This window comes from Akebia trifoliata, chromosome 2 (genome assembly GCF_017979445.1).
Source record: "Akebia trifoliata isolate Shusen 1 chromosome 2, ASM1797944v1, whole genome shotgun sequence".
NCBI lineage: Eukaryota > Viridiplantae > Streptophyta > Magnoliopsida > Ranunculales > Lardizabalaceae > Akebia > Akebia trifoliata.
This window is the reverse complement of record NC_141376.1, coordinates 15,195,220-15,339,398: the sequence shown is the minus strand read 5'-3', so window position 1 is coordinate 15,339,398 and position 144,179 is coordinate 15,195,220. Positions and strand designations below refer to the sequence as shown.

The 144,179-nt window shown below is 34.1% G+C and overlaps 8 protein-coding genes, 1 long non-coding RNA gene, 1 other non-coding gene and 1 pseudogene across 34 annotated transcripts; 6 read left to right on the top strand and 5 right to left on the bottom strand.

Annotated features, from left to right (window-relative positions):
• Positions 1 to 6,511: 6,511 nt before the first annotated feature.
• On the bottom strand, positions 6,512 to 6,597 carry LOC147409754 (small nucleolar RNA SNORD34). Its single transcript, XR_015175700.1, has one exon. It is a non-coding gene; the product is annotated as a small nucleolar RNA SNORD34 (small nucleolar RNA).
• Positions 6,598 to 28,004: 21,407 nt separating this feature from the next.
• Positions 28,005 to 28,920, bottom strand: LOC147409753 (kinetochore protein NDC80 homolog). The gene is made up of 2 exons (XM_086459670.1): positions 28,809 to 28,920; positions 28,005 to 28,642 (listed from the first exon to the last, which is right to left on the bottom strand). Exons 1-2 carry the CDS (start codon positions 28,827 to 28,829, stop codon positions 28,412 to 28,414), a joined length of 252 nt encoding a protein of 83 aa, XP_086315796.1. The 5' UTR covers positions 28,830 to 28,920; the 3' UTR covers positions 28,005 to 28,411.
• Positions 28,921 to 28,966: 46 nt separating this feature from the next.
• LOC147409752 (uncharacterized) lies at positions 28,967 to 34,365 on the bottom strand. Of its 3 annotated transcripts, XR_015175374.1 has the most exons (6): positions 33,959 to 34,365; positions 33,117 to 33,471; positions 30,885 to 31,065; positions 30,697 to 30,795; positions 30,449 to 30,523; positions 28,967 to 30,255 (listed from the first exon to the last, which is right to left on the bottom strand). It is a non-coding gene; the product is annotated as an uncharacterized LOC147409752 (long non-coding RNA). The 3 variants fall into 3 exon arrangements; XR_015175375.1 differs by lacking the exons at positions 33,117 to 33,471; positions 33,959 to 34,365 and adding an exon at positions 31,455 to 33,110; XR_015175373.1 differs by lacking the exons at positions 33,117 to 33,471; positions 33,959 to 34,365 and having other exon boundaries at positions 30,885 to 33,110.
• Positions 34,366 to 50,051: 15,686 nt separating this feature from the next.
• LOC147409751 (monooxygenase 3-like) lies at positions 50,052 to 54,329 on the bottom strand. Its single transcript, XM_086431813.1, has 5 exons — positions 54,040 to 54,329; positions 52,968 to 53,030; positions 52,421 to 52,592; positions 51,407 to 51,620; positions 50,052 to 50,794 (listed from the first exon to the last, which is right to left on the bottom strand). Exons 1-5 carry the CDS (start codon positions 54,261 to 54,263, stop codon positions 50,226 to 50,228), a joined length of 1,242 nt encoding a protein of 413 aa, XP_086287939.1. The 5' UTR covers positions 54,264 to 54,329; the 3' UTR covers positions 50,052 to 50,225.
• Positions 54,330 to 63,245: 8,916 nt separating this feature from the next.
• On the bottom strand, positions 63,246 to 67,512 carry LOC147409750 (monooxygenase 3-like). The gene is made up of 5 exons (XM_086431812.1): positions 67,234 to 67,512; positions 66,154 to 66,216; positions 65,606 to 65,777; positions 64,579 to 64,792; positions 63,246 to 63,969 (listed from the first exon to the last, which is right to left on the bottom strand). The coding sequence occupies exons 1-5, from the start codon at positions 67,455 to 67,457 to the stop codon at positions 63,401 to 63,403; spliced, it is 1,242 nt and encodes a 413-aa protein (XP_086287938.1). The 5' UTR covers positions 67,458 to 67,512; the 3' UTR covers positions 63,246 to 63,400.
• Positions 67,513 to 71,040: 3,528 nt separating this feature from the next.
• On the top strand, positions 71,041 to 73,656 carry LOC147409749 (CDPK-related protein kinase pseudogene; annotated as a pseudogene). Its single transcript, XR_015175467.1, has 4 exons — positions 71,041 to 72,000; positions 72,083 to 72,878; positions 73,117 to 73,195; positions 73,307 to 73,656. The product of XR_015175467.1 is annotated as a CDPK-related protein kinase pseudogene (transcript).
• A 2,506-nt stretch (positions 73,657 to 76,162) lies between these two features.
• LOC147409748 (uncharacterized) lies at positions 76,163 to 89,203 on the top strand. Of its 7 annotated transcripts, none has more exons than XM_086431811.1 (7): positions 76,163 to 76,278; positions 86,546 to 86,844; positions 86,949 to 87,152; positions 87,225 to 87,317; positions 87,416 to 87,519; positions 87,601 to 88,119; positions 88,208 to 89,203. In XM_086431811.1, the coding sequence occupies exons 2-5, from the start codon at positions 86,569 to 86,571 to the stop codon at positions 87,461 to 87,463; spliced, it is 621 nt and encodes a 206-aa protein (XP_086287937.1). In that variant the 5' UTR covers positions 76,163 to 76,278; positions 86,546 to 86,568; the 3' UTR covers positions 87,464 to 87,519; positions 87,601 to 88,119; positions 88,208 to 89,203. The 7 variants fall into 7 exon arrangements, with proteins under 7 accessions (XP_086287937.1, XP_086287936.1, XP_086287934.1 ...); XM_086431810.1 differs by having other exon boundaries at positions 87,412 to 87,519; XM_086431808.1 differs by having other exon boundaries at positions 87,412 to 88,119; positions 88,208 to 88,521; positions 88,708 to 89,203.
• Positions 89,204 to 89,250: 47 nt separating this feature from the next.
• LOC147409747 (putative cysteine-rich receptor-like protein kinase 16) lies at positions 89,251 to 93,090 on the top strand. Of its 9 annotated transcripts, XR_015175370.1 has the most exons (7): positions 89,251 to 89,449; positions 89,532 to 89,562; positions 90,220 to 90,310; positions 90,415 to 90,431; positions 90,556 to 90,680; positions 91,500 to 91,753; positions 92,665 to 93,090. XR_015175370.1 is itself a non-coding variant. In XM_086431804.1 (6 exons), exons 3-6 carry the CDS (start codon positions 90,244 to 90,246, stop codon positions 91,014 to 91,016), a joined length of 387 nt encoding a protein of 128 aa, XP_086287930.1. In that variant the 5' UTR covers positions 89,251 to 89,449; positions 89,532 to 89,562; positions 90,220 to 90,243; the 3' UTR covers positions 91,017 to 91,158. The 9 variants fall into 9 exon arrangements, 5 of the variants coding, with proteins under 5 accessions (XP_086287930.1, XP_086287929.1, XP_086287927.1 ...); XR_015175371.1 differs by lacking the exon at positions 89,532 to 89,562; XM_086431804.1 differs by lacking the exons at positions 91,500 to 91,753; positions 92,665 to 93,090 and adding an exon at positions 90,870 to 91,158 and having other exon boundaries at positions 90,525 to 90,680.
• Positions 93,091 to 103,839: 10,749 nt separating this feature from the next.
• LOC147409746 (thioredoxin Y1, chloroplastic-like) lies at positions 103,840 to 115,085 on the top strand. 2 transcript variants are annotated; one of them, XM_086431798.1, is made up of 6 exons: positions 110,907 to 112,842; positions 113,178 to 113,295; positions 113,971 to 114,059; positions 114,324 to 114,501; positions 114,663 to 114,736; positions 114,828 to 115,085. In XM_086431798.1, the coding sequence occupies exons 1-5, from the start codon at positions 112,760 to 112,762 to the stop codon at positions 114,726 to 114,728; spliced, it is 534 nt and encodes a 177-aa protein (XP_086287924.1). In that variant the 5' UTR covers positions 110,907 to 112,759; the 3' UTR covers positions 114,729 to 114,736; positions 114,828 to 115,085. The 2 variants fall into 2 exon arrangements, with proteins under 2 accessions (XP_086287925.1, XP_086287924.1); XM_086431799.1 differs by lacking the exons at positions 110,907 to 112,842; positions 113,178 to 113,295 and adding an exon at positions 103,840 to 104,109.
• Positions 115,086 to 123,994: 8,909 nt separating this feature from the next.
• Positions 123,995 to 125,420, top strand: LOC147409745 (uncharacterized). Its single transcript, XM_086459660.1, has one exon. The coding sequence runs from the start codon at positions 124,150 to 124,152 to the stop codon at positions 125,179 to 125,181; it is 1,032 nt and encodes a 343-aa protein (XP_086315786.1). The 5' UTR covers positions 123,995 to 124,149; the 3' UTR covers positions 125,182 to 125,420.
• Positions 125,421 to 129,172: 3,752 nt separating this feature from the next.
• LOC147409744 (diacylglycerol kinase 2-like) lies at positions 129,173 to 134,158 on the top strand. Of its 7 annotated transcripts, none has more exons than XM_086431791.1 (6): positions 129,173 to 130,242; positions 131,879 to 131,927; positions 132,753 to 132,844; positions 132,977 to 133,141; positions 133,387 to 133,524; positions 133,900 to 134,158. In XM_086431791.1, exons 2-6 carry the CDS (start codon positions 131,879 to 131,881, stop codon positions 134,047 to 134,049), a joined length of 594 nt encoding a protein of 197 aa, XP_086287917.1. In that variant the 5' UTR covers positions 129,173 to 130,242; the 3' UTR covers positions 134,050 to 134,158. The 7 variants fall into 7 exon arrangements, with proteins under 7 accessions (XP_086287917.1, XP_086287918.1, XP_086287923.1 ...); XM_086431797.1 differs by having other exon boundaries at positions 129,180 to 130,242; positions 132,725 to 132,844; XM_086431794.1 differs by having other exon boundaries at positions 129,216 to 130,242; positions 132,725 to 132,844; positions 132,973 to 133,141.
• The last annotated feature ends 10,021 nt before the right edge of the window (positions 134,159 to 144,179 follow it).

The following is a 144,179-nucleotide window of genomic DNA, read 5'->3' as shown; positions in this document are numbered from 1 at the left end:
CAAAAAGATTAAGGTCCTAAGAATAGATTGAGGTGGTAAATATGATTCATTACCTTTTGATGAGTTATCTGTATAACATGAAATTATTCAACAAATAATAACACCATACATGTCTCTACAAAATATAGTTGTTGAAAGAAAAAATTGAACATTAAAAAAAATGTTGAATGTAATGCTAATTAGTTCTTGTTTACCACAGAACTTATTGGGTGAAGCTTTGCCTTCCGTAAATTACATTCTTAACAAGATACCTTATAAGAAAACTAATAAGACACCTTATGAATTATGGAAAGACAAAATGCCTAGCAAAAGTAGTGATCCCAATTCCTAAAAGAATCAAATTAGGACATAAAACTATTGACTGCATATTTGTTGACTATGCCAATAATAGTAGTGCATATCATTTTCTTGTGCATAAATCAAATGTGACTGATATGCATTAAAATACAATCATTGAATCACTAGATGTAGTATTTTAAAAAAAATAAGTTTCCTTGTACATTTTAATAAAATAATACATGATATTACATCAAATAATGATCATGATAATAATATACATCATGATAATGAACCAAAACGCAGTAAGAGAGTGATGATTTCTATATCATTTGATTCGGATTTTCTGATTTATTTGTTAGAAAATGATCCCAAAGCTATAAAGAGGCTATATCCACACCTGAAGTACCATATTAGAAAAAAGTTGTGAATAGTAAGATTGAATCTATTATGTAAAATCATATATTAGAACTAGTAAGTTTTTTACCAAGAAGCAAACCAATAGATTGCAAATGAATCTTTAAGCAAAAAATAAAACTCGATGGTTCCATAGATAAATAAAAGGCAAGATTTGTTATCAAAGGATTCAAACAAAAAAAGGTTTAAATTATTTCGATACGTATTCAACTATTACGAAAATAACATCTATTCGGATGTTAATAGAAATTGTTGTTTTATATAAATTTTAAATACATTAAATGGATGTGAAAACAATAATTCTAAATGGTGAATTAAATGAGAAAATTTACATGGAGCAATCAGAAGGGTTCATTGTCATAGGACATGAAAAGAAAGTGTGTGGACTTGTCAAATCATTTTATGGATTAAAAGAAGCGCCTAAGCAATGACACGAAAAATTTGACATTGTTATGATAACAAAAATGAATTCAAAATCAATGAGTATGACAAGTGTGTCTACTTTTAAAAACATTGATAATGCATGTGTCATTCTTTATTTTTATGTGGATGATATGCTTATCATGGGGACTAATACGAATATCATTAGATCCACTAAAATAATGTTGACCAGTAACTTTGATATTAAGGATTTGAGTGTAGCTGATGTTATTCTTGGAATTAAAATTATAAGAACTTCAGATGGACTAAATTTGTCTCAATCACACTATATTTAGAATATGTTGAATTAATGTGAGATTTGTCCTAATGCTTGAATAGAAATAGAAGTAAAAGTAAAAATAAAAAAAATAAAAAATAAAAGTTAAAGTAAAAAGGTAAAAGTAAGAGTTAAGCGGTTTGTTTGTAAGTTGTGGTGTAAAATTTTAGTCTCACATAGAATAGAAACAACTAAAGAGTTTAACTTTTATATAGAAGCTCTCACATAGTATAATAAGTGTGAGAAAGATATGGGTCAAGTCAATGCGTATATGAGGACCTGTGGGTTTTAAAAGGAATTTGGACCAATAGGTCTGAAAATCCGTAGTGCATGTGTGCACATGAGATGCATGCGCAGGGGGAGTACAAATCTTCAAATTTAAACCTTACATGGGTGCACATGAAAGGCCCACTTTTGCTAAAACTTTATTAAACCGAGTTGAACTCAATGAGTTACAACTCGTGATTATTCTAAGAGATTTAAGTAGAATTAACTCATGATTGTTCTAAGAGCCACAAATGATGTCTCAACTTTACAGACATGTGTGTCTGTTCGAATAGTCACAACCTAAACTCTACAGAAATGTGTGTTTATTCGAAAAGTCACAACCCAAACATACTTTTCAATAGTCTTGGTGATTGTCTAGATAGATACTTCTAATTCTATAAATTCTCATTTGTTCCATCTTTTGGATTTATTCAATTTCTGAGTTATTATTTGCATAATGCCCTTCTATTTTCAAGGGATTTTTTCGTGTGTCCTTAAGAGTATAATTCACAGTACAGGTTCATTTGTATGTGTACACTAGGAGTGTTGTTTTATACATGTATAGAGCATTGTATCTTGGGAGGCAGTCGTCCAAAGACTCTTAGCTATTGTGTCCAATACAAGCCTCGCTCTTTTCAACAAGATAGTATTTTGACGGTATTTATAATTTATTTTGTTACTTTATTTTATATCATTTTTTATTATTTATTTTCTCTAATCTTACATCACAGAAATAACAATTTTAAGACAGTGAACCATTATGAGAAACCTGAAAAGTTCGATGAGACTAATTTCAAAAAATGGCAACATAAAATGTGGTTCTAATTGACAACACTAAATCTAGCCAAATTTCTAACTGAGGATGTCGTGGCTCTATAAGAGAACGAAATAGACAAGAGTACTATAATCGCTGTCAAGATTTGGAAATACTCTGATTTCCTATGTCGAAATTACATCATCAACGGATTGGACAACACACTATACAATTTATACAATATAATCCAAAGTGCAAAAGAATTGTGAGAATCCTTAGATAAAAAATACAAAACAGAAGAAGCTAGAACGAAGAAATTCGTTATTGATCGATTTCTTAATTTTAAAATGATGGTTTCCAAGACTATTATGAGTTAAGTCCAATATCTTCAAATTATCCTGCATGAAATTCATGTAGAAGGTATGATAGTTAATGAAACTTTTCAGGTGACATGTATAATTGAAAAATTACTTCCATCGTAGAAAATTTTGAAAAACTATTTAAAACATAAATGTAAAGAAAAGAAGATAGAAGAGTTGATTGTAAGGTTGATGCTTGAAGAAAACAACCATTTGAGTGAAAAAAAAGTGGGAATCACTCTATGAAATTTAAGGCAAATGATGTGGAGGATAAAAGGCTTAAGTTAAACTTCAATAATAAAAGGTGGAAATTCACCAACCAAAGTAGTTAGGGTCCTAAAGATGCGCAAATGCAATGAACAAGATTCATCGAAAAATAAACTTGTTCAAGTCTAATTGACTAAAGTAAAAAACCTTGCGGCAAAATGCAATCAAAATTTGTCGTTGATTTGAAAAAAAGAAGCCTTGTGTCAACTCACATAGAGACTAAGGTGGTGTAGTATAAAACTAGGCACCCCATGCCTACAATAATGATTTAACATCATTAGCCCAATGGGCCGGGTTTGCTGCTCAGCCTAAAACTACTCTAAAGAAGCAGAATGTACCTTAGATCATCCTTTTATCCCTATAGGATCTAAGACGACTAAGCCCAAATCCGTCCAAACGGACTTGAACTAAGCTCAGATTGATTTTATAAATATATAGTTTGATTTGAGGGAAAACTTGTTATTTTGTAAGGTATTTTAGTAACACCTTGGTAAAATTGGCAATAATAGGTTTACCCCCTTGGCTGACAGTTAAGGTCATTTTTCTTGATGAATTGATGGTGAAAATTTAATTTCATTAAAAATATCCTTCAAAAGCTTAAATTACTAAATCAATACTTGAATAAAATCAAAATTTCACTGTCAATTCATAAAACAAGGGACATTGACTTTCAATCAAGGTTCGTAAACCTAATTTCGGTTGAAGAGGATATTAAAAAATTCTCTATTTTGTCATACATTTTTTTTTATACTACATTATCAAGCATCTAACTATACATAATATACACATACAAGATATACTGACGGGCAGGGCCAAGTAGAGTTGAGCATTGTTAGGCCCTAGTCCAATTCCAATTTTCTAGCCAGACCCACCTTTGTGAGCTCAAGATCACGGCTCTTACCTTTATTTTATTTTTTTCAGTTGGGTTGGTCTGGGTAAGTTCATCGGGTCAGCAGACTTAATTTCTATATATAAATGGTCGAAAGAAAAATTAATATTTGATGGGGCTTCATGAATTCCATAAGCTTTTACTCACCTTAGTGTTGATGATAGTATCATCCCCTAGTGTTAGGATAGTGATGGTTGAGCTGTCTTGTGTGTGGGTCTGAATTGAATTTAGCTTTGGTGAGAAGTGAATGGTTTCAACTGGCAGTTCCGCTGCAAGAGCTTCTAGTAAGGTTTTCCTATGCACTGCTCTAGTTCCAATTCTGCATTTAACAGTCATTTGACTTTAACTTTTAGACAGACTAATCAAGCAATACTTAACCAAATTCTCAAAAAGCTCAATATTTTTGTTTGTTTTTTTTTGAAATTCCAATTTTAGAGCACTATTTATTTTAATTTCAAAAATGGTAAATATACCATTGAAAGCCTTATATATAATGAGGAGTATTAGTAATGACTAGAAATGGTGACGGTCACCCAGAGAGCAATTTCACCAGAGTGACAAGTTATCATTTTAGTTAGGTGGACTTGATATGCACCATGTAAAGGCATATAAAACAAGGGTCTCGTTCAGCAACAAACATTTTGGCAAAACATTTATCAAAACATAGGTTAGAGGTTTTGGAATGGGCTGATATTTGGTGAGGATGATCTCTACGGTGAAGAGATCATCATCACCGAAAATCAGCCCATTCCAAAACTTCTAACCCCATAAAAAATGATTTACAAAAACTGGACAGTCCATGATTTTTCAACTTATAAACTGGGGCTAGAAGTTTTGGAATGGGCTGATTTTTGGTGAGGATGATCTCCTCACCGTAGAGATTATCCTCACCAAAAATCAGTCCATTCCAAAACCTCTAACCCATGTTTTGAAAAATGTTTTGCCAAAAGGTTTGTTGCTGAACATTTCCCATAAAACAATATAATATATATAGTCATCCAATTTACTTCTGTATCCACTTGTCTTTCTATCAAATTTTATGACTTTTTTATTATTATTATTATGGAATTTGTCACATATTTTTTAATGAATGGTGATAATCTGACTTAGGCATGTGGCATACTCAATTGACACCCCTACATCTTTTTATGCGTAAGCGCTGTTTTGTATCTTGAAGAATGCACCCGATCCTTGAGCTTGTCACATCAAGACTGTCGATTGAATATGCCATGTACCTAAGTCAGATTATAACCACCTTTTTTTTTAATACTTAATTAATTTATATTGGAGTACATAGTTATAATCATGTTCTAGTGGCAATCATAATATTATTGAAGTTTGGGTTGTATCGTACGGTTAGGGAACTTGAACATAATAATCCAACCTGTTTATTTAAGGGTAAATTACCATTTCATGAGCTGAATATGACGAAATTCTAATTTAAAATAACTCTTCATTTTAATTTTCAAATTGTGAACAGTGCAGATTTTTCAACTAACGACCTCATAGGTTTAAAGTGGCAATCTCATTGATATAATTATTTTTTTCAAAATGACAATCTCGCTGATTTATATAGTTAAGTAGCGAACTTGCGAGATAGTCACTTAATACCTATGAGATCATCACTTGAAAAACCTGTAATCTCATTATTTATGTTTTGGGAATTAAAATGAATAGTGAGCTATAATAGAAATTCCGTCAAAAGTTGATCACGTTTTGGAAAATTTCTCTTTATTAAATAATTTACACAAAAATAAAATTAAAAAATGAGCATATTGTGAAAGGCATGGTTTTAAATCTATGCACGCAGTCTTTTCTCTGTTTAGTCTTAAACATCATTTATTTTGTCCTTGAAATCCGATAAATCTTCTTTAGGTCTAGATACCAAATTTCTTATTTCAGCCCCTCTTTTTTGCTTTTCTGTTGGGAGGTCTTATGATGATGTGTAAAGATTTGCCGACATTGTTTGATTTAAAACCAGCCTTGATGAAAGCAACCGACCGCCCTGAGCCGCACTGCAAAAGGTTTAAAAATAAAAATAAAAATGAAATTAGTCCCAGTCAATTCTAAGGGTTTAGTTATTTCCAAATCTTGCAGCCATGCCAATAAAATCCACTGATCTAATTGAAGCAACATTGAGCTCTCTTGAAAAAAAGAATAATGATCTTCTAACGCCCACCATCATAGAATCGAAGATCATTTGCTTCGGGATACTCAGGAGCACATACACCCAACCATAACTCGACAACACAGGCCCTTCAACGTCCATCCTTCAGATATTTTCCACCTTATTTATAATTATGCTAACTTCAAATGCCTATTATTAGACAAAACACATCATTTAATTTAAATTCCACATTAACCCAATTTGCTTTTTTTTAGTCTAATGTGGTGGGCCTTTCTTGTTGGAATGATTAAAAATTCATAATTAGTCAACAAGTCAATATTATATATCCTTTTAATTTAAAGCCCATTTAGTTTTCTTTTCTATTTTTTAATATGAAAGTCCAATAAATAGTTTCTGAAGCTAAAAAAAATTCCCTTACTAGGTCAATACACCAACTTTTTTTTTCCCCCCCCCTGAAAAAGGCCTCAGATTTGCAGAAAATTCAATCATGAAAGATATAATCAAACGATGTCGACAAATCTTTGCAGACCATCATAGGCCCTTTAGCATAAAAGCTAAAAAGAGGTGTTGAAATAAGAAATTTGGCATCCAAATCTCAAGTAGATGTCACCAAGGATTTTTCAGATTTCAAGGATAAAATAGATGATGTCTAAAGTTAATCAAAGAAAAGACTATTCGTATAAATTGTAAGACTAAACAACGAAAAAACTGCGCATATAAATTATAGATGTTACTCACGTTCGAGACCGAGATGACTCTTCCGATACGTCTTTAGGGCTAAGGACCAAGGCCCGTACCACTACTCTCTTTAGGGCTAAGGCTGTGGCCAGACCTGCAATTCCTACTCCCTCTATCACGACATCTTCCTTAATAATTTCCATCTCTTTCTCTTTCTCTTTCTCTTTCTCTTTCTTTCTGATGTGTTTATGTGTGTATGTGTTACGGGTGGCTTTAATTTATAGATCATCATATCAGAGTTGATATTGACGGATAGACGCCTCGTTTTACTAAAGAAGATATTTCTTGTTACCCAAGTATTAAAATAGTAAATTAATTAAAAAATTAAAAAAAAAATTAATGACTCAGTCCTTTAGGTTTCAAGAATTAGATTAAATTAGAAAAAATAAATAAATTAAAAAATCACTCTATCTGCTCTCAACAAAGGTTTTAATATATATTATAGTCTTGAGTCTCCCTAAGATTCTTGTTGGGTTGAATTTGGTCTCTATAAGAAAGTGGTCAAGCAAAGGAGTCACCTTCGTGGGCCAATTTAAATGATATGATTTTTTATGATAGAGAGAGAGAGAGAGAGAGAGGGACGTGTGGCATTTAAATGGGTTTGGGTTCATCCCCTCTAAAGTCGTATGGGGTTGGTCATGTGGGGGCCTCAAGGGAGATTAGTATGTCACGCTTACTTGAGAGTGTTGATGGGATACTCCCTTTGTTGAAAAAGAAAAAAAAAAAAAAAAAAAAAACGAAAAATGCCAGGTGAGTTGTTTCATATTGGTTTGAGGACTTTCGATGGTGCAACGTAAGGGTGTCAATAGGTACTCAAGTACCTGATTACCAAATGTACTCAAAATTGGTTAATTGGTTATGGGTCTACCAATATGGGTTATCTTAACGACCTGATAAAAATTGGGTCTCAATCGAGTACCTAACGGGTATTCAATTGGTACTCAATTAGTAAATTTATGACATAATAAGAAAATTAATAGTCCTATTAAATGTTTACAAAGATATATTTTGACGTAAATGTAATTGAACTAAAATTAAAATATAAAGAAAATGTAAAATCTTTAAATTTTACCTTTTTCCTCTATGAACTTCTATTCAGATTTCTTACTTTTATACAATTTCACCAACAAATAAATGGTTCATTCTATAATTTTCTACAATTTTACTCTAAAAAGTTTGATTTGCTTGAAGAATTTATGGTTGATCTTTAATTTTCAATTTATAAATTACAAGTAAAATTGGTACATTTATAAGTAATTGTCTATTTTATTAGATATATATTCGTATTTTTTTCTCATTCAAGAAAACATTATCTATCTTAATGGATACTCGACGGGTACCCGATGGGTATCAGGTATTGGTGGGGCCAATTCTAGGTTCAAGGATCTCATACGTAACACCCAAAAAAAATAATAATAATAATAACATATAATATCGACAATTAAATTTTAAGTGAATGAATTAATAATATATATTTATATTTCAATAAATTAGAAAGTAAAGTTTAGTAGATTTAATATTGGGTTAGGATCCCTAGACTCCTAAGAATGAGTCATGTGAACATTAGCATTCTCCACTACATTCACTCTTCAATAATACCCTTACCTTTTGTCTTTAATGAAAAATAGTAGAGTATGTTGGTATTTTATATAATAAATACTTGTTTGCATTGATTGTAAAGCATTTACGATCAACAAGAATAAAATGTACTTAACATTTATTATATATAAAAATGTATTTATAATGTAAATAAACACTTATTGTGTAAAACAGTCACAAATCCTTGTCTTTTCTTACTAGAAGACAAGACAGGTAAGGGCATGTTAAGAAAACAGATGCAATCGAAACAAGAAAGTGAATTGAAAAACAAACAATATTTTTTAGAAGAATTAGAGGAAATTACTAAAACAACTACGTATTTTGACAAAATTTCTCATTATCAAGAAGATTGTAAGTTTGGAAAGAAAATTTGAACAAACAGCACACATAGAAATAACACAATACATAGGTACGCAAACAAGTAGTCTTTTGAAATATCAGTCGGTTCTGCACAGATTTTCCAAATAGAGATTCTATTGCCACACCAACTTTTGCTAACGCCACCCCAATTCATATGCAAATCACCAAAGAATTAACACGCATCTTGGGGTGGCATTAGTAAAAGTTGGTGTGGTAATAGGACCAAATTTTTTGATCCAGTTCATTAAGAATTGGTAAGTTAGAAAATGTAGTCTGATTTGTTGGACCTAAGATTTGACTATTAAATTAACCAAAATATTGGTTTCTATGAGAGAATTCCTTCCACCCAAGTGTAGAGAGTTTGGACAAAGGAGCCAATTAACTACTACAAAAAAATGTTTTAGAATCACTTTTTTTTTTTTATATATTTTTTATTTTTTACTTTTAATAAATAGAAATCAATTTATTTATTATTTTGTTTTTGCTTGGAAAGCGAGGGTTAGTCATCAATAGAGGTGAAGGCGGGTTTAATAGGTTTTAAACCTTGGTTGTTGTATCAACATTAATTCCACAAGTATTCCCAAGTTGGCACCTTCAAGGATAACAAGCAATTCATCGTACCCCAAGCTTAAAGAATTTACATAATCAAATGTTCATCTTCCAAAAGAAGAGTTATGCACTCAACCTAAGAATACAAGAGTCAAGAGGTCAACCTAATGAGCATTTTGCAAGCGAATAACTTGATCCAATTAACCAAACCTGGGCAGTTGAATCCCCATGCATGTAACGCAACTGTTACATTATCAAACCCACTTTTAAGTAGTTGCAAAGTTAATTGTTAATAAAGGTCAGTTGCAAGCTATTAATGTTGTTTTGTGCAAAAAAAATTCCCAATCAAGTTATGCATTAATGGTGTTACTGGGGAGGCGGTTACGAATTAAGCCTTAAGCTTAGATCTGAAATTGTCCATCCGGCCAAGTCTATATCAAGGGGAGATCCCTCTCAACACCAAGCAGAAATCATAAACTCCCAAGAGATTAAACTCACTCTCTACTCTTATTGCTCTACGACTTAGTTATTTTAACTTTGTTGGTCTTTTCTAATTTGATTGTCAAAGGTTTTTAGGCAGACACTACACTAGTGTCCAAGCAAAAATCACGTCACCAAGAAGATCAAAGTTCCCCCATCTCACCTAAGAAGGTTCATTCCAAAGAGTATCATACAACCCAAATAGTTTCCCGCAGAGACCATCCAAGAAACCTCTCAAAAGCAAAAGTCTTGGCTCCTTTTGATTTATGATGATATTAGAGCTAGAGTTTAATTTATATTGGTAGTACAACTTTTTCCAAGATAACAAGATGAACATGATTGACAAAGCTTTCCATCATTATTAGGGAGATTCATGGCAGTTATTTGAACCCTATTGCATTTGAAATTTCATGAATTTAGTAATTTTTCATCATTGGATTTTGAATTTGAAATTTGGGAGTTCAACGATCTTATTTCCAAGTCTTGGATCAAATTAAAAAAAAAAATGAATATTATTTTTATTTTTTTAAATTCAATCTAGACCATGAACTCTAGAGGGCTGAAGTGTCATTTTGCCACATGTGAATCCAACAACTCTTAGTCAGATTTTTACGGTAACTATGGGAGTCTAAAATAAATTCAAGAAATATACAATACTAGTACAAAACACTCTTGAATCATCTTAACCATTAAAAAATCAAAACAAAAGTTAAAAGTTGTTGCATCTCCCTCATTACACTTAGCGTTTCCTTAGCCTTTTGGATCTTTGAACATCTTCCTCACTAAGTTTCTAATTAAAAAGGACTTTTCTCTAATTTTGCATCCAAAAACCTGCACAATAAGTACAATTCATCCTCCCATTCCAATATTTTCTAGCTAGACCATTTGCACTCAATGGGTCATACTCTTTCTTGTAGCATGGCACTAAAGTTTGGTATCACAATTTTTTTTCCTAGAACTAAGGTATCCAATTCTCTTAGAACACCTAAATCATCTTCGGGCACGTGTAATCCCCTTCCACCACATGCCCCAGGTAATTTTTGAGACAAATCCCTTATGTTGGCCCCTAAGGGGGTTTCAAATGTAAGCCCTCCACCTCTTAAGGCAGGTTTTGGCCATCTCACCAACCCTTTTTGTAAGCTATTTTATGTAGCTTTGTTAGATGAGCTTTCCACCTATATCCCAATAAGTAACATCATAAATGCCAAAGTACATCAAGAGATGATTTCATGTAGAGCATTGGGGGGTGAGCACTTGGTTTTAAACCTCGATGTTCCATCTTGCCTCGTCATACAATCTAATCCATCTTGCCTGAGAGAGAGAGAGAGAGAGAGAGAGAGAGAGAGAGAGAGAGAGAGAGAGAGAGATCTATATATATATATATATATATATAGAATTAAAATTGTGACAAAATCTATGATAATAGTTTTTTGTAAATCACTTTTAATGGGGGTACAAGTTTCGAAATGGGCTGATTTTTGGTAGGGATAATCTCTATGGTGAGGAGATCATCCTGACCAAAACTCAGCCCATTCCAAAACTTCTAACCCTAGTTTACAAGTTGAAAAATCGTGAATCGTTTATTTTTATTTTTTGGTAAACCACTTTTGATGGGATTAGAAGTTTTAGAATAGGCTGATTTTTTATGAGGATGATCTCGACAGTGAGGAGATTATCCTCACCAAAAATCATCCCATTTCAAACCTTCTAAATTATATAAAATAAAAATCATTGTCATAGATTTTGTCACAATTGTTATCCCATGAAATGCCACACATGTATATATGGGTCCTGTTCAACAACAAACATTTTGGCAAAACATTTTTCACAACATGGGTTAGAAGTTTTGGAATTGGTTGATTTTTGGTGATGATGATCTCTACGGTGAGGAGATCATCCTCACCAAAAATCAGCCCATTCCAAAACTTCTAGCCCCATGTTTACAAGTTGAAAAATCATGGACCATCCATTTGTTGTAAATCATTTTTGATGGGGTTAGAAGTTTTGGAATGGGCTGATTTTTGGTGATTATGATCTCCTCACCGTAGAGATCATCCTCACCGGTGAGGAGATCATCACCAAAAATCATCCCATTCCAAAATCTCTAACCCATGTTTTGAAAAATGTTTTGCCAAAATGTTTGTCGCTTAACATTTCCCTATATATATATAGGGAGGCGTTCGGCGTCAGGCAAAATATCATTCGTTTTAACAAACGAAATGAGACCGTTGGATAAGACACAGATGAACGGCGCAGATGAGTTCAATTTAACAGAAACATGTTAACTTGGGTTTGTAAAATTGCAAATACCTCCCTCCAAATGCCTTTTTGTTAATTTGACCCTCTCTCTCTCTCTCTCTCTACAAACAGACAACTTTGTCTCTCTCTTACGCTCCAACTCTCTCGCTGTTACTCTCTCTCTCTCTCTCACTGGTTTTCTCTCTCTCGCTACAACTCTCTGTTTATCGAAAGGTTTCTCGATCTATCGAACGTCATCCATTGATGATGGGGTTGTGTTCTTGAGGGATGCTTATGGTGATGATGGGGTTTTGATGGAGAAGGACCCACAAGTAGTCTTCAATGAGAAGATGTATGGATATGCCAAGATGAAGGAAGTGGAAAGTGAAGATATAACTAACATGGAAAGAGAGATTGAGAGAGTTGTAGGAACATGCGGTGAATTCATAAAAAGAGAGAATAAGAGAGTTGTAGAAAGAGAGAGAGAGAGAGAGAGAGAGAGAGAGAGAGAGAGGCTTCAACTGTTAGAGAGAACAGAGAGTTCTCGTCTGTTCTTTTTCACTCTCAGGTTATAATTGTGCCAGGGAGGTGGCACTAATAATCCAAAAAAATGAGGGATGGCGCTGTAAAAATAGCATAAATCTATAAGTTAACATATATACCGATTAATTCAATCTCGACCGTTCAACGCCTCTAAATCCAACGATGGAGCTTCTTTTGTTAAAATGACTGTTAAAACAGATGGCTCCGAACGCCTCCCATATATATATATATATATATAGGGGGGGGTTCAATGGCTAACTTTTTGGCAAAACATTTTTCAAAACATGAGTTAGAGGTTTTGGAATGAGCTGATTTTTGGTGAGGATGATCTCTAAGGTGAGGAGATCATCATCACCAAAAATCAGCCCATTCCAAAACTTCTAACCCCATCAAAAACAGTTTACAAAAAATGGATGGTCAACGATTTTTCAGCTTGTAAACATGGGTTAGAAGTTTTGGAATGGGCTGATTTTTGGTGAAGATGATCTCCTCACCGTAGAGATCATCCTCCCCAAAAATCAGCCCATTCCAAAACCTCTAACCCATGTTTTGAAAAATGTTTTGCCATTGAACGCTACCCATATATATCCAAAACCTCTAACCCATGTTTTGAAAAATGTTTTGCCAAAAATTTTGCCATTGAACGCTACCCATATATATATATATATGGGTAGCGTTCAATGGCAAACTTTTTGGCAAAACATTTTTCAAAACATGGGTTAGAGGTTTTGGAATGGGCTGATTTTTGGTGAGGATGATTTCTACGGTGAGGAGATCATCCTCACAAAAAATCAGCCAATTCCAAGACTTCTAGCCCCAGTTTACAAGTCGAAAAGTCGTGGACCATCCATTTTTGTAAATCATTTTTGATGGGTTTAGAAGCTTTGGAATGGGCTGATTTTTGGTGATGATGATCTCCTCACCTTAGAGATCATCCTCACCAAAAATCAGCCCATTCCAAAATCTCTAACCCATGTTTTGAAAAATGTTTTGCCAAAATGTTTGTTGCTGAACATTTCCCATATATATATATATATGGGTCGGGTTCAAACGACACACATTGCAACACACATTGCGACAACGTGTTTTGTCTTATATGGGTAAAAATGTTTGGAATGGACTGATTTTTTGTGAGGATGATCTCTATGGTGAGGAGATCATCCTTGCCAAAAATCAGCTCATTATGAAACTTCTAGCCCCATGTTTACAGGTTGAAAAATTTTAAACCGTTCAATTTTTGTAAATCAATTTTGATGGGGTTAGAAGTTTTGGATTGGGATGATTTTTTGCAAAGATGATCCCCTCATCACAAAGATCATCCTCACAAAAAATCAGCCCATTCCAAACATTTTTGCCCATATAAGACAAACACGTTGTCGCAATGTATGTCGTTTGAACCCCACCCTATATATATAGGATTAGGATCCATATACACATAAAGCTACTCATAAAGCTACAACGTGTTTTGTCTTATATGAGAAAAAATGTTTGAAATGGGCTGATTTTTTGTGAGGATGATCTCTATGGTGAGGAGAGCATCCTTACCAAAAATCAACCCATTCTGAAACTTCTAGCTACATATTTACAAGTCAAAAAATTTTAGACCGTCCAATTTTTGTAAATCACTTTGATGGGGTTAGAAGTTTTAGAATGGACTGATCTTTTGCAAGGATAATTCCCTCACCACAGAGATCATCCTCACAAAAAATCTGCCCATTCTGAATCTTTTTAACCATATAAAACAAAAACGTTGTAGCTTTATAAGTAGCTTTATGTGTCTACGGAACCCCACCCATATATATATGGGAAATGTTCAGCAACAAACATTTTGGCAAAACATTTTTTGAAACATGGGTTAGAGGTTTTGGAATGGGCTGATTTTTGGTGAGGATGATCTCTACGGTGAGGAGATCATCATCACCAAACATCAGCCCATTCCAAAACTTCTAACCCCATCAAAAATGGTTTACAAAAAAAGGACGGTCCACGATTTTTCAACTTGTAAACTGGGGCTAGAAGTTTTGGAATGGGCTGATTTTTGGTGAGGATGATCTCCTCACCGTATTGATCATCCTCACCAAAAATCAGCCCATTCCAAGACCTCTAACCCATGTTTTGAAAAATGTGTTTGCCAAACTGTTGGCCATTGAACGCTACCCATATATATATATATATATATATATATATATATACATATATATACACGGGAAATGTTCAGCAACAAACATTTTGGCAAAACATTTTTCGAAACATGGGTTAGAGGTTTTGGAATGGGCTGATTTTTGGTGAGGATGATCTCTACGGTGAGGAGATCATCATCACCAAAAATCAGCCCATTCCAAAACTTCTAGCCCCAGTTTACGAGTTGAAAAATCGTGGACCGTCCATTTTTTGTAAACCATTTTTTATGGGATTAGAAGTTTTATATATATGTATAGGGATCATCCTCACCAAAAATCTGCCCATTCTAAAACCTCTAACCCATGTTTTGAAAAATGTTTTGCCAAAATGTTTGTTGCTGAACGGGACCCTATATATATATATATATAGATATTTATGGGACGGTTCATGGGACAAAAGTAAAAACATATGTAAAAACAATGATTTTCAAAATATGGGTTAGAAGTTTCGGATTGAGCTGATTTTTCGTGAACATGATCTCTATGATGAAAAGATCATCCTCACAAAAATCAGCCTAATATGAACCTTCTAACCCCATTAAAATTGATTTAGAATGTGGACCATTGAGTTTTTGCCAATAATTAGTTACCACTTTTGATGGATTTTGAAGTTTCAGATTAGGTTTATTTTTTGTGAGGATGTTCTTCTCATCATAGAGATTATCCTCACAAAAAATCAGTTAAATCCGAAACTTCTAACCCATATTTTGAAACATGATTGTTTTTACACAAGATTTTACTTATATCCCATGAAAAATTATTATTTTTACATACATTTATATCCCGATAGTTATAATTGTTTATAATTAAATGGTCAACATCTAGTGACTCATGAGAAAACACTATATCTCAACTGTGTAAATATGGAATCCAACGAAAGGGATTTGTACATATCCAAATAATACAAATCTCGATGATAAATCTCAACTATTGGATTTTGTATTACTAGGTTGGGATCATGTGTTTCCTTTCCATGAGTTGACGGATCCCAACCCATAATTAAAATAAAGTGGATTATAAGATGTTTAGTCATGATATCATATTTCATTAAGATAATAAATATTTAAATTATTATATATTAATTATTTTGTTTCAAAATACAAAAACCTAGTTGACTCAGCTGAATTTTATTGACTCACTCGTATTTTGAAAATATTAAACATGTAATATCAAAATGAACGACCAAGATCATCTAAGTCGGAAGGTCAAGTTGGGTCAATCACCGTATAAAGTATAAATCATGAGTTACAAATGCAAAATAGGAAATTAGGATTTCAATGATTTAAACATGTTTTAGAGTTCTATATAAAAAAGAAACACGACATCATAAAACAAATGAACCAAACCAAAAATCATATAAATGATGGTGCTTGTAGTGATTGATCATTACTATAAACACAATGTGAAAAAAGCCTAAATTTGATTGAATTGGCGTCGAATTTTTCATTGTCAATTTTTTTTTTTTCAACGGGCAAAAACCGTCAAATTAATAAAGGATGGGAGAAATTCGACAACTCTAAACTGTCTGTGGACACGGGATTTTCAACATTCTTCAAACATCCCTCCACTTTGGGGTGTTTTGGAGTCGCCACCATTCAAATTCGGAAAGGGGTGTGAATGGTCACCCGAAATTATTTTTTCTTTGAAAAGCATGTCATTTAGACGTTTGATGACTCACGTAGGATAAGGTGCATGGTCCAACCTTTGATTCAAGGTAAGGGGGTCCATTTATGGAGTAGGGAAGGTGTTAGGCACCCTACTCCATCCACCATAGGTGGTAACCTCGGATTCGATTTTTTGGAATAAAGAAAATAAAAATAAAAATAAAAACATTTGGTGTGTGCCCTCAAGCGTGAGGGGCTTTCGATATAGGTTCAAATCATTGAGGACACCCTTATGAAGAAGGGGCCCTTGGGTGATTTAGACCATAGTGGTGTGTGCAAAAGTGTAGAGAAGGAGAGAGTAGAGGAGGGGAGTTGAGGGGGGTATTCCTTTTGTCCAAACCCACCTTGACTTCCTTTGGCTTTCCTTGACTTCTTTTTCTTTGTTTGATTTGTTTTAGAGAAGATTGAGAGTTGAGATGAGTTGAGAGTAGAGGTAGTAGAATGGGTTAAGAGAGAAAGGTTGAGATAATGATTTCTTTTTTATCTTTTGAGAGGTTGGATGTGGGATTTTTCATTAGGGCTTGAGAGTTGAGAGTGATGGGGTTTTTATAGAGGTTGTGGGTTATTTTGAGGGGTAGAGTTGGGTGAAATAATGAGAAGTGGTAGAATGGTGTGGGATTTAAAAGAAGAGTATGTGTAAATTGATGGAGGTTGGAGGGTATTTAGGGAAGGGGGGTTAAATGGGTTGTTTACAACCCAAATGGGTTGGATCCAACCCAACCCATTTAGGTTGAGTGTTTGGTGAGGAGAATTGATGAGAGTGGTTGAGAGGATGAGATTGTTTAAAGGGGGTAATTAATTGGTGGTTGTGATTAAGTGGTGTTTGATTTAAGAGAATGGAGGATTTAATGGGGGTGGTTGATGATATTTTGAGAGGGTGAGGGAGATGATGACATGTGTCAAAGTTGGTGGAAATGAAGGGTGGAGATGAGTTGATGGGAAAGGATGAGTGTTTGATTTGAGATGATGGGTGTAGGTGTAGGTTGTAGAGATGGGTTTTGTAGGAAATGATGGGAGTAGATTAGGGGAGGGTGATAGGTTATAAGTGTTTGATTTGAGAGAATGGATAGGATAGGTTAGGGTAGAGTTATGGGTTGAATTAATTTTTGGAGGGAAGTAATGGAGTTGGTTGGTTGGATGAGGGAGGTGGAAGGGGGTAATGACATGTGTCATATTAGGTGATTGGTTGTGATGTTGGGCTTGGGTAGAGAATTGGGCTTGGGTAATGTGTTGGGTTAAAGAATGGTTGGATTTTAGGTTGTAGGTTGGGCTTTGGTATTTTGATGGGTAGGGTTAATTTAGATGGGCTTAGGTGATGGGTTTAGTTTGGATTGGGCTGAATAGGCTTGGACTTGGGTTGAGTTGGGTTTAGAAGGATGGTAAGGGATTTGGTCCGTGGGCCACATGAGAGGCCTTGGGCCATTTATTGAAAAATAAATGATGAAAGTCATTGGATTATTGTAGGTTTAGGCTTCGGAGCCCATTTCAATTTTTACGATTTTTGGGGCATTTTGCGTCGAGGGCCCAGTCAAATTTGGGTGTCTACACCGTCAAATCTAAGAATATCTAGAATTTCGATTGTCCTAGACCTCAAATTTTAGTTTTTAAAATTCGTAGGCTTTAACCCGTCAATTTTTTCTGTGGAAATTTTCAGTTTTCATATAGTGAATTAGAGTACTACTAATTACATTGAAAATCTAAGAGGACTAGCTTTCATTGAAGCTAGGGTTTTTTGAAATTTGAAGCTTGCTATGGCATGATTTTGAACCTCAGTATTTCCTCTCATATCATCCCTCCTTGATACTAAGTTGACTTGGACGAGTCATCTTGTATTAGATAAGATAAATCATTTAACTCGATTTATAATTTATATATACTTATTTTTAAATTATTCATTTGATGTTGAGATGCGCTACTAAAACGAAGAATGACTATCTATGTACCAAATATTTTATTTGATGTGTATTTGTGTCCGAATTTCTAAAACTATATTTAAAATTATTTAATAAATGTATTATACTTAATTGACTTGAAAGGCGCTTGCTTGATAAATAATAAATCTAGAATACCATAGATTTGAGATTACAAGTCCACCTTTAGTTACTTCATTATCATGGGGACGTTAATATCTTCCACAACTTCAGATTTTCCAAAATGCCCATTTCTTTTGTACATTAGTACAAAAACTAACGTTATCTTGATATTCGTAGAATGATATTTTTGTCATTATCAAAAACAATATTTGCATTATTGAAAAAATATTCAATGCTTAAAAACCAAAATAATATTCAGATCTTTGTTATTTACAAACACCATTCTATTTACACCAAAAGACACTTACTTTTTGTACTAAAAACTAAATGAAATAGGGGCATTTTGGAAAGCCCAAAGTACTGGATGAAATTAGTAGGAAAACCAATGTTTTAGAAATCGAACCGACAGTCAAATTGAAATTTTGTCCAAATGGTCAGACTAGAAATCAAACTCTTAGTTAATTCTAGTCTTTCATAGACCAATCCTCAAGTAGAAAAACCAATCTTTTAGAAATCGAACCAATTTTGCCCAAATGGTCAGACTAGAGTTTGGCCAGGGTTCAATTTGTATTTGTTAAATAATTTATCTAAATAAATAAATAAATAATCAAATAAAAGAAAATTTATAGACTATTTCGTAAATTGATGGAAAAAATAGTTGGGGATACAATTTTTCTTGAAACCATTCTATTTTCTTCAAATCTACAAAGGTTTTAAACTTCTTTTCTTTGAAAAAAGTCTCAATAAAAATGATTTTTGTAATAATAGTTTTTTAGTTTTGAAAAATCGGTTCATATGGTTGAACCGGTGGTGTTCAAAAGACTGATGGTTTTTTTGTTATATTATAAAATACTGGTTCAAAATGAGTCCAACCGACATTTTCTAAAAATTAGGCCAAACCTGATCGAACAATCGATCCAGTCCAATTTTTGAAACACTAAGACATACATATTTTATTTCAATTTGAGACCAAACAACTATTTATGCCCAAAACAACCATTTCTTAAATAAAAAAACCTCTCATTCTAGTAAATAATATACTCTTGACAAGTTGCACACCATTTGAACCTCAAAAAATATCTCAAAATATCCTCCAAAATCTTATGCCAAGAAAAATAATCCACATTTTAGGTGACTTTTGAAGCATATTAGGAACTACAGCCTATCATAGCTACCTTGACCAAACTTGCCAAAATAAGCTATGGATCTGAAGGACACAAACATGGCTGAGGTCGGGCACATGGACAATGCCCCACACTCATGCCTTGACAACCCAAACCATAATCTCTCCCTTCTTACTGACCTAAATCGCCAACCCTTTTTTGGATAAACCAAAATAGATCCTTAAACCATATGAAACCTAGAGCCTCAACATTATATTTCCAACCAAAAAGACATCTAAGGTCCAAAAAAAATTAATAAAAAATACCAAGGCCAGATTTAACTAGAAACGTTGAACCCTCCTAAAATTCAAATATAAACCTAATCGAAGAGCTAGGAACTTGGATCATATTTGAACCCCAATTTTTCTAGAAAATAAATCAAAGGTTTAGTTCTACTTGAGGTCCAAATTCATGCCTCCAGAGTTATAAATAGTTTTCTTAAAGGCTTCGCAAAGACATAATCTAAGTCAATTAATATTTTATTAAGGCTCTCTCAAGCCTCCAAATGTCCTACCAAGGCAAGGCCCTTGACATTCTATTAGAACCTAAAATGCTTGTCAAAGCCCCATAAACCTTTCAGATCCCTAAAAAATTCTATGATTAATTGTGAAAAGGAAAGTAAGGATTCTTGAGCGTTCTTGCACACGGAGTGAAAGACCTATGGTTCTAGCACAAGACACTTTGTGACTTTTTTGAGTTATTCTTTTTAGATTGAGTTAGAAAATCAGCCCCTCTTTCTTTAAATATAACCAAACATGCTCTAGTCACGAGGTAAAGTCCAAGCTTTATTCCATAGTCTGTTCTAAGCATGCTTAGTTGTTTCAAATCATATACTATTGATTATTTAACACTGTATATATATATATATATATATATATATATATATATATATATATATATATATATATATATATATATATATATATATATATATATATATATATGAGGCATGCTTGGCACCCTTCTATTTACCCTGCGTTTTGCCATACGTGTTTTGTCCTACGTGGGTTAGAAGTTTTGGAATTGGTTGATTTTTGGTGAGGATGATCACTATTGATCTCTATGGTGAGGAGATCATCCTCATCAAAAATCAGCCCATTCTAAAACTTCTAACCCTATTAAAAATGATTTACAAAAATTGAACAAGGAGATCATCCTCACAAAAAATCAGTCCATTCTAAAACCTCTAACTTGTGTAGGAAAAAATACCTAGGGCAAATAGTAGCCAAACATTTTCATATATATATATATGGGTGGGGTTTTGTAGACACATAAAGCTACTCATAAAGCTACAATGTTTTTGTCTTATATCGATAAAAATGTTCGGAATGGGCTGATTTTTTGTGAGGATGATCTCTGTGGTGAGAGGATTATCCTTGCAAAAAATCATTTCATTCCAAAACTTCTAACCCCATCAAAAGTGATTTACAAAAATTGGACAGTCTAAAAATTTTCAACTTGTAAACATGGGGCTAGAAGTTTCATAATGGGCTGATTTTTGGCAAGGATGATCTCCTCACCACAGAGATCATCCTCACAAAAAATCAGCTCATTTCAAACATTTTTGCCCATATAAAACAAAACACGTTGTAGCATTATGAGTAGCTTTATGTGTATACAGATCCTAATCCTATATATATATATAGGGTCCCGTTCCCCACCCTAAGCTTTACCCTACACTTTAACAAACGTGTTTTGTCCTACATGGGTTAGAAGTTTTGGAATAGGCTGATTTTTGGTGAGGATGATCTCTATGGTGAGGAGATCATCTTCCCCAAAAATCAGCCCATTCCAAAACTTCTAACCCCATAAAAAACGGTTTACAAAAAATGGACGGTCCACGATTTTTCAACTTGTAAATATGGGGCTAAAAATTTCGGAATGGGCTGATTTTTGGTGAAGATGATCTTCTAATCATAGAGATCATCCTCACCAAAAATCAGCCCATTCCAAAACTTCTAATTCATGCAGGACAAAACACGTTTGTTAAAGTGTAGGGTAAAGCTTAGGGTGTTGAACATTTCCCATATATATATATATATGAATCATGCAAATAATATAAGAATATATATTTAGTTTGTTTCAAAGCATCTTTAACCATAAGAAAATGTTTAGGTTGCTTTAAATCATGCTGAATCATTTAGTCTGTTTAGAATCATGTTTAATAATTTAAAAATATGATTCTGATTTTGCAATGGATTATGGGTGTGAATATGAATGTTCTGCCCAAATTGCTATAAAACAAACAACAATGCCTAGGACCAGAGTTGCTAATGGCCTTACCTATTTCCAACACACAACAAATTGTTGAAATAGGCCAACAATCCCCTATTTTGTTGAGATTTCCCTCCTAAATCCTTTGATTTAAAATTTTTATTCACTAGTCGAGATGTCCATTTTCCTAGATTTTGTGGGTAAAAATAAAAAAATGGTCTCGAAAGCCCAAGACCGACTGTGGAAATACTACTAAAAGCATTGCTCATTATAATTAATGGGGAGATGAGTTAACAAGTTAGGCATTGCTCATTGCTCATATTCAAAAGAAAGATCTAATCCAAATGAGCAAACAAGTCAGAAAATCATGACTCATTTATTTATGCTTTCCACCATGAACAAGCAACCCTTCATCCATGTCTTGGTAGAATGGGCAACAAGTCCATCTTCTTGATATCCAAAGAGGTGATGATGCATCATGTAATCGGACATCAATTTGTAATCGCATGTTGCAGAGTTAAGACAACCCAACTATGAAATAAACCATCTTACGAAAATAATTGGAGATCGTCCTCTCAAAGTTCCAACCCCCCCCCCCCCCCCCCCTACACACACACACACACACACACACACACACACACACACACAAAATAAAAAAATTCAGAGATCCATTACTAAAGAGATTATGATCCCAATGCAAATTAGTTTATGATCAAAGGACAAGGTTTGAAATTTTAAAATAGCAAAAACAACACAATTGCACAAAACGCAAGGATTTACATGATTTAGTAGTTTGCCTACATCCACCAAACAAAACAAGAACAATTATTATTTTCTCATAAGTTTTATAGTCCTAGAAATCTCAAAACATGTAAAACTCTCCAAGATAGAAACCCTCTAAAAATTGAAAATCCTAAGAAAATATTGTACGATTGCCCTTTTCGTATCCCTTAAATAATTTAGGCCAAGGGTTTCGTAGTTTTGCATTGCGCAACAGAAACAAGACATTTACACAACACAAGGCACTCTACAAATCAATGTTTAAAATTTTGGCATTCCATCAAGGACCTCATTGACTAAATAAGTTAGAATTTTAGTGAAAATCAAGTTTTCTCTCAAGGTGATATATGCACAAACAAACTAGGGCGTGGCATGGTGACTGTCACAACATTAAAAAAAACCCCATATTCGACAGTCTAAAGCTGTCAAATTTCATAAAATTTGACAGACCAAAGCGTCAAAATTTTCATTGTCGGTGTTTTTTTTTTTTTTTTTTAATGGTTGAAACCGTCAAATTAATGGAGGAAGGAAGAAATTCAGCCATTCTAAGCTATCGGAACTAGGGTAACAACATAAATTTCAACGGTCGTGAGCCTCAGCCCATCGAATTTTCTTGTCAAAATTTTCAGTTTTCACGTAGTGTGATATATATCTATTATCAACTTTCTTTCTAGTTTTGAGTAATGATTGTGTTGACAAGAGGCAACCCTTTGTTTACTTTCCATTGAAGGAAGTAAAACTTGCCAGCATGCCGGTTCAAATAAGTATAATTCAAGTATGTATTCTTCAGTCTTTAACAAATAAAACTAATTTTCCCATGCTTTTTTTATGCGATGATGGATCTCCAAAGAGGCTTAAAACAACATTATGTTGAACTCAATTAAAGAATAATCAATCGGAAAACATTGTGCTCAGCTAATCTTTGGAAGATATAGAAATAATAAATGTATGCACAAAAGAAAATTTCCTTCGAAATGCAAATTGTATACACTCTGTTATATATAAAGTATTTTAAAAAAATCGTGAAATTGCTCATAAAGTTCAAAAACATTTTCACTTTGTACCATAGGACATCCTAATGAAGTGCACGAAAATTTCACATCGATCATCAAAGAAATGAATATAAGCTACTAGGTACAAATCTCAATTGAAACTCCATCACACAAGGGAATACCCTAGGTACAAGATGTCGAAAGCTGAATAATGAATTCTCATCAAATTCAGTAGAGTAACGCTGAGTATCCTATCATGATCAAGGATATCAAATTTTCAACAGCCAATGTTGGGGATGAGTTCAATCCAATTAGAAAAGCCTATATGTTCATCTAGCAGAAGATCATATTTAACTAGTTTAATTACCTAATTAAAAACCTATAATTGGAAGGCCTAGTGAAACATTTGCAAGTTATTAAAATCTAACGAGGATTTTATCCAAAATTCAACGGTCAGTGAGTTTCCTCATTCTTGACAAACTCTTATTAGAATTCATCTTAATTAAAATACTCAAAATGTGTAGCCCGATCGGATCATCATAAAAGTGAGTCTAACATAGGAACCATGCGACCCAATAGTTTTGATGTGTGTACAAGAATGAAAATTCATTGAATCTTTTCTAACTAATTACAAGAACCCTAATAGGGTTTACATAAAAAAACAAAAATAATTCAACAATAACATTAATGAAATTAATAATTTGGTGTAACAACATACACCGTATTACATTTTAAATTCCAATACAACAAACATTAAGAAAATAAATTATTATAGGTTACAAGAACAACTAACCTTACATGATGAAATTTAAAATTAAATAACCCTAATCAATCTTATTGCAAGTGTCAACCTCAGTGGATTTGGGAACACTAGGGAACACTAGGCAGTTTCCCATAATCAGTAATGCTTTAATAACCCGATGAAAGAGATACTTATAGAAGATTTTCTCTCTAAAGAATTTGATCAACCATCCTGATTTTCCTTGTTGAATCCACCCTGAAAGATATGATCTTACTATTAAACTAGTGGTGCGCCACCTCCTCTCCTTGACATACATCTCTATGGCCACCGCAACCTCTTGGGGTACAATTTGTCCATGTTGAAGAAACAAGATCCCAATATGCTGGCCGAGCACAACCGCATCTTCCATTTAACGCTGCACATCCTCCTTGGCCAAGATCAGGAGTCATGGGGTGCATTGCATCACCTGCAACCGTGATGTTCCCTTTGCATAGGGGTTTGTGTGTAAGGTCCCAAGGATACCTAAACATCAGTGGAGCGCATGATAAGGTGGATAGGTCAGCATGTCGAACGATCTCTAAGAACATTGGAGGGAAGTTAGCCGAATTCTCTAGTACGTTCTTTTGTATCAAGTCTGGGTCTCCCTTTTTCAACTCCTCGCCTATAATAAGAAAAATTGGTGAATAAATGATGGATGATAAGTAATTATTATGACCATAGTTTTAAATCTTGGTTTTGCGTCTCGTCTTGTTCACGAATGATTACTCAGATGAGTAATCTTGTGAACTAGAAAGAAGAAAAAATAGAAGAGAGAAAAAATAAACTCCTCATTTATGGTATCTTGTCTCATTTGAACGATACCAAGATGACGATTTTTAAAAAGACTACCGATAAACTGACACTCTTTGTACACTCTTAGACATGGCATGTGAGCAGAACCATTGATCTTTTTCCTTGTGTATCTCAAAGAAAAAGATCTATGGTTCTATGCACTGCCACATCAGAGAATGTACAAAGAGAGTCAATTTTAGAGCGTCAATTTATCACGACTCTTTTAGAAACCATGATTACTAAAGTAAAGTAACAAACCTGTGAGATAGTCACTTGAAACCTACGAGATCATCACTTGAAAAACCTGCAATTTCATTGTTCATGTTTTGGGAATTAAAATGAACAATGAGCCAGAATCCAAAATTCCGTCAAAAGTTGATCACGAAATTTCTCTTTATTAAACAATTTACACAAAAGTAGAATTAAAAAAATGAGCATATAGTGAAAGGCATGATTTTAAATCTATACATGCAATATTTTCTCTGTTAAGTCTTAGACATCATTTATAGGATAAACCTATTCCTACAATTTGTGTACATTGTGATAACCAAACAGTTATCCCTCGGGCATAGAATTTTATTTATAATGAAAAGTCACGACATATATGTCGTAAACACAACACCGTCAAACAATTACTCTCAAATGAAATTATTTCTATTGACTTTATAAAGTCTAAAGAAAACCTTGTGGATCTACTAACTAAAGGTTTGTTTAGAGAATAAATATATCATACATCGAGAAAAATGGGATTAAAACCTATAATTATGAGTCACCTCAATGCAAACCTGACCTAGCGATCAAAAATCCTATGGACTAGGTTCAACAGGAAAACTAGTTGTGAGTGACTCAATCGATAGCACTAAGAAGATTTTTCTTTTAATCATTTTTGTGATGCATTATGTGTTGCCTAAAGTGAATGTTTATGATAAACTAAGTTTTTAATTATGCATATATCTTGTATTTACAAGTGAGGTACAACAAGGTACTTTTAATATGATATCACCTATGTGAGTATATAATTGAGTCGATTTTATAAGAATATTAAAAGACTAGATTCTTTAGAGCACTCATGAATTTGGGATTGCTCATAACCAAAATGAATACAACCGTAAAAACTTACTGTGATTACAAAACAAATATGTGAAGTCTATTATCTTGATTTACACGAAAGACAGAATAGTTCAAAACTTATACTCATTACTTAGTTTAGTAAATCCAATAGACTTTCATTAAGAAAAATTCAAAGGAATAAGTTATTTCTCCTGATGTAGTACCTTTTCTATTGTATTCGCTGTGGGTTTAGAATGTTTTATCGTATTCCTTATCTAGTTTCGACTTTGTCCATTCATGTGGGGGATTATTGGATTAATGTGAGATTAGTCCTAATATTTGAATGGAAGTGAAAGAAAAAGTTAAAGCAAAAGTAAGAGAAAAGTGGTTTGTTTGTAAGTTGTGTAAAATTTTAGTCCCACATCAAATAAAAACAACTAAAGAGTGTAACTCTTCTATACAAGCTCTCACATAATGTAGTAAGTATGAGAAAGATATAAGTCAAGCCAACGCGCACATGAGGGCTCATGGGTTCTAAAAGGGATTTGGACCCATTGGTCCAAAAAACCTTAGTGTGTATGTGTGCGTAGTGCAAATCTTCATATGTAAATCTCACCTGGGTACGTGTGAAAGGCCCACTTTTACTAAAACTTTGTCAGACTGAGTTGAACTTAATGAGTTACAATTCGTAACTATTCAAAAATACTCAAGTAGAGTTAACTCATGACTGTTCTAAAAGACACAAATGGCATCTCAACTCTATAGACATTTGTGTCTGTTTGAACAGTCACAACCCAAACTCTACAAACATGTGTGTCTATTTGAAAAGTCACAACCTAAGCACACTTTTCAATAGTCTTGGTGACTATCCAAGGAAACACTTCTAATTATATAAATTCTCATTTGTTCCCTATTTTGGATTCATTCAATTTTTGAGTTATTACCTGTATAGTGCCCTTTTGTTTTCTAGATATTTTTTCGCATGTCCTTCATAGTACAAATCCATTAGTATTTGTATACTAGGAGTGTTGTCTCATACACGTGTAAAGCATTGTATTCTGGGAGATAAACGTTTAAAGACTACTAACACATCACAGGGGCGAAATCTATCTTAAGGCTATTTTTTTACTTTATTTTACATCATTTTTTAATTTATTTTCTCTAATCTTACATCATAGAAATAACAATCTTAAGACAATATTATTAATGTTTCTGTATGAAATAGATTTTCATAAATAATGAATCATACAATGAACCATCATGAGAAACCTGAAAAGTTCGATGAAACTGATTTCAAAATATGGCAACAAAAAATGTTATTCTACTTGACAATATTAATTCACTACAACATTTTTTATCTACAGCGGCGGATTTTTCCGCCGTTAAAAGGTAATTTTTCCGCCAGTAAAAGCTATTGCGGCGATGAGCAGCGGAACCAAAGATCCGTCGTTGTTTCCTCCGTCGCTAACTATAGCAGCGGATAATGTATTCCGCTGTTGCAGGTAGTACCTTTAGTGACGGATATTAAGCTCCGCTGCAATAGGTCGAATTTTTAACAAATAGAATATAATACATATAGCAGCAAATATTAAGATCCGCTGCAATAGGTCAATTTTTTTTAAAAAAAATATAACACATATAGCGGCGGATATTAAAATCCGCTGCTATACGCTTTTTTTTTATAAAAATTATTATTTATCCTTCAAAAACAATATATAAAGACGGAATTTGTCCACTGCTGTAATTTTTTTCATATATATATATATATATATATATATACATTTAACCTGTGTCCTCCAACCTGTATAGATTGAAAACTTTAAAATAAATAATATAAGAGAGCTGCTATTGCCACACTAACTTTTATTAATCCCGCACTAATACATAAGTAAATCACCAAAGAACTGCACATGTTTATAGTAAAAGAATAAGAATAGTAAGAAAATGTTTCAAGACAAGAGTCTTAACAAAAGATGTAATTGACGAAATAAGCAATGCAGTCCTAAAGACTAATATAAGGCACTTGTGAAACAGAATTTTAGTGAAGGTTGAGGACTCTAAAAATGTGTGAGAAAGGCTTATATAAGGTCTGGCTACTTACATCATCATCAAATGTTGGGTATCTACTTGATTGGATGTGAAAACTCTCTACCTAAGATGGCATAAAAGGCACAAATGGGCTAGTGGGTGTGTGTTGAAACTCACTTGCTTACACTAGAATGCATACCAAACTCAGCTGGTAAGGAGATCTCGTAAGCATTTGCAACAGCTCCGGCTGTTCCAGACAGATCCCTCTTCATTTGCGAAATTGTTGATTCCATGTACTCTTTGTACTTTGAGATTGAATCAACCAGAGAAAGGAGCTCACGCGCACACATCTGGGTTTCTTCATCTGTTTGCTTGATCACATCTTGCAACTTTGCATCAGAGATCTGCACAGACACTTTTGGATTAATCAGTAAACCCATTCTATCATTCCCAGTAATGCTACATTCAAAATAGTAAATTAGGAAAAACAAACTTGAATATATCGATCCAAATAATGTAATTAAACATACTTAACAGTCATTAAAATCCCTTTAAAATTACATATTTTACCTGACCAAAACCTGCATTCATGAAAGCATTAACGAAGGTTGTTGCTAAGTTCTGCCTTGTTGAATCAACACTTGCACCAGTACTTGCTCAGCCATCAATCAAATGCCCATAAGAAAACAAAATGTAACTTGCGAGCCTAGCCGAATTCTTTCCACTCGTCTAGGCCTGATGTTTCTCCATTCATATATTTGTCAAGGAATGTTTTCATCTCGATATGTGTCTATCTACATGCACATTGACCCACACATGCACACCCTCCCATGCACCCACACTCGCCAACACTGGGCCCTCTTCTGCACAGAAACATACTCAATCTCCTCCGTATCTTTTCTAGTAGAGATTCCAAAAAATGCTCCCATATAATCACAAATCCATTACTCCGAATCTAAAAGTGAAGGATGATATTAAGAATATAGTTAGTATTTAAAAAGTGTTTGCAAACTTCTATAGTTTGGTACTTTAGTTACTACAAAAGTTTATTAGTCTTTATTAGGAGAAATGTCCTACATTTAAACCAAATGAACAAAGTCAATAAGAACATGGAGAAAATCCAACCAACCCATGAAAATGTCCTACATTTTGAAACAGTTATCTTTGACATTTGGGAAGTGTAATTGGGCAGCATACCTAATGTCTGATTCATCTGAATGCATGAAGGTCTTCTTCTACTCCTTATCAATTTTGCAACAATGACTCTACAATTGCAACTAGATTTAGTGTGCGACGAAAAAAATCAACTAGAACTGAAAATTGAGAGATGTAATGGAGACGCTTTAGAATGTCAAAAGTTTATGGAAAGCTTAATCCAGAAGTTAGCAGGCAAGGTATTGAATCAACAAATAATGTTGAGAGAGCAAGAAAGGTAGATGCAATGGAAGGATATAAGGATTGAAGCACTAGAGAGAATGCAGGGAGAGCATCTAAGAGGGATCACGAGGTGCTATTCTTATTGCCCAATTTGTGATGGTGAATATTCTAGTTCATGATCACCTTCTTTTTGCCATTTTACATAACTAGATAAGGTCTAGTAAATTTTATAATTTGCATGCACATGTTTCAGGAAACATGGTTTACTTTAGACATCGGTTTCGTAAAAACAATGTCTAAGATTTTAGAAAAAGATATTATTTGTCTTCACCTACGTCTAAAATAGATTAGTTTCCAATAATTTTCTGTTTTTCTCCACCCACCCCACACTCACCCACCACCTTACTAGAATAGATCTTCCAATCATACCTTGCATATTTATACCTTACTAGAATAGATCTTCCTTAGTATGTTAGCATAAAAAAATCATACCTTGCATATTTATACTACCCATCTCTTGTGTTCACCCTTTCAATGATCCTACCCAGAAAATTTTCTGTTTATATCCGCTACCAATGCTAGGGTCTTATGCTGTCAAGGAGCTTTATCATCCTTATCTACAGCTCGTGGATCCGCTCCCCTGTCATAAACCAAGCCAATGTTCATTATACTACTACACGATGGCAAGACCAAAAATAGACCTCTTGGGTAACCAAAATCCAAACATTTGGAGGATTTTATCACAACTAACCTTTACAAAAATAGCCCTCAATAACACAAAAAGGAAAAAAGAAAAATAAATAAAAAATTCTCGCAAAATCGGCAAATCTAACCTTTACTAGGGATTCTTCACTGTGGAACTGAGCCTTCTTTGTTATTTTGTGCACTTGTTGAAGATCCAAGAGTGACTAGATTGAAAAGTAGAAGGTAGTAAGCACAGCTAGGAAGATAGTGCACTGGATTTACATGGCACAAAGGACCCTAACACAGTATTCTTCTGTTTACACAAACTAAGTTAAAGATAGAAAATATCAATGAAGATGAACGAATTTAAGGAATAAGGCATAAGTCAGAATCTTACAGCATAGTTGCTCATATCCAACTTTACTCCCAATAAATCATGAATTACATCATGGGTCATGCTCTCCGCAGCAGCTAGTCTAGCATTCGGCATGAATATCTGAAAGAAAAGCAGACGAAATTCAAATTTAGAACAATGGGTGCCCGTCAAAAGGTGAAAGGTCATACCAAGGGGTGTGATCAACTTACCTCTTTCTGTCGACTTGCAGCTAATCCTTCAAAACCAATAACCAAGCCATCAATTTTCAATCAATAACCAATCCATCTAAAAAGGTATCAACCTCTCCCTCGCCCCCACCAATTTCTGAACTTGGTTGAGAGGAGCCCACGGTCTGACACATTGTCTTGAAGCAACATTACAACAAACTGACTGTGCAAAGATGACAATGCCATTGGTCAAGATGACAATGCCATTTATTTGAGAGATAGAAGTAGCTAAAAGGTGAACCAAATCACCAACACATTTAAGAACTATAATGATATCATGAAACCAAATTAATGTGATTCTCAATAGCAGATAACTTAATGTCTTTGTTACATAGGTAGTGCAAAATAAAATTTGAATTTATTGGGAGACATGAATTGTAGCACTATCGTATGGAAACTATTCCTTAAATGATTATCTTTATATTATCATCTTGGTACCATTTGTGCTGAAATTTAGGTAGTATGTTTCGAGAAATTGACAAGATCATGTAAACTGCAAAACAAGAACATATCCAAGCAACCAAAGTATTTTGTATTATATCACCAACTTACATCAACATCTCTAGCTTTCACGTTCTTTGGTTTTACGAAATTAGAATTCTGAATCTCAACTGCAAACTACAACTTAAAGATGCAAATCAAATGAGGATTCCACATACTATGATTTAATTATAATACTAAACATTCAGAAAAATGAAAAGCCACGACATAAAATTCAGCCAATAAAATAATAAGGAATTAGCGTATGCTAAAAACATATATTTCTTTCTTTCCCTCTTCAAGAAAGTCGAGGGAACACCCATAGATCCTGCCTCATTCCTGTATTAATGTTGTGAGTTCAATACTTACCGAAAAAACCAAAAAAGTTGTAAGTTTAAGTATGCTATCTTTTTCTTTTTCTTTTTCTTTTTTCTTCTTAAGTATGCTATCTAGCTCTGCACAAAGACTTCATATATTTTTAGTGGAAGAAGTGCCTACTAGTTTACAGTTTAGGTGCTGTCAGTTTTGGATCCTTAAAGACAGAATTGCTGAATTGCTGAATCTAACAATCTAAACCTACTCGTGTTCAAATTCATATCATGTTCTAAATATCATTTCTTCTTACAACTTCTATTTTTATTTCTTCTATTTTTTTATAGGTGAAGATGTATTATATTAAGAGAACAAAAAAAGGGAAACACCTCTACTTACAAAAGCATATAGCTACAAATGATGTACAAAAAAACTACAAAGTCTAGAGGGCCATGAAGGCACCTAAAAGAACATTTCCCCCGTAAAATACCAACTCCTCACAAGGAAAACCTTTTTAGGAACCATATCTCGTTTTTCTAAACAAAAGTTCAAGATTTTTTACAAAAAGATACTATTAGGCTATGTTTGGTAACACGTCTAAAGTCTAAAGTCAGGAAACTAGATTATTTCTTTTTCGAACAATCTTTCTTCCTCACTGAGAATTTGGAATCTTAAGATTTTGGAGAAATCCAAGATAGGATTGCTACTCGAAGAGTTCTTGGCTTGTTGCATGAGGTGATACTTGTCTAGATTTTTCAAGTAGATTGTCAAAGCACCATGACCACCCATTGAATGTCCAAAAATGGATGCTCGTGATGTGTCAAGTTGCTCAAAAATTTTACTTAGAAGTTTCGGCAACTCCTTGACAACATAGTCATAGATACGCCAGTTATTCCACTTTTCTTGTGTGGCATTGAGATAAAATCCACCATTAGGTTCACCATGCCCTACATACAACACAATATATATATATATATCAACACAATATATAATGAAGAATATTTTAATGGTTCACATCATGGCTACAGATAATTGTGTGGCGAACTTGGATGGGTAAGACAAACTCAAATTATTGTTGCATATATTGATGGTCATCAAAATGATGCGAAACAAAAGAGAAACAGAATCTCATGCATATGAGTAACATAGATTAGGAGTTTCACCACAAAGGGCATGGTCCAAGAGCTATTACAATCTAGAGCTTACGATGTATATATATTGAAAAGTCAGGATCCAGTAAGGTATCCTGTTCCTATTGTATCTACGTGACACATTTTGGTAGGAGTTTAAAACATATCGGGCTCCTAACCAAGCTGGTTTGTACATGGAACGGATCCCGATGTATTTAATCTCCAACCAAAATGTGCCACGTAGATACCATATGTTATAGGAATGGGATACCCCTTTGGAGTAAGAAATTACCTTAACTTTCTCCATGTAAAACTCTGGAGTTACGATTTTCCTTTGATGGGCCCATATTGCTCCGTTAGAAGTCAGAATGCCCTGTCCAAACAAAGAACCACGCTCCTTCTGTAGAGTTGAAGGTTTTCCTAAATCCAAAGACATGTAAAGAGGCTGATTCCTTCACCACATCAGGGATGCTGACATACAATAGTTGTATGTTGTTGCTTCCTCCACCAATAGTTGACATGCAAACACAGCGGAAGAATCTGGTTATTATATTTACAGTAATCCGTTTCGTGGAGATGTTGTTGCTTCCTCCTATAAACTTTTGGAAAGAATTCCTTCAAGAAGTCATCCATGGAAGTCACTCCACCTGAATCAATGTGGAAATTTTTAATTCTCTTTGAATTCTTAAGTGAATGTTGGAACATTATTAGATTGTAAAATTACTTATCTCAAAGTCTAACTTCAACCAATATATATATATATATATATATATATATATATATAAATGGAATTCTTGTGTGATTTGTGGAACAATATTAGATTGTATAGTATGAACCATTACTGATCTAAAATTCTGACTCACAGATTTTATTTTTCTTCATAAAATTGGGGAAAAAAAACACAAAATTTGCAGAGAAAAAATAAATGAATAAATGGAATCCTTATGTGATTATTGAAACATTATTAGATTTTAAAAGATGAATCTTGTTACTGACCTAAAACTCTAACTAATTGCACCAAAAAACAAAAAACAAAAAACATTAAATTTGAAAAATACATCAGATTTACACACAGAAGAATTATAAATCAAAGAGGGATTAAATGCTTACATCTTGATAGAACAGATGATTTACCTGATTTCAAATAGGATTTTGATGAAAATGGTGGATCAGAAGAAGATTAGAGTATTTTTTAGGGCTCTTCGGCAGAGGATCCTCACTCGCTCCTTCTAAGTAGCTCCTCGCTGTGTAACGAGATCAAGATGGAAGAAATAAAATTGAAATACCTGATTTCATATAGGATTTTGAAATCGAAGATGAGAGATTGTTAGGGTTTTGTGAGGATAAAAAATGAGCTTCGTTAGGGTTTGAAATCGAAGATGGTGAGCGATTGGAGATGGGAGAAATCGAAGATGACAAAATTGAAGGTGAAAATTTCTCTCAAGCTTTAGGGCTCGTTCTGTTTTGTTCGTTCCTGTTGGAATGTGAGATTAAAATGGTTTTCACTCGATCTTCCTCGTCTAAAATTAGTTTGGAGAAACGGCTTGTAATAGCGAAACGAGAGGGAAGAAAAATCGCGGACTTCCTCTTCGTCAAATTTTTTTTAAGTATTTTTTTACCGACGGCTTTTCTTATCCGCTACACATAAAAATTGTTTTTTTCCCATTGCATACATCCTATAGGGCTGAAAAAGGATCCGCTGCAAATAAATTGGATGGAAAATTTCTTTTCCCAATGCACACATCCTATAGGGGCGGATAAAAGGTTCCGCTGCAAATAAATTGGATGGAAAAAAAAATTTTCCCAATGCATAGGTCTTATAGGGGCGGATAAAAGGATCCGCTGCAAATAAATTGGATGGAAATTTTTTTTTGCCCAATACATAGGTCCTATAGGAGCTGATAAAAGGATCCGCTGCAAAAATATACATACAATTTTTTTTTTTGCTAGTCCCTATAGCGATGGATAAATTAATCCGCTGCTATATTCAATCTCACTAAAATAAAATATTTTATATTTAAAAAAAACTCATTCTGTAGCGGCGGAAATAATAATCCGCTGCTATATTCAATTTAAAATAAATTGATGAAGAACAACTCATTAACATAACTTTTTATACTAAAAAAGTAAAAAATAAAAATTGATTTTTTAGTGGCGAATAAATTAATCCGCTGTTATATTCAATTTTCACTAAATATCTAAAAAATTCATTTTATAGTGGCGGATATGGTAGTCCGCCGCTATATTCAATTTAAAATAAATTGATAAAGAGCAATACATTAACTGAACTTTTTATATTTAAAAAAAAATTGATTTTTTACTGGCAGATTTTCCAATCAACTGCTATATTAAATTAAAAAAATTTATAAGCAAAACTCACTAAACCAAATTTTTTATATAAAAGAAAATTGGGTTTTGTAGCGGCTGATAAACTGTTCCGCTGCTATAGGAATTGAATATACAGGATAGGCGTTTGCGGGGGTATCTATCGCGGCGGATAGAATTATCCGCTGCAATATATATATATATATATATATAGGGTCGCGTTCCTGCAACCCTCATTACGACCCCCTTTGCGACACACCGTTTTGTCTTATATGGGCAAAAATGTTTGGAATTGGCTGATTTTTTGTGAGGATGATCTCTATGGTGAGGAGATCATCCTGGCAAAAATTCATCCCATTCCAAAACTTCTAGACCGTCCGATTTTTGTTAAAACATTACAGACCGTCCAATTTTTGTAAATCAATTTTGATGGGGTTAGAAGTTTTGGAATGGGATGATTTTTTGCCAGGATGATCCCCTCATCACAGAGATCATCCTCACAAAAAATCAGCCCATTCCAAATATTTTTGCCCATATAAGACAAACGGTGAGTCGCAAAGGGGGTCGTAATGGGGGTCGTAATAACGCTGTCCATATATATATATATATATACATATATATATATACATATATATATATATATATATATATATATATATATATATATATGTATATATATATATGTATGTATATATATAGGCGGATAAAATGATCTGCTGTTATAAAACGCCGCTGTAGGTCAAAAATGTTGTAGTATAAATTTAACCAAATTTCTAACTGAGGATGCTCCGGTTATGCAAGAGAACGAAATAAACAAGACCATTATTGTTGATGTCGATGCTTGGAAACATTCTGATTTCATATGCTGAAATTACATCCTTAATGAATTGGACAACACATTGTATAGTGTATACAGTACAATCCAAACTGCAAAAGAGCTGTGAAATCCTTAGATAAAAAATACAAGAAAGAAAATGTTGGAACGAAGAAATTCATTGTTGGTCAATTTCTTGACTTTAAAATGATGGATTCCAAGGTTGTTATGAATCAAGTCTAATATCTTCAAATTATCCTACATGAAATTCATATAGAAGGCATGATAGTTAATGATACTTTTTAGTTGACATGTATAATCGAAAAATTACCTCTATCATGGAAAGATTTTGAAAAACTATTTAAATCATAAACGTAAAGAAATGAAGATTGAAGACTTGATTGTAAGATTTATAATTGAAGAAAACAACCGTTCGAGTGAAAAAAGAGTTGGAAATCACTCTATAGAATTTAAGGCCAATGTTGTAGGGGATAAAAGGCATAAGTCAAACATCAACAATAAAAAGAGGAAAATCTCCAATCAAGATAGTCAGGATCCTAAAGGAAAGGATTTTAAAAGATTCAAGGGAAATTTTTATGTGTGAAACAAACCTGGACATCGAGCAAATGATTGTCGCAAACGCAAAGAACAAGAATCATTGAAGAATAAACTTATTTAAACCCAATTGACTGAATTAGAAAATCTTGCGGCAAAGGATTGCCACACCCAATCAAAATCTGTCGCTGATTTGAAAAAAAGAAACCTTGTGTAAGCTCACATAGAGACTAAGGTAGTGTAGCATAAAACTGGGCATCCCATTCCTTCAACGATGCTTTAACATCATTAGCCCAATGTGCCAATTTAGGTCGGGTTTGCTGCTCAGCCAAAACCTGCTTTAAAGGATCTAAGACGACTAAGCCCAAATCCATCATAACATAATTGGATCGAGATTGGATTGATTTTATAAATAAAAATATCGTTTGATTTGAAGGAAAACTTGTTATTTTGTAAAGTATTTTAGTAACACCCCTGCAAAATTGGCAATATTAGGTTTACCCCCTTGGTTGAGAGTTAAGGTCGTTTTTCTTGATGAATTGATGGTGAAAATTTAATTTCATTAAAAATATCCTTCAACAGCTTAAATTACTAAATCAAAACTCGAATAAAATCAAAATTTCACAGTCAATTCATAAAACAAGGGACATTAACTTTCAATCAAGGTTCATAAACCTAATTTCGATTGAAGAGGATACTAAAAAATTCTCTATTTTGTCATACATTTTATTTATTTATTTATTTATTACATTATAAAGCATCTAACTATACATAATGGGTCACGTTCAAGGGCCAACTTTTTGGCAACCTTTTTGGCAAAACATTTTTCAAAACATGAGTTAGAAGTTTTGGAATGGACTGATTTTTGGTGAGGATGATCTATACGGTGAGGAGATCATTCTCACCAAAAATCAGCCCATTCCAAAACTTCTAACTCATGTTTTGAAAAATGTTTTGCCAAAAAGTTGGCCCTTGAACACCACCCATACATAATATACACATACAAGATATACTGACGGGCAGGGCGAGTAGAGTTAAGCATTGTTAGGCCTTGGTCCAATCCCAATTTTTTAGCCTAACCCTACATTTGTGGGATCAAGATCATGGCTCTTACCTTTATTTTATTTTTTTCGATTGGTTTGGTTTGGGTAAGTTTATCAGGTCAGCAAACCCAATTCCCTTATATATATATATACATATTTTATATCATATTAACATTCAAAAATATGGTCAAAAGAAAATTTTATATTTATGAGGCTACATGAATTCCATTACCCCTTACTCACCTTAGTGTTGATGATAGTACCATCCTCTAGGCGTAGGATAGTGATGGTTGAGCTGTCTTGTGTGTGGGGGCTGAATTGAACTTAGCTTTGATGAGAAGCGAATGGTTTCGATTGGCAATTCTGTTGCAGGAGCTTCTTGTAAGGTTTTCCTATGTACTGGCCTAGCTCCAATTCTGCATTTACCAATCATTTGACTTTGACTTTTAGACAGGCTAATCAAGAGTTACTAAACCAAATTCTCAAAAAGGTCGACTTTTTTTTTTTTTTTTTTTGGTTGTTGTGAAATTGCCATTTTGGAGCACTATTTATTTTAATATAAAAATGGTAAATATGCCATTTTTGGAATTAAAACATTTTACATAAATGGGGAAAAATTCATTATTTTATAAAACAGTAAGGCGGTGTTTGTTTGCACTATTTTTCAACGTTTATTGCTGGAAAAAAAAATTAACACTTTTTTGTCAAAATAGCATATTTATTTACTTCATACTTTCAATGCTTATTGTTGAAAATAAGTGAAAAAAATTCAACGTTATTTTGATTCTGAAAAAAAGAGTTGAAGCGGCAAGCACTTCATTTTTTTTGGGCACGGACAAGTATGCCCTTCGTTTTTTGGGGCACGGACAAATATGCCCTTATACTTAAAAGAATATTACCTCTTATATCTCATAGATAAGTATATAGGCACCCCACAAATTAATAAACCCACATCATGGCCAAATTATTTTGACTTATATAAGTTAAAAGTTTTGGAATTAGTTAATTTTTTGTGAAGATGATCTCTACAATGAGGAGATCATTTTCATCAAAAGTCAGCCTATCCCAAAACTTCTAACGTCATCAAAACAAGTTCAATAACCGTAAATCGTCCATTTTTTTTTTTTTTTAGAAATCATTTTTGACGTGGTTAGAAGTTTTGGAATGGGCTAATTTTTGATGAGAATGATCTTTAGACCATATAGATCATCATCACAAAAAATTTGCTCATTTCAAAATCTTTTACCCATATAAGATAAAAAAAAATTGGCTACGATTTGGGTTGTCCTTATTAATTCATAGGGTGCTTTTATAATTACACATTCTTCATTGGCTGTACCAATATACAATAGTGCCACGCGGAACACTCTTTTCAGCCAGCTGACCATTTGTGGACTTAAATAATAAAAACGCCCTTGTAGCAGTTGTTAACGTGGCCGCAATTTAGAATGGTCCAACCTGGCCTGGACTGGGTTTGGTCATTTGGTTATTGTAGTTATTTAGGCTCATTTATGTATTGGACTTGTCCAGCATGGCCCAATTCATGTTTAGTGACGGGTTCCTGGCCCATCAGGTTGCTTGTTAATCTATATATTTAATATTTTATAATAAAAAAAACATATGCAAAATTTACAGAGTGGTCCAACCCATATAGAGGCCCGAAACCTTGTTAGCCGGACTTGGATCTAGACATTTTGTTATTTGGCCCAGCCCGAACTTTAAACAGTCTGTGTTTAGACTAGGATTTTAAGAGCCTATTAGGGCTGGTTCATTTAAGAACCGCACCGGCCCATTGAAAGCCCTATATATAATGATGAGTACTGGTAATGAGTAGAAATGGTTCACTTACGCTTGAGGACCAGTAAGAGAAGCTTCATGCACACTTCCAGCTTCAACATTGGTAACGATCGCCCTGAGAGACATTTCACCAAAGTGACAAGTTATGATATTAGTTAGGAGGACTTAGATATGCACCATGTAAAGGCATATAAAACAATATAATGTATACAGTTATCTTATTTACATTTGTATCCACGTGCCTCTATATCAAATTTTATGACTTTTTTATTATTATTATGGAATTTGTGTCATATTTTTTAATGAATGTGATAATCTGACTTAGGCACATGGGATACTCAATCGGCACCCCTGATGTGATAGGCTCGGGGACCTTAGATTTGCATTACTCGGGATACAAACCTGCACCTTTTTATGGGTAAGCACGGTTGTGGATCTTGAGGAATGCACATCTCCGATGCTTGAGTCTGTCACGTCACGACCCTTTTTTAATTTATATTGGAGTACATATATATATATATTGCAAAATGACAATGTCATTGATTTATGTAATAAAGTAGCGAACCTGCGAGACAGTCACTTGAAACCTACGAGATCATCACTTGAAAAACCTATAATCTCATTGTTCATGTTTTGGAAATTAAAATGATCAGTGAGCCAGAATCGAAATTCCGGCAAAAGTTGATCACAAAATTTCTCTTTATTAAACAATTTACACAAAAGTAGAATTTAAACAAATGAGCATATAGTGAAAGGCATGGTTTTAAATCTATACGCGCGGTCTTTTCTCTGTTAAGTCTTAGACATATCATTTATTTTGTTCTTGATATCAGAGAAATCCTTGGCGATAACTACTTGAGGTCTGGATACCAAATTTCTTATTTCAGCACCTCTTTCTTTGCTTTTCTGCTGAGAGGGCCTATGATGATATGCAAAGATTTGCCGACATCGTTTAATTTAAAACCAGCCTTGATCGGAGCAACTGACCACCCTGAGCTGCACTGCAAAAGGTTTAAAAAAAAAAAAATTATTCTACGATGGAGGCATAGGGGGATGGGAGGGCATCACATTATCATGATTAAAAAAAGTTCCCTTACTTGGTCAACACACCACTTTTTCTTTTTCTGAAAGAGGCTTCAGACTTGTAAAAACTTCAATCATGGAAGATGTGGGGGGAAAGTTTTGGATTTAGACATGTGGTTCGAACGATTCTCGGAAGCATGGACTTGAAGCTCGGACGCATGGATGCTCAGCTCGAGCGTACACCACCAACCCATCAAGTAGCTCGGATAAAGTGCTCCGTAGATATCAAAGGTTAGTGTGGATCGGTAAGATGGATCTGACAGATGTGCTATTGATTGACAGCTTTGACAACTCATACCGTGTCAGATCAGTTCTGATTACTCCAGGATTGTCAGAGCAGTTGCAACTATCCCTGCAACTGACACATTAGAGAGTAAGTAAACTACTTTGAATCACCTCAGGGGATAGGACAGAAAACGATCAATGAAATCCCTATAAAGGGGAGTCTCTATAGATGAAGAAGGGGGTTGGATCTTTCTACCTTTCTCTGAAAAGATAGAGTAAGACACACAAAAGAAATTATTACAGAATCTAACTTGATCGTCGGAATGGACTTATTTGCAGGTCCAGTCGAGCTTCTAAAAGAAGGAAGAGCATCTGGAGGTAGAGTGAAAACTAGCATCTACAGGAGATATAATCAAACAATGTTAGCAAATCTTTACAGACCATCATAGGCCTCTCAACAGAAAAGCAAAAAAAGAGGTGAAGATATAAGAAATTTTGTATCCAAACCACAAGTGGATGTGGCCAATGATTTCTCAGATTTCAAGGACAAAATAAATGATGTCTAAGAATTCCCTTACTAGGTCGGATTATCACGACTAAAAAAATTCCCTTACTAAGTCAACACACCACTTTTTTAATTTTTCTTTTCCTGAAAGAGGCCTCAGACTTGCAAGAACTTTTATCATAGAAGATATAATCAAACGATGTCGAGCAATCTTTATAGACCATCATAGGCCCTTTCAACAGAAAAACTAAAAAGGAGGTGCTGATATAAGAAATTTGGTATCCACACCTCAAGTAGATGTGGCCAAGGATTTCTCAGATTTCAAGGATAAAATAAATGATGTCTAAGAAAAGACAACGAAAAAGACTGCATGTATAAATTATAAGACCAAACAGCAAAACGACTAAGTGTATAAATTATAAATGTTGACCTAAAACGTGATCAACTTTTGTGTAAATTGTTCAATCCGTTTTAAAAACTAGTGGGATACGTTTGACTTATCAAGCCATCCCTGTGGTGGACGAGACCGAGACCGAGACATATAGGATGGGTCATCTCGGTCTCGGACGAGATTTAAAACCATGCCTTTCTCACTCTTCAAATGTTGGACCTTACTTGGATTTAGTTAAGCTCACCACATCTTCCTTAATAATTTCCATCCCTCTCTCTCTCTCTCTCTTTCTTTCTTGTTTGATGTGTTTGTGTATCTGTTATGGGTAGCTTTAATTTATATACATCATCCTATAAGAGTTAATATTGAAGGATCGACGCCTTATTGCAACCGAGAAAACATTTCTTGTCAGCCAAGTATTCAAAAAGTATTATAATAACTTTTTAGAAGAAATTGGTCAAATATTGAGTGAGACAGATCAAGTACTTTTGTCCATAGTTTTGTGTGGGTCAAATTTGGCGAAGGAACTACCTCAGTGGGTCCATACGTAACACCCTGAAAAAACTAATAATCATAACATATAATATCGATAATTAAATATTAAGTAAATGAATTAATAATATATATTTATAGTTATGTTTCAATTAATTAGAAAGTAGTGTCTACTAGACTTAATACCGAGTCAAGATCCCTTGACTCCTAAGAATGTCTTGTGAAAAAATCACATGATCCCAACCCTTTAAATGTAAAATCTAATGGTTGAAATTTATCTTTGGGATAAGTATTTTTGAGATTTGTGTTATCAAAATACTTATAAATCTTAATCATTGAATTTTGTATTCAAAGGGTTGGGATTATGTGTTTTTTGTCACGATTCATTCTTAGGAGTCAACGGATCTCAACCCTTTAATATTGTATTCATTAATTTAATCCATTAATAAGGTGACATGTGTAAAGGTATTTTTTTAAAAGGGGGTTTATTTGTAATTTCAAGTGAAGTTTAGTGGGTTTATTTAAATATAACAAATAAAAGGGTGAAACTTACAATTCTAATTGTTATTACCATAGTGACCTTCATGGTCTCAAACCACTTCTATATATCACGCCACTTTATATTGTTATGATATGGTTAAGTAATTTAAGAAATAATAATACCAACCAAACATGATTCTAGGCTGTGAATTGTAAATTTGGTAAATTTTAATCAAAATTACCCCTAAATAAATACTTCAAGTTAGAAACAATTGTGGTACTCCCACATATATGAGAACTACAAGTTGGAAAATCCAAATTGAACTCTCCCACTATTAGTTTGACTCCTTCAAATTTGGCCAAGCTAACTTTACTTGATTGGATTGATGTGAGTAACCCTCAAAACTCAATAAAACAAACTCATCAGGTCAATTTGTTAACCTGGTTGACTTACGTTGAAAATGCATGATTGGGTTCCAAGTTTGTCATTTATAAATAATATTATTGTGAAAAAAAAATATTTAATATTAAAAAATTATTTTTAAAGGAAAACTCTAACATCTAAGACTCATGTGAAAATTAGCATTATCCACTACATTCATTTTTTAATAATACCCAATCTTTTTGTCTTCAATAAAAAAAAATTATGGTATATTGGTATTTTATATGATAAATGTTTGTTTGTATTAATTGCAAAACATTTATAGTAAACAAGACTAAAATGTACTTAGCATTTATTATATATAAAAAACTATTTATAATGTAAATAAACACTTATTATGTAAAACAGTGACACATCCTTGTCTATTTTACTCGAAGACAAAATAGGTAAGGGTATGTTAAGAAAACATACGCGATTGAAAGGAGTGAGTTCCTTCTCAAGAGAAATCAAAGAGAGATAGAGAGAGAGAGAGAGAGAGAGAGAGGGAGGAGATGGTTTCTCTTGAGAGAAATCTAAAAGAGAGAGTTGCGAGAGGGAGAGAGAGAGGAAAAAATGACGAAGAAGAAAGGTTTGAGAGAGAGTTGTAGATACTTGAAGAAGATTGGGTTAAAAAATTGATGGTTTTTTTTTAAACAATTGATGGGGATGTCTAAGTAATTTCACAAAAATTGACGTAAGGAGGTCATTGTAATAATTTAAAGGTTTTAAGTTACGCATGATTTGTAACAGGGAGAATCTATGACCGTTGGATTGTGTGCAATCCTATATATATAGGTATCCAATTGCTTTTGAATAATGCAAATGATATAAGAATATATATATTTAGTTGGTTTCAAAGCATCTTTAACCATAAGAATATGTTTAGGTTGCTTTAAATCACGGTGAATCATTCAGTCTATTTAGAATCATGTTTAATAATTTAAAAAAATGATTCTGATTTTGGAATGGATCATGGGTATGAATATGAATGTTCTGCCCAAATTGTTATAAAACAAATAACAATGTCTTAGTACCAAGGTTGCTAATGGCATAACTTATTTCCAACACACAACAAGTTGTTGGAGTAGGCCAACAATCCCCAATTTTGTCTAGATTTCCCCTCTAAATCCTCTGATTTAAAATTTTTATTCACAAGTTGAGATGTCCATTTTCCTAGATTTTGTGGGTAAAAATAAAAAAAAATGGTCTCGAATGCCCAAGACCGACTCTGGAAATACTACTAAAAGCGTTGCTTATTATAATTAATGGGGACACGAGTTAACAAGTTAGACAGATACAAAATGGGGTATCCATATTAGGGAAATGTTCAACAACAAACATTTTGGCAAAACATTTTTCAAAATATGGGTTAGAGGTTTTGGAATGGGCTGATTTTTGGTGACGATGATCTCCTCACCATGGAGATCATCATCACCAAAAATCAGCCCATTCCAAAACCTCTAACTGAGGAGATCATCATCACCAAAAATCAGCCCATTCCAAAATCTCTAACCCCATCAAAAATGGTTTACAAAAAATGGACGATCCATGATTTTTCAACTTGTAAACTGGGGCTAGAAGTTTTGGAATAGGCTGATTTTTGGTGAGGATGATCTCCTCACCGTAGAGATCATCCTCACCAAAAATCAGCCCATTCCAAAACCTCTAAAATGTTTTGCCAAAATGTTTGTCAAAATGTTTGTTGCTGAACGGGACCCTCCATATTAACCAAGTAAATATGGAAAGATCTAATCCAAATGATAACCCAGCATAAATAAATGAATCATGATTTTCTGACCCCTCCCCCTGCCCCTGACATACTCTGACAGAATCGTAGATTTTCTTTTCTTGGGATGCACAATTGCACATCCACATAAAATCATTACTCTAAATAAATTCATACCCAATGTCCATATCCTAGTTTTTCTATAGAAGCTGGGCATGGGAGGGGCTAGTTCATGTCCAACTCAACTCATATGATCCATAACTAGTTTCTAGTTCCAATTCTTTTGGATATGATCACAACCCACCTTGGATTGAATATTAATCAACTCCAAAATGATCCAATCAACTTTCCTAGATCACTGTGAATGTGATTATGTAACCAATCAATGAAACAAGTCTAAAATAGTGGAGCAAAGTCTTCCCCATACAGAGTTCATTCTCGATCCAATCCTTATTCTGAAATCGTTATTAAAAGTGATCATGTGTCGGTATGCTGCTGTATGTTTGTTGAGGCCCACAAATTGGTCCATGATCAATTCTTATCAAAGTCTTCTGGCTTCTCCAGACCTCGTTATTTAATGGTTATGATCACTCCAAAAGAATCAAGAATTTTACTTGCATCACGCACTATGGATCTGTTTGTCAAGTCGATTATATCAAGACTTTCATCACCTTCAAGTTCAGCTACCAATCAAGTTGTGATCAAATTTGCTTTTTCATTGAAAAAGCCCAATTAGATGATATACACTACATGAAAACTGAAAAATTCGACTGGCCAAAGCCAACTAATTATTTTGATGTTCCCCAGATTTGATGGCACTAATTTATCCCATCCTCCATTAATTTGACGGGCTTTTTTCATGTTGTGATAATGGCCTAAGAGAATTGAACTTCAGTACAAAATTATCAAAAATGTGATGGAACATTATGCCCACAAACTCACCTTAAAATTTATGTAAAATTATATGTATCTAATTTAGTTGTATCAGAAAGTAAGATGGATCGATCAACTATTCCAAAGAACCCTCTCAAGAATTGCCCTCAGATGGCTCATATCTCTAGGCCCTTCATGTAATCGGACATCAATTTGTAATCTAACATACAAAACCAAAATTGAACTTACTCAAATGGACCTAGAGAGATAAAACAATGGGTTAGTGTGTCTCAACTATGAAATAAACCATCTCAGAAAAATAATTGGAGATTGTCCTCTCAAAGTATCTTACACCAAAAACTTGGTTTCCCCCTTACATGCCCACTACAAGTGTTGTTGTTTAAGAATTCCACCCCCTTCGCCCCACACCCAAAAAAAATAAAAATCAGATCCATTACTAAAGAGATTATGATCCCAATGCAAACTAGTTTATGATTAAGGGACAAAGTTTGAAATTTTGAAATAGCAAAGATAATACAATTGCACAAAACATAAGGATTTACGTGGTTCAGCAGTGTGCCTACGTCCACCAAACAAAACAAGAACAATCACAATTTTCTAATAAGTTTTATAGTCCTAGAAATCTCAAAAGATGAAAACTCTCCAAAACAGAAACCCCCAAAAATTGGAATACCCTTAGGAAAATAATCGACGATTGCCCTTTTCATATCCCTTAAAGTGCCAGAGACTTTATTGCTCTGCGTAGTGCAACAGCATACAAGACATTTACACAACACAGGACACTCTACAAATCAATGTTTAAAAATTTGGCATTCCATCAAGGACCACATTGACTAAAAAAGTTAGAATTTTAGTAAAAATCAAGTTTTCTGTCAAGGTGATATATGCACAAACAAATTAGGGCATGGCAAGGTGACTGTTACAACATGAAAAAAGCCCATATTCGACAGTCCATGGCTGTCAAATTTCATAAAATTTGACAGGCCAAAGCATCAAAATTTTCGTTGTCGGTTTATTGTATTTTGTTGATGGGTAAAATTGTCAAATTAATAAAGGATGGAAGAAATTCAACCGTTCTAAGCCATCAGATCTAGGGAACAACATAAATTTCACAGTTGCGAGCCTTGGCCCATCGAATTTTCTTGTCAAAATTTTCAGTTTTCACTTAGTGTCTTATGTATCTATTATCAACTTTCTTTCTAGTTTTGAGTAATGGTTTTGTTAACAAGAGGCTACCCTTTGTTCACTTTCCATTGAAGGAAGTAAAACTTGCCAATATGCCGGTTCAAATAATTATAATTCAAGTATGTATTCTTCTTTTTTTTTTTTGAAAGGTCAACAGGGTTAAGGCAGACCCAGACCAGCTACAACCTTAAGAAAGGAAAACCCCTACGATCCTTATCAATGATAGAACTAAGGTTACAAGGGAGAACTCCACTATCTATTTCAGAACAATCCATAGAGCCTTGGGAGGAAGCAAGATAATCCGCTGCTTGGTTAGTTTCCCTGAAAACATGGAAGAAGGTGTACCTGTGGAAACTAGGAAGGAGCCTTCTAATGGCAATGACTAAGTGTATAACACTCCATGGAATACTCTATCGGTTGTTAAGAATATTGACAGCCAATAATGAGTCTACTTGAACCTGAATGTTGAGGCAACCTTTTGCGATACACAACTTGAGCCCTTCAAGAATAGCTTGAATTTCGTGATAAATGATTGAGACTGGGTTCACTCGGCGAGCAATAGCAGCAATTATCATACCTTCATGGTCTCGAATGATAGCTCCAAGACCACCTCGAGATTCTGAGTATGAGCCATCAGTGTTGAGTGCCCACGTGCCAATGTCTGGTTTTGGCCATGAGCAATAAACTCTCCTCGGCTGAGAGAAGGTCGCATTAAATTCCCAAGCTTGAAGGAAGTGCCTATTGTAGTCTGTATCCTCAATCTCTATCAAGGAGTCTTCAAACTTTAACCGAATTTCTTCTTGAATCATAGAGACAATAGTGTTGTGACTATTAAATTTGTTATGAAATATCCTGTTGCACCTCTCTCTCCACAAATGATAGATGAAGGCACAGAAAATAACTCTTTTGATATCTTGAATGGTTGAGTTGCCCTTGAATTTAGATGCGGCCCACATCACCTCTTCTTCCCAATTGCCCGAGGTATGATTGTGCATACATCTCTTAAGGATTTCAGTCCATAGTTGCCTAGAATAGGAGCAGTCATAAAATAAGTGATTCGTGTCTTCTTCATGGTTGCCACAGAGTTTGCAAGAAGCCTCAACTCTTAACCCCCAATCTTTAAGCTTTCTCAATGTTTTTAGCCTTCCTTTAAGCGCAAGCCATGCTATGAAGCTATGTCTTGGAATTCTAGCTTTGCTCCAAACAAGATGGGCCCAAATGGGCGAGTTAGAGTGAGTCATGTAGTTCTTAACAGCTGAATTAATCGAGAAGGTGTCATTGGACTTTCCTTTCCAAACTACTATGTCTTCTATGCCATGATGGATGGGAATTTCATTGAGATAATGAGCGATCTCTTGGAATGAAGCTTCTCTACCTGCTGGTATTCTCCAATTGCCATTTCTAATAATGGCAGAGACCTTCGCATGAGGACCAACTCTGGAGTCGTTTTCAAAATCAGCCAAGTACTCGACTTTTAGAATGCCTAAGGGGTGCCAAGGGTCCTCCCATAGCTTAGAAGCATGGCCATTGCCTATGAGGTGAGAGATTAGAGGGCCAGCTTTCTCCCTCGCTTTGAGAATTTTCCTCCAACTCCAAGAAGCCTCTCTTGGCATATTAAAGGTCCAAAAGTTCTTGCCCTTTAGAAGGTGAGTTCTTACCCATCTGAGCCATAAGGAGTCTTTGTTGGCTGCTATCATCCAGGCATACTTGGTTATGGCAGCATGGTTCCAATCCGTTATGCTAACGATACCTAACCCACCCTCGAGATACGGCTTGCAGATCTCTTTCCAACTGACTGCGCTATTTGATTTCTGCTTGTCAGGCCCAGACCACAGGAACCGAGCACAAATCCTTTCCAACTCCTTCACAGCCTTGGATGGAAGAATAAAGCAGTTGCACCAGTAGACTTTGATGCTAAGGAGCACCGATTTGACAAGCTCTAACCTACCAGCGTATGAGAGAAATCTCCCCTTCCAAGAAGAGATCCTCTTGGTCATTTGTTCTACAAGGGGTTGACAATGCCTGGGAGAGAGCCTAGTTGAAAGCAAGGGGAGTCCCAAGTATTTAACTGGAAGCGTACCTTTTCGAACTCCTAAGATGGTGGCAATCTCATCTTCCAAGCCTCTATCTCTGTCGGCCAGAAAGATTGAGCTCTTGTCGTGGTTCACTTCCAAACCAGTCTTCAATAAAAAAAAAACTAATTTTTCAATGCTTTTTTATGCGATGATGGATCTCTGAAGAAGCTTAAAACAATATTATGTTGAACTCTATTAAAGAATAATTAATCGGCTCAGCTAATCTTGGAAGATATAGAAATAATAAATATCTGCACAAAAGAAAATTTCCTTGGAAATGCAGATTGTATACACTCTATTATATATAAAGTATTTTAAGAAAATTGTGAAATTGGTCATAAAGTTCAAAAACATTTTCACATTTTACCATAGGACATTCTAATGAAGTGCACATAGATTTCACATCGATCATCAAAGAAATGAATATAAGTTACTAGGAACACGTCTCAACTAAAAACTCCATCACACAAGGGAACCATAATGTGAAAAAAGCCCAAATTTGACAGCCATGGGATGTCAAATTGGTGTTGAATTTTTCATTGTCAAAATTTTTTTTTTTCGACGGGCCGAAACTGTCAAATTAATGAAGGATGGGAGAAATTCGACAGATATAACCCGTCAAATCTGGGAACATTAGGAATTTCGACAGTCCTAGATCATCAAAATTCAATTTCTAAAATTCGTGGGCCTTGGCCCGTCAAAATTTTATGTCGAATTATCCAGTTTTCACATAGTGAACACCCTATGTACAAGACATCGAAAGCTGAATAATTAATTCTCATCAAATTCGATAGAGTAACGCCGAGTATCCTATCATGATCAAGGATATCAAATTTTCAACAACCAATGTTGGGGATGAGTTCAATCCAATTGGAAAAGCCTATATGTTCATCTAGAAGATCATATTTAACTAGGTTAATTACCTAATTAAAAAACTATAATCGGAAGGCCTAGCGAAACATTTGCAAGTTATTAAAATCTAATAAGGATTCTATCCAAAATTCAACGGTCAATGGGTTTCCTTATTATTGACAAACTCTTATTAGAATTCAACTTAATTAAAATACTCAAACTGTGTAAGCCAGTCGGGTTATCATAAACGTGAGTCTAACACAGGAACCATGCGACCCAATAGTTTTGATGTGTGTACAAGAATGAAAATTCATTGAATCTTTTCTAGCTAATTATAAGAACCCAATAGGGTTTACATAGAAAATAGAATCTAAAACAAATATAATTCAACAATAATATTAATGAAATTAATAATTTGGTGTAACAACATACACCTCATTACATTTTAAATTCCAACAAAACAAACGATAAGAAAATAAATTATTATAGGTTACAAGAACAACTAACCTTGCATGATGAAATTTAAAATTAAATAACCCTAATCAATCTTATTGCAAGTGTCAACCTCAATGGATTTGGGAACACTAGGCAGTTTCCCACAATCATAGGGTAATGCATTAATAAGCCGAACAAAGAGATGCTTATAGAAGATTTTATCTCTAAAGAATTTGATCAACCATCCCGATTTTTCTTGTTGAATCCACCCTGAAAGATATGATCTTACTATAAAACTAGCGGCACGCCACCTCCTCTCCTTGACATACATCTCTATGGCTGCCGCAACTTCTTGGGGTACAATTTGTCCATGTTGAAGAAATGAGTTCCCAATATGTCGGCCGAGCACAACCGCATCTTCCAATGCTGCACAACCTCCTTGGCCAAGATCAGGAGTCATGGGGTGCATTGCATCACCTGCGACCGTGATGTTCCCTTTGCATAGGTGTTTGTATATAAGGTCCCATGGATACCTAAACATCAGTGGAGCGCATGATAATGTGGATAGGTCAGCGTGTCGAACGATGTCTAAGAATATTGGAGGGAAGTTAGCCGAATTCTCTAATACGTTCTTTTGTATCAGGTCTGGGTCTCCCTTTTTCAACTCCTCGCCTATAATAAAGAAAAATTGGTGAATAAATGATGGATGATAAGCAATTACTATGACCATAGTTTTAAATCTTGGTTTTTAGTCTCGTCTTGTCCACGAAAGAAGAAAAAATAGAAGAGAGAGAAAAACTAAACTCCTTATTTGTGAACAATACCAAGATGACGATTTTTAAAGACTACAGATAAACGGACACTCTTTGTATGCTCTTAGACATGGCATGTGAACAGAACCATAGATCTTTTTTCCTTGTGTATCTTAAAGAAAAAGATCTATGGCTCTGTTTACTGCCACATCAGAGAACATACAAAGAGAGTCAGGTTTAGAGCGCCAGGTTAACACGACTTGACTCGATTGAATTCGGAGCTGACTTTGTACGAAAATTTCTTAGAACTCAAAAAAGGCTCATTTGAGTAAACTGGGAAATGTGACCAAGTCAACACAGTATACAATGTTATAAAAGCTAATATGATCTCATACGTATAAAATGGTCAAAATATATTTATATGGTTACAATATTAATAAAGATATATTTTAGTAATTAACTCGTACCAACTCCGAGTGGACTCATGGGTCGTCAAGTTGACTCGACTCTTCTCAATGGAAATAAAGCCTACCTCCAGTGGAGAACCAGTAAATCTCTTTATCAGTTAGAGTAGCGAAACCAACCCTACTGCCATGACCAACAAGCATCTGGAGTTCCTGTTTCAATCCATGGCCTTCAGGAAACACAGCTAATCCACGCACTGCAAACCGGCCCGACTGGACCGGGTCAGCGAGTCCCAACCAACGCGCGACCACTGAGTGCAGCCCATCACACCCAACCAAAATCTGATGTTGATTTGAAAAAAAAAAAAACAAAAACAAAAAACTTGTCAGCTCACATAGAGACTAAAAGGTGGTGTAGCATACAACTGGGCACCCATCATGCTCAGCCGAAACCTGTTCTAAAGAAGCAGAATGTACATTTGATCATCCTAACATGACTAAGCCCAAATCCATCCTACCGGACTTGGACCGAGCTCAGATTGATTTTATAAAATAAAATAAAAAAAAGTTTGATTTGAGGGAAAACTTGTTATTTTATAAGGTATTTTACTAACACCCCTGCAAAATTGGCCATAATAGGTTTACCCCCTTGGCTGAGAGTTAAGGTCCTTTTTATTGATGAATTGACGGTGAAAATTTAATTTCATTAAAAATATCCTTCAAAAGCTTAAATTTTGAATAAAATCAAAATTTCACAGTCAATTCATAAAACAAGGGACATTGGTTCGTAAACCTAATTTCAGTTGAAGAGGATATTTAAAAAATCTCTATTTTGTCATACTTTTTTATTACATTAACAAGTAACCATACATAATAGACACATACAAGATATACCGACAGGGCAGGGCTGAATAGAGTTGAGCATTGTTAGGCCCTAGTCCAATTCCAATTCCAATTTTCTAGCCTGACCCTATCTTTGTGGATTCAAGATCAAGGCTCTTACCTTTATTTTATTTTTTTTGGTCGGGTTGGTCTGGGTAAGTTTATCAGGTCAGCAGACCCAATTCCCTTATATATATATATGGTCGAAAGAAAAATTTATATTTGATGGGACTTCATGAATTCCATTAGCCCTTACTCACCTTAGTGTCGATGATAGTACCATCCTCTAAGCGTAGGATAGTGATGGTTGAACCGTCTTGTGTGTGGCTCTGAATTGAACTTAGCTTTGATGAGAAGCGAATGGTTTCGACTGGCAGTTCCGCTGCAAGAACTTCTAGTAAGGTTTTCCTATGTACTGGCCTAACTGCAATTCTGCATTAACCAATATTTTGACTTTGACTTTTAGACAGGCTAATCAAGCAATACTTAACCAAATTCTCTAAAAGGTAGAGTTCTTTTTTTTTTTGTGAAATTCCCATTTTCGAGTACTACTTATTTTAATTTCAAAAATGGTAAATATACCAGTTTTGGAATTAAAACATTTTATGTTAGTGGGGAAATTTTCATTATTTTATGAAACAGTAAATATGTTTTCCCATTTAATTTTACAATTTTCAGCGCATGTTTTCAGCACTAAATCAACCTATACCAATATACAATAGTGCCACGCGGAACAGTCTTTTCGGCCCATTGAAAGCCCTATATATAATGATGAGTATTAGTAATGAGTATAAATGGTTCACTTACGCTTCAGGACCGGTAAGAGAAGCTTCCTGCACGGTTCCAGCTTCAACATTGGTAAAGATCGCCCTGAGAGAAATTTCGCCAAAGTGCCAAGTTATGATATTAGTTAGGTGGACTTAGATATGCACCATGTAAAGGCATATAAAACAATATAATATATACAGTTATCCTATTTACTTTTGTATCCACGTGTCTATATCAAATTTTCTGACTTTTTATTATTATTATGGAATTTGTGTCATATTTTTTAATGAATCGTGATAATCTGATTTAGGCACACATGGCATTATCAATTGACACCCCTGACATGACAAGTTCGAGGACTGTAGGTATGCATTACTTGGGATACAGACCTGCACCTTTTTTGCGGTTTAGTATCCTGAGGAATGCACATCTCCGATTCCTGAGCCTGTCACGTCAGGGATGTCGATTGAATATGTCACGCGCCTAAGTCAGATTATCACTGATTCTTTTTTAATACTTAAATAATTTATATTGGAGTACATAATTATAATCATGTTCTAGTGGCAATCGTAATCTTATTCAAGTTTGGGTTGTATCGCACAGTTAGGCAACTTGAACACAATAATCCAACCTGTTTATTAAAGGGTAAATTACCATTTCGTGAGTTAAATATGATGAAATTCTGATTTCAAATAACTCTTCATTTTAATTTCCAAATCGTGAACAGGGCAGATTTTTCAAGTGACAACCTCACAGGTTTAAATATGATATATATATTTTTTTTCTAAAAATAACAATCTCGCTGATCACGTTTTGGGAAATTTCTCTTTAATAAGTGGGTTGTGTTCAGGTTTAAGGCTTCTACAAGATTATTAACGTTGTTGCGAAATTTCTCGAGTCGTGTGCTCTGAGTTGACTTTAAATTGCTTGTGTCACCATAGTCACAAAATTCTCTGAATTTTAAAAAAAAAAAATTTGTAAAATTCTCCAAATAATTAAGGGACTATGCCGAGCAAATCAACAAATAATCTATAATTTAGCAATTAATTACTGAATATGGTAACATTTTATCCTACTATGTTAAAATTTTAAAGAGAAAAAAAAACCTTACTTTTTACAAGGGGCATAGATGGCGGTGAGGTGGTTTGCAACACCAAGGGCATGAAGAGCAAGCCAGGCATTTGGGAACAGAGATAGGGCTGCACCAGTGGTTCTTAATTCATGGGACCTCTCTAGGACCAAAGCTCGAACCCCTACTCTCTTTAGAGCTAAGGCTGTGGCCAGACCTGCAATTCCTGCTCCCACTATCACCACATCTTCCTTAATAATTTCCATCTCTCTCTTTCTTTCCTTCTTTCTTTCTTTCTTTGATGTGTTTATGTGTGTATCTGTTACGGGTGGCTTTAATTTATATATCATCATATCAGAGTCAATATTGACGGCTTGACGCCTTGTTTTAACAGAGAAAATATTTCTTGCGAGCCAAGTATCCAAAAAGTATTGAAAGGTTCGTTATCGAGAGAAATAGGCCAAATATTGGGAGAGACAGATCAGGTACTTTGGTCCACGGCTTTGCTTGGGTCGAATTTGGTCTCTATAAGAAAGTGGTCAACCGAAGGAACTGCCTTAGCAGGTCAAATTTTAATTATATGATTTTTCATGAGAGAGAGAGAGAGGCCACGTGAGTTTTTTCATATTGGTTTCCTATGGTCAAACGTAAGGGTGTCAAATCGAAACAAGAAGAATTCCGCATAGAATTTATTTAAATATTTGAGGATATTTGGTGAGAATACAAAGGGATTTTGAAGAAGAGACCTTCAGAATGAAAACTTCTGATTACATCGATAATCAAATCGAATAAAAGTAGTTTTTTCTTTTAAAAAAAATTACCATAAATTCCTCCAATTAAAGTCCAAACAACCACACACTAAAACATAACTGAAATCCAGCTTTCCTATCCTTCATTCCTTAAAGATGTCACAAACATCAAACAATTCACACCACATTTGATTCTTCAAACAATTAATTTCCATAAATAGCCAAAAATTCAACAAATAAAAACGAAAATTTGAAGAAATACGAAATTAAGAATTCAGATCTAAAAAGATCGATCGAGAAGCTGTTTAATTGCAGATGGAGACGACTGAAGAGCTCAAGCTTGTGAAGCTTATTTATACTCAACCGATAATAGAACTAACAAAATTGTGTATAATCACGTCTAAAAATCAAAATCTTCAATTTAAATCCCTAATACAATTTATATAAAGAAAAGAGGGATTAGAGAGAGTACCTAGCGCGAGAGATCGATCGAGCAAGCAACTGAACGAGCGATTGAGAGAGAGAGAGAGATGAGATCGAGGGAGAGTGACTGAGATCGAGAAATGATCGAGCGAGCGACTGAGTGAGAGAGAGAGATGAGATCGAGAGAGAGCGACCGAGAGAGAGATGAGATCGAGGGTGATCGACTGAGATCTAGGAGACTATCAAGAGAGAGAGAGAGAAACGAGAGAGGGACAGAGATCGAGGGACGACTGAGAGAGCTTTCGTTCCAACTAATCAGACGGATATAGGGTCGGATAAAATGTAGATAAAACAATTTTTAAATGTAAAACGGCTTAATCCCGTTTTTAATTAGAAACGGATCAAATCCGTTTTATAATTTTGTTCCTAATTCACTGTTTTCTTGTAGTGATAACAACCACATGTGCTTTCAAAGTTAATCATAAAAAATGCATTGGTATAGTTCATGTTTGATATTACTTGTAGGGAACACAGGCACGAAACAATGAGCTATGATCATACTATCAGGTTGGGAGGCAAAGAGTGGTTGTTGCTACTGTACACGTCAATACTTCGATTTTGTAAGATCATATGGCTCCATTTGTTTCTTAGTTAAGTGTTTTTAATGTTTATTTTTTATGTTTTAATTCGATCAAATATTCGATTGCATGTGTATGGAATGCTTTTGTGTGTGTGTGGGTTAGTTATAGGAGGTACTAAATAGTCATTGAAGGAATGTAACCAAGTCTAGATCATGAGTTTGTTGTTATTGCATTCTAACTTCATGATTGAAAACATGTGAGACCAATGATGACGTATACAAAAATAATATAATTATTTTTTATCACATTTATCATTTTTGATAATTTAAAATATCTTTTTATCTAAAAGGTTTATTTCCATTCAAAAAATCTCTATTGTATTAAGTCAAGAATACTAAGCAATGCTATTCTTTCTTTCTTTTTTGCTTTTTATTTTTCTTTTTTTTTTTAATACTAAGAATACTTTTTAATATTTTTTATTTTGGGATTTGGTTGGTGAGGTTTAAACTTTTTTTTCATATTTCTATTTTTTGGTTGGGAGGAGGATTGGGAAAAGGAGAAAGATATGAATATATATATATATATATTGCAAAATGACAATGTCATTGATTTATGTAATAAAGTAGCGAACCTGCGAGACAGTCACTTGAAACCTACGAGATCATCACTTGAAAAACCTATAATCTCATTGTTCATGTTTTGGAAATTAAAATGATCAGTGAGCCAGAATCGAAATTCCGGCAAAAGTTGATCACAAAATTTCTCTTTATTAAACAAGTTACACAAAAGTAGAATTTAAACAAATGAGCATATAGTGAAAGGCATGGTTTTAAATCTATACGCGCAGTCTTTTCTCTGTTAAGTCTTAGACATATCATTTATTTTGTTCTTGATATCAGAGAAATCCTTGGCGATAACTACTTGAGGTCTGGATACCAAATTTCTTATTTCAGCACCTCTTTCTTTGCTTTTCTGCTGAGAGGGCCTATGATGATCTGCAAAGATTTGCCGACATCGTTTAATTTAAAACCAGCCTTGATGGGAGCAACTGACCACCCTGAGCTGCACTGCAAAAGGTTTTAAAAAAAAAAAAAATTATTCTACGATGGAGGCATAGGGGGATGGGAGGGCATCACATTATCATGATTAAAAAAAGTTCCCTTAGTTGGTCAACACACCACTTTTTCTTTTCCTGAAAGAGACTTCAGACTTGTAAAAACTTCAATCATGGAAGATGTGGGGGGAAATTTTTGGATTTAGACATGTGGCTCGAACGATTCTCGGAAGCATGGACTTGAAGCTCGGACGCATGGATGCTCAACTCGAGCGTACACCACCAACCCATCAAGTAGCTCGGATAAAGTGCTCCGTAGATATCAAAGGTTAGTGTGGATCGATAAGACGGATCTGACAGATGTGCTATTGATTGACAGCTTTGACAACTCATACCGTGTCAGATCAGTTCTGATTACTCCAGGATTGTCAGAGCAGTTGCAACTACCCCTGCAACTGACACATTAAAGAGTAAGTAAACTACTTTGAATCACCTCAGGGGATAGGACAGAAAACGATCAATGAAATCCCTATAAAGGGGAGTCTCTATAGATGAAGAAGGGGGTTGGATCTTTCTACCTTTCTCTGAAAAGATAGAGTAAGACACACAAAAGAAATTATTACAGAATCTAACTTGATCGTCGGAATGGACTTATTTGCAGGTCCAGTCGAGCTTCTAAAAGAAGGAAGAGCATCTGGAGGTAGAGTGAAAACTAGCATCTACAGGAGATATAATCAAACAATGTTAGCAAATCTTTGCAGACCATCATAGGCCTCTCAACAGAAAAGCAAAAAAAGAGGTGAAGATATAAGAAATTTTGTATCCAAACCACAAGTGGATGTGGCCAATGATTTCTCAGATTTCAAGGACAAAATAAATGATGTCTAAGAATTCCCTTACTAGGTCGGATTATCACGACTAAAAAAATTCCCTTACTAAGTCAACACACCACTTTTTTAATTTTTCTTTTCCTGAAAGAGGCCTCAGACTTGCAAGAACTTGTATCATAGAAGATATAATCAAACGATGTCGGGCAATCTTTATAGACCATCATAGGCCCTTTCAACAGAAAAACTAAAAAAGAGGTGCTGATATAAGAAATTTGGTATCCAGACCTCAAGCAGATGTGGCCAAGGATTTCTCAGATTTCAAGGATAAAATAAATGATGTCTAAGAATAGACAGCGAAAAAGACTGCATGTATAAATTATAAGACTAAACAGCAAAACGACTAAGTGTATAAATTATAATTGTTGACCTAAAATGTGATCAACTTTTTTGTAAATTGTTCAATCCGTTTTAAAAATTAGTGGGATACGTATAACTTGTCAAGCCATCTCTGTGGTGGACAATACCGAGACCGAGGCATATAGGATGGGTCATCTCAGTCTCGGACGAGATTTAAAACCATGCCTCACTCACTCTTCAAATGTTGGACCTCACTTAGATTTAGTAAAGCTCGCCACATCTTCCTTAATAATCTCCCTCTCTCCCTCTCTCGTTCTTGTTTGATGTGTTTGTGTATCTGTTATGGGTAGCTTTAATTTATATACATCATCCTATAAGAGTTAATATTGAAGGATCGACGCCTTACTGCAACTGAGAAAACATTTCTTGTCAGCCAAGTATTCAAAAAGTGTTATAATAACTTTTAGAAGAAATTGGTCAAATATTGAGTGAGACAGATCAAGTACTTTTGTCCATAGTTTTGTGTGGGTCAAATTTGGCGAAGGAACTACCTCAGTGGGTCCATACGTAACACCCTGAAAATACTAATAATCATAACATATAATATCGATAATTAAATATTAAGTAAATGAATTAATAATATATATTTATAGTTATATTTCAATAATAATTAAAATAAAGTCTAATAGATATTAGTATTGGGTCAGGATCCCTTGACCCCTAATAATGACTCATGAAAAAATCACATGATCCCATCTTTTAAATGTAAAATCCAATGGTTGAGATTTATCTTTGGGATAAATCTAATTGTATTATCATATAGACCTTCATAGTCTCAAACCACTTCTATATATTACGCCACTTTATATTGTTATGATATGGTTAAGTAATTTAAGAAATAATAATACCAACCAAACATGATTCTAGGCTGTGAATTGTAAATTTAGTAAATTTTAATCAAAATTACCCCTAAATAAATACGTCAACTTAGAAACAATTGTGGTACCTCCACATATATGATAACTACAAGTTAGAGAATCCAAATGGAACTCTCCCACTATTAGTTTGACTCCTTCAAATTTGGCCAAGCTAACTTTACTTGATTGGATTGAGGTCAGTCACCATCAAAACTCAATAGAACTAACTCATCAGGTCTATTTGTTAACCTGGTTGACATACGTCGAAAATGCATGATTGGGTTCCAAGTTTGTCATTTATAAATAATATTATTGTGAAAAAAATATATTTAATATTAAAAAATTACTTTTAAAGGAAAACTCTAACATCTAAGACTCATGTGGAAATTAGTATTATCCACTACATTCACTATTTAATAATATCCTACCTTTTATCTTCAGTGAAAAAAATTATGGTATGTTAGGTATTTTACATGATAAATGCTTATTTGTATTAATTGCAAAATATTTATAGTAAATAAGATTAAAATGTATTTAGCATTTATTATATGTAAAAAACTATTTATAATGTAAATAAATATTTATTGTAAAACAGTGACGCATCCTTATCTATTTTGCTAGAAGACAAAATAGATAGGGGTATGTTAAGAAAACATATGCCATTGAGAGGAGTGAGTTCCTTCTCAAGAGAAATCAAAGAGAGAGAGAGAGAGAGAGAGAGAGAGGAGATGGTTTCTCTTGAGAGAAATCTAAGAGAGAGAGTTGCGAGAGGGAGAGAGAGGAAAAAATGAAGAAGAAAGGTTTGGGAGAGGGTTGTAGATACTTGAAGAAGATTGGGTTAAAAAATTGATGGTTTTTTTTTGAAACAATTGATGGGGATGGTTAAGTAATTTCACAAAAGTTGATGTAAGGAGGTCATTGTAATAATTTAAAGGTTTTAAGTTACACATGATTTGTAACAGGGAGAATCTATGACCGTTGGATTGTGTGCAATCCTATATATATAGGTATCCAATTGCTTTTGAATCATGCAAATGATATAAGAATATATATATTTAGTTGGTTTCACAGCATCTTTAACCATAAGAATACGTTTAGGTTGCTTTAAACCACGGTGAATCATTCAGTCTGTTTAGAATCATGTTTAATAATTTAAAAATATGATTCTGATTTTGCAATGGATCATAGGTATGAATATGGATGTTCTGCCCAAATTGCTATAAAACAAATAACAATATCTTAGGACAAGGGTTGCTAATGGCCTAACTTATTTTCAACACACAACAAATTGTTGGAATAGGCCAACAATCCCCTATTTTGTCTAGATTTCTCTTCTAAATCCTCGGATTTAAAACTTTTATTCACAAGTTGAAATGTCCATTTTCCTAGATTTTGTGAGTAAAACTAAAAAAAATGGTCTCAAATGCCCAAGACCAACTCTGGAAATACTACTAAAAGCATTGTTTATTATAATTAATGGGGACACAAGTTAACAAGTTAGGCAGATTCAAAATAGGGTATTTATATTAACTAAGTAAATATGGAAAGATCTAATCCAAATGAATAACCAAGCATAAATAAATGAGTGGTTTAAAGTAGTTGAAAAGTGATTTAAAAAAAAAAAAATTATATGATTTTATATTTTTTAAATATTTTGAATATTGATAATTTGAAAATAAGGCATTTGTTCATATCGGATCAATTTCATGTTAAGATGAAATGAAATGGATCGGATTCAGTTCGCATATTCGTTAGTCCTATTAGATCGGGTTGGGTACATGTATAAATTTTTTTGGATTGGTATTGGAGTGGTAGTGTTCCAATACCGAACTGATTAATAAATGTGATGCAACATTATGCCCACTAACTCACCTCAAAATTTATGTTAAAATTATGTGTATCTAATTAAGTAGTATTAGAAAGTAAGATGGCTCGATCAGCTAATCCAAAGAACCGTCTCAAGAATTGCCCTCAGATGGCTCATATCTGTAGGCCCTTCATGTAATCAGACGTCAATTTGTAATACAACATACAAAACCAAAATTGAACTAACTCAAATGGACCTAGAGAGATGAAACAATGGTTTAGTGTCTCATTCATAGCTTTAATTCATTGCACACTGCAGACTTAAGATAGCCGACTATGAAAGAAACCATCTCAGGAAAATAATTGGAGATTGTCCTCTCAAAGTATCTTACACCAAAGACTTGGTTTCCCCTTGCATGCCCACTGCAAGTATTGTTGTTTAAGAATTCCACCCCCCCTTCGCCCCACACCCAAAAAAAATAAAAATCAGATTCATTACTAAAGAGATTATGATCCCAATGCAAACTAGTTTATGATTAAGGAACAAAATTTGAAAACTTGAAATAGTAAAGACAACACAATTGCACAAAACATAAGGATTTATGTGGTTCAGCAGTGTGCCTACGTCCACCAAACAAAACAAGAACAATCACAATTTTCTAATTAGTTTTATAGTCCTAGAAATCTCAAAAGATGAAAACTCTCTAAAACAAAAACCCTCAAAAATTGGAAAACCCTTAGAAAAATATTGGACGATTGCCCTTTTCATATCCCTTAAAGTGCAAGAGACTCTGCTGCTCTGCGTAGTGCAACAGCATACAAGACATTTATACAATACAAGACACTCTACAAATCAATGTTTAAAATTTTGGCATTCCATCAAGGACCTCATTGACTAAAAAAGTTAGAATTTTAGTAAAAATCAAGTTTTCTATCAAGGTGATATATGCACAAACAAACTAGGGCCTGGCAAGGCAACTGTTACAACATGAAAAAAGCCCATATTCGGCAATCCATGGCTGTCAAATTTCATAAAATTTGACAGGCCAAAGCGTCAAAATTTTCATTGTCGGTTTATTGTATTTTGTTGATGGGCTAAAATTGTCAAATTAATAAAGGATGGAAGAAATTCAGCCGTTCTAAGCCATCGGATCTAGGGAACAACATAAATTTCACAGTTGCGAGCCTTGGCCCATCAAATTTTCTTGTCAAAATTCTCAGTTTTCACGTAGTGTCTTATATATCTATTATCAACTTTCTTTCTAGTTTTGAGTAATGGTTTTGTTAACAAGAGGCTACCCTTTGTTTACTTTCCATTGAAGGAAGTAAAACTTGCCAATATGCCAGTTCAAATAATTATAATTCAGTATGTATTCTTCAGTCTTCAATAAAAAAAAAACTAATTTTTTGATGCTTTTTGATGCGATGATGGATCTCTGAAGAAGCTTAAAACAATATTATGTTGAACTCTATTAAAGAATAATTAATCGGCTCAGCTAATCTTGGAAGATATAGAAATAATAAATATCTGCACAAAAGAAAATTTCCTTGGAAATGCAGATTGTATACACTCTATTATATATAAAGTATTTTAAGAAAATTGTGAAATTGGTCATAAAGTTCAAAAACATTTTCACGTTGTACCATAGGACATTCTAATGAAGTGCACATAGATTTCACATCGATCATCAAAGAAATGAATATAAGTCACTAGGAACACATCTCAACTAAAACTCCATCACACAAGGGAACCATGATGTGAAAAAAGCCCAAATTTGACACCCATTGGATGTCAAATTTCATAAAATTTGACGGACCAAGAAGTCAAATTAGTGTCGAATTTTTCATTGTCAAATTTTTTTTTTCGACGGGTCGAAACTGTCAAATTAATGAAGGATGGGAGAAATTCGACAGCTATAAGCCGTCAAATCTGGGAACATCAGGAATTTTGATGGTCCTAGACCGTCAAAATTCAATTTCTAAACTTTTTGGGCCTTAGCCCGTCAAAATTTTATGTCGAATTTTCCAGTTTTCACATAGTGAACACCCTATATACAAGACATCGAAAGCTGAATAATTAATTCTCATCAAATTCGATAGAGTAACGCCGAGTATCCTATCATGATCAAGGATATCAAATTTTCAACAACCAATGTTGGGGATGAGTTCAATCCAATTGGAAAAGCCTATATGTTCATCTAGAAGATCATATTTAACTAGTTTAATTACTTAATTAAAAAACTATAATCGGAAGGCCTAGCAAAACGTTTGCAAGTTATTAAAATCTAATAAGGATTCTATCCAAAATTCAACGGTCAATGGGTTTCCTTATTATTGACAAACTCTTATTAGAATTCAACTTAATTAAAATGTGTAAGCTGGTCGGATTATCATAAAAGTGAGTCTAACACAGGAACCATGCAACCCAATAGTTTTGATGTGTGTACAAGAATGAAAATTCATTGAATATTTTCTAGCTAATTATAAGAACCCAATAGGGTTTACATAGAAAATAAAATCTAAAACAAATATAATTCAACAATAATATTAATGAAATTAATAATTTGGTGTAACGGCATACACCTCATTACATTTTAAATTCCAATACAACAAACATATGAAAATAAATTATTATAGGTTACAAGAACAACTAACCTTGCATGATGAAATTTAAAATTAAATAACCCTAATCAATCTTATTGCAAGTGTCAACCTCACTGGATTTGGGAACACTAGGCAGTTTCCCACAATCATAGGGTAATGCATTAATAAGCCGAACAAAGAGATGCTTATAGAAGATTTTATCTCTAAAGAATTTGATCAACCATCCCGATTTTTCTTGTTGAATCCACCCTGAAAGATATGATCTTACTATAAAACTAGCGGCGCGCCACCTCCTCTCCTTGACATACATCTCTATGGCTGCCGCAACTTCTTGGGGTACAATTTGTCCATGTTGAAGAAATGAGTTCCCAATATGTCGGCCGAGCACAACCGCATCTTCCAATGCTGCACAACCTCCTTGGCCAAGATCAGGAGTCATGGGGTGCATTGCATCACCTGCGACCGTGATGTTCCCTTTGCATAGGGGTTTGTATATAAGGTCCCATGGATACCTAAACATCAGTGGAGCGCATGATAATGTGGATAGGTCAGCGTGTCGAACGATGTCTAAGAACATTGGAGGGAAGTTAGCCGAATTCTCTAATACGTTCTTTTGTATCAGGTCTGGGTCTCCCTTTTTCAACTCCTCGCCTATAATAAAGAAAAATTGGTGAATAAATGATGGATGATAAGCAATTACTATGACCATAGTTTTAAATCTTGGTTTTTAGTCTCGTCTTGTCCACGAAAGAAGAAAAATAGAAGAGAGAGAAAAACTAAACTCCTTATTTGTGAACAATACCAAGATGACGATTTTTAAAGACTACAGATAAACGGACACTCTTTGTATGCTCTTAGACATGGCATGTGAACAGAACCATAGATCTTTTTTCCTTGTGTATCTTAAAGAAAAAGATCTATGGCTCTGTTTACTGCCACATCAGAGAACATACAAAGAGAGTCAGGTTTAGAGCGCCAGGTTAACACGACTTGACTCGATTGAATTCGGAGCTGACTTTGTACGAAAATTTCTTAGAACTCAAAAAAGGCTCATTTGAGTAACTGGAAATGTGACCAAGTCAACACAGTATACAATGTTATAAAAGCTAATATGATCTCATACGTATAAAATGGTCAAAATATATTTATATGGTTACAATATTAATAAAGATATATTTTAGTAATTAACTCGTACCAACTCCGAGTGGACTCATGGGTCGTCAAGTTGACTCGACTCTTCTCAATGGAAATAAAGCCTACCTCCAGTGGAGAACCAGTAAATCTCTTTATCAGTTAGAGTAGCGAAACCAACCCTACTGCCATGACCAACAAGCATCTGGAGTTCCTGTTTCAATCCATGGCCTTCAGGAAACACAGCTAATCCACGCACTGCAAACCGGCCCGACTGGACCGGGTCAGCGAGTCCCAACCAACGCGCGACCACCGAGTGCAGCCCATCACACCCAACCAAAATCTGATGTTGATTTGAAAAAAAAAAAAAACAAAAACAAAAACAAAAAACTTGTGTCAGCTCACATAGAGACTAAAAGGTGGTGTAGCATACAACTGGGCACCCATCATGCTCAGCCGAAACCTGTTCTAAAGAAGCAGAATGTACATTTGATCATCCTAACATGACTAAGCCCAAATCCATCCTACCGGACTTGGACCGAGCTCAGATTGATTTTATAAAATAAAATAAAATAAAATAAAAAAAAGTTTGATTTGAGGGAAAACTTGTTATTTTATAAAGTATTTTACTAACACCCCTGCAAAATTGGCCATAATAGGTTTACCCCCTTGGCTGAGAGTTAAGGTCCTTTTTATTGATGAATTGACGGTGAAAATTTAATTTCATTAAAAATATCCTTCAAAAGCTTAAATTTTGAATAAAATCAAAATTTCACAGTCAATTCATAAAACAAGGGACATTGGTTCGTAAACCTAATTTCAGTTGAAGAGGATATTTAAAAAATCTCTATTTTGTCATACTTTTTTATTACATTATCAAGTAACCATACATAATATACACATACAAGATATACCGACAGGGCAGGGCTGAATAGAGTTGAGCATTGTTAGGCCCTAGTCCAATTCCAATTTTCTAGCCTGACCCTATCTTTGTGGGCTCAAGATCAAGGCTCTTACCTTTATTTTATTTTTTTTGGTTGGGTTGGTCTGGGTAAGTTTATCAGGTCAGCAGACCCAATTCCCTTATATATATATATGGTCGAAAGAAAATTTTAAATTTGATGGGACTTCATGAATTCCATTAGCCCTTACTCACCTTAGTGTTGATGATAGTACCATCCTCTAAGCGTAGGATAGTGATGGTTGAACCGTCTTGTGTGTGGCTCTGAATTGAACTTAGCTTTGATGAGAAGCGAATGGTTTCGACTGGCAGTTCCGCTGCAAGAACTTCTAGTAAGGTTTTCCTATGTACTGGCCTAACTGCAATTCTGCATTAACCAATATTTTGACTTTGACTTTTAGACAGGCTAATCAAGCAATACTTAACCAAATTCTCTAAAAGGTAGAGTTTCTTTTTTTTTTGTGAAATTCCCATTTTCGAGTACTACTTATTTTAATTTCAAAAATGGTAAATATACCAGTTTTGGAATTAAAACATTTTATGTTAGTGGGGAAAATTTTCATTATTTTATGAAACAGTAAATATGTTTTCCCATTTAATTTTACAATTTTCAGCGCATGTTTTCAGCACTAAATCAACCTATACCAATATACAATAGTGCCACGCGGAACAGTCTTTTCGGCCCATTGAAAGCCCTATATATAATGATGAGTATTAGTAATGAGTATAAATGGTTCACTTACGCTTCAGGACCGGTAAGAGAAGCTTCCTGCACGGTTCCAGCTTCAACATTGGTAAAGATCGCCCTGAGAGAAATTTGCCAAAGTGCCAAGTTATGATATTAGTTAGGTGGACTTAGATATGCACCATGTAAAGGCATATAAAACAATATAATATATACAGTTATCCTATTTACTTTTGTATCCACGTGTCTATATCAAATTTTATGACTTTTTATTATTATTATGGAATTTGTGTCATATTTTTTAATGAATCGTGATAATCTGATTTAGGCACATGGCATTATCAATTGACACCCCTGACATGACAAGTTCAAGGACTGTAGGTCTGCATTACTCGGGATACAGACTCGCACCTTTTTTGTGATTTTGTATCCTGAGGAATGCACATCTTCGATTCCTGAGCCTGTCACGTCAGGGATGTCGATTGAATATGTCACGCGCCTAAGTCAGATTATCACTAACTCTTTTTTAATACTTAAATAATTTATATTGGAGTACATAATTATAATCATGTTCTAGTGGCAATCGTAATCTTATTCAAGTTTGGGTTGTATCGCACAGTTAGGCAACTTGAACACAATAATCCAACCTGTTTATTAAAGGGTAAATTACCATTTCGTGAGCTAAATATGATGAAATTCTGATTTCAAATAACTCTTCATTTTAATTTCCAAATCGTGAACAGGGCAGATTTTTCAAGTGACAACCTCACAGGTTTGAAGTGGCAATCTAGTTGATATATATTTTTTTTCTACAATGACAATCTCGCTTATCACGTTCTGGGAAATTTCTCTTTAATAAGTGGGTTGTGTTCAGGTTTAAGGCTTCTACAAGATTATTAACGTTGTTGCGAAATTTCTCGAGTCGTGTGCTCTGAGTTGACTTTAAATTGCTTGTGTCACCATAGTCACAAAATTCTCTGAATTTTTCAAAAAAAAAAAATTGTAAAATTCTCCAAATAATTAAGGGACTACGCCGAGCAAATCAACAAATAATCTATAATTTAGCAATTAATTACTGAATATGGTAACATTTTATCCTACTACGTTAAAATTTTAAAGAGAAAAAAAAAAACCTTACTTTTTACAAGGGGCATAGATGGAGGTGAGGTGGTTTGCAACACCAAGGGCATGAAGAGCAAGCCAGGCATTTGGGAACAGAGATAGGGCTGCACCAGTGGTTCTTAATTCATGGGACCTCTCTAGCACCAAAGTCCGAACCCCTACTCTCTTCAGAGCTAAGGCTGTGGCCAGACCTGCAATTCCTGCTCCCACTATCACCACATCTTCCTTAATAATTTCCATCTCTCTCTCTCTCTTTCTTCCTTTCTTTCTTGTTTGATGTGTTTATGTGTGTATCTGTTACGAGTGGCTTTAATTTATATATATCATCATATCAGAGTCAATATTGACGGATTGACTCCTTGTTTTAACAGAGAAAATATTTCTTGTCAACCAAGTATTCAAACTGTAAATTAATTAAAAGAACTTTTAGAAGGTTCGTTGATATTTTTAAATTTGAGTATATATTTTTAATTAATGTTGAATAAGCTTAGGATGGATTGGCTCGATTGGTTCTGATTGAACTCAATTGGTCCAAACTGGATCCGTTTCGGTGCTTTAGGGATCAATTAATTTTCAATCAAACAGTGTTACGATGGGCAAAAACAGTTGTCTAGAATGGAGGATCTAATATGATTTATCTACTGCAGAAATTGTTAATGTGGGCCATAATTGATAATTGTTCTATTAGATATCAGTTGTGGTGTCACTACAACATTTTTGATGTACAGGGGCGCATTACAACAGCGGATAATTTTATCCGCCTCTATTGATATATTTGTTGCAGCGGATAATTTTATCCGTCACTATAGATACATTTTTTTGTAGCGGATAATTTTATCCGCTGCTATAGGGACATCGTACATATCACAAAGTTCACCCTATGCTTATTCATGCCATATAGTAGTGGAAAAATATGTCCGCCACTATAAAAATCATTGTTTTTATATAAAAATATTAGTTTAGTGAATTATTTTTATCATTTTTTTTTAAATTGAATATAGCAGCGGATTAGTATATCCGCCACTACAAGAACCAATTTTTTTAATAATTTTTTTTTAAAATTGACTATAGCAGCGGATTAATAAATCCGCCACTAAAAAAATCAAATTTTTTCAATTTTTTTAAATTGAATATAGCAGCGAATTAATGTATCCGCCACTAAAAAAAATCAAAATTTTTTTTTTGGTTTATTAAGTTTTATTTATCTATTTTTTTTTAATTGAATATAGCAGCGGATTATTATATCCGCCACTAAAAATATCAAAATTTCTTTATTAAAATTATAGCAACGGATTATTGCATCCGCCACTAAAATATCAATTTTGTTTTTAAGTGCGTTCTCTTTATCTATTTTTTTTTAAATAAAATATAGCAGCGGAATGTTGTATCCGCCACTATAAAAAATTAATTTTTTAAAATAAAAGCATCGTTTTAGTGATGAGTTCATTTGTTTTTAAAATTATAATATAGCAACGGATTATTGGATCCGTCACTATAAAAAATAAAAAATTGGATATAGCAGCGGATTAATATATCCGCCACTATAAAAAACCAATTTTTAAAAATAAAAACTACGATTTAATAATTAGTTATGTTTATCAATTTTTTTTTTAAATTATAATACAACAGCGGATTTTATTTCCGCAGCCATAGAGCAAATTAGGGGTCTTAACAAATGCCGCACAAAATCAATCGATTGGCGAAAATTTTCGCGGGAAGTTTAGAGAGCTCAAAATTCCGTCACTTCCTCTATTATTTTCTCCTCTTCTTTTCATTCTCTCTCTCTCTCTCTCTCAAATTAGAAGCTCAAAACTCCCACTTTCTTTGTCATTTTCTCTTCTCTTCTTCTCATTCTCTTTATCTCTTTGAAATCCCTAAAAACTTAGGAGTTTTAACGATTCGTTCTTCATCAGTTTGAGTCCCGATTGGAGTTTCTATTGACCCTTCCGTTTAGAGGCTTGGTTCAGCCCTTGATTTCCAACCTGCTTCGTGGTCGCTGTGGAAGTTTCCTTGGTAAGGATCATCCCCTTTGTCAGGTATTTTGATTACATTTACTTGTGAGGTTCAAAATAGATAGAAAGGATGCAGAGAATAAGATGAGATTAACCACATTTTCACTGATTTGTTAATTTCTAATACTATCTGTTAACCACATACTTCGTGAAACATAACTGGTCTTATTGCCATTACATAAACTTTACTTTTAAATTTGTCACATAAATTTGATGTTTAGGAAATTTCACCTAAAAAGCAAGGTCAACTGAGAGCATATCAATTTAGGTTTTTTTTTTTTTTCTGGAAAAAGTTGTGTTGATCGGTTGGGGTAAGTCGTTAAGGTTTACTAGCAATTGGCATAGTTCATTTTATTTCTGCTCTTAGTTCACATTCTGCTGTCTCTTAATTGAGATTTTTCTAACATTATATCAAATTTTGGGGACTCCAACCAGAGAAGATATTAAATGCATGAATCCAAATAACACAAAGTTCAAATTTCCTCAAATCAAAGGTCACCCATGGCACCAGGTCCGGGCTACATCTGTCGGAGGGTTTATTTTCATTTGATCTATCTTGATATTGATTGCAATCATCTCATAAACCGTCGAAGAGAATATTAACCTTCAAGTTTTGATAGAGTGTTGTTGTCATGTTTATCTTCTGATAAAAATGTTAAGACTTTATCCTTCTGCGTGTGTATGAACATGTATGCCTGTGTGCGTACATGTGAACATGTCTCTAGGTGATAGCATGAGTGTTGGTGTGGCTTGTGGGTGTGTGCATGCATGTAAAAGTTAAAAAGGAAGGTTTCTGATAAGGACCTGATCTGGTAAGGATATCAATTTGGTTTTGGATCGGCAGGGAACCATTTATAATTTGGTTGGCGTGCTTGGTTTCGCATTGGTTGCTCAATTGAGATTATCTTCTTGTTTATACGAACCCCCTTTTATTAAGATGTAAGTGCTTTAGAACCTTTCAGAGTTCCAATTTTCTTGTGTAAGTCCAGTGAAGAACCATGAACGCCTTCCCCAACCTAAATCACTCTCTTTATGTGCAATTCTGTAATCTTGGAATTTATATTATTTTGGCTGTGTTATCTTCTTTTTATGTCCAATGAGTTATTTGATTATTTTTTTATCTCGTGCTACTTGTTGAACAGTAGAAGCATCGGACCTCTTACCTTCATTCTTTATTTTTTTTATGTTAAAATTGGTATGATGTTTCATATTAATTGGTTTTCTGAAATTCATCTTGCATGCAACGCAGGTTATGTTCAATGCGGTCTTAGAGAATGCATGCAGTGAACAAGGAGCAAGGATGTCTACCATGGATAGCTCCAGTAAGAATGCTGGAGAGATACTTGATCGCCTCACACTTACTTATAACATGTTGGTTTCTCTCTCTCTCACACGCACACACACACACATGAATGTCATGCCACCTTGATGCAGAAAAGGGTGATCCTACATGAATATAGAGGGAGACATTAAAACTGATCATCGTTTACTTTTTTGTGATTTTTTGCTAATAGGACCTATCAAGCGTAGATCACCACAGAGCTGATTGAGATTATTTCTGGAGCATCTGCCCTTACTACCTAATTACAGTTTTTTTTTTTTTATCGTTCTAATTACACTTATGATGCACCCACCCTGACAATGATATGACAATAATTACACTTTTCGTTCACTTTTGAATTGTAGATGAGTACTTTCACGATGGTTCATCATACAGCTCCCCACATACCATTTAAATCTTCGGAAGAGTGGAATGCTGCTCAAGTTCAGCTTAATGGGACAATTCATTGTGACTATCCTCGTTGGTGATGCCTCTATCCTGCTTCATTTTTTTTTCGTTATTTGTTTTGCTTGTTTGTGTTGTTTTGTAGTGTAGGAATGGAGAGAAACTACTTAAAAATGTGCCGAGTAAAGTAACTAATTAGACTAGTGAAAATAAATTATGTTTACAAGTATGTTTAGCTGAATCATTGTTTAACACTACAAGTTAAGGTTGTAGGACTTCACTTATAGAGAAATACACTTTTTTTGATATACCAGTGAGAATTCCCACCTTTAGTGAGACTAAAACTCCTTCGGGGCTTGTGCAGTCCCCCCCTTGCAACACTTACCGGGTAATTGTGGGCCGTACCATACGGGGGCTGATGATGCAAGACTATGATACTTAACTAAATGGAGGGTTTGAGTTCAAGATAAGATTACCAAAAGCAATTGAAAAACATAAATTAACCCCTCATTCATCCATAGCATAAGAATATCAAATGAATAATTATATTAAAATTACAAGGCAATCACAATCGCACAATACTGAATCCCTCAAATAGGAAGAGAGGGGATGCCAATGGAAGATTGGACTTCCACTCGCTTAGAATTTCTATCATAAATCCAATGTGAATTTTTTTTTTTTTCTTCAAGATTTTAATAATAGTTTGAAGTTGTGTCCCGTTCCTATTAAATAGGATTGGTGTCTATGTGGCACACTTTAGTTAGTGTTTAAAACACCCCGAGGGCTCCTAATCAAGTTGTTCACATAAACCGATGTATTTTTTTCCTAATCAAATTGTGCCACGTAGACACTGTTCCTATCAGGTGCCACATAAATGTAGGAAATCAAATTTTATAAATTTTTTCAGGTTGTGGTAGTTATTATACAGATAAATAATCCCATCTCCAGAACTCTTGTTTTCTCTTGATTTTGTCACACAGATTCTAACAATGAAGATGAACATATTGATTGACACTCGAACAAGAATACACGTACACAAGCTAAGGTGTGTTCATATTATTATTACTTGGTGAGAACGTATTTTAGGTTGTTTTTGATAAAAAGATTGTTTGTGATTCTTGTTGCAGGTCAAACTGAGCCCAGGTTCTCGACTAGAGTTCCACAAAGTTATATCTCGGATCTTTCCTCTTGTTAGATAAGTATTTTGCTCTGTCTATGGTATTATATAGGATAGATTGTAGAGCTGAATTTTGTATTATGTGGAATCTCAGATGAGTATATCTAAGAATTTCTGAGATACCCATTTGTGATTTTTCTGTGGGGGGTTTATTGACAACCTTGAAGAAGAGGGACATTTTGACTTGAGTATATCTCAGTCGAGACAATTTCAATATTTTTCTCAATAGAAACATTGCCTTGAGATGAGTGGTCATATACTTTGTATTATATCATCCAAAAGTGGATATAATTATTGGAACCTGAACTAGAATTAAAAACCGTGGTTCTGAATCCATTTTTATTGGTGCTGATTAGAGTCATATCTAAAAAATTTGAACCAATTAAGAATGCATACTCTGATATTCTGATGATAGTAATGAAGTACTGCAACATATGTATTAATGAGAGTGGGAATTGATTGTGTTTTGGGCTGTTTGCATTATTTCGTTGACTAGCCTCAAAGGTACTCTACCAACAACATTCTTTCATTGCATAATATATAGCCCATTTCATTTAGTCTTTCCTTTATTTTATTTCTTGAATATTGAATTTTGACATCTTGCACGCCTGAGAGCACATTTTACATATCCCAAATGAAGGCCAAAATACTCAAAAGATGATGCAAAGGCTGTCATGGTACAGATATTGAATGTTGTTGCATTTTGCCATCTACAAGGTGTGGTACACCGGGATCTTAAGCCAGAGGTAGAGCATATTCCCATGTAACTTGTTAGTTTATTTTATAAGATGGAATTACTTCTAGGGGATGCTCTTGTCATGCGAGTTGGAAGTTATTTATTTGTTAATCTACCTTGGGAAATAAGATTTCCCATCTTGGAAGTTATTGCATATTCTCATGACACATAGTGATTACTGGATAATTAGTAGATTTTTGTTTATTTTTCTGCATTCTTCTCTAAGTGTAGCTATTTCAATGGATTAGAATTTCCTGTTTACTTCAAAGGATGAAAACTCCCCATTGAAGGCTATAGACTTTGGATTGTCAGATTTTGTCAAACCAGGTTGGTTTTGATTCCCTGGTGACAAGTATCCACTTCAAATACTGTTGATTTTAGTCTACTTTCACCCTCAAGAGTTATAAACGGATTTCTAATGCCTCTATTGGTTTGCAGATGAAAGGCTTAATGACATTGTGGGAAGTGCGTACTATATAGCACCTGAAGTTTTACATAGATCTTACAGCATAGAAGCTGATGTATGGAGTATTGGCGTGATAGCATATATTCTTCTATGTGGAAGCCATCCATTTTGGGCTCGAACTGAATCCGGGATCTTTCGGGCAGTTCTTAAAGCTGATCCAAGTTTTGATGAACCACCTTGGCCTTCACTATCTTCTGAGGCAAAGGATTCTGTCAAGTGTCTATTGAATAAAGACCCATGCAAAAGAATGACTGCTGCTCAGGCTCTAAGTGAGTACATTTATCCTGTCAAAAATGCTGGATTTCTGGTGTTATATTCATGAACCAGTGAAAAAATTATGATAATGTAAAAGTACCTCTCGACATTCTAATATTCAAGCTTATGAAGGCACATACACTACGTAAAAACCTCAAAATTCTCTTAATAGGTTATGTTTGATTTGAGATGGGATGAAAAAATTTAAAACATAAATCTTAAGAAAAGATATAGAAATAGATACAATTAAATGGTGAAAACAAGGTTCTCCAAATAGTCGTGATAAATTTGCATTTTTTTTTCTGTTTTGGGTGTCTTGTTATACAATACTCAATTTTCGGATTCATATTCTTTAGCGTGGTGATCCGAGTGTCATTTAATTTTTTAATTGAAATTTACTTTTAATCTTACAACAAGTTTCCTGCTTGTAACTATGAGTTCTTTAAGAAGTACTACTCTAAATATGAGTTCTTTAAGATTGAAACAAAGGTATGTTGATTAACTTGTTTTTCCATTGTTTTTCATTTATCTCTGTTCAATATAAATTAGATGTTATCTTTGAGAAAAAACGATATGCTTGTGCATGAGATGCATGCTAATATTTATCTGTTTTTTTTTTTTTTTTTTTTTTTTTAGGGGGGGGGGGGGGGGCTACATCAAATTGAGTCTGATTTCTTGTTTGGATGACATCCTCACAGAAAATCATTCCTTAGCCCATTCCAAGAATCCAACCATATGAAAAGTAGTCTCCAATAAACATTAAAGGGACTTTCGAACTTTATACTTGTAACCTACCTAGTTTTGTAGGATAGAATTTTCAAATTTAGCTGAGTTTTATTGCTGATGATCTCCATGATGAAGATCTATAAATATAAATTCCGAAGACGATTACTTTTGGTTCATCACTAACAACACATACATATATGTGCTGGAAATATCTTTGTTGGTCCCGCACCTCAAATGTGAGGATATGGTTGTCATGGTTCGAATTGGGTGGTCTTTTTATCTGTAAAGGGCTAACTTTATAGATAATCTCACCATGGATAAAGAATGTAAGGTGGTGAGTTTAGTCATGCAAAGATACCTTATAAAAGTTTCATTTTCCAATCTCATTTTAATATTTTTTCCTTTTTCCTCCAAATTAACTTATAAAACTTAAAATATTAGTGTGTGTCTGATGAGATTTGTGCCATATGTTGATTTTATCTCTTTATTTTTGCTCCAAATTCTTGCTTTCTCTCCCTTTTCTCCACTATTTTCACTATAAATACCCCACCCCATATATCTCATTTTTCATCAAGGAAACCAAAAATTAACTAGTAAAGTATAGAGACAAAGATGGGGTATTGTAGGCTTGAATTAGCACTACTAGTGTGTCTGATGGGCTTGAATTTGCTTTTACTTCTAACGAATGACCAATTCAACTCATTAGTCGAAATTGCACCTGATGACCTTTTGTGTTTGTGTTTTTGATAAATGTACCTGGTTGTCCATAGACTACTAAAGAATATGATTCTACTGAAGCATGCTGCTATGCTTTATTTTGGGTGTGTACATAGCACACTGTTTTATGCTTGAGCACCTCTCTGCTCTATCTAAATTCTTTGCCTTATTGTTGTGGTGTAATTGAAGAATGACATTATACAAGTTTTTGAAAAGTTGTTGTTTACAATTATGATTAGATTCATAGAAAATCCTAAACACACACACGAAAAAACTGATACTTGCAAGCCAATAAACTCTCTAGCAAGTTACCTAGCTACGCGAATATGACTGACTGACTAGCAATGGAGGCTGCAAGGCCACTCTGCCACCAATCTATTATAATTATATTTATATATTTATAAGACTGAATGTTGCTTTGTCTTCCCAACAAGATTTGGGGGGGACGCCTTCTGGTTGAAAGAAAGCAAAGTTGTTGTTGTTATTATGGTATTGTGATTAGTAAGATTTTTATTATTATATGTATGAAGGCTTGAGAAGACTGTTTGCATATATTTGTGTCCATGGATCTTTTGGTGGACTGTTAACTTCATTGTGAATGCTTTTTTATTCCTAAAAATTTGAAGTTAGCCTAGTGAATATTGTTCCTTTATTTATTTATGGATAAATTACCCAATCATTAATTCAAAAACACTTGACTATCTGAAAACAGAACATAGATTTGTTATTTAGAAATTTATGTGCCAAGGTGATGAACCAATGGCTTGATGCCATGTGTATTAAATGAGCAAGAGTGATTGGTTAATTTCGGAGCTGTTTTAAGTTGGGGTGCCAATATCAGCTCTCTTTTTAAATTGTGATTGTAATATGCATTATTCTCATTTTAAAGATCTTTATTAATAGGCATAATAAAGGCATAACAATAGAAAAAATGGAAAGAAGAAAAAAGTGAAATAATTGTTTACTTGTCATCCTTGTTGTAACAAAATAACATAGACACAAGGTTTGTGTTTTGACTTTGATTGGATCATTACATATTCCAATGGTAAACTTACTTGATACTAGTTTTTATGGACTCATTTATTGTCTTCTAGGACTTTTATATTATTTTCTATTATTTAATTAATAACTAATAGTTTTTTCTTTTTAGGTAAACTTTTTTAAACCTTTTACATTGCCGGTCCCAAACCTGGACAAAGGAGGAGGGAAAATGATGATCTAACTTCCTATAATAGGCCATCAAGAGGTATGTTTTTGAACTTAAACAATTGGTAACATATTAATTACTATGTCCTTTCATGAAGTCTTTTTCATTTTCTAATGCTTAGGTTTTTATTTAGTTCTTGTTTTCGTGAGCGGCTTCTTTTTGATCTAGTATGTTCAATGTCTTATCTGTTACATGTGGAAGTTTATAGGATGTTATACTGTTGCAGGTGTATGAATCTAATCATGCTAGCACTGTAAGGGTTGGCTTAATTCAAGGCCCATGTGAAATTCTTCCTCCAAACAAGTTTAAGGAGGAAAGTGAAAGACGTATTCATTTAGAAAATAAGACAAATGATAGGTCACAATTAGTTTTCTTGTGCAAGCAAGTCTCTCCGTTTATTGGTGTTTGTTGCAACCCTTTTGGTGCTAGTTACATATAAACTATCATTTTAAAGGTTTATACTAGAGGATGTATTTTGAAAGTGAATGGTGAAAATTTGACTGGCTACAAAATTTTGATTGGTCTCTTTAAAACCTCAAGAGTTTTGTTTGTGTGAAATGTCTAACTTTCTTCATGTTTCAATTTCTCCTGTTAAAGCAATTCTTGCTCTCTAGCTATAAAGGAATTTCTTGTTTGGCAGAGATGATATCAAGTAGAGCACCGAAGACGTCCTTTCCATGCATATATTCCAGATAATCAAGGTTCTAGAATATATATGTATATACTGAAATGGTGGTCTCATCCATAAGATTGGTTTTGTAGGTTTTATTTTTGCTTTTTGTTTTTTGGAAACAGTAGCAATAGTTAGTTGATTCCCAAATAAAAGATTAACTTGATAAATGGACACACACACACCCTTTGTGAGACCCGTTGTAGATATAAGAAACAACACCTAAACTTTGAGATTGTGGGTTTGATTTCAAATAATCTATAAAAAAGAAAGGGGGTTTCGATATCTATATTGCACCAAATGTATGTCTGATCCATGACTTAATCTGTTCAAATATACTAAATGGAGTTCACAATCATTTATTGTCCAAGATTGTCCTTTACATATTTGTCTTGTGTATATGCTTCTCATTCACAATCATTCTTTTTGAGACCAAAACATTGTTTTACAGATGGTTTTATGATGAACCAAAGGGGCTTTTCAGACCTGTTATTGACTAAACCATGTTCATTCTTAAGCTTCATTATCTTCTCCAGGCTTTCCTTATGGGGTCATTTTGAGGTGCATCATGAGACCACATTTTGAAGGCCATTTAGGATTTTGTAATTGCCTTTCGTTACAATTCGATGAAAACTTGAATTGGGTGTCCTGCTTTATATCTTGTTTCCTTTGCTGTTTCTTTTAAGGATTTCTTTTGTGAATCTTTTTAGAGTTCTCTGTTTAAGTATGTCACATGTATATGTATCGGAAGGAGTCTTCAGAATTGACAAGAAGGGCAAGTCAATCTATGGCTTTGTCTTGTACCCTAAGTAGCTATATCCCATATTATATCCTTCACTTAAATTGTAATTTTAGTCTTGAGCTTCCATATTTACATCATTTCAATTCATATTTGGAAAGATTTATCTCAGCCATAGAAAACCAAGTGCCTAAAACTAGGTTTAAAATTTATTGCAGCCTACAACTAAAACTAGACTTACATCTGCATCAATGGCCTTAGATTGTTCTCGCCAGCCACCAATGTGTCGATATAGATTGGTTTTGTAGGTTTTATTTTTGCTTTTGTTTTTTGGAAACAGTAGCAATAGTTAGTTGATTCCCAAATAAAAGATTAACTTGATAAATGGACACACACACACCCTTTGTGAGACCCGTTGTAGATATAAGAAACAACACCTAAACTTTGAGATTGTGGGTTTGATTTCAAATAATCTATAAAAAAGAAAGGGGGTTTCGATATCTATATTGCACCAAATGTATGTCTGATCCATGACTTAATCTGTTCAAATATACTAAATGGAGTTCACAATCATTTATTGTCCAAGATTGTCCTTTACATATTTGTCTTGTGTATATGCTTCTCATTCACAATCATTCTTTTTGAGACCAAAACATTGTTTTACAGATGGTTTTATGATGAACCAAAGGGGCTTTTCAGACCTGTTATTGACTAAACCATGTTCATTCTTAAGCTTCATTATCTTCTCCAGGCTTTCCTTATGGGGTCATTTTGAGGTGCATCATGAGACCATTTTGAAGGCCATTTAGGATTTTGTAATTGCCTTTCGTTACAATTCGATGAAAACTTGAATTGGGTGTCCTGCTTTATATCTTGTTTCCTTTGCTGTTTCTTTTTAAGGATTTCTTTTGTGAATCTTTTTAGAGTTCTCTGTTTAAGTATGTCACATGTATATGTATCGGAAGGAGTCTTCAGAATTGACAAGAAGGGCAAGTCAATCTATGGCTTTGTCTTGTACCCTAAGTAGCTATATCCCATATTATATCCTTCACTTAAATTGTAATTTTAGTCTTGAGCTTCCATATTTACATCATTTCAATTCATATTTGGAAAGATTTATCTCAGCCATAGAAAACCAAGTGCCTAAAACTAGGTTTAAAATTTATTGCAGCCTACAACTAAAACTAGACTTACATCTGCATCAATGGCCTTAGATTGTTCTCGCCAGCCACCAATGTGTCGATATATGTACCATTCTATGGAAATGCAATCTTTGGATACATGATATTAGGTGAATTTTAATTTTCCTTATTTACTTGCTAATTGTAGTTTGCATACAAATTCATTGACAGAAGAGATCTTAAGGCATTAAAGTTGTTTGAAGGAGACTATGGTCTTAAAAATCATCCCACGTCAAGCACCATGGTTCTGTGCACATTCCACGTCAGTTGAGTGTGTTTGAGTTTAGTATTATTCTTTTTAATTAACTACACAGCATGCTTTGTCTGTATTCCATCTTCTGTATGATCATTCCTTTTTGTCAATATAGTCTTGATTCTTGAATAAAGATGTTAATTTAAACTATAAACATGTGCAGTTCTTTGGTGAATTACTTATGTATTAGTGCAGGATTAATAAAAGTTAGTGTGGCAATAGCAGCTCTCTTATATTATTTATTTTAAAGTTTCAATCTGTACAGGTTGGAGGACACAGGTTAAATGTATATATATATATGAAAAAAAATTACAGCAGTGAATACAAATTTCGTCTTTATATATTATTTTTGAAGGATATATAATATATATATATTTTTCTAAAGCATATAGCGGCGGATTTTAATATCCGCCGCTATATGTGTTATATATTTTTAAAAAAAATTGACCTATTGCAGCGGATCATAATATCAGCCGCTATATGTATTATATTCTATTTATTAAAAAAATTGATCTATTGCAGCGGATCTTAATATCCGCCGCTAAAAGTACTACCTGCAACAGCGGAATACATTATCCGCTACTATAGTTAGCGACACAACGACGGATCTTTGGTTCCGCTGCTCATTGCCGCAATAACTTTTACCGGCGGAAAAATTACCTTATAGCGGCGGAAAAATCCGCCGCTATAGATCAAAAATGTTGTAGTGTGTATTATAAGCATTTTGTACCTCCTGAACATTTCTCATGTAAACTAAACCACACCCCCACTCAACAAAAGAAGATTTAACTAAAATGGGAAGATCGACAAAGGATTATTCAAATTATTCGACTGTCAAGAGGAAATTTCTATCATTTTGTCAATTCAAGTAAAGCAATTATAATATTTTAATAGTCAAAAGAACAATTATTTTACTGTTACTAGAAGATTAAGAAACGACTAAAGTCCCGTTAGTTATCTTAATAAAAATATATTTTTTTTAAAAGAAGAACAAGACATTCAAATACATCTACACAAGTCCATGAAATTTGAAAACCACAGTTAGAGCAACTCCAACATGCTTGGGCTTGTGGTAGGCATCTCCTCCCAAGCCTTTTTGTAGAGCCAAAGCCTTAAGGAGGGACTTCAACGCACTCGGGATATGGCACTTTACTTTTTAAAAAAAATTGCAAAAAGAGAAAATGGGAGAGACAAATAAAGAAAATGAATTTCTTTCCCTACCTGATGACAGGAAAAAAATTATTGCAGTTGTGAACCATTTTACTATAGTTGAATTTGTAAAGAAGTATTATATATATATATATATATATATAGGAAAAATGTTTGCACCCTACTATTTGCCCTACGTGTTTTGTCCTACATGGGTTACAAGTTTTGGAATGGGCTGATTTTTGGGGAGATGATCTCTATGGTGAGAAGATTATTCTCACCAAAAATCAGCCCATTCCGAAATTTTTAGCCCCATGTTTACAAGTTGAAGAATCGTGGATTATCCATTTTTTGTAAACCATCACTACAAAAACGCTTAGTTTTAACGGCAGAACGTTAACGGCGTTTTCCAAAAGCAACCGTTAATTATTGATCTACAACGATGTTTAATCTCAAACCGTCGGTAATTCTATCGCCAATATTTTTAATTATATTAAATATTAGACGGCGGTTTAGAATCGCTAGTAATATTATAAATTGTCGGCGATTTAATTGAAACGCTGTTAATTAGCTTGACTATTTTTAAAAATTTATAAAATAGATTTTACGGCGGTTAAAAAGTGCCGCAAATAAATATGAAACAACGGCAATTCCTAGGAAACCGCTGGTAACATTAATCCAATAACAGCGGTTTAGTTAAAACGGCGTTAATTAGCTTGACTATTTTTTTAAATATATAAAATAGATTTAACGGCGGTTACTAAGTGCCGCTAATACACATAAATCAACGGCAGTTTAAAATAAACCGCTGCTAATAGTAATCTAATAACGGCGTTTTTCTTGAAATGGTGTTAATTACCTTAATTATTTTTTTGACAGCGGTTTTAAAGTGCCGGCAATACAACAGAATTAACAGCAGTTTTTATTAAAGCGCTGGTAATATTTGATCAACTAACTTAATTAGCTTGACTATTTTTTAAATATGTAAAATAGATGTGACGGCGGTTTTAAAGTGCCGGTAATACATATGAATCAACAGTGGTTTCTATTAACTGCTGGTAATGTTAATCAAATAACTGCGTTTTAATTGAAACGTTGTTAATTAGCTTGAATATTTTTAAATATATAAAATAAATTTAATGGTGATTAATATTCTTCTAAACCTCTAGTAATTAAACTCAAATATTTTTTAAATTTATAAAAAAGACTTAACGACGGTCATCAGGTGTCGCCGGTACACATGAAACAACAACTTTTTTTTCTTAAGAATCACCCATAATTTAATCTGTTCATTTTTTAAATTAATTAAATTTATAAAATATGTTTTACTGTGTTTTTTGAAAGTTGGTAATATATTCTTTAATGACAATAATTAATGATTCGTCGTTCACGCATTTAGTTTGTTTGATTATAATTATAAGTGGCAAAAATTTCCTCTCTCACGCACTCTGTTTTAGTGAGATCATCACTTTCAAAATATAAAAGTAGCAATCACGCTAGCTTTTAGCAAGATTGTCACTTTTCGAATAAATATTAGTGATCTCACTACCTTTTATAAGAAAGACGAGATCGTTACATTAAAATCTCTACAATCTCATTATGCATGTTTTTTGAAGTAAACTGAATAGTGTACTTGAACGAGAATTTTAACAAAAATTGCACATGTTTTCATAATTTTATCTAGAATATCTTCAACCCTTTCCCTTTTATCTCATTAAACAATTTGAGTGTGTGTTTAAGAGTCTCTTTCATCCATGCTTCTAAAGTTGTATTGTTTAGCTTATCTCCCTTACACTTACAAAATATCCAAATTTACATCTTAAATAATAATTTTTATTACCATTTAAAAAGAAACAAAAACAAATTAACAACTAACAAGGGAAAAAAGTTTGAATGATTAATTGCCACAGATCTCTTTAAGGACACTATTTCACTCCCTATATTTCCTAAACTATCCAAAGACCAGCCAATGAAATGATTGATATCACATTGTGCACAATGAAATATTCACCTTACTACATGTTAGCACGTAAAATCCTAATTTTAGAACTCATTGAGTCAATTCAAAACTTGACCGAGTCAATTCAAAACTTGACCAAGTCAATTCCACTTGATTGGATTTCAAGGTGTCTTAGCCCTAAAACTTTATGAACCCAATTTGCCAAATTAACTCGGCCGATCAATTGACTCAACTCCTCATCTCAATTGAGTCATCCCAAAAAATGAACTACCTCGGGTCAAAAATTCAACCGATTTAATTGGGTATATATGATATTTTTTTGGGAGATGTATCTTAAAAATACTTATATGTTAAATATATTTATTTATTTCATCTGAGTAGACTTGCAAGTTTTTTATCCTTGTAGATTAGATGGAGATCGATTTGATTCAAGCTCTTGAATTTTAAAACTGTGTAAAACTTCATGTTGATTAAATCGGTTGAAATAAATATAAAAAAACTTGTATTTAAATCGGTTTAGATGTTCATAGAGTTAGGGGTGTGAATGGATAGTCGAAAATTTGAATTCAAATTGGAAAAATTGGATATTATTCGAAAATTTCTAATATCGAATTTGAATTCAGATAGTTTTATATATTCAAATCCTTATCAGATATGGATTCAGATATTAGCATTTCGAATTCAATAATATCCAAATCGAAATAATATATAATATATATTATTTTATTTGATTAATTTTTTATATAAATAATATAATATATAATAATTATTTTTAATAATGAAATTATCGTATATTATCCGATTCGAATTCGGATATTAGATAAAAATTTTGGATTTGAATTTAGATATTTCTGCATTCGAACCGATAAGCATCCGTTGAGAGCCTTACATAGAGTTGAATCTCAACTCATTTGGGTAAAATAAGAGAGTTTCTATTACCACACCAACTTTTGCTAACGCCACCTAATTCATATTTACCCAAAAAAATCGATTTTTAGAGGCGATTTTGTAATGAACCGTCGCTAACATAGCAACATCCACAGCGTTTTAGAGAAATCGTCGACGAATTAGTAATATTTTGGCGCCAATCTTACATTTTTGTTTCCTCTCTCCCTCTTTGTTATGTGCCTAGAAATTTATTATCTTGTATCAAGATTTGATGCATCTTAATGTATTTTATTTTAATTGTTTTAATTAGTTAAGGAGTCTTAGGTAATGGGTAAGGGTAGTTATGAATTGTGTAGGAGTTATGGAGTTATGGAGTTATGGTTATGGGGTAGTTACTTGAATGAATAGGAGAGTGGGTAGTTTGGATAAGTGGGTAGTTAATGTAGTAATTCTTTGTATTTAAATTTATTATTAGACTAATTAAAAATATGCAGAGAAATTATTATTAAGATCCTATTGGATTTTGGAGATTCACCGTCTCGAATTGGTGGCTTAGGAGGTCCGATCTCCCTCGAACGAGATCAATCTCAATCTTTTTCTTCTTTTTTATTATTTTTGTGATCCGATTTAAGTGGGTACGTAACATTGGTATCAGAACGGTAGATTCTGGAATGACGGAAGGAACACGAAATGCCAAACTCGATGAGATGATGGGTTTCTTGAAGGAAACCACAGAGATTCATGGGAAGATGCTTAATGAGCTAGTGATGAAGGTTTCAAGTTTGGACACCAAAATTGAGCACCTCTCTAAAGAAAAAGGCAAGGAGATAGGGGAGAGTTCCAGTAAGACAATTAACAGACTTGATGAACCTTATCAATTTGATATTGACAAGGGAATTCAAACTCGGACAGTACGATTGGAATTTCCAAGGTTTACTGGGGTGGATCTAGATGGTTGGCTTTATAGGGCAGAGCAATTCTTCTTACACCAGCAGACACCCTTCACACAAAGGCTACTTATAGCCTCCTTTCACATGGAAGGGAAGGCACTCCAGTGATTTCGTTGGATGGAACGGTCAGGAGCGATTTCAAATTGGGAATCACTTGCTTCTACTTTGCAAGTTAGATTCGGATCTTCACCATACGAGGATCCAACGGCTATGCTATCTAAATTGCAACAAACGTCTTCGGTGGAGCAATATCAAACTCTGTTTGAAGAGTTAGCAAACAGAACTGAAGGTCTTAATGAGTCCTTCATGGTGAGTTGTTTTGTGGGAGGATTGAAGGAAGAAATTCGTTTGAGTGTTCAGATGTTGAAACCAACAACACTCACTGATGCAATCCGCCTCGCTTGCATGCAAGAAGAAAAAATATTGGCTCGAAAGGGGATGAACGACCCTACAAATGACACCAACACAATCATTCATTCAGGAAAACCATTAGCAGTTGTTCTTAAACGACTCTCACCTGTGGAGATGAAAGAGAGTAGAGATCGTGGGTTATGTTATAATTGCGATGAGAAATTCTCCCAAGGTCATAAATGTAAAGTTCAGCAGCTTTTCCTTTTAGAGGGGAATTGGCCAAAAGAAATTAATGAAATTGACGAGCGAGATGATGGAAAGAAAATTGAAGATGAAGGGGGAGGGAATACTTTCTAGATTGAAACCTTGAGGACAAGGTTTTTTTACAAGGGGTAGAGAATGTTATGTGCCTAGAAATTTATTATCTTGTATCAAGATTTGATGCATCTTAATGTATTTCATTTTAATTGTTTTAATTAGTTAAGGAGTCTTAGGTAATGGGTAAGGGTAGTTACGAATTGTGTAAGAGTTATGGAGTTATGGTTATGGGGTAGTTACTTGAATGAATAGGAGAGTGGGTAGTTTGGATAAGTGGGTAGTTAATGTAGTAATTCTTTGTATTTAAATTTATTATTAGACTAATTAAAAATATGCAGAGAAATTATTATTAAGATCCTATTGGATTTTGGAGATTCACCGTCTCGAATTGGTGGCTTAGGAGGTCCGATCTCCCTTGAACGAGATCAATCTCAATCTTTTTCTTCTTTTTTATTATGTTTGTGATCCGACTTAAGTGGGTACGTAACACTCTTGAACGGTAAGTCTCAGTCGATTTCATTCCATCTCCTTCTTGCACTCTCTCTTTCTATCTCTCTTGCCCTAACTCCAAATCTCTCCTTTTCACACCCTCTTTGTCGTTGTTACAGTTTTCATCCCTACAAAGTCGTAGAAGCTAAATTTGTTGCGGTTGTTTTATCAGAACTCTCTCTGTCTATCTCACTCTATTGCCCTAACTCCCAATCTCTTCTTCTCACACTCTCTTCGTCTCTATTACGATTTTCATCCCTACAAAAGACGTAGAAGTTCAACTTGTTGCAGCTGTTTTACCAGGGCTCTATAGCTCTGTAGAAGTTCAACTTTGATGAATCTCATTTACTTTCATCTTTAATGATATTTTTTTATGAATTTTAGAGTTTTTGTTCTTTTTCTTTATAGAACTATGGATGTTTTTATTAAAATTTTTACTTGGATGCTGGGTTTTGTGTAGATTCTTAAATTGGGTATGCTTATACAGGTTTCAGGAATTTATGGAGGAATTTCTTGATTTTTGGTTAATAATTAATGGTTAAGTTTTATGGGATTTATTTTGTTTTTGATAATTTGATCTTTAAAGATACCCAACTTGTATGGGGTATTATTGAACCAAATTTTTTCATGAATTTTAGAGTTTTTGTTCCTTTTTCTTTATATGACTATGGATTTCTTTGGTAAAATTGTTATTTGGATGCTAGGTTTTGTGTAGAATCTTGAATTGGATATGCTTATACAGGTTTCAGAAAATTTATGGAGGAATTTTTTGATTTTTGATTAATAATTAATGATTAAGTTTTATGAGATTTGTCCCATTTCTGATAATTTGATCTTGAAAGATACCCAACTTGTATGGGGTATTATTGAACTAGTTTTTTATATATATGAATTTTGGAGTTTTTGTTCATTTTTTTTTATAGGATTATGGATTTCTTTAGCAAAATTATTACTTGGATGCTGGGTTTTGTGTAGAATCTTGAATTGGGTATGCTTATACAGGTTTTAGGAAATTTGTGGAGGAATTTTTTAGTTTTTGATTAATAATTAAAGGTTAATAAAACTAGTTTTATGGGACTTGTTATATTTCTGGTAATTTGATATTTAAAGATACCCAACTTATATTGGGTACTATTGTTTACTTGTATTGGATCTACTTTTTGAGGGTTGGAGTTTTCTTATTTGTTTAGTAATTTGAGTTATTGAAATTAAATTTGTACTTGTAAGGGTTCCACAATCAATCGAAACTTAGAATGTTAATTGGTATGCTTATTTGGTTAAAAATGATTACTAATTATTTAATTTATTTTTCATATAATTTATTATGTGCTGACTCTTTTGTTTATTGCATGTCTTAGATGGATCCTTTAGAGGATGAGTCATGTCCATCACAGAACGAGACTGGCGGGGGGTTGTCTGGATCCACCACCAAGAAAAGAAGGGGCCAACAAGGTGCTTGAGCCTATTTTCTCTCCCACCAAATAAGAGATTGAAAGTACAATTTGATCATGCTAAACAACCATTTGGAAAGCATGTATCAAAAATGTCTAATTTTTGTGGGGTTATAGCTAGAGATCCACATATGTTTCGTTTAGATATTCAATCGTGGAGAAAGATTGATCAGGATGATAAAGAACGTGCATGGCAAATGCTATTGGTAGGTAAAATATTTCTTAACATAATAATACTACATTTTATTTTTGTCTTTACTGAAAGCTTTTAGAATGATATAATATTTGATTGGCATGTTGATATATATAGGAAAATTTTGAAATTATGATAGAGAATCGCCCGTTTATCATGAAAACAATGGGTAGGAAATGGAAGGACTACAAGTGCGGTCTTAAACGTACTATTTACAATGTGTATGATGATGATGCAACCCAATATGAGCATCGTCCTGATGGTGTTCCTATTGAGCAATGGGCAGCACTCATAGATTATTGGAATTCAGAGTTAAGACAGGTACATGTTTAATATTTCAGATTTGTTACCATTGCACATGTAATTTTTATTAATTATTTGTCCTTAATACAGCGTCGAAGTGAGACAAATAAGAAGAATCGCTCGCAGCAGACAATGCTACATACGTCTGGTTCAAAGAGTTTTGCTTGTTTTCGCCACGAAGAGGTATTATAAATCATAATAATATTTAGTTTATTATCATTGTTCTTTCAGTATAATCGTGTGATTAGCTATTATTTTCTCATCAATGTGTTAATAGGAAGATAAAAATGGCACTGGCATACCCCCTAGCAGAGCTGAAATGTGGATAATGACCCATTCTCATAAAGATGGGGTGCCTGTTGATGAAGATGCTGCTACCAAAATAGTAAGTGCAATTACATTATTTTATAGAACTCCAAAAAAATATATAATAATTATAAAATTTACATTAATCACTTTTTTGTAGAAGGAGATGCAAGAAATACTCGAAAATTTAGCATAAGGGTCAAATGATACAAGTGGACCTAATGATGTATTTAGTCAGGTCATGGGTGCAGAGAGACCCGGTCGTATTCGTGGATTTGGGTTGGGTCCGACTCCCACAAAGTTGTGGGGGTCATCATCTAGTCAGGACTCATCCTCTTCCATGAACAATGAAGAGATAACCATGTTGAGAGATAAGATAAGAACATTAGAGGAGAATTTGGCTGGTGAGAGGTCAGAATGCGAGAATGAGAGGTCATCCTTAGAGCATCAGTTCGAGATGGCTAGGAATGAAATAGAGAAACAGAGAGAGGTTGATAGGATTAAAGCTAAGCAGCTTGGAGAAGCCGATAGGATTGAGTTTGAGCGGCTTAGAGAAGTCGATAGGATTGAGGCCGAACGGCTTAGACAGGCTGATAAGGATGAAGCTAAGCGACGAAGACAAGCTGATAAAGTTGAGTTTGATAATCTCGCACAGATGGTTATGAACCTATCACGATGTGTAAGTAAAACATTTATATTTATTTAATTATTAAATTTAAATAGATTATAATATATCTAATAATCTGATATGTTTATGTTTATTATAGTTTGGCGGCACGTTCCCAACTCCATCGGGCTGTACGTTCCCAACTCCACCGGACTCATCGACACAGCCGCCAGATGATTGATTTGACGCGTTATTTTGTTAGAAAAACTTTTGAATTAGTTATTTTTATTAAGTGAATCTTGTGTTTTGGATAATGGTTTGTTATACTTACTTTTTGAGACAAACTTATGATTTTGTTTGTTTGCTTACTTATGGAAAACTTATGATAATGGTCTGTAACTATTGAAAACTAGGATTGTGTCCATTACTAGCCTAAATAGATGAAATGGATTGGAAGATTCAGCAAATCAATAGGTATGGCATTCTCATATTTCATGTATGCAAGTTGTATGCATGAAATCGATTACTACATAGACTTTTTTACCTACGTATGTTTTATGATTTCTTTTATAACTATTTTTTTTTATTAACTAACCCCTTTTTAACTCTGCCAATGTAAAATTTTATGTTTTACATTGTCGGTCCCAAACCCGGATAAAGGAGGAGGGAAAAGGATGGTCCCAAGCCCGGATGACTGATGGAGCTAAAATTTCTGTGGTAAACTATTGATAGTGTAAGGCTTTTGGAGAGGTAACTATAACTTTAAAGTATCTAAGTATGATAGTTTAGAACATCAATAATGCTAGGATAGTTTAATGGTATTACTTGCTTATTCTTTCCTTCTCTTACTACTTCGACTTTGTTTGTTCATTTACAATTGTTGTCATAACTTCGATTTCACTTAGAAAATCATTTTTTTATGGCTAAGCTGGACTTCAACCCCTGACCTCTAAGTCGTTTTTTATGTCTTACTGTGTGGGCTGTGACACGAGGGACTTTTACGATTTGTGGTTGGTTTGTAGATTGCAAGGATAAACTAGAAGATGGAAACAGAACCCTTATCCAAAAATTTCAGTCTTAATTGACTCAGCAACTTGAGTTCTTGCATAAGACAATTGGAACTTCCATGATACAGCAGGAACAGCAACTTAAAGAAATGGATGAAAATATGCATTATTCAGCATTATTCTGTTAGAATGTTATCTTAGTCTGCGAATAGTTGATCCTCAGCACTATCACTACTGTCTAGGAGTGCTTCAGCTTTCATTTGTAGCACAGCCCACTTATTTTTCTTTTATATGTAACTCTTTTTAAGTTCTGATCATCACTTACCCATTATTGTTTTTCAATCATCAGCCTTATGAAACCAGCGGATATCAATCCCAACAATGAGTGGATAAATGTAAGAAAACACTCCTCCATCTACAATTCTTTCCTTCTTTCTTGCATTCTATTCTAATCTACAGCTATATTTTCTGTTGTAGATGGCCATGGCTGGAATGTCTCCCCAAATATGTATCCTTCACCTTTTTCAAATCTTGGTTCACTGCTTAGAAAAGCTTCTTTAAAGCCCCTTATATACGAGTAGATTCTGTAAAAGAAATTTAGTCTTTCTGTCTTCCTTGAACAAAGCTAGTGATGAAGAGTATATATTTCGAAGCGTGATGTTCTTCATCGTGCAGAAGGAACTAGAGATGCAATACAAGATGAATAATATAGTTTCTTAATGTCAGCATAAATGTGAAACAATTCAAGAAAAATTTTCATACTGCACACACTAAAATGGCCAAAGGTGTTAAAAAGCAAGAAAATGGCCACAATTAAAGATCACTTTATCTCTCTTTTTTTTTTTTTTTTTTTGGGGGGGGGGGGGTGGGGGGGGTCTGCATTTTATTTTATTCGTTAAAAGGGCAGGGCAATAGCTTCTTTAAAAACTTGTAGATAGTTTAGGAGTATCTGAAAATATTTGGAAAAAGAAATAGAGGTTGTGCTGGAGTGACCTCAAGATTTGACCTCACATAGCTCAATGTATGGATCTGATGTATTCCGGCTTCAAAAACTTAAGTGGTGTTAATGTTATATTGTATTCAATGGTCCAAATGATGGTCATTAGACTTAGTTATATGGTCATGGAGTTCTTTCCCCATCATTTTAATTTCTTTGTTTTTGCAGGGACTGAACAACTATGGGAGTGACATGGTTGTTTCATGCCCAATTATACTTCTACTTTTTTCTTTGACAAGTAATTACTTGGGAAATAAAGGTAACTCAATTGAAATTCCTTTCTAAACTAAAATATGTTTAGTTTGAAGTGATCTGAAGATGCAAGTTTGTTTTTAATGATACGAGTTTCTTTTGAAATTGCAGATAAGAAGAATGTAAAGGTAATTATCATAATTACAGTTGTTATTGGAATAGTAGTTATCGTCAGTGTTGGAGTCTACACATACTCATATTGTAAGAGGGGGACTAAACAGAGAAGCAATAAAACAAGTGAAGAATTTGCAGATTCAAATATGCTAGGAGACATCCCAGATTTGCAAATTTTCAATTTTGAGATGATATCAATTGCAACAAGCAACTTTGATGATGGGAATAAGCTTGGGCAAGGTGGTTTTGGGCCAGTTTTCAAGGTATTAGTTGTTTTACTTGATTTCATTATCTTCTTAATTTTACTCCCTTAAAAGTAGGCAAATTAGAATTTCCTACTCATAAATGAAAATTAGCCTTAATAACACCCAACTTGAACTGACAAAACTAATTTAGTGAAGGGGTTTATTGTAAAAACTGGTTATTTTAAATAGATTGATGTTTGTTTCTAGGGAATATTACCAAATGGACAAGAAATAGTTGTACAAAGACTTTCTAAGAGATCTAGACAAGGTGTGGTGGAGTTCAAGAATGAGGTTGTGGTGATTTCAAAACTTCAACATAGGAATCTTGTTAGACTTTTTGGGCTGTTGCATTGAAGGGGATGAAAAGATGTTGATATAAAAGTTTGTATTATATAGGCTATTTTGATTTGAGTCGTGTTGGTGACACAAACAAAGACACAAAGGTGACAAAATGATGTGGTGTCATGCACATTACCGTAGATGCTTTTCCACGAGTTACGAGTAAAAAGCATCTACGATTATGTGTGTGCCACCACATCGTTTTTGTCACCTTTGTGTTATTCCAACATTTTCCTTTTGATTTATCTAATTCATTAATTATGTGAATTTTGAAATGCCTCTCCATATCATGAGAATGTTTTAGAGTAGTTCAAGGATGATTTCAGATGTGCATTAGGAAGATTACTAATTTAGGAAATTAGTCCAAAGTTATTGATTTTTTTATTTTGAATGAAATGTTTTGGGTGATACCATTTTGGTTTTTGTCTTAACCGAAACATTGCCCTGGAATGAGATTTTATACCTTGACCATATGCACCCTGTGGTTCTGAACTTCAGGTTCTTGCAACATTGGCTGCAAATGCATTAACCAGCCACACACTGATCAATGAAAGTACTTAACTGTTTCTAATAACTGCTGCTAATGCGTGGTGCCACATGGATATTCGTAAGGATGATATTGTTGCTTGACCCACTCATCTTGGCTGGATGATGGGCCCTTGGCTAGTTTATGCTTCTCTATTGAATGGGGCTTCCATGGCTCTGTATAATGGATCTCCACTTGGTTCTGGATTTTTGCGAAGTTTGTACAGGTATTAACTTCTTTTTATATTTTTGACAAACTCATTCACTGCCATATGGGTCTCTCTACCCCCTTAGTAGGTCTTTCCATACTTTGTTTTCATGTTTTCTTGAGAATTTCTTAAGAATGTTAGTACATTTCTTCAATACTTGACAAAAATGTTTTACCAATATATTGTTGTAACCTTGTAGGAAACTCTAAAACATGGAAATTCAAAACCATGACTCACAAACAAAATCAGACACAAAGTATTATTAATATTGAATTATATCATCATCATCATCATCATCATCACCATACTTAAGTATTATTAATATTTTTTTTCTTGATGATAAATCAGTGTTAACAGTTTTTGGAGATCTTATAGACAGACAAGTCTCTTGGACCATGTTAATCATATTGAAATAGGTGATTAGGGGATATAAATGAACATACCTTTATCTTTATATGTTAAAATGGATGGTAACATAAAAAAGTTTTTGGTTTATGCAATTGCTACTTATATATAATACCCACTCATTTGAGTACATTTGCTAATATTGATTAAAAGCTCAAGCAGCAAAAATTGGGAGCACACATCTGTACCAGGTTTACTTTTTTCCTCCATTATTGGATATCCATCCATTTTTTCCTACAAGTATGAATGAGTTCTCAATTAATTTATGTGATAGCATTAACTACTCAGGCATTTACATTAGTTGGTTAAATTATACAAAGTACAATTGAGATGCTTCTGAGATAGCTATTGTAGTCAGTCTAGTTACCCCCCGCCACACACACACACACAATCACTTGGTGGATTGATTCAGAATCAGAGGCTTAACTAATTTGGGCTTGTTCTATTGGTTATAAGTTCTCGTATTGGTCATAATCGAAATTGATTATAACTATTTTTGGATCCCCATATCCATTTCTTAACAGGGCATTTCTTGTTTATTGATTGTTTGGATGTTTGTTCTGATCCACCTAAAGATGATTTGAGAAGGAAATATAATGGGTGAATGGAGCAAGATATTGCAGCAGGTATGTAATTTCCACAATGAAATTGAATAATTTTAGATGATAACTTGTTTCTTCATTTTTTTCTTTTTTTCAAACATGATCATACTTCATAAAGAATTATATATGTATTAGTAAGGAATGCAGATACACCATGAATTATATATGTATTGGTATGTAGTATTGAATTCTCACTCTTTTTGGTATCGATTTGTTAATTCTCACTCATTTGTATGTACAAATTGTAATTTTAATATAGGATTTTTTTTTTTTTGAATTATTTTTATTACCGACGATTTATAAACCGCCAGTAATGTAATATACTATATTACCGGCGGTTTCTTAAGTGCCTCTAATACTTATTTAACGGCGGTTCCAGAGAAATGCCGTTAATATAGTATATTACCGGCAGTTCTTCAAGTGCCTCTAATACATTATTTCAGTAGCGGTTTATAAGAAGCACCGTTTTTGTTATGTATTGCTGGCTGTTCATAACCGCCAGTAATAGAAAATACACGTGTACAAGAAAGTTGTATCGGTATTTTATAATCGCCGGTAATTTGGTCCTAAAACCGCGGGAAAAAACATATTATTACTAGCGGTTCTATAACCGCCGCTACAAACGCCGCTATAGCTTTCCTCGACGCCAGCAAGCTAAAAAGCTAACCGGCGTTGATATATAATACCGACGCTTGCTTAGCGTATGGCGGCGATTTAAAAACGCCGGTGAAGACCGTTTATTTTGTAGTGCATTTTTTATGGGGTTAAAAGTTTTAGAATGGGCTGATTTTTGGTTAAGATGATCTCCTCACCATAGAGATCATCTTCTTAAAAAATTAGCACATTCCAAAATTTTAACCCATGTAGGACAAAATCACGTAGGAAAAATAGTAGGGTGCCGAACATCACAATCACACACACACACACACATATAAATATATATAGGGTCACGTTCAATGGCAAAACATTTTTCAAAACTTGAGTTAGAAGTTTTGAAATGGGCTGATTTTTGGTGAGGATGATCTCACTAAAAATCAGCCCATTCCAAAACTTCTAACCCCATCAAAAACAGTTTACAAAAAATGGACGGGTGGCTTTAATTTATATATCATCATATCAGAGTCAATATCGACGGCTTGACGCCTTGTTTTAACAGAGAGAATATTTCTTGTAAGCCAAGTATTCAAAAAGTATTGAAAGGTTCGTTACCGAGAGAAATAGGCCAAATATTGGGAGAGACAGATCAGGTACTTTGGTCCACGGCATTGTTTGGGTCGAATTTGGTCTCTATAAGAAAGTGGTCAACCGAAGGAACTACCTTAGCAGGTCCAATCTTAATTATATACATTTTTATGATAAAGAGAGAGGCCACGTGAGTTTTTTCATATTGATTTCCTATGGTCAAACGTAAGGGTGTCAACAGGTACCTAATTACCTGATTACCAAATGTATTCGAAATTGGCTAATTGGTTTTGGGTCTACCAATATGGGTTATCTTAAGGATCCGATAAAAATCAGGTCTCACTCGAGTATCTAACGGGTATTCGATTGGTACCCAATTAGTAAATTTATGACATAATAAGAAAATTAACAGTCCTATTAAATATTTACAAAGATATATTTTGAAGTAAATGTAGTTGAACTAAAATCATGTTTGAATTGACAGGAGAGAACTTGGGACAATTTTAGAGTTTTAAAATATCTTAAAAGAGATTTAGGGGCAGAGTTGGCATTATAAAATAATTTTAAAGGATTTTTCTCCATTTCTCTCCTCTTCTTTCTAGTTTTGAAGAAAAAATAAACTCACATTTTTTTTCTCTTCTCTCCCCACTTAACCATCCAAACAAGAGCAATGGAAAGCAACTCATTTATTTTCTCTTCTCTTCTCTCCATTTCTCTCAATCCAAACATAGTGTAAGTGGCTTTTTTTACTAGTTTTCAAATTCTCTCTTCCTCCTTCCTCCCTCCTCTTTCGTGTTTCTGAACCTACAAAACTGCTACAAAATGAAGGTAAGTTTAGGAATTCTTTTTCTTCTTTATTTTAAGATCTTGACCATTTTTGTATTTATTTTCTTATATATTTTAAGATCTAAGATTTTGATTTAATGATTATGAACTTGATCTAGATTTAATGATCTTGATCTAATATTAAATTAATCATTAATTGGTGTGTGATAAATTATTTAAGATCTTGATCTTATATTTAAGCTAACTTAATAAGTAAAAGTCGGGGTATAATAAATTCTTTTCGAAATTGAGTTGTAATAAATAATTTAATAAGTAAATGTTGGGGTGCCAATAAAAATTTTAATGTTTGAAAAATATGTTTATATAATTATTATTTTTTATATTAAATGACGAACATATTCTTGGAGGATTGATTACACCCAAGATTATAAACGATCGATAGGATCATATATCAAGTGGTATTTGAACTGAACAGGTTAGAAATATGTACAATTAAAGTAATAAAAATATATTAATCTTGGAGGATTGATTACACCCAAGATTATAAACGATCGACAGGGTCATATATCAAGTGGTATTTGGACTGAACATATTAGAAATATATACAATTAAAGTAATAAAAATATATTAATTTTTTAAAAATTAATTTATTTTTATTACTTTAATTGTATATATTTCTAACCTGTTCAATCCATTTTTTTTTAAATTAATTTGATTAATAATGCAGATTTATTATGTATATCATCTATAACTACGATATTAATCGCAATTTTATAAGGGTTGAGAAATTAGTGGTCCACAGGAAGCCCTTGTTGCTTTGGTGGTTTTGAGCTTTATCAGCACATCAGATGGCTACATTATGATTTATGTCAGTGTTATGCTTTAGTTCGGAGATTTTGATCACAAACTTGCATGTTTCACATTCCATTTAAACAAATGACAATCACTTTAGAAGACACTCTCCATTATTTAGGATTTAATATCAACGGACACCCTAATGTTGTGCCATATACATTGAGAAAAGATTGTGTTGATTATAGGTGTGTTGAAGTTTTATCTGCAGTTGATGGACACTCTCACTTTAGTACTAATAACTTTACAAGACTACGTGATGCGTTTGAGAGATTGTCAGATAGACAGATGATTATAGATGAGATAAATTTTTTTTGAAAAATATTTATATTTTGTACATATAATTTGATATTATTTATTAATATTTCACATATATTAGGTACAACATTATACTCATGCCTATCTATTGCCATTGTGTGGAGATATGCTGTTTCCAGATGGAATAGGTATGATCGTTAATGCCATTTTATTACACTTCTTTAGGGATTTACCCTAAACATTTTGCTACGCTTAGAGTGTTATTGTTCTAACATACTTGTACCATTCTCTGGGTCAATTTGTAAGGAACGAGTGAAAATGGCAAACGAAACTCCTTGGACGTAAGCCATTGTTACAAATATGGGCGCACAAGTGATAGTCAAATGAGAAGACCCATACTTATGAGTCATGACCTTTTATTCCCTAGAGCCTGTAGAAGGATGACTCTAATAGAACTTATATTGGGAATCATAACGTATTGCTATACTATACCAAATTAGATTTTTTGTATTCCTTTCGTGGTAAATATGAATATTTTATATTTATGTGTTTAATAAAAATTTAAATATTATTATTTTAATCTCCTTTATTTAACTCAAATATTATTTTTTTTACTTCTTTTCGGTTTGTGTGGACCTTATATCATACTCTAACAGAGAATATAGAGATGATGTACACAGCCCGTGATTTAAGTATATACCGTTCTTGTGTTATTTTATGCACATCTTCATGTATCATCCTATGGATATATGCATGAAATAGATTGATTTACAACAGATTATCTCGAGACCTATCCAAGTTAGGACTAGGGGGGCAGCGTACAATCTATAATGATTAGAAATTGGGAAGATAGATTTATTAGATTTTGCATAGATGGTTAATTCTATCAATACTTATAAGGTACTTTTAAATATTAAATATTCGTTTTGTAAAAAAGTTTGTAAGAAATATTAGAAATAATGTTTCCAAAAATTTCATCTTCTTGGCCGTCCAAAGAGTTTCGAAGATGGTATGATTACTCTCAGATTCAAAATCTGGCTATGCAATTTGTTGAGTCACGATATATGCGTTGAGGTTATACGAACAACTTATACGCGTTATACAAGGATAGATGTTACAATGAAATTAGTTGTAATATTTATTTTAATTAATTTTGTAAATAAAAATATACATTTAATATATTAACTTATTTTTCAGGTCACTATTATCAATGATTTCACTCCTTAGATCTGTGAGATGGATGTAAATCGATAAACAATAGATCAATTGGATAATGTTATGAAGACTTTGAGCTTGTTACCATCGTTGTCTCTTAAAAAATCTAGACTAGGTGAGCTAGTTTACAGTTACACTGTGACGCCCCTGAAACACTAACACAAAGCCTCAAGTCAAATCTCAAGGTACTAGGTGACGTCTCGAAATTTCGGCATGATTTCCTCTGTTTATGTTAGCATTCCAAGATATTAAATATCTATTTTACCTAATAAAAAATATACATAATATCCTACATATATACATACAAAATATAATAATAACAGAAGCCTATATACATATAATAACTTACGATAAATCAGAGTATGGAAGAATAAATAAAATACAGGATTATACAAAACTCTTCAATCTAACGAAAGTCCTAACACTTAACCTAAAATCTATAGTATTACCTGGACTAACTAAAACCAATAGGGGATATAATCCTAGTACTCACTAGGTAATAGACTCTAGTCGTCTATCTGACTCACTAGATGATTATCACTCATGCTTTATACCTTCTTCGTCAAGCATTGAATTTGAAACTAAAAAAAGGAAAAGGAAAAGGTGAGTAACAATTATTACTCCAACTTCTTCTTTGTCGTCAGAATTCAACGATCAATCGACCTTGATAGATTTAGAAAGGAAAATGATGGAAACCCTTGATTCTCAATTAGCTAGGGCTTCAGGGTTATTAGAGAGGAAGAAGAATGAAATAAAAGAAATTAGGTTTCTTTTATTTAGAGGCTTGAGGGGCAAAGTTGGTATTTTCACATTATTTTTATTTTCGACGATAACTTGACTTCCCGAACTCGAAAATCGACGAATAAATACTTCATTCTCTATAATTTTTCATTGTGGATCTAATGGTGTATTTATATTTTACTAATTCTTGTTCTAACAAAAATTCACTGTTTTTGGGTCGTACTTAACACGAAATTCGATGATATCATAATTTTTTCGTCCGAATTCGAATTTGAATGTGCTTACAGGCTAAAATATATTTTTCGACCATTTTAAATCCAATGATGAAGTTAAATTTCATTAGAAATTAACCGAATAAAATATGAGTACTTTATCCTAAGTTCGTCTGTAAGAATTTTCTTACTTAAAATTTCAATATTTGATTTTCTCGTGATATGAATTGGAACTCGGGGTATTACAAGGATAATTGGATAGTGTTGACTTTGCGGATTAAGCCTTGCTTGCCAAGGTTTTTATATTTTTGTTCTATCATTCTTATTGATTCATAACTACAGCTTGGACAAATTGGCGCCATTGTTGGGGACAATGGTTTGATCCAATATTTTTTTTAATAGAATTTTGATTAGGATTTCTACGAATCAAAATTTTATTTTATTTTTAAAAAATTCATTGGATTTCTGAATCAAGCGCGAGCAAAACCTTAAAATATTTTTAATTTTCATCAGAATTTTATTGTGGTGCCTTAGTCAACTTGGGAGGTATAGTTAAACCTCGAGATTTGCATCTCGGATATTGACAATAACTTTTTGTAGATTCTAGAGATTTAATAACTAGTATTTTTTCTGGATTTTTTACTTGAATTTTTCTTTTGTTTTCAATTAAAAAACTTGAAGAGGAATGGCGTGGTTGGAGAATTTATTTGACCATCTAGATTTGGTTCTTTAACAGAATAAATAAATAAAACTCCTCTTATTTTCATTTCTTTTTAGATTAAACTTGTAATAGGTTTTTAATTTTACAAATTTGAAATTTTATCCGAGAAGACTCAGAGTGTAATAGTTTAAGGGAAGGATGACAATGGGACGTAATTGTCTCGGCCTATCGGGTTCGTACATTGAATTTGGTGTCAATGGCTCGAGTTGACTCAATTAGTTCATCTCTCATCTAGAACGGGAGGTAAGACTCATTCCCCCCACAAACCTACTGCTAGTGGATTTTTATACTACTTTTGTTTGATTATCCCACTACACTTGGATTGCGCTTAGGAAAAAATGCACCCTTACAAGGATGACACAATAAAATAAGAATTAGATTTCATCATTGATATTTTGCCATTTTAGAAAAATTGAATTCACAATAAAAAATTAACTAAAAATTGATTAGACTTGACTTTAAGTTCTATCGAGCTCAATAGGCAAAACTAATCTAAGTTGCATCGATTGCACTTTTTTATTGGAGTCAATGCCTAAGCGAGATCTTGTCCTGCAGTACCCTGTTGTATTAGAGGAATAAATTACATCTATTTGAGATGAGAAGGTGATTTAAGAGTATCATTGCTCAGCATTATGTTCCACCTCTCATCTGGAGATTGAACTGTCAGACTTTGATTTCAAAGAACTGGGTTTGAGGCTTAGATTATTCTTTTGAAATAGTTAGGAGTTGTCTAAAGTTAAGCACCCTACATAGGTCCAGTTTTTTCTTTGTGTGATTTTTAGATTGTATGTGTGTATGAATGTTTGATAAGCAAAAATAGAGATAAAAATTTTAATCTAGGGAGATCAAATAGACATTATATTATCATGGAGTTTAGGAAAGAATAATGGATCACGTACGTCTTGTGCGATAATTATGATCATTCTCTCGAGTATTGTCCAAGCCTAACCATGCTTCGTGCTACACAGACCAATATACGTCATTATCAAAATTCTTTTTGGATACAGACATCTAATTCGTTCGATCAACCATACCACAAAGATAATTGGTTTCCCTCGGATACCATACCTAGATATAACAAATTCACTTAGGATAGTCACTTTGGTAACCATGAGAATTTATATTTGAACGACACTTTGATGATGAATCAAACTATAATTCCCCAACAATTCTACGATTCTCAATAATTTTATGATTCTTAACAATTCTTTGAATATAGAGTTATAGAGTGAGGGTTAACGTCCAATCACTCATAGTTATCATCTCCCCCATCTTTGTCATTAGAGTCCTTGATGACTGAGTTGTTAACTCAACAACAACAACTCATATGACAACAATAGTTTCATCAACAACAACAAGACATTGATCAAGCGTTAGTCAAAATGGAGACTCAAGTGAGTCATCTAACATTATCTTTAGGAGAATGAAAATTTGATCAATTCAAAAATGAGGATATTTCAATTCCAAAAAATCTACCATTCTTTCAAAATACCCTTAATAACCAAAATCACTTATGTGAGGAATTCGATGATTGTCAATCAATGACTAATAATCATTTATTAATTGAAATTTAAACACAAATTAATGAGATTACAGATCCAACCATAGCAATAATGGAAGTCTAACTAGGTCAGTTGACATTGCCTTTAGAAGATAGAGAGAACGATTAGTTTTCCAATGAGATAGCCTCCGAGAGGTAAGTTATGTTTCAAATTCCCAATGATCAAGATAATTGTGCAAGTACAACTAAGGAAAATTTTCCACCTTTAAAGAGAATGTTGTCCAAAAGAAATTAAGGAACAACTCTGATTTGTTAGTCACACCAATTCTTAAAAATCTGACCACTACCAAGTGTGAAACCTCTTTAGGGGTCAGGAAGACAACTAAAACTTCATATCCCATCTAGCAAATAGTTTTACAAGATTGTAAATACCTATTTAGAAGGGACTTTGTTTGTTTTAGTACTTCTTCATATGCTTTTGTAATTAATTAAAATATTTGCATTGAAAGCAAATTTTTTAGACAAAGTACATTGAAAGATGTTGACTTATTTAATTAGATTCCTTTCCAACCCATACTAAAGAGAGGATGCTCCTTGATTTAAATTCAAAAAATTAGATTTTCTTCCTCAAATTGTGTAATTTTGATTGTATATATAGCCAATCTGATATGAGCTTTCTCATAATTTCTTTGTTATTTTATAAGTGGAAGTAAGGCTGGTTTCACTACGTGAAAATTGGAAAATTAGACAAAAAAAAATTGACGGGCCAAAGCCCATGAATTTTAGAAATTGAATATTGACGGTCTAGGATCATCAAAATTCTAGATATTCCCAGATTTGACGGCTTAGAGTTGTCGAATTTCTCCCATCCTTCATTAATTTGACAGTTTCGGTCTGTTAAAGAAAAAAATTTGATAATGAAAAATTCGATACCAATTCAACTCCTTTGTCTATCAAATTTTATAAAATTTGACAGGTTCACATTGTGTTTGTCGAGATAGGCTTCAAGGAAAGAATTCAAGTGTTGTGTCTGAAGTTGCAAATGTTACTAATATGATCACCAAAAGTGGAGGGGATGCTTTAAGATTTTTTGCAACATGTGCAAGGAAGATATTGCAAATTAATACCAATGTATTTTCCTAAGAAAATTTTCAATTGTTCTTTTATCATTAAGAAAAATTGTCTATAATTTTGAAATTTGGTACTGATTTATTAGATCAAGATCAGAAATTGATATGTTTGATCTTCTCAATTGAGGATATTTTAATAATGTTTTCCTTTTAAACTCTTGAATGTAATTTCTATTGAAATTTGGAGATGGGGATGGGTGTGTAGGATCATGCTTAAAGCTAATTGAGTGCAGTTGCTTCCGATTTTGACGATGCATTATTCATGAGAGGTTTAGTGATGCTATTGCCCTATTCATGCGATTACAAATTGTTAAATTAGAAAGGTTTTTAAAAAAATTGTACTTGATCCTCTTTTATTATCTGGTTTTACACCTATAACAACCACATGTGCTTTCAAAGCTAATCATAAAAAATGCATTGGTGTAGTTCATGTTTGATATTACTTGTAGGGAACACAGGCACGAAACAATGAGATATGATCATACTATCAGGTTGGGAGGCAAAGAGTGGTTGTTGCTACTGTACACTTCAATACTTGGATTTTGTAAGATCATATGGCTCCATTTGTTACTTAGTTAAGTGTTTTTAATGTTTATTTTCTATGTTTTTATTTGATCAAATATTCGATTGCATGTGTATGGAATGCTTTTGTGTGTGTGTGGGTTAGTTATAGGAGGTACTAAATAGTCATTGAAGGAATGTAACCGAGTCTAGATCATGAGTCTGTTGTTATTGCATTCTAACGTCATGATCGAAAATATGTGAGACCAATGATGACGTATACAAAAATAATATAATTATTTTTTATCACATTTATCATTTATGATAATTTAAAATATCTTTTTATCTAAAAGGTTTATTTACATTCAAAAAATCTCTGTTGTATTAAGTCAAGAATACTAAGCAATGTTATTCTTTCTTTCTTTTTGTTTTTTATTTTTCTTTTGGGATTTTTTTATTTTTTTTATTTTTTTATATTAAGAATACTTTTTAATATTTTTTATTTTGGGATTTGGTTGGTGAGGTTTAAACTTTTTTTTTTTATATTTTTATTTTTTGGTTGGGAGGAGGATTGGGAAAAGGAGAAAGATATGAACAGGATTCATTATGCAAAGGGTTTAGCACTCCACATAATCTCAAAACTTCACATGGACTATTGAAGATAAAAGGGAAAGAGTCGTCTTGGAGTGACCTTGATTTGGAACCTCATATTGTATTTCTTAACGTGAAAGTGGATAGAAATCATAGATGCTTTTTCACTTGTATCTCGATGGCATCTATGGTTCTCATACATTTTCATGTCAAGAAGTACAGTGTGAGATTCCAGCCTGAGGTCACTTCAGCATTATTCAAAAGAAAAATATCAATTGAATGAGTAACATGTCACATGCTAAACTACATGGGAGTACACATTGCTTGAAACATTTGAAGTTTTGCCTAAACCAAGAAATTAATGAAATACCCTCTCATTCACATGACATGTTATTTCATATATTTTCAAATAGATGACACACTCCCTTTGACCTTAGTCTTATCTTATAGACTAATGACAAATGACTTCAAATGCCTTTGTTGTCGTCATCATTTTCATCCGAAGAGATTGAAGAGGATTGATTTTGGCAAGAAAAATGAACGAGTTTAAGGTCATTTTTCATTAGTCTAAAAAGAAAAAAATCAAGGTCAAGAAACTTATCATCCCTTTGAAAAAGATAAGGGTAACTCAAATATTTACTAAGGATCACGTGTCATGTAAAAAAGATGGTTCCTTTAATTCTTTGAAGGTGAGACCTTGAAAAAAAGAAGAAGAAGAAGAATGATTATACTAAACCGACTGACTCAGAAAAAGACACTAATAGATGTGGGATGTACACAAAATTGTCTATTGTTTTCCTCTGGATACATAAGAAAAAAAAAACCAAGGGTCTTTCCACATTTCACATCACTTGAGTATCTTTAGCTTGACTAAAAAAAGAAGAGAACTGTTATTGGTACCCCAACATTTACTTATTACTCCCCAATTTCATCAATTATTTATCACACCAATAAAACAATAAAACTTCGAACATTATTAAGGTTTGGCTCAAATTATAATATGTCAACATTATAATACTTGTTCAAACAATTTCATATAAAATCTTAAATAAATAAAAATTAGAAATTTAGCAATAAAAAAAAAGAAGAGAGAGAGCTTGTATTGTCACTCCAAATTTTCCTTATTTTTAATCGGAGTGTCTAATAAGTAAAAGTTGGGGTGTAAATGCCAGCTGTGTATAAAAATTGAAAGAATTAAAACAGAGTCCCGACACTCACGTGTGGAAGGGGGCGACAATATCTTACCATCACAACTGGCGACAAGTCCACAAACAATACCAATCGGATTTTGAGCCGTTAGATTTTTAGATATAGCGATTTACGAATTAATAGTATTATATTACAATACGTCCAGTCGTACTATATTACTATCCGCGCAAGAAATCTTTAATATAAAACAGAGGAGACGGGCTAAGCAAAGTGATTTCTTCGCACGCAAACCTTTCATTCTTCAATCGTTCCTTCAAAGTTTCCATCAAAGAGACCTCTCAAGAATCTCTAATGGCGATTTCGTTAACAACAGCGACAATTCCTTCGTCTAATTTGAACAGCTCCAGTGATTTTTCTTCTTCGAAGCTCTGTTCTTCGACTTCGATTCGATTTCCTCAACAAGTTCAGCCTATTCGAACTCGAAATCGGAGGCTTATTTCGCTGCCGCAACGTAGAATCCTTTCTCGGGTGATTATTTCTCCAATCTATCTTTATATTGTGTTCTTTATTATTTAATTAATTTGTTTCAGCTTCTTTGAATTTTTTTTTTTTAAGATTTCGATTTTATATGTTTTGGTCTTATATTTTTGTTTAAGGTTTTCTAATGTGGTAAGAAATGGTTGATTTGTTTCATTTATGTTTTGCATTTGAACCCTAATTGGTCTATGGTACATTGTAAATCTTCAAATCATGGATAAAACAAAAGATCTTGAAAGTAGGGTGACTTTAAAGAAGCGGAGATTAGTAATTCTTGGAGCATTAGAAATTTCTAAAGTCAAATTTGATTGACCCTTCATAGTGTAAGGTGACGTGGGACTTTCTAAAATCAATTAGGAAAGAACAATAGCCTTGAAGACTTTGTAGGGAAGTTATATAGACACACCACTAACGTCTAAGGGATGTTAAAGAAACTACATATGATACACTGGATCATTGCTCAGTTAGTTAGTTAGTTTTATTCTCAATAGCATTCACCTCTGTCTGTAAACAGTTTCCTGAACTGTACACGCTTTCCTCACTTTCCATAGATCATGGTTTCCAAGAGAAACCATATCATAACTACTTGTATCTGTCTCATGTAACTAACATCGTATAAATAAAATATTCCCACTCACATAAAGGGGTGTGGAGAAGTACAATTGAAAAATCCTCTTGTGCTCTATTATGGTATCTGAGCCTCTTTTGACTTGTGTCAATTCTTCCTGAAGCAAAATAGATTCAAAACATTTTTGTCATATTTTTTCCTTCCCTCTAATTCACTTCATCTACTAGAATACCCTCCTTTCATCTGAAAAATGTCTTCCTCTTCTTCTCCTTCAAATACCTCTATCAACCCATCTGAACCTCAACTCACTCCCACCCCCATTTAATCATTTCCATCATTTTCTCTCCATCAAACTTACTCCTAACGGCTACCTGATTTGGCGTACCCAATTCCTACCAATTCTTCATGTCTATGACATCTATGGCTATGTTGATGGAACTCTACGATGCCCTCCTAAATATATTTCTACAACCTCTACCGAACTAAATCCTAACTATGTTGCATGGCTACACCTAGATCAAAACCTCATTAGTTGGATCCTTTCTTCATTATCTGAAAGTGGCATGCCCTGTGTTGTTGGGCTTTCTACTTCTTTTGAGGTATGGACTCTCGAAACTAGATATGTTGGCCAATCTAAAGCTCACATAATGAATCTCTGACTACAACTTCAAACCATAAAAAAATGTACTTGATTCGTCACCGAATATTTTCAAAAAGCAAAAACTCTTGCAGACAACTTAGCAGCAATTGCAAAGCTTGTGGTTGATGATGATTTGATACTCTATATTCTAGGTGGATTTCCATCATACTACTATGCATTTGTCACTTCCGTTACCATTCAAAAAGATTCTATGTCTCTAACTGACCTCCATGGACTTCTCCTAAGCTAAGAAATCAGACTTGGTGATCATCTTTTTCCTGAACCATTAGCCAACATTGCTTCTAGACCACCTTCATCAACTCGTTCTTTTCAAGGCCAGGGTCGTTCCTGTTAGTTCCATAATGGTCGTGGTCGCCATTCCTTTCACTCCCCCCCTACTACTAATAAATTTTCTTTTATTTGCATCAACTCAAACTCCAGCTCTCGCAACCCACATCAACTTTGTAGAAAACTCAACCATTCAACACCAAATTGTTGGAGACGTTTTGATGTTACCTTCCAATCGAGCAATAATAATCCCAAAACTACTTATCAAGCCACAAATTGGGATAATCGTCATACATGGTACCTTGACCTCGGTGCTACAAATCACATAAATGCTGATTTTCCTTTCTCTCCAGTCTGATTACGTGGGTGGTGACAAAATACAAATGGGAAATGGCTCAAGTTTGGCTATTGCTCATGTTGGCTCTTCTATTTTTTCTTCTTCTAATCGGTCCCTTTGTATGCATGATATTTTACATGTTCCACAGATTCAAAAAAGTTTATTATCTATCAATCAATTTACAAAAAATAACAATATAACAGTTGAGTTTCACCCTGATTGTTTCTACATAAAGTACCACTCATCTGAGATGACCTTCTCCGAGGAAAGAGTAAGCATGACCTCTATCAGTTAGTTCTCCCTAAAATCCCAACTATTGGGAATCGTGTAGCCATAGTTGGTAAACTTGTAGATGAAGATCATTGACATCAATGCTTTGGACATTCCGTTATGTGCACATTACGGCGTATTATTGCTTGCAATGCTCTCCCATTTATTCGCAACAAAGACTCTTTAATCTGTGATGCTTGTTAATGAGGGAAGAGTCATAGACTTCAACTTCATAGTTCTACTATGACAAGTTATGCACCTTGGACCTCTTATTCTCTGATGTATGGGGTCCTTCACTAGTAGCATCTGTGGATGGTCATCGGTTTTATGTTCATTTTCTAGATGGTTTTAGTAAATTTACTTGGATATTTCCTCTTATACATAAATCTGATGTTTTTCCCATATTCTTGTGTTTTAAATCACTTGTTGAAAATCTACTTGGATGTAAAATCAAAGCCCTCCAAACTGAATTGGGGGGGGTGTTTCGTCGTCTCTCTTCGGCTCTTGAAAAATTTGGAATTCAACACCAAATTTCATACCCTCATACACATTAACAGAATGGCTTTGCAGAGCGCAAGCATTGACATATTGTGGAAACGGGACTATCTTTAATGACCCTCGCTTCGGTTCCTTTTACATATTAGTATCATTCTTTTGAAACAGCGATTTTCTTGATCAACCGATTATCTTTTCCGGTTATCAATAATAAAACACCATTGGAACGTCCTTTTCGAACTAAACCTGATTACAAGATGCTTCGTATCTTTGGTAGTGCTTGCTATCCATATTTGCGACCTTATAACAACCACAAGATGGATTATCGGTCGACTTGTATTTTTTTGGGGTATAGTTCACAAATGTTGGGTAAAAATGCCTTAATCTAGTTTGTGGAAGATTATATATTGCGTGCCATGTCATTTTCAATGAAAATGTTTTCCCCTTTGCGGCCTCTTCACCTGTTCACCCAAGTCAAAAGCAATCATTTCCCCTTTAACCTTTCCTACAATGCCCAACATTAATCCTCCATGCTCTTCCATTCTAGATCCCCTACCAAATTCTACATCACCACCCACCCTTGGACCTCCACCACAGTCCACTAATCCTTCTCATTTATTACCCCCAACTTTTGTCTCCACCTCCAATATTCATCACCCAACACCTAGTAATTCCCCAAACCCACTGTCCTCTTCACTTATCTCTAAAACACATATCTCACCCTCTCCAACCATACCAATTACGTAACCTTCTTCTAAAACCCGTACACATTCCATGATAACCACAAACATGGATGGTACCTGTACACAAAAAATTCTTAGCCCCACCAAATACTTGATTGCATTGATTGTCTCTCCATACCTTCAATCATCGGAACCAACGTGTTTTATGGAGGCAAACAAACACCCCATTTGGTGTTGTGCAATGACCAAGGAATGCAATGCTCTTCTTCACAATGGCACATGGACTCTTGTTCCTCGTTCTCCACACATGAACGTTGTTGGCTGCAAATGGATTTTTAAATTGAAAACTCGAGCCAATGGGTCTATCGAGAGACATGAGGCTCATCTTGTTGCGAAGGGGTACAATCAACAACCTGGTGTCGATTACTCTGATATATTCAGCCTGGTTGTAAAACCAACTACCATTCGCTTGGTGCTCTTTCTTGCCATTTCTCAATGTTTTCCAGTTCGTCAACTTGACGTCAAAAATAATTTCTTGCATGGTGTCTTAAATGAAGAGGTTTATATGTTGCAGCCCCCTGGATTCATTGACCTACTCTTCCTACCTATGTTTGTAAACTAAAAAAGTCTCTATGGTCTAAAAGAAGTGCCTCGTGTTTGGTTCTAACGTCTTAGTACCTTTTTAATTCAACTTGGTTTTGTTGGATTCAAAACCAACCCCTCTTTGTTCATTAAGCGAAAACATGACATCCTTCTCTATATTCATCTACATTGATGATATGATAGTCACTGACAACAATGCCCAAGCTATTCAATCTCTTTTGCATTGCCTAGGAAAAGAATTTGCAATCACGAACTTGGGGAACTTAAGTTATTTCCTTGGAATAGAAGTTTTGTCTTGCGCAAATGGCATTTTTTTTATCTCAACTTAAATATATCCTAGAACTTTTACAACGTTCAAAAATGGATGGAACTAAACCTGTCTCAACACCACTCTCAACAATTTCCAAGTTAATACCCGGTTCAACCTCTTCATCAATCGATGCTACCTTGTACCGTAGCACTGTGAGTGCACTTCAATATATTACTATCTCAGGGCCCAATGTTGCCTTTGCAATAAACAAAGTTTGTCAGTTTATGCATCAACCGTTTGAAGAACATTGGATTATCGTGAAATGGATTTTGCGTTATTTAAAATATACAATCAAGTTTGGTTTATCATTGAATCGAGGGCCAATATCTACTATATCTGCTTTCTCCGATGCCGATTGGGCGGGTTCCCCCCAATTGATTGAAAATCCACAAGTGACCTTATCTCATGAAGTTCACGAAAATAATCCACTGTTTCTCGTTCAAGTGCCGAAGCCTAATATCATGCAATCGCAAATGCCGCTGCTGAACTAACTTGGCTTCAATCACTCTTGCACGAACTTGGTGTCCATCTTACAAAGCCACCTACTCTATGGTGTGACAACATTGGTGCAACCTACCAAATAGCAAACCTAGTATTTCATGCTAGAACAAAACATGTGGAAATCGATTTCCATTTTTTTAGAGATAAGGTGGCCAAAAATGATCTTATTGTTCGCTTTCTTTCCTCCAAGGATCAAGTTGTAGATGCCCTTACAAAGGCTCTTCCACTGGCGCGATTTAATCTGTTGAGACCCAAAGTCAACGTGCACAAGACCCCGTTGTGTTTGCGGGGGTGCGTTAAAGAACCCACTACTACATCTAATACACTAGATCATTGCTCAGTTAGTTAGTTTTATCCTCAATAACACTCACCCTTATTTGTAAATAGTTTCCTGAACTGTACACACTTTCCCCACTTTCCATAGATCATGGTTTCCAAGAGAAACCATCATAACTACTTGTATCTGTCTCATGTAACTAACATCGTATAAATAAAAAATTCCCTCTCATATAAAGGGGTGTGGGGAATTACAATTGAAACATCCTCTTGTGTTCTGTTAAGGGCGGGCCAATCTTAAATTTGTTTCTTTTGAAGTTTTGATTTTATCATGGAGTGCTCAAATTTTCTTGTTTTTTTAGAGGTGCCCCTAAAAATATGAGGGTCCTTAGAGGTTCTTGGCATGTCAATAAAATTTCCCCACTTTGTATTGTGTATCAATGACATAAGATTATGAGTTAGAGAATGAGCATTATCTTTTTTTGCTCGTCAAAGTATGAATGATGTTGCTAATGCACTTGCCAGACTAAAGTATCCTTTGTGTTTAAGGGGTGATTTTTACCAGATATGGTTTTCTTATGAGAAGAACTTGAGAAGTGGGTTCACAGGATGTATTAGAGATATTGCGGGTTTTGCCAATGGCCATTGTGGGGACAAAAACTGAACCGTCGTACACATGTTGTATTGAGATATAAAATGATCAATAGTTCCACTTAGAGATAAATGGTGATTATTTATTGGTTAGAGGCCCCAAGGTGAATGTTGAGTTGTGCAATTTACAAATTTGTCATAGGGTTTGGAATAAATCATTTAAATTCATTGTTAGATATGTTAGAAGATTTGAAGTGATGAATCACTTGCTAGAAATAGAAATAGACTAACAAGGACTCATAATTGATCCTAGTGAAAAAAAGAAAAGAAAAAAGAATTCAATATCCGCTCCCCCCTTTCAAATTAACTTGAATCCTAATAAGAAAAATCACTCTAAAAGGTTGATGACTAAAAAATATGTATAATTAAGAGAGGGGCTAGCATGGCTGATTCATCCAATTTTATTGAAAAATGACTATTAGACTGTCTCCTCACTTAAGCGTCAATGTCTTTAGTAGGTATTCCCTCTTCTTCGGTTCGAGAATATGATGCTCAAGTTCCCAAATTTTCTGATTTGGGAGATTTTTGGTAAGTTCTTTAGCTTCTCAAGTGGTGTGAGATATATCTTTGGCATGAAGCTCAAAGCTTTGAAGGGGCAATTTAAGGTGAGGAAGAGATTTGCTAAATTGGAAGAGATTTGTTGAGAAGTCATGTGCCAAACGTTTGAATGAGATAGGAAGACATTCAGAGAGCAAAAAGGGTGGAGGAGAGAAAAGAATATTTTCAACTTGCTAAGTTGGAGGAGATTCGTTGAGAAGTCAGGGGTCAAATGGTTGAATGAGATAGGAACACGGTGGTGAAACATCTCATCTCCAAATAGAGGAAGAGTTGTTGAAAGAGGAAGGTAGAATTAGGGAATAAATAGTTTAATCTTGTTATGAGCTTTATGTAGAGGTGTACCAACATAGAAAATGCTTTGATGGGTTTTGAGTTTTGATAGGATTAGTTCTTATCAACGTGAAAGATTGGAGGCATTAATCACTGAGTAGATGGTGAGGAAGGTTATTTGGGATATGGGTGACCTAACTACTTTGTTATTATTTTCTATCAAATATATTAGGGTAACAATTAATTTTAATTTTATGCAAATGATATGAGTTCCAAGAAGAGTATCTAGATATTATCTAAAATTGTTCCGTTCCCCCTCTTCTTCAGAAAAAAAAAAAAAGGGTAGTTTCACTCGAAGATTTCATGGCTATCAGTTTGGTTGTGAGTGATTAAGAAATCCTTGCCAAAGGTGTTAAAAGAGGTGTTCTATATATCATTAGCTCATACCAAAACTCATTCATTAGGGTTAGACACGAAAAATGGATGGAGTGTTGATAGCGAATGAACTCGTGAATGCTAGGGTAAGATATGTGATTCTAGGGATTATTAGTAGAATAGATTTGAAGTAGTTGTGTGTTCATGTTGTTGAGTTTAGTCCCACATCTGACACTCATTGCCTTGCCTATCTCCTTATAAACTCCTTGGCCTCCTCACTCATTGCCAATTGATTTTGAGTTGGACCCCCAAATTTATCATGGTATCAAGAGCCTGTGACTACCGTCCATTCAAGATCAATTTGTAATCTGTTTGTTCATTTTCTTCCCACCACAACCCTCCCTCTTTCTCCTCGAACAAAAACAATGGTGTCCTCATCCATGAATGTCGCCACACCATCCACTCCAACTTTTGTCATTTCCAACATCTCCAGTTTGGTTTCGGTAAAATTGGATCCTACTAAAATAACTGTTGTGTGTTCTTCATGGTATTAGAGAGGGGCCTTTCTCTCCTCCATGTCACCCAATTCATATTTCCACGTGCTTTAGCCTAGTCTGGCCAACATGTGCAGGGGCATGTTGAATTTAGTCCCACATCAGATACTCATTGCCTTGCCTCTCTCCTTATAAACTCCTGGGCCTCTCCACCATTGCGAATTAGTTTTGAGTTGGACCCCCAAATTTGTCACATGTTAGTGAAGGATTCTTCGATTACATGATGGTGAGAGTGGGTGTCAATCAAAGAAGGTGTTTGCTGAAACATGCATTTTGAAGGCTTCTTCTTCAGTCCTGTGAAAGGAATCACTAGCCGGATTCTTCAAGAGTACCATAGGTCTGAGATGGAGTGCCCCTTTCTCGCTTTCTGTCAATTTTGTGGCATTTCTTTGAGCAAATTGACCATGAGGACTATGGAAGGAGGATTCTTATAATGATTTCCTGTTGGAGGACAACAATTTGTCTATAACTCAACTCCAAATCGTCGATGACACCATTTCAAGGTATTTTCAGATCTGGTAAGCTTTCAAGTGGGTATTTTTGGTTACAAATTTGGAAAAATAAAAAGAGTGTTTTAGTTGGCATTCTACACTCTACATTTGTGATATCCTTTGTTAGACTATACTGATGCTTTGCTTGTATTGGACTTTCTGATGCACTACTTATACTGGACTTAATGAAATGTGATTATCAAGTTGTGACCCTTGTAACATTTCTGAATATTTCAGGCAAAAAATGGTTAGTTATATCCTAAGTTTTCTCTTTCAGTATGATTAGTGCAATCTGCTTGTGTTGTGCATATTTAGTCACTTAATATCTAATATATTGTTTCTCTTTCTGTATTTGACATGTTACCTTTCTTAGTTACCATCTTATTTTAATTTTTTCTGGGGGAAGAAACTCTGAGAAATGTTGATAAATTATTCCAGATCGTCAAAGCTGGTTATTATTTGGTCTCCACTGTTCTACTCAACTTTTAGGTTTCTAAGTCTTGACAAGGCTCTGATAATTTGGTGTTCCTATTCATTAATTTAATTTCACGTTTCCAGTGGAGAAGCTGACAGAAGTGGTTTCTAGGTGTTACTTGCATCGATGGTTCAAAATTTTGTTTCGGTATTTTTCAGCCGAAATGTTTCGTTTTTTCAGCCTACCGAGATGAAACAAGGGTTGAAAAGAAACATTCATAGGGTTTTTTGCTTTCTTATGTTAGAGATCCATAAGAGAGAGAGAGAGAGAGAGAGAGAGAGAGAGAGAGAGAGAGGATGATTCACTGGAGTCGCGCTGACCGCCAGATTCTGCAGAAGTTCCAGGTCCAGGTTTTTCTTCTTATTCCATCTTTCCCCAGGTCTCCTTCTTCTCCTCTCTTCTCTTGTTTTATTCTTCTCTCTTCTTCTTCACACTTTTTTGTCTTTCAAAGAGAGGATGACCAATAAGTGCCCTTGACCTTGATTTTACCGTAAAGACTAGGTCTTTGGACAAGGCCCCCCATATTTTGTTAAATATTTGAAATAACCTTGTTTCCAAACTAAGGATGTGTCCCTTGACCAAGTCTCCTCTAAAATATGATTTATAAATGTTTCGGTTTCTTTTGGGTTTTTGAAGAAACCGGAACACCATACCAAAATGAGATTTTAAACCTTGCTTACTCAAACAGGTTTTCTCTGCCTTAAATGCCCACAGATTCTTCTTCACAATTGATGCCAATGTGTGGGGTACCCAAACCTGTGGTCGGGCGGAGCTAGGATTTTGTCTACATGGGGACAACATAGACCCTTATATTTTAAAAATTCTTATAGAGGTAATAACGACAGATTTTTTTTCCACCTCTGTTCTCAGTCGCAGTACCACATAAATCCTTTTATATTTAAAAAGTCTTGTGGGGGCAAGTGCTCCCGATCTAAGTCCGGCTCTGCCTGTGGTAGCATTAAGAGGTCCAGTTATATCTTAACACTTCAGTCTAGTTTACATAGACTTAGTAATATCTCAAGACCGGCATTTCAGTGCACAGCAAGACCAATCTCACATGATCCCATACGATAATATGGGCAACAAATTCATCTATCTGGAGTTCTGGTCTAATGAAGTGGCTGGACATCTCTTACCTTGGCATGAGCTGATTACAACAAGGTTATTGAACAGCAAGAAGCTTTGTACATCAAGTATTAGTGTTATCTATCTTTGTCCCATCCCAATGGATGAATTGTTTCTTTCTTTCTTTTAACCTTTCTTCTGTTCACCTATCTTCATTTTGCCCTCTTTTTTTCTTTGGTAACGTCTCACATGATGTAGACCAGTCGAGATTCTAAGTATTTACTCGGGATGAATAATAAATAATAAAATCAGAATGTGTATTAACTTTGTTTGGGTGGTTATGTGCTCTGCTCTTTTACCTTCCACATATTCTTAAACATATGGCTGAGTTACCAAAGGTGAAACCATTTTATAATGGATTTATGTTTTGCCACTTTTGTAGGTTGAAGCAAAGAAACAAACATTTTCATCATTTGATGACTTGTTGACAAATTCTGACAAGCCTGTATTGGTAGATTTTTATGCAACATGGTAAGTTTTTGTTTCATGTGTGTACTATGCTTATGGTCAAACATATTTTTATTCTTGTTGTGAAGTACCACGAGCATGGGTGTCTGGGTTCTAATGGAATTATGGAACTAATTGACCTAATCAACTATTATCAATTACTTGTTTAGGGAATTGTTATTTCCTTTGTAGTAAATTGAACTTTTAATTTTCTAATTTGGACTTATAAATAAATTGGATTATATGGCCATTCAGTTAGTCATGGTTTAACTGCTCGTCTATTTGCAGGTGTGGTCCATGCCAATACATGGTTCCCATCCTAAATGAAGTCAGTACTGCACTGAAAGATAAGATCAACGTGGTGAAAATTGACACAGAGAAGTACCCAAAGATTGCCGATCAATACCAAATAGCAGCATTACCTACATTCATGATATTTAGAGATGGGAAGCCCTGTGACCGCTTTGTAAGTCAATCTTAAATCTCCATTTAGCGACCTAACTGTGCATGTGTGACAGCTCCACTTTTGAGGACTTGATGAAAATCTTGGCTTTCTCCTTTCTAATTGGTTTATTCTTTTCAAGAAGTCTTACTTTATGTTAATCATTGGGCCTAATTAATTCTCAGGAAGGGGCTTTGAACGTAGAACAGCTCATTGAACGGATTGAGACTGCTTTGAATGTTAAACAATAGATCATCTGGTGAGCCCTTATCTTCTCTTACTTTCATCTTTTTTTCCATTAATTTTATTAGCATTTATTCATATATCTAGGTTTTGATTCTTCGTTTCAGATTTGAGGGTGAAAAACCAAATGGACCTTTTGTGTACTAAGACTCGATCCTGGTGCACTGGCATAGGTTCAGCATTCTTTTATGTACTGTAGGCCTCATATTGTATGCAAATATAATCCTCGACACCTATGATTTGGATCATTGCATGCAAAACTACACCAGTTATTAATACAACTTGAAAATGCAGTCATTGTATCTTTTTTCTCTGGCAATTTAATGAAAATATGATTGTTGTTTGTTGTTTGGCAATGTTTGACATTTAATGGAATTCATGGTCTCTAGTCTCGAATTTGCATGCCATTTACTGAGTATTGTAATGGGTCGATATAAATATAAAATATATATATATATATATATATATATATATATATGGGGAGCACTCAAGGGGACATAAGTAAAAACATTCATTTTTAAAATTATGGGTTAGAAGTTTCGGATTGAGCTGATTTTTTGTGAGGATGATCTCTATGATGAGAAGATCATCCTCACAAAAAAATCAGCCCAATCTGAAACTTCTAAATCCATCAAAAGTGGTTTACAAATTATTGGTAAAAATTCGATGGTCCACATTCTAAATCACTAGGCTGAATTTTTTGTGAGGATCATCGCATAGATCATCCTCACAAAAAATCAGCTCAATTCGATACTTCTGACCCATATTTTGAAAAATGATTGTTTTTACTTATGTCCCTTGAACGCTCCCTTATATTATATATGATAAGAAGATTATCCTCACAAAAAATCAGCCCAATTTGAAACTTCTAAATCCATCAAAAGTGATTTAGAATGTGGGCCATCTATTTTTTTTTTACCAATAATTTGTAAACCACTTTTGATGGATTTAGAGGTTTCAGATTGGGCTGGTTTTTTGTGAGGATGATCTTTTGATCATAGAGATCATCCTCATAAAAAATCAGTTCAATCTACCACTTCTAACCCATATTTTGAAAAAGGATTGTTTTGACATATGTTTTTACCTGTCCCATGAACGCTCCCCTATCCCCTGTAAATATATTTAAAAAGGTATTGTAAATGCCACCAATGTTAAGCCGTATCCAGTTACTGCATATTTTTTCTCAAATGACAGGGTAAACCTCCTTATGTACTCATATATATTTCACAGTTATCAGTGGCATTGTTGATGATCAGAAAAAATGATTCCGTTTCTTCATCCATGTAATAGAAAGGATTGCATTGCCTCCAATTCGAGTCTACTGCTCGAATATGGTGGGGGGCAAAATTATGTAAATAAATCAGTTTTTACTCTAGAGATTGAATTATTATTATTATTATTTATTTTATTTTTTTCCATTTTTGTGGGCTAATGCGGGCATATTGATCCTTGCAAGTCAATGTCCATGTAGCAGTCTTGTAGCATTCAAATGGTAGGGGATGTTAAGTTACTATCAACTCTGCTCAAATTCGGGTTGCACTTCACGCTTCGTTGTTTTGGAACGAATCCAATTCATAGGGCATTTGGTCTTTTTTTTTTCCTTTGTCTACTAGAAAATGCAGGAACAAAAAAAATCGTACTCATTGGCATTAGTAAAATCGCCAATTCCAGGCATTCAGATTTGGTTCAACTCGATTAACCAAGAACCAGGGGTCTGACTCATACCCCAATCGGTTCGTTCAAAAGGGCTCGAACCCTTTAACCAATGGCCCAAGGTGGTTCGACCTCTATATTATAGGCCGACCCCTTCACCCCTTCTCAACCTCAAAGAGGTTTGGCCATCCATGGGGCCGACCCCTTCACTCTTCCAAACCTTAAGGAGGTTCAGCCTCCCTATTGGAACTGACCCCTTCACTCGTCCAAACCTCAAGGAGGTCCGGCCTCCTTATTGGAGTTGACCCCTTTAAACCGTCCAACCCCAACGAGATTTGGCCTCCCTATTGGAATTGACTCATTTATCCTTTTGACCTCAATCTCTCAATCTCAAGATAGTTTGGCCTCCGCTGGAACCAAACTTTTTCACTTGTTACCTCATAGGGTGGTACGACTTCATAAAGAAGCCAAGCCTTTAACCATTTTGCTATAATATGGTTCGGCCTCCTCAAGGAGTGAACCTCATATTAATTCATCATAAGATGGATTGGCGTCCTCAAGGAGCTGACCCCTTGGTATTTTCATCTAAAGGAGGTCTGGACTCCTTAAGTAGCCGACTCCTTATTATTTTCATCTGAAGGAGGTTCAACAACCTCAAGGAGCTGACCCATTGTTATTTCATTCAAAAGAGGTTCGGCCTCCTATGGAGCTGACCCTTTCACTCTTCCAAACCTTAAGGAGGTTCGGCCTTCCCATTGGAGCCGACCCCTTCTCTCATCCAAACCTCAAGGAGGTTCGTCCTTATTGGAGTCGACCCCTTTAAACCTTCCAATCCCAAAGAGGTTCGTCCTTCTATTGGAGTCAACCCCTTTATACCATCCGACCAGCCTTCCTGTTGGAGCTAACCCCTTTAACCTTTTGACCTCAATCTCTCAATCTCAAGAGAGTTGAACCTCCTTTGGAGCCAACCACTTCACTTGTTACCTCAGAAGGTGGTACAGCTTCATGAAGGAGCCAACCCCTTAACCACTTTGCTATAAAATGGTTCGGCCTCCTCAATGAGTGAATCCCATATTACTTCATCATAAAATGGATCAACCTCCTCAAGGAGTTGACCCCTCATTGATTCTCACTTAAATGTGGTTCAGCCTCCTCAATGAGCTGACACCTTGGTATTTTCATCTGAAAGAGGTCCGAACTCCTCAAAGAGCAGACCCCTTGCTATTTTCATCTGAAGGAGGTTCACATCCTCAAGGAACCAACCCATTGTTATTTCATTCAAAAGAGGTATGGCCTCCTCAAGGAGTCAACCCCTTGCTACATTATTTGACCCTTATCTCAAATACTAAAGTAATTTTACCAAAGTTTTGTCGGCAATAACAGCTACTACTACTACTACTACTACTTCTTTTTCTTTTCCTCATCATATTCAATAACTTATGCTACTGCTACTTCTTCTTCTGTTCTTGTTTAGCAGCTACTACTACTTCTTCTTCTCCTGCTCTTGTTCAGTGGTTGTTACTACTACCATTACTAGTCCTCCTCCTATTTTTGGGAATTATTCTAAGGAGATTGATACACTAAGGGAATTGTGTGAAGTTACCCGAGTAACAACATAGCAAAAAACTATAACTAGTCTTCATAAAGCTACACAAGTACAAATGTCATTATAATATACTCTACCACCAAGGTAAAACACATATGGCGCCTATATATACATGATATTTGAATCCGAAGATCACCTCTACGAAGATTTGGAGTCGCCACCATTCTTTTTTTTTAAAGGTATGAATGGTCACCTAGAAGGTATTTTTTAGAAAAAGTATCGTTTTAGCATCGTAATAACTCTCGTACGGATTAGGACATCGATCTACATAAGATCTAAGTAAGGGTTCGGTTAAAGAAAGGGGAAGGTGTTAGGCATCCCTCTCTCTCCATCAAATGATGGTAACCTTAACAACATGGTTATTTTTTATAAAAATGAAATAATAAAAAAAATGTTGAATGATCTACAACTTGTACCTTAAAGAAAGGAATTTGCTATCAGTACGGATTATTGGGATCATCTCATTGAAGGAGATGATCCTTATCAAAATCGTACTTTAGAAAAATTGTTTTGAATGGGCCCATTCTCATGAGTCAGCAAGGGTCCAATTATTGATTGCCTCAAAACGAGTTGAGTGAGGTGTGTGCAAAATGTGTTTAGGGGTTTAAAATGATTTCCTTTTGAAAGTTATTACAACCCCTATACTTTCGATCGAACCGAAGTTCGATCTATCGGAGGTAAGGGAAGGTATTCATGGCATCTTAGGGTTTTCTAAAAATAAAATTAAAGAAGTAAATAGGAGAAAATGGAAGAGGCAGATGCAGATGGGAGAAATGGGGTGCAACACTATGTCTAATCCACTTTGAGGCTTGGGCCTTTCTTCTACTTCTTTTTTTCCTTCTTTTTATTTTTGAGTCATTAATAGAGTTATATTAGTTTCTATTTTAGAGAAAATGACTTTAACAAGAGAGAAAGTGAGTTGAATATAATGAGATTGAAAAAATTTTGAGCTTTTTTAGGGCTTGAAAGCATGAGGGTTTTTTTAGAGGGATAGGGGGTTATAGGTTTTTTGGGTTCCTTTTGGGGTTATAAGTATCAAAGGTGAAGGGTTGAAGGCTAATGGCATGGGATGAAAGCATTGGGAGATTGTTATTTTGAGGTTAGAGATGAGTATATGTAGAAGGTGGTGGGAATGAGTCATTCTTGACCCAAATGAGTTGGATTCTTCAACCCACATGAGTTGAGTTTTAGGTGAGAAAGGGGTGTGGGTATTTGATTAAAAGAATGACTTGTGTAAGGGATTAGGTAGTTAGGTTTCAAGAGGATGGAAGAGATGGTAACAAGTGTCCGAAGGATATGGGGATATGTGTTAGGTGAGTTGATAAAGGAGAAAGGGTGTAAGTTGGATTATTTTTTATAGAATGATGGGAGTAGGTTATGACATAGGTGTGGGTTAGTTTGTTTTTTAATGAAGATGATGGGGTTAGGTCAAATAATTGAAGAGGTGAGGGGTGGTGAAGACAAGTATCTCCCTTGATAATCAAGGGTTGAATGGTCCTTGATTGGTAGTGATCATAGGCATGGGTATGGATTAGGGTATGGGTTTTAGGTTTGAGCTTTTGACTTGGTGAGGACTAAGGTTTTAGAATTGGCTTGAGTCTAGGATTTGGACTAGAGTTGGGTTGCATTGGCTTAGGGTTAGGTTAGGTTAAGATATTGGCTAGGGTTAGACTTGTTTTAAGGTGATGTTAAAATGGGATTTAAGGGGTTGAACATTGGTAGGCTTTAGGTAGGCTTAGGATGTTTCCGACTTTGGGGTTAGAAGGGTAAAAGGTGGAGAAGGTGCCTTATTGTGGGTCCATGAAACTTTTGGGGGTCTTTGAGACCTTTGATTTAATCAAAATATCGAATTCCGAGGATTTGGGCTTTTAAAGCTCATTCACGAATTATACTAAAAAAATCAATTTTTTTTGTCTTTTCAAGTAGGTGCTTGGTCAAATGTGTCTATAACTACTCCTATTTGCAAGAGTTGCGTATAAAAAACTACAAAGAATAGACTGAATCCCTATTTTTACGAGCCCGAAAACTTTTTGTTAAAAATATTATTTCAAATTACTGAACGGACTGATGATTTTTTTTTGTTAAAAAGACCCAAGCACGGGGTCTGACAAGGTGAGTCTTAGAATTCCTCGATCTCGTGGCACGGAACTCGTTTGAAATATCAGATTTAATGAATTTTGAAATTCAAGTGTTTTTTTTTTTTTTTTGTGTTTCAACAAATCAGGATTAAATTCATTTTGAAAGGAATTTTTTGAAATTCTTGATTTTTATTTTATTATTATTTTTATTTTTATCTTTTCTTTTTTGTAATGATCATTTTTTTTAACTGATTTGTACATGGTGTATGGATTTATGATAGATCATCTTCTCCATGCTTCTAATACGGAGAAAGTAGAAAGGTATCATCCGTGCATTAAACACAGGGAAGACTAATGAGCCTTTATCCATGCTAGTAGCATAGAACAATGCCAACTTTTAAACATTAAAACTCGTGCATTGGTTCAGTTCTCCTTCTTCACTTGTTTTTCTTCTTCCTTTTTCTGTCTTTCCACTTTTTCTCCCTTCATCGATTTTGTATTTGTGAAAATTGATCATACTGACATCATGGGTCATCAATGCTAGACATCATGAAAAGAGGTTACAAGCTCTAAGTAAATGCACAATTTCTATAAATAAGGAGATTCCTCCCACCTCAAGGTAAGTCAGAACACATACTACAACTCCCTCTACCTCAAAATTTCTTCTCCTTACTCTACATCTTTCTCAAGTTCTAACTTAATCTTCGGAGGCCCCTTTCCGATGTCTTTTCAAGTGAAACTAACAGAGAAGACAATCGAAAAGACAAAGTCCAATCAAAGAAGAAAATCAGAGAAACTGAAAAGTCAACACGTAATTCAAAGATTAAAACATCATTAATAGTAAGAATCTCGAGGAGTGGGAGATCCAAAAAATCCCCCCACAGAAATGACTAAGGGAAAATAGATATACATTCAGATTGAAAACTTTGGGCATATCTCAAATATTTTCAAAGGATGGAGGCGTATGTAAAAAATTAAGCATCAGATGGATTCGACTATGAACTAATTTGATTCATATCGGTTCTTGATGTGATATGATAACAATGAATACGGGGAGATCTATTTAGAATGGAAAATTTTATTGACATGCCAAGAAACTATGAGGTCGGGTTGAAGTAGAAAAAAATAAAAACAAAAAAAATAAAAAAATAATTTTTTTTTCTTTTTTTGGGCACGCCTTCCCTCTTTTATTTTTCTTCTTTTTGTCTTCCTCCTCTAATCTCTCTCTCCCTCTTTGTTTTTTCTTCTCCTCCTCCTCTCTCTTTCTCTCTCTCTCCCTCTCTCCCTCGTAGTTTCTTTTTCTTCTTCTTCTTCTTCTTTCTTCTCTTCTTTCCCTATTGATCTCTCTCTCACCATCTCTATTTTCTTCTTCTCCTCCTTTGCCACTCTCTCTTTTCCTCTTTGTTTTTTTTTTTTCTTCTTCTTCTTTTTCAATCTCTCTCTCCCTCTTTGTTTTTTTTTTTTCTTCTCCTCTTCTGTCGATCTTTCTCTCTCTTTCTATTTTCTTCTTCTCCTGCTCTCTCTCTCTCCACCTCCTCGTTTGAGCCATTGGCATAGGTGGAGGATGAGAGGTGTGCCCTTTGACATGTAGTACTCACAATTATTTTTTAATTTTTAGAGATGCCCCTAAAAATTGGAAGGCCATTAGAGTTTCTTGGGCGTGTTAATAACATTTCCCATTTGGTCTAACTAGACATAGTGGTCCACAATTTTTGCTACTTGGTGCAAATTCGAAATGTTACCTAAAAGAAAGTCTGGTTTTCTTGGCTCACATACAAGGCCTAGTGATATTAACCCATGGACTAGAGCATACGCGGTCAATCAAAATCTACAAGTTAGCTTATTTCAACTTTTGCCATGATAATTCAATCAACGTTGCAGCAGTCCGGCACTTTTAACACTGATGTATACTATGAATAAACATCATAAGAGATTTGATTATATGGTGTGACTTTGCTAAAGGTGGCAGTGGCAATGGCTTGGATCAGGTTGACGGAAGGGTATGCGGAAATTTTACCCAACCCGACCTGACACAACCTGTTAAATAATCATATCCAAATATTAAACCCGAACCTGTCCTGTTTATTAAGCAGGAAATGCGACATGGCCCATGTAATCCGTTTAGTAAATATGTTGGGTTGCATCATACATGTATAACTTGTGAACACAACACAATTACGATTCAAATATGAATACAAGCATGAACATGATTATGACCTGCTAATCTCATGTTGTTTTCAAGTGGTGTTTGTGGGTCATGTTAAGAATTTTTCATCCTAGACTTTATAATAAAATCACTTATGATATTTATTCATAATATATAATATGGTAATATCACAATCTTTTTTTTATATTATTATTCATTTATAATCTTAGTTGACTCATATGAAGGGGTTGATTATAGTGATATATATTGCAGGCCAAATACATCAACTCTTCTATAATTTATCTCGTCAAATTTCTTGTTTAATAGTGAAATGAGTATATTAGATTGAGTCGTGATCCAAATTGTTATCGGTTCCTATAGCAACAAACGGTGCCTACATTTTACATTTTGGTTGGATTTAAAACACATATATCCACTGTATTTTAAACACCAACAAAATCTTGCCATGTAGATACCGTTCTGGATCCTGATTCTATTAGATTATTACATGGTCAGGATCTAGAACGAATGATGTCCTGTTCCTATAATAACATATGGTGTCTATGTGACATGTTTTTGTTGGAGCTTAAACACATCGGACTGCATGCAATGTAGAAAATGGTTTGATGTACGCCTTACTTGATCGTGATTCTATGAAATGCTACTTCTTTCTACGCCTTACTTGAGTCAACTTGTCAATTCAAGTGAGTCAAATCAAATCATCAATAAATGAGGTAAACAATTTAATCAAACTTTTGCAATTATATTTAAAGTCGTGATGAATACACGCGGTCTTGGTACACGACTGACATGGCAAGGGCACAAAATCATAGATCATTTTCATCGGGATACATAGAAAAAAGTTGTGCAATTATGTGTCCTTACCATGTCAGTTGTGTATCCAACCACTTTCCAAGATCACGTACATTCACCATTATTCTTATGTTTAATATTTTTTAGAGAGCAAAAAATAAGTAATATCATCTTTACCATTATAATGAGAGAAGACGGAGTAGAAGTGTTGAACACAAATTTGTATCCCCCAAATGCCGCCACCTTTACATTTAGATTGAGTATAATCAAGGTTATTTTGATAAAAACAAAAAAAAATTTGCAATTTACCCCATTGTTTAATTTTCAAAATTGAAAAATACAAAAGTATTATTTTTAATTTTTATAATGAGAGAAGGCGGACTAGCATTAGAAGTGGTTCCACACAAAATTTTGGATCCCACAAATGCCTCCATCACTACATTTAAATTTAGAGAGCTACTACTGTCACACAAACTTTTGTTAATACCACACCAATTCCTATGCAAATCACCAAAGAATTGCACATAGTTGGTGCGATGTTGGTAAAAGTTGGTGTGCAATAGTAACTCTCTAAACTTATCTTTGATATTTTACTCAAAAACCAAGAAAATTGTAACCTAAGTGTTACTTAATTTTCAAAATTAAAAAATATATATATACAAAAGTGTCATTTTTAGCTTTTTACTATGTACATAAATCATTAAAAAAAAAAACCTCTTAAATGGATATTTTAAATTACAAATAACCGTTTTGATACATACGCTTTTGCAAATACCATACATTCTAGTTTAAGTTTATTTTAATGCTAAAACCTATTTTTGGTTATTTATATGTAAATATTTTATGTGACTCGTTCAAACCAATGTGTGAGTAGTTGATTTGACTCAACGAGTCGAGTTTTCGAGAGTCCAACGAACAGGTGAAATGTGAAGAGAAGAGAAATACTGTTTCTAGACATCACATCAGTCGCTAATTCCTTGAGAGATCCATCCCTAGAAAGTTTCTCACTATATGTAAACTTCTAAGTGCGAACTTCTTCAAATTGCAAAGGAACCCGCCCAAGAACAAATCAACAAAAAAAAAAAAAAAACCAAGAAACCAGCCATTCTCCAGAGCTAGTTTTCTTTCTGTCAATGGCGTCGATTTTCCGTTTATTCTCCGTCAACTTCATGATCATCTCCATCATCTTTCTCCTCTCTCCTCCTAACGGCGTCAACGGAATCCCAGAACCAGAACTCGAAGCGATGCTCTCGGCTCTAAGATCGAAAGGCTACAATCTCTTTGGTAACGCCATCATGACGTCAGACATCCGTTACGAGATCCTCGCTGGATCTTCCTTCACATTCTTCGCTCCGACTGATTCCTCTCTCTTCTCTCTCGACATGACGGCGACGGCGTCAGTTTACGTCATGTATCTTCGTTACCACATCGTTCATCGCCGCTTCTCAATCTTGGATCTCCGATCCTTGCCTCCCTCCGGATCCTCTCTGCCTACTCTCGTCTCAAATTACGACATCCACCTCGCTAGTAAACGATTGACGGAATCTGACACCGTTACGGTTAACGGCGTAGACATTGTCCTCCCTGGACTCTTTTATGGTCGAAACGTCGCCGTTCATGGCCTGATCGGAATACTCGATCAGCAATCTATGAACGCACCAGCACCGGAGATTCTTTTCCCGCCAAAAATGAACGCTCCGGATGGAATCTCACCAGGTCCTTCTCCGATGCAACGATCTCCAGTTCCAAATGCTCCGGATTCTGCTTCTGTATTACCGGAATATGAATTTCCGGTGTATCCTTCAGATCCGCCGTTCAGTGAAGTTTTCCCGCCAAATTCACAGATATCGGTTAACTCATCGCCAGATGATTCGGATCCTTATTTGGATGGGGATTCCGGTGGATATTCAAGACGGATGCTGCCGGAGCTGAAGAAAATTGGCAGAAGTATGGAGGAATCGCAGGAGCGTGTAAATTTCCAAGAGAATTCGGCGCTACTGAGAGAAGATGGAATTCAGGCTACCGCACCAGAGTTTTCTTTTACGTTGGATGGAGAAGTAACGGAATGTCGTCCTAATGTTGATGAAACCGTTAAAGATAACGATCTGCACTTCAGATTCCGACGCGGTTATCCGCGTCCATGTCAGCATTCCATGGAACTTTAATGGCAGATAAGTGATCGTAGATTTTCTGTGTGTTTTTGTTGCATTTTGTGTTTTTCAACATTTAAATTTTTTTTTTTTTGTATCCATTGTGGACGGTCTTGATTTCATCTAGATTTTCGTAAGAAATTCTTCCTATTTTTTTTTCCTTTTTCAATTTTTGGTTTTTTGTTTTTTGTTTTTTCCGTCTGTGAGTGGTACATATTAAATCAAACAATCTTTCTAAAACGGTCCAGTGAGTCGAGTCAACATGTTGAAACACGAGTCAATTCGAGCGAGTCTTATACCTCAAATAGGCAAATACTGGTAACTTTTAATGCTGCAGGTTATTAAGGTTAGGGATGCAACTTGGTTTGATTCAAATCGAGAACTGAACCAAACCGATAGGTTTGAGGTGGTTTGAGGCAAGTTGCGATTCGGTTCCGAGTTACAAAAATGAAGAACCGATCAATTTGGTTCGATTCTTGGATCAAACTTGTATAGAATCGAACCTAACCCCTTTGCAATAAATAAATATATATAGTAATTATTATGAATTATTTTAGGATTTACGACATAGATTAGTAATCTTCTATGGATAGATTAATGATTTTTTTATATTGATAAATTAGGCTCAGTTCAAATTTGGATTGGATTAGTTTGGCTCCATTGAAATTTGATTCAGTTCTAATTCTTATTTGGGTGATACTTATGCCGGTTTGGTTCCAATTTGACTTCAAGCCGGACCGAGTTGCACCCCTAATAAAGATTATGATTGTCAATGGGCTAGCCTCGAAATGGGCCTTAAATAGTCCGGTAGAGATTGAGCCTCAAAAGTAAGCCCAAATCAGGTCTGTATGATGTTAGGCTGTGCTGGGCCATATAGAAAGGTCTATATCTAAGCCTGGCCCGGCCAACACATATTAGGCCTATGTTACAGGCTGGGCTGCAAATTTTATATAATATATTATAACAATTATCCTTATAGGATCAGGATCCGTGTACACATATACCTACTCATGTATTTACAATATGTTTTGTCCTATGTGGCCTAATAAGTTTCGGATTGAATTGATTTTTGGTGAGGATGATCTCTATGATGGAGATATTTATTTCTAAACAATCCCTAATTTTGCGTGGTAGCTTGATAGGGCATTTAGTAAACTTTTTATTTCTTAATGATCCTTTATTATTGGCTAATTCACTGTTTTTTTATTTACTGACGATTTCACCACTTTTTATTTGTTGTCAAACTCAACTCTTTTTTATTAAGTGTCGAGTTCAATTTTTATTGTTGAGTTCAGTGGTGAACTCGACAATAGTAAAACCTACCAATTTTCAGTTTTCGAGTTTTTTCAACTAAAATACATGGAAAGATTGACTAAAAACTGGAGATGGCAACTTGTTTAGATGATTTCAACCCAAAAGAACTATTCTTGATCGATTTCATCCAAAAATTAAAAAAAAAGTGAAAAAAAAAACCCCCTGAAAATGACTTCTTCTTCCGTCTTAGATCCTTTTCGACGGAATGAAGTCTTTGAAACTCAATTGAGATGCTAAAAATCCAATTTTTTTTTTTAATTTGAATGAATGAATGAAAACAATGAATTCGAACGGGTAAGGCATTCAAGCATGAGAAATATGGGAGATGAGGTCCAGGGACTGTAAAGAAAAGAAAAATTTACTAAATGGACTATTAAGAGACCTTTTAAAACATAGGGACTAGTTAGAAAAAATTCCCTCCACCAGGGTCCTTTAAGTAATTTTCCCAAACATAAATCAAGTGTAGCCCAACTCGAAATATAAATGGGCTACCCAAACTAGTCCACGCCGGGCTGTGCAGATCAAAACCCGACCCATTGACAGCCATGACGCTACGTTTGCTTATAAATTTTTTTTTTTTTTTTTTTTACTATTTAATAAGGGTAGCGTTCAATGGCCAACTTTTTGGCAAAACATTTTTCAAAACATGAGTTAGAAGTTTTGGAATGGGCTGATTTTTGGAGAGGATGATCTCTACGGTGAGGAGATCATCCTCACAAAAAATCACCCCATTCCAAAACTTCTAACCCATATTTACAAGTTGAAAAATCGTGGACCGTCCATTTTTTGTAAACTATTTTTGATGGGGTTAGAAGTTTTGGAATCGGTTGATTTTGGTGATGATGATCTCCTCACTCTAGAGATCATCTCACCAAAAATCAGTCCATTCCAAAACTTCTAACTCATGTTTTGAAAAATGTTTTGCCAAAAAGTTTGCCATTGAACGTGACCATTTAATAAAGAAATATATATATACTCGAGCCAACTGTGTCAACTCTTGATCCATCAAAATTGACTAGAGTCGTTCTAGCATACAAGTTGAGTTGAATCTGAAAACACAGGGTCCACATGAATAGTAACGAAGTTTGGATTCGACAATCATTCCATTTTCGGTAAAATTTTGCACACTAAAAAATGTGTTTTAATCATAATTTTGAAATAAGTGCATTAATTATTCGATAAATCACATATTAAAATTAGATTAAATCACATATATAGGGTAGCGTTCAATGGCTAACTTTTTGGCAAAACATTTTTCAAAACATGAGTTAGAAGTTTTGGAATGGGCTGATTTTTGGTGAGGATGATCTCTACGGTGAGGAGATCATCCTCACCAAAAATCACCCCATTCCAAAACTTCTAACCCATTTTTACAAGTTGAAAAATCGTGGACCGTCCTTTTTTTGTAAACTATTTTTGATGGGGTTAGAAGTTTTGGAATGGGCGGATTTTTGGTGATGATGATCTCCTCACCATAAAGATCATTCTCACCAAAAATCAGCCCATTCCAAAACTTCCAACTCATGTTTTGAAAAATGTTTTGCCAAAAAGTTAGCCATTGAACGGGACCCATATATATATATGGGTCTCGTTCGGCACCCTACATTTTACTTTACATGTTTTGTCCTACATGGGTTAGAAATTTTGGAATAGGTTGATTTTGGTGAGAATGGTCTCTATGGTGAGGAGATCATCCTCATCAAAAATCAACCCATTCGAAAACTTCTAACCCCATCAAAAATGATTTATAAAAAATGGATGGTCCACGATTTTTCAACTTGTAAATATGGGATTAGAAATTTCGGAATGGGCTGATTTTTGGTGAGGAGGATCTTCTAACCGTAAAGATCATCCTCACCAAAAATCATCCCATTCCAAAATTTCTAACCAATATAGGACAAAACACGTAGGGTAGAGCATAGGGTGCCGAACATTTCCCATGTATATATATATATACATGGGAAATGTTCGGCACCAAACATTTTTTAAAACATGGGTTAGAAGTTTTGGAATGGGCTGATTTTTGGTGATGATGATTTCCTCACCGTAGAGATCATCTTTACCAAAAGTCAGCTCATTCCAAAACTTCTAACTCATGTAGGACAAAAATGGTTGGCCAAAATGGTTGGTGTTGAACGGGACCCTATATATATATATAGTTAGAAAAATCTGCAGTTTTTCTAGATTTTTGTGATCGAGTAGGGTTATTTGAGCTACGATTTAAGTGGGTCCCATTAGTTTTTTGTGGCGGGACCACTTGGAAACTTATTCATCTTATTGAAAATAATAGTTTCATGTTTTTAGTTGTCAAAAATCAATTTAGGATGAATGACAAATCGGCTCGTAAGAACCCATATTAGCCATGGTTTGTTGTATGTGGTTTATAAAATTATTGAGTTTATAAGTGCAACTCTTTAGTCCCACATCGGATAGGAATAAGAAAATTATCTAGTTCTTATATAGAACTTCTCATATTACTTAAGTGTATATGAGAGAGAGACTTGGATAAGTTCATGCACGTGCACAAGGGGCCCATGGGCTCAAGGAGGATTTGGTCCATTGGTCCAAAAAATCCTTTATGCGTGTACGGGCACACGATGCGTGCGTAGGGCTCTCTAAGAGACACCTTGCACTACGTGAAAATCCCAAATTTGCATAAAAAAATTTGTTGGACCTGGCCCGTCGAATTTTAAAACCCAAAATCCGCGGCCCATGGACCACGTTTTAAAACCCAAATTATAATCATACTCTCTCACTGTTTCTCTGCCTCTCTCATTCTCTCATGGCTTCTCACGGTCTCTCTCTCTCACAGTCATCCATCGATCGAATGATCGCCTCTCACGGTCTCTCTCTCACAGTCATCAATCGATCGATCGATTGCCTCTCACGGTCTCTCTCTCTCTCACAGTCATCGATCGATCGATTGCCTCTCATGGCCTCTCGCTTTCTCATAGTGTCTCTCTCGAACGATCGACCTCATTTTTTCATTCGCTCTCTCGATCGATCGACCACTCCATCGATCGATTGACCTCTCTATCTCTCCCTCACAGTTTCTTTCTCCATCGATTCTTTAAGTTTTTTTCTTAAACTGTTGAGGATTAACGTTCTAGTTCGATCTGAAGAGCTACCAGGACCGCATCCCGGGAGATTGCGATTTGCAGCGTTGGCTCAATCTAGGGATTCGAGACGAACTTTGATGAGTTTCGCTTTTTTGAGTGAAAGTGCGACATCGGAGTCCATTCGAGATCGAACATCTTTAATGGATTTAGCGTTGTGCATCGTTTTGCTTTCTTCATGAAAGGATTGAAGCTTTTGATGAAGTTTTTCTACTTCTTTGAGCTCATCTTTGATTCCTTCGACATCTGCGAAGAACTTATCCAAATTGGCTCCCATCGCACCCATCTCTACATCTCCATCTTCGTCTCTGGATCGAGAGAAAGATTGTGACATGAGATCGTTCATCTTTGGCTCCTGAATTGATCAAAGATGGAAGTATCGATGAGGGAAACTGGTTTTTGAGAGAGAATTTGGAAGAATTGTGAGGTTGGGACTTTGGGGGAGAATTGGATTATAGATAGAGGAAAAACACGTTTTGAAAGTTTGAAATCGTGGCATTCGAGTCTGAGTTTCCTTCCTTGTTGGCTGCCTGACTAGTATGTCTCCCTCGATAGATCTCATCTCGATAGATCGGATTGTGTGCAATTAGTGGATCAGGGAAGACTACAATGGCTGCTAAGCTTTGTCGAGACGAACAAGTGAAAGGTATATCTATCTATTCAAAACTCACATTGAACATTTTTTTTAACTTATGGTTATATGATTTTTCTTAGTAGATTAAAAAATTTAACATTGAATTTTCGATATAATTGAATCGTGGTGAAAAGAAGAAGAAGATCACTTTATTCACCTTTGATAAAGAACTTTGAATCCACAAGGAAAACAGAGAGAATTATTCTAAGAAAACTAACATTCTATTGATAGTCTAGATGTTGCAAAATGTATCTCTCACTATGGTTTGAAATATCAGAATGTATCTATCGATACGTATCGGTATCAGCCGAGCTGATATGAAACATTGAATGTTTTAGGTATGTATCAATTGACACCATATTGAAACTTTCATTAACCGAAAAATTCAATCAATACGATATTTTAAACGTTGTTGCTCACCATCATTTAAATAGATTTTCAAACTTGTAATGTGGTGCAACTTCTACTAATCTAAAATAGTAAATCTTTCTAAAAACAAATTCAATTTTGTTTGAACTTCCTCTACTAACACTAGAATACTTACTAATGACCTTCTAAAACAAATCCAGGCTCCAATTTAGACTCTTAAATGATGAACCTCCCTGTAATGCTTATGCTTTTTATTGGTGTTGTTGATTCTCTTCATAGACTACTATCGTTCAAATTTTAATGATAACTTTGCAAAAGTGAAAAAGAAAAACGATTTTGAGAAAAGTTTACGGGAAGAAGAAGTACTTGCCACTTGATCTTTGGGAGACACCTTACTTTTGTATAATTTCTAATTGGGATCTTATTACTTTTGTTATAAAATTATTTTAATTGGTTCAGATTTTTATTTTAGAGATCCTGATTTTTACTTCAAGATGCTTAGTTACATTAATTTATGGACTAATCACATTAATCAATGGATCTCATACAAGTCAAGCCGCTTAATTTATATTTCTGACTTAGGTTCTCATGGACTAATCACATTCAGCAATTACAAGATTCTCTGTTTTTTAATCTTCAATTCTTATATGTTTAGGTGTTAAAGGAAGTAATTGTGTCTTTTCCACGTGCATTGATGAATAGATTACATGGTTTCTTTCTATATTGTTTGATTCTTATCTGGGAAGTAATTACAATATTTGATTTGTGAAGTTTGGAATTTGGGGTCCTAACAACTACATATTATATATATTATAGTAAAAATTATTTTGAGTCCTCTATAAGGACTTGGGACCAACAATATAGTTTATTTAAATAATTCTATGACAACTAGATGTGCTTTATTATTGTGGACAATATAGTTTTTATTGTAGTAAAATCTCACTCTGTTTGATAGGGGACAAAAATAAAATCATCAGAAGTGGTTTTTTATTTTATTAATATATTGGATGCTGTCAATTCATTGATTTGCCAATTAGGACACCAATTTATTAGTGAAAAGTGTAATTAGATCGTTCTACATTGGAAGCATTCACCTATTTATTGGCCGAAGGCATAGTTACATTGTGCATGATTGCATATATCAAGTGTTATCAATCTCCCCCCCCGCCCCCCCTTCTTTCAGAATTAGATAGTAGACCATCCAATTTTTGTTTTTCTTCTCTATATTTCTGGTATTGATATTTATTTTGTATATCTTGTTTACATAATCATATTCTAGATGGAAGGGAGCGACATTGTGGTGGAGGGGCCACGGTGCAGTTTGCATAGTAAGAAGTTATGCACTGTTAGATATTTCAATCTTCTTCTTGGTAGTTTGTCATCATGGACATTGTGTGTAGAACAAGAAAGAATAGACAACTGTTTGTTGTATGGATTTTGACTGCACAATTTGTTGTGCCTATGGATTGGGCTAGGACAATGTGCGTCTTCTGGACTCTCTATCTTCATCTTAATCTCTCATCTCTTGGAGCTCAAGTTGGACTTTTGAATCTTCTGGAGCATAGTCTGGTTTGAACCCAGACTCTCTCCATCCTACAATTTAATGATGGCAAGGGTGGTGTTATTGGCACCCTTTAATGGGCTCAACCACCCTCTAACTTCTCTTCCTAGGGAATGTAGGACTATTTCACTTACAGGATGCAATGCATCAAAACACACTATATTCATTATCTTGGCTATGAAACCTATATGTATGTAGGAACTTACCCCAACCACACTTTCATTATATAAATTATTTGTTTAAAAGCATTTAAATAACACTTCAAAAAAAAAAAAAAATACTCCAATAGTCTTGCTTCTAAAAATTAATGAGTGTGGGTATGGTTAGTTATTAGTTGTTTATAACTCCAAGCTTTGTCCTTATGAATGGTGCCGATTATTTTCTATTGTGAAATCTTCTAATCCTATAATCAGTTACATGTAATATACACTTGTTTAATGTTTAGTGCTGCTCCTTTGTGCTATTGTAAATAGCTTATTAATGGTCATCTCCTCTTACTATTGGTCCTTGTGATTAGCTACTGTATAACATTTTGCAATGTAACCAATATTTCTCACTTGACAGTTTGTGAATAAATTGCGATATGCTAAAGAAGGTGCCAAGGATATAATGGATGGAACATGTGCAGACCTACCATGGAAAATTCGCCTCGAAGTTGATGGAAAAGACATTGAGATCCCAAAGGTGAAGTCACGCTTTCTTTGTTGGGGTCTTTTACTATAAAATTTTGTTATTATTGACATAATTAATACAATAGGCCATTGTCGATTTTTTTCTCGTCGATCCTGATGTTCCTTCATAATCTTTTTCAGACAGGATGCTGAGGGTGTCATCGTGCTCAACATCGGAAGTTACATGGGAGGAGTAGATCTTTGGCAAAATGATTATGATCATGATGATGATTTCAATCTTCAGTCCATGCATGATAAACTGCTAGAGGTTGTATGTATCAGTGGAGCATGGCACCTTGGTAAACTTCAGGTATGGGTTTTGCCATTTTTTTGCATTATTTCTGAAGTTTTAAATATAGAGATTATATTGCCACACCAACTTTTGATAATTCCACCCCAATTTATTTTCTAAATCACCAGAGAATTAGCACACACTTGCAGTGACATTAGCAAAAGTTGGTGTGGCAATAGAAGCTCTCTTTAAATAGCATGCCAATCATTGTTGAAATGAGTTGTTGTTTTCATCGTTATAATTATTGGGGTCTTATTCTACAGGTTGGACTTTCACAGGCGAGGAGATTAGTCCAAGGAGGAGTGATAAGAATACAAATTTCAAGTTCTTTCCCCATTCAGATAGATGGAGAGCCATTTATACAACCACCTGGCTGTTTAGAAATAACACATCATGGACAGGTATAATTTTTTCGGAGTTTCATTCACACTGATATGTCCTGGCACAACATCCTCGGTTGCGTACTTCACACACACACACACACACACAATGTTATCCAATTCATTCGAAAGGTACCAACTGCGAACCGGTTCAAACCAACCTGTTCACTGTGGGTTTGTGAAATATAGCAAATCTGATGAATTCCATTCTACTTTATTGTTTTTAAATCCCCCTCCCCATGATAATAGTTGTGAAAGCCTATCATGCTTCCCGTTCTCATACTTTTTTTTTCTTTTTTTCTTTTAGTATGTAGTTATAGTTCTTCCCCTTTGAATGGTTTTTACTTATCGATGGATGCAATATAGGGAAAATGATTAATGAAATGCTGCATGCAGAAGGATGTGCTGGAAAGGGCGAAAAAGACCAAGGAAAAAGTGGCACGTGAAGCACAAGAGTTCATTCGCCAATCTACAACGATAATAACACCGACCTCCACCAAAGATGTTGCCGATCCAGTAATTTCAATATCATTTGGTCTTATTTAGTTTAATTATTGTCAGTTATTTGTAGCTTCGACAGAATTTTCGATCTTAACAAAGAGGTTTACATGTATATTAATTTTGGGTTATTTAATTTAATTTGGAGCTTGTTTTATGATTTTTCTTTTGTTTTTTCTTTTTCTGATTTTTTTTATTATATTATTTCGTTCATTGTGATTGGTGAATTAGAGGACCGTTCTATTGTTTGTTAAACCTCCAAAATTTGACGGTCATACTCTATGGATTTTTTTTTTTTGTTTTTTTTTAAGTCCATTCTCCAATAATTTGATAGTCCAGGGCCGTCAAAAAAAAAATTCTACAAGAGAATATTTGACGGGCATATTTGACGGGAGGGTCCGTCAAATTTTGAGAAATTTGACGGGCTAAGACTGTCAAATATGGGTCTTTTTCACATAGTGTTGTCTCTTAATTTTCTATAAATAGGTCATCTCGACCTTTGTTTTACTCACTCAAAAATTTTCTATTCTTCTTCTTTGTTGTTGAAACGTGTATTAGCATTCTGGTTTTCCATTTACATTCTTTGAGAGTACAAACAGTAGCGTTCGGTTCGCTAGACGTGTAGATTGTAGTGCTGCTTCTACACATGTGATCGTTGTGTCTTGGGAGACAATTATTCATTGATCCGTATGCACCAAGTTGCGGTAACAAAATTGTCTTAAAAACATTGTGTTTAACACAAGCCTCGGTTAAACTTCAATTTATTCATTCTCGGGTATCTACCGGATTACATATATATATATATATATATATATATATATATAAGACATAAATCTAACAAAAATAATATTTTTAAAATCAAATCAAGGATCAGATAAAACATTTGACTAATTGATCTATTTCTAACTCAATTTGGGTTAATTAATGAATTTATATTTATTCAAACCTTTAAAATATTTATATTTTTTAAATTAAATTTATTTACTTTAGCTTAAAGATAACTCACAAAAAAAGAAACAAAATCCTGTTGGAATAGACCACGTGACTGCACCAAAATAGGTTTATGTTTAAATGGGGCAAACCTTAGTAAGATTTCAAATGAGAAAGCAGCCGTACACTTACGTGTGTTACATTTAACCATATTGCTTATCTCAATGCCCAAAGAGCTCAGAGATAGACCCATGGAGTTAGTAGCACTGTAACAGGAGATGTAACAGCCTTAGAAGCAGCCAGTAGCCAGGGAGTCGTCTATAAGGTTGGGGGAGAAGAGAATTATGTGGCACTCAATGACGTGAGAGGCATTGACGTGGCTAACAAAAAAATCCTTAAAGACTTAATGACGTGGCACTGACTGATGTGGCAAACAATGAGTCGTGTCGCCATGAAGGTTAGTGTGAACTATGTAAAACAGACTCCCCCTATTTGTGTGGTCTTGGTCTACAATATTATGGTGCAACTCAACCTATAGATAAGTTTCCACACAAAGAGAATATGACTAGAAAGTTCAATAATTGATTAAGAGTAATTTAATAAATTAAATACAGTATATAAGATAGTACCTTAAAAGTGATTATATCTTATTAATTCTCATTTCAACGTGTTCGTTGACATTACTGAAGCCATTATCAAAACTAACACCTATTGCACTGTTTCAAAGGGATCAAAGGCACTGGTTTGGTTTTACCATTTGGGTGATGGTTCCATCTTAGGGTAGAGATACCCATTTAGTTGTTGGCACACTCATTTGATTGTAGGCACCCCTTAGTGCTCACACACCTTAAGAAACTTTGGAATCCCTTCAGTGTTTATAAGTATGAAATGATCTATTCCTTATCAAGGAAATCCTTGAGAGATTCTTAAAGTCTAAGGATCGCATCTTGCATTATTATAAGATCAATAATCCTACATGTGGAAGTTCGGTCAACAAAATCTCGATAACAAATTTGAAAAAACTTTCAAAATCCTTAATTGTAGGACCTGAAGAGATCACACAAGGGTGGTAAAACAAAGGAAAAAAAATTCTTCGTCTAATATTAAAGGAAAATTGGTTAACTTTCAATGAGAAGATTTATGGAAGGGTCTTGAGGTTGTACTCCATATTGAACTGATCCTTATGCGTAATCCTTATGAAGTTTTGGACTCTAATTTGGAGGGTGATCCCGATGAGTTTAATTTGAAAAGTCAAGATGGAAGTTTTGTGCCTAATACTTGGGAGAAATTAGATTAGTTAACGAGTCCCTTAGTTGTGGAAGGTAGTAAAAATATTAAAAGGGGAGGGGAAAAAATAAAAATTACAACAACAAACCAGCCGAAGTTATCCAACGATCAACTCGTTCATGAAACACTCTCGTGGAGGGCAATAAATCCAAATGGTGTTTAATGTCAGTTGTTGCTTCATATGTCAAATGAATGAATGACAATATCGAGAGGAGAGCAATTCATGATTTCATGTGTGACGAGAAGGTGGAATTAATTGGGTTTCGTGAAACTAAAGTGGTGATGGACAATGCTAATTTATTTCGAAGAAGTCTAACTAAGAATTGGGATTTTTCCTAAATAACTATTAGTCTCATTATTCTGGTCGAATTTGGGTGAGTTGGAGCTCGTTAAATTATAGAGTTGAATTTTTTTTTTTTTTAACATCTCAGTTGATTCATTGCTTTGCAATTCGAATTTGTAATGGGTTGGAATTTGAAATTATATTTGTCTTTGTAGAGAATCTGGAGAGTGATAGAAGACTTTGGACAAATATTTGTGGTATTCATTCGACTAGACTATGAATGGTATTGGGCAACTTTAATACAACATGGTTTTGGGAAGAATAGTTTGGATGAAGATTGGCTTCTCAAAGGATTATGAAAGATTTCACCGATTGCATTGATGCTAGTGGACTCTAGGATCTAAAAACTCTAGATGATGGTCATTCGTGGAGTAATAAGTCCTTCGGGTTTTCAAAGAATTATGAGTAGACTTGATAGAGCTTTATTAATTCTTTTTGGCTTTGTAAGTTTTCAAGTATAGTGTTGAATTACCTCCCTTATGGAGTCTTAGACCATTCACCAATCAATTTTTCTTTTCCAGTGGGAGCTTGTGAAGAACCAAAAATCTTTAATTTTTGTTCCTTGTGAATTGGGCAACCTAGTGTCAAGGAGGTGGTTGAGGGAGCTTGGAATATTGTCGTATTAGGCACTCAAATGTATAACATGGCTTGCAAATTGAAAGCAGTAAAATATGAATTGAGAACTTGGAATATGGATATTTTTAGTAGATTGGATGGTCAAAAACAGAGTGCTAAAGATGCAGTTGTTGGAAAAGGCAAAGTGATTATCAAGCTAACTCCCGGAAAGATGCTAGTACTCATGATGTCCTCCTGTTCTCGTTATTAGAAAAAATCTTGTATATGGGTCTCTTTTGAACAAAATTGGAAATATGCTAGCACTCATGATGTCCTCCATGTTCTCGTTATTAGAAAGAATCTTGTATATGGGTCTCTTTTGAACAAAATTGGAATAAAACTTGTATTTGAGTCCGACAAACTTGTACTAACAAAGAATATGATAAATTTAGGAAAATGATATTGTATTAGTAGTATGTTTGTACTCAATGTTATGAATGAAAATACCTCTTCTTCTTCGTAACTTATTGAGTCAATATGTTTATGACATGCTAGGCTAGGACATACTAATGTAAGAAAATTAAAGAAATTAAAAAATGTAAAAACTTTACCCAATCTAAAAATTAAGGAATTAGATAAATGTGAGATTTGTGTAGAATCAAAGTTTACACATAAACCATGACATAGTATATCAAGAACTTCTTATTTTTATTCATAGTGTTTTTGGAAATTTTAAAAATATTGAATTTAGAGGAGGTAAAAAGTATTATATTATTTTTATAGATGATTACTCTAGATTGACAAAAGTCTATCTTCTTAGAAATAAAAAACAAAAGATATGCTTTTGAAGTATAAAAATAAGGTAGAGAATTGGTTAGATAGGAATATTAAGAGATTAAGCTTTGATAGAGATGGAGAATATAATTCAAACCTCCTTAGTCAATTTTGTGAACAAAATGGAATTAGTCATGAAGCATCCTTCATACTCACCTGAATCAAATAGAATAAAAAAGAATAGATCTCTTAAAAAATGTTAAATGTATTACTTACAAATTCTAAAGTGTCTAACAACATGTAGGGGGGACTATTTTGACTGCATGCCACATAATTAATATTACTTTTATTAGAGGAGGTAAAAAGTATTATATTATTTCTATAGATAATTATTTAGATTTACAAGAGTATCTTTTTAGAAATAAAAATGAAATAAAAGATATGTTCTAAAAGTATAAAAATGATGTAGAAAATTAGTTAGATAGGAAAATTAAGAGATTAAGATCCGGTAGAGAAGGAGAATATGATTCAAATATTCTTAGTCAGTTTTGTGAACAAAATAGAATTAATCATGAAGTGACTCCTTCATACTCACCTGAATCAAATAGAATAACAAAAATAAATAAATAAAAATAAATCTCTTAAGAAAATGTTAAATGTATTAGTTATAAATTCTAGAATGTCTAACAACATATGAGGAGATACTATTTTGACAGTATATCACATAACTAATATTACTTTTATTAGAAGAGGTAAAAAGTATTATATTACTTTTATAGATGATTGCTCTAGATTTACAGGAGTCTATCTTCTTAGAAATAAAAGATATGCTTTTGAAATATAAAAATGAGGTAGAAAATTAGTTAGATATGAATATTAAGAGATAAAGATTTGGTAGAGAGGGGAAATATGATTCAAATCTCCTTAGTCAGTTTTGTGAATAAAATGGAATTAGTCATGAAGTGCCTCCTTCATACTCACCTGAATCAAATAGAATAACAAAAAAAAATTAGATCTCTTAAGAAAATGTTAAATGTATTACCAATAAATTTTAGAATGTCTAACAACTTGTCGGGAGAAACTATTTTGATTATATGCCACATAACTAATATAATTCCTCATAAAAAGTTAGGAAAAACTCCTAATGAACTATGGAAGGCCTATGTATCTAACTTAGGTTACCTCAAAATGTGGGGGTGTCTATGTAAAATAGGACTCCCAAAAAATCAAAAATAAGAAGATACGACCTATAATAGTTGATTGTGTATTTTTAGGATATTTTGAAAATAGTATTTCCTATAGATTTTTAACCATAAGATCTAATGGAAATGAAGTTGAAAGTGGTGTCATTATTGAAACTAGAGGTGCTAGATTTTTTGGGAACATTTTTTCAATGAAAGTTAAAGATTTTTTAAGCTCTAATGACAAAGGAAAGATAGTTAAAGAAGGTGAAACACCAATTCTTGATTCTTTTCCTCAAGAGCTAGGTTCTAGTGAGGTTGTAGAATAAATAGAACTTAAAAGGAGTAAAAGAGTTAGAAAAGAAACTAATCTAGAAGATGATTTTTATACCTACTTAATGGATGATGATCTGCTTTCTTACTAAGAAGCGGTGACATCTCTTAATGTTATTTTCTAGAAATAGACTATTAATAGTAAATTAAAGTCAATCATGTTAAACCATACATAGAAATTAGTAAAGTTACTCAAAGACACCAAACCTATTGGATGCAAATTGGTATTTAAAAAGAAATTAAATTCAGATGGATCAATAGATAAATTTAAAACGAGGTTGGTCACCAAAGATTTTAAATAAAAGGAATGGATAGATTGTTTTGACACATACTTTCCAATTACTAGGATTGTTATTGTTAAAGTGTTAATTTTCTTAGCTTCGATTTACAAGCTAGTTGTTGACTAAATGGATGTCAAGATAACATTCTTAAATGATAATTTAGAATAAGAAATTTATATGTAACAACTTGAAGGTGTGTGGTTAATGGCCAAGAAAACAAAATATGTAGAATAGTAAAGTTCTTATATGGACTAAACTAAGCACCTAAACAACAACATGAGAAGTTTGACTTCGTATTAAAATCTAGTGGTTATATCTTCAATAATTGTGATAAGTGCCTATATAGTAAATTTAGTGGCAAAACTGGTGTAGTAATTGCTTATATGTAGATGATGTGTTGATTTTGGGAACAAATCTGAAAGTTATTGATGATACTAAATCTTTTCTAAAATCCAAATTTCAAAAGAAGGATTTAGAAGAAGTTGATATCATGCTAGGGATTAAAATAGCAAAGAAAGTTGAAGGATTTATATTATCTCAAACCCATTATGTAGAGAAAATTTTAAAGAAGTTTGAGCAAGTCGAAAGTGTACCTATTTTGAGTCCTTAAAATCCTAACATAAAATTAAAGAAAAATAAAGGTGATATTGTGTCAGAAAAAGATTATGCCAAGATAATAGGAATTTTGATATATCTAATAAATTGTACTTATCCAAATATAACTTTTGTTGTGGGGATGTTAAGTAAATTCACTAGTAATTCTAGTAGAGATCATTGAACAACATTAGTAAGAGTTCTTGGATATTTGAGGGAAATCATGGATATGAGCTTAAATTTTAGTAGAAGTCCAAATGTGTTAAAAGGGGTACATTGATGTGAACTGGATTTCAAAATTTGATGTATCCAAGTTTACTAGTAGTTATATTTTCATACTAAGATAATAGGTTGTCACTTGAAAATCATCCAAGCAGATATGCATGACTAAATCTACAATAGAATCTGAGTTCATTGCATTAAAGTTAATTAGAACTAAGGTTGAGTGGATAAGAAACCAATTGATAAGTATTCTCTTATGAGAGAAACCAATGTTATCAGTATTTTTTCACTGTGATAGTCAAACTATTATAACTAAGACTAAAAATCATATATATAATGGTAAGAGTAGACACATATGTCTTAGACTTAATGTGGTTAGACATTATTGACGGATGGAATGATTGTTATTGACTTTGTGAAGTCCAAAAATAACTTAGCAGATTCGTTTACAAAACCACTAACTAGAGGCTTAGTGAGTAAAACATTAAGGGGAATGAGATTAAAGTCTATGTAAATAATTAGTCTTTGATGGAAACCCTATTTATATGAATGGAAATCTTGAGAAGTAGATTTGATGAGTAATAACAAGTCATTGAACTAATTAGTGAAGTATTAGTGAAAAAGAGTTAATATACTCTTTATCCATTTATTATGATGTTAAGTAGCATTTATCTATAAAGATATGAGGGTGAACATAAATTTTTAATAAAGTCTGTTACCTATTTGGATGGTGTGTAACAGTCATAGAAAACGTTTGATGGACTTACCTATGTGAATATCGAAGTAGGGCCACTTCCTATGGTAAATATTCTATAATTCATTAAAGAATTAAGATTTGACATAAATGAAAATTATCAAACCATAAAAACTCTATCAGTCATAGAAATAAAGATATATATGATATGATAGTTAACTTACACTAAAAAGGAAAGCGTTAAGTAATTTAGTTACACCAAATCCTTACAAGTTATGTCTATTTATATTAAATGTCGATTAAGTCTAAAATACATCGACATTAGATATCCAATATTTCACCTTATGCGAGCATCATTTTCATTTACTTTTCCTTCCAACTATGAATCTGAGGTGGATTGTTGTAAAATTCCTACTTTTTATTATTGTGTTTTATTTGGGGCAAGAATTGAACTCAAGACCTCATGGTTGTTTAGTTGTGTAGAATTTTTCTTTTTAGTAAAACATAAAAGTAAAGAGGTTTTTCCTACTCTATGCAAGTTGAGATTATCTTTGCTTTCTTGTTTGTAAGAGTTGCAGAAATAACTCTTCTAACATTTAATCTCACATTGAATAATTATAAGAGTAGTGTCCAACTAATAAAGGATAACACTCTTTTTACTTGAATATGAATGAGAAAGAGAGTGTGCCTCGCATGCACTTGGGAATCTAAGGCACCGTGAGACTGTAGTCAATTGTTTTGGGACCAACTGTCAAAAAACCTTAATTTGCGCACATACTTACGTAGCGTGCATAATAACACACACGTGCACAAGTCAAGCCGACGGGTGGCTCAATGGTAAAACTAATGATAGGGATTTGTTCACTCTTATCAAATGTCTAAAATTTGTAGGGTCTACACCCATCCCAAAAAATGTGGGGTTACCCTGATATAAAAATAAAAATAAAAACAATAAGTCTTGGATAAATTCACTAATATATTAAAAGAATCTATTTATATGTACATTATAATAAAATAGTTCTTTTATCTTTAAAAATCCTCTTTATAAGTAATAAATGTATAAAGAAAATAGCAAGACCACAATTTTTAAGAGTCTTTACCTTTGTTCGACATGTCTATTCCTTAGTTGAATTTAACATGTTTATATATATAGGATTGGGTTTCATATATAAAGTGTTTTTTCCTATATGGGATTAAAGTTTCAGAATGGCCTGATTTTTTATGAGGATGGTCTCTATGGTGAGGAAATAATCCTCCCAAAAAGTCAGCTCATTATGAAATCTCTAACCCTACTTTATAAGTTGAAGAATCTTAAACCGTCAATTTTTTACCATTAGTTTGTAACCACTTTTCATGCCGTTAGAAGTTTCGGAATGGGATGATTTTTTGTGAGGATGGTCTCCTCAACATAGAGATCATCCTCACAAAAAATCATCCTATTCCAAAACATTTTAGTTATATAAGACAAAACTTTGTCTACCGAACGTTGTCCATATGTATATCAGATCACATAAATTAGAAAGGAATAGACTAGTTGCAAATTACAAGTTGGTTGCACCCCGATCTAAAAAGGGTTTTTTTTTTTTTTTTTGAATTTTTATATTAACTCAACTAATTGCATTACATGAGAGGAGTCTATTTGAGCTCCTTAATCATTCTTGCTCCTATACTCTTAGCATTGAAGTCAATCACTATCGTAGGCACTTTTTCTTGGCATTTACAACCATAAGAAGAAGAAAATGGTTATAGTAAAGAAGAAAAAATAAATAAATAAATAAATAGAATAAGAAGATGACGATGAAATACAATTTTTTAGTGATAATGACGACAATGATGAAAAAGGGTGATGTTGTAGCCAATCATAAGTTTTGAATGATCATGGACTGGAGTCCTTTATTTATTTATTTTTAAGTACAATCAGACATATAGAAGATACAAAGAAGATATTTTAAGAGATGGAGTGCAATTAACACCAAAATTATCTAAAAGTAATTGGTCCAAAAATTTTCTACCCAAAATTTCGATGTTTACTATTTTTCCAAAAAATCCTAATTATTTTACCACCACAAATAAGTCATCTTAAAGCTCTTCAATCTTTATTGTGAATTTTTTTTAAATTTATAATCCAAAATTCTAGAGTTTTCTATAATAAAAAAAATTACCGAAGACAGTAAAAATTTCCGATTTTGAGAAGAAAGTTCTAGTGTTTTGACTATAAATTGAATGCATGCAAGTATATTTTAGTCATTTTATATTAACTTATCATAGAAGATGGAGGTTAAGAGGCATGTTTCAACTTCAACAGTCACAAATTCCTTTAAATATTTTTTTTAAAAATTATAAAATTTTTAAATATGACATTATAGTCCATGCATTATATTGTTGAATCAACGAATTAATTGACAATTTATTGATTAATCATCAAATGTGACAATATTTTATCTTTCACCACTATGATTTTATTTTCTTCAACTTTTGAATCTCAAAAATAAGATATAATATTTACGGAGGTCAATAGAATTAGGTAAGATTGCAGAACTTGGTTAGTTTCTTAAATTAAAAAAATTAAAAAGAAAATGATTGATATAATGACATCGGCTGACATTAGGCATTAGGCTTGCTCTGTGGTTTTTTTTGGCGGACAACAACAGTGATCGTTACTAGCTGTCTTTCTGTTTGAGATATTGACACATGGAATCATTGAACGATGGAGGTCTAATATTTGCCCGAAATTTCAGTCTTTCGCTTTCTGCTGAAGAAAAGCTCATAAAATGGTCACAAAAAGTTCCAGAAACGGGGCTCGCACTGTCTTCTGCAATGATAGACATTAATGAATTAAGTTAGACAAAGATTTTATCATGTGAAAATGTCACTTTTAGTGGTTTTGATGATATGTAACATGAAACATTATTTTATTACTCAACCGCCCCTCTTATCACAATCAAGACTACTTAATCAACAATAGGTCGACTTCTTTGAAGTTA

What these genes read in the sequence shown, in the direction of transcription:
- LOC147409748 (XM_086431808.1), top strand. Translation starts at nt 86,569, where the DNA reads ATGTCCATCACAGAACGAGACTGGCGGGGGGTTGTCTGGATCCACCAC. An exon ending in GGAATTCAGAGTTAAGACAG is followed by an intron (nt 87,153 to 87,224) that starts GTACATGTTTAA and finishes TCCTTAATACAG; the next exon opens with CGTCGAAGTGAGACAAATAA. An exon ending in CTTGTTTTCGCCACGAAGAG is followed by an intron (nt 87,318 to 87,411) that starts GTATTATAAATC and finishes ATGTGTTAATAG; the next exon opens with GAAGATAAAAATGGCACTGG.
- LOC147409746 (XM_086431798.1), top strand. Translation starts at nt 112,760, where the DNA reads ATGATTCACTGGAGTCGCGCTGACCGCCAGATTCTGCAGAAGTTCCAG. An exon ending in GTAGATTTTTATGCAACATG is followed by an intron (nt 114,060 to 114,323) that starts GTAAGTTTTTGT and finishes GTCTATTTGCAG; the next exon opens with GTGTGGTCCATGCCAATACA. An exon ending in GGAAGCCCTGTGACCGCTTT is followed by an intron (nt 114,502 to 114,662) that starts GTAAGTCAATCT and finishes ATTAATTCTCAG; the next exon opens with GAAGGGGCTTTGAACGTAGA.
- LOC147409750 (XM_086431812.1), bottom strand. Translation starts at nt 67,457, where the DNA reads ATGGAAATTATTAAGGAAGATGTGGTGATAGTGGGAGCAGGAATTGCA. An exon ending in GTACTATCATCAACACTAAG is followed by an intron (nt 64,793 to 65,605) that starts GTGAGTAAGGGC and finishes AATCAACATCAG; the next exon opens with ATTTTGGTTGGGTGTGATGG. An exon ending in TTACTGGTTCTCCACTGGAG is followed by an intron (nt 63,970 to 64,578) that starts GTAGGCTTTATT and finishes TCTTTATTATAG; the next exon opens with GCGAGGAGTTGAAAAAGGGA.
- LOC147409744 (XM_086431791.1), top strand. Translation starts at nt 131,879, where the DNA reads ATGGAAGGGAGCGACATTGTGGTGGAGGGGCCACGGTGCAGTTTGCAT. An exon ending in GCCACGGTGCAGTTTGCATA is followed by an intron (nt 131,928 to 132,752) that starts GTAAGAAGTTAT and finishes GATATGCTAAAG; the next exon opens with AAGGTGCCAAGGATATAATG. An exon ending in AAATAACACATCATGGACAG is followed by an intron (nt 133,525 to 133,899) that starts GTATAATTTTTT and finishes TGCTGCATGCAG; the next exon opens with AAGGATGTGCTGGAAAGGGC.
- LOC147409751 (XM_086431813.1), bottom strand. Translation starts at nt 54,263, where the DNA reads ATGGAAATTATTAAGGAAGATGTGGTGATAGTGGGAGCAGGAATTGCA. An exon ending in TCTCTTACCGGTCCTGAAGC is followed by an intron (nt 52,593 to 52,967) that starts GTAAGTGAACCA and finishes TGGTTAATGCAG; the next exon opens with AATTGCAGTTAGGCCAGTAC. An exon ending in GTACTATCATCGACACTAAG is followed by an intron (nt 51,621 to 52,420) that starts GTGAGTAAGGGC and finishes AATCAACATCAG; the next exon opens with ATTTTGGTTGGGTGTGATGG.
- LOC147409747 (XM_086431800.1), top strand. Translation starts at nt 89,408, where the DNA reads ATGAAACCAGCGGATATCAATCCCAACAATGAGTGGATAAAT. An exon ending in CCAACAATGAGTGGATAAAT is followed by an intron (nt 89,450 to 90,219) that starts GTAAGAAAACAC and finishes TTGTTTTTGCAG; the next exon opens with GGACTGAACAACTATGGGAG. An exon ending in TAATTACTTGGGAAATAAAG is followed by an intron (nt 90,311 to 90,414) that starts GTAACTCAATTG and finishes TTGAAATTGCAG; the next exon opens with ATAAGAAGAATGTAAAGGTA.
- LOC147409745 (XM_086459660.1), top strand. Translation starts at nt 124,150, where the DNA reads ATGGCGTCGATTTTCCGTTTATTCTCCGTCAACTTCATGATCATCTCC.
- LOC147409753 (XM_086459670.1), bottom strand. Translation starts at nt 28,829, where the DNA reads ATGAATGCAGGTTTTGGTCAG. An exon ending in TGAATGCAGGTTTTGGTCAG is followed by an intron (nt 28,643 to 28,808) that starts GTAAAATATGTA and finishes GTGTCTGTGCAG; the next exon opens with ATCTCTGATGCAAAGTTGCA.